The 144,179-nt window shown below is 42.0% G+C and overlaps 1 protein-coding gene across 1 annotated transcript; it reads left to right on the top strand.

The window, feature by feature from the left end:
- Positions 1-85,409: 85,409 nt before the first annotated feature.
- Positions 85,410-87,400, top strand: LOC147452803 (uncharacterized). Its single transcript, XM_086518375.1, has 2 exons — positions 85,410-85,827; positions 86,514-87,400. Exons 1-2 carry the CDS (start codon positions 85,410-85,412, stop codon positions 87,185-87,187), a joined length of 1,092 nt encoding a protein of 363 aa, XP_086374501.1. The 3' UTR covers positions 87,188-87,400.
- The last annotated feature ends 56,779 nt before the right edge of the window (positions 87,401-144,179 follow it).

The following is a 144,179-nucleotide window of genomic DNA, read 5'->3' as shown; positions in this document are numbered from 1 at the left end:
TGTCTGAGCTCTCACGGCTGTGCCTTGCCAACGAGCTTTCAAATGACTCTTCATCAAATCTGTAGTCTTTCTTTGCTGATCTTGTAGCTCTATGAGATGGCTGTGCTGCCAATATCCATTTGTTTTGGTCAGGGGCAGGTGGTAGGTCGTGGAAACATCATATACTTCCTTCATTTCCACGACTAGGGTGCTTCTTTGGTATCAGGCTTCGTGGCAACATCATATACTTCCTTCGGTAGGAGTTGAAACTCCACCTGATGTCCCTCTTCACTCTTGAATCTACCGGTGAAGACTATGGTATGATGCTCCTCTAACTGTTCTTTGGAGAGATAAGATGTCTTGGCGGCTTTGACTGAATCTGGATCCAATTGATATGCGGGCAGTTGCTGCAACTTTTCCTTTTGGTTGAGATTTTTCTTGGCCCTCTCTGCTGCTTGCATGGCTCCTATTAAGTGAATACAGTGTAAAGTTAGCAAATTTATCAACATTTTCTCCGAAATGTCCTTCACGTTGAAATGCTGACAATTTTGGTCCAATTTTCTTCAAATCAATTTTTGAACAAGCATAGATGCATAAAAACATTCAAGGAACAAAATTGTAAAGTCAAAACAAATTTTTGCAACCAAAGTAAATAATCGCGATTATTTACAGCTGAGTATTTTTTCACCTTTTTGCAAACTTGGCTACATAGGTTTGAAGTATATACCAAATACATATTCTGAGTGAAATATGGGCTTATTTGGATGCATAGGGTAAAAATGGGAGCAGATTTTGGCTTTAGGTCTCTGAAACAGTAGATATAAAGGAAATTTGAGATTTTGAGCTCCAAATTGGTTCAAATTTGGCTAGTGGGCTTAACATATCATGTACTTTGGATGTATGATGGCAAACTATCAAAACTCCCCCAATTTGGCTAGAAAGTAAATAATCGCGATTATTAACTTTTCTACCAAAATCAACATTTTTTGGTACAATTTGGTTCTAAGCATTGTATAGACCTTGTGTATGAGATATAAGGTGATTCGGATCAAGAAATGTTGTCCATAACCCAAAAATTAGCTTGCAAAGACTTCTTTTTGTTTTCTGGCAATTTTCCAAGTTATAGGTGCTCAATTTGGCTCATACTTGATTTTTGGCATGTAATAGGTATGTACACATGATAGGTGAGGTGATGTGACAATTTCCAAGCAAAAATAGTGCAAAAGTAAATAATCGTGATTATTTACAACACTAATAATTTTTTTGCAAAGCTTACAAATTTTGGTCTAAACACATTCTATACACCTAAAACAAGTCTCAAATTGAATTTGGTCAAGTTTGGTCATGCCGGCATCACGTTGTGCTTTGTCGACTCTAAAATCACCGGTTTCTGTGAGTACACTACCTGTTGGGTTGGTCAGTCAACTTTGAGGCTGTGGACTTGTTCGCAACATAGTTGTGAAGCAGCTCATCCAATTCTAGCTCATTTGGAGCTAGTTTGACCCCGTATGTCAAATTTGACACTTTGTAGCATTCGAGCTGTTTTCTACTTTTCAAGGGTTTTGCTTGATTGATTTCACTAAACCAATCATATACATTTTATATGAACCTCGTAGGCAAGCTATCTATGGAGTCAGATCGGAATTTTGGCATTCGCCAAAAACCTAGCTTTTCTACTGGGGACCCCCTTGACCCCTGCCGAATGGTCAACTGATGGTATAGACATGTTCTATTATGTTAGGGCATGCTGCAATTCAAATCCCATCTGATTTGGTCGAGCTGACAGGCCGCTAGGGTTTGTTTTTGGTCGTAGATCTTCGTGCACTACTCGGTTTCTAGGGTCTTTTCTAGGGGTTTAATCTAGCTACTTACCCCTCATGTCTTGTGTGAGACGACGTTGAAAACGGGCAACTGAGGACTCTAAAAAAGACGCGCGAAAGAGGTAGAAAGCTCTCTCTACAAATGATGCAAGTGGAAATGCAATGGTTTTAGCCTACATTGGATATCTATACCCGGACTTCCCGAACCAATTTTCCCCAGATTCCCTCGTTAGTCCTACTAGGCCGTGAAATCTATGTTAGACTCAAAAATTTCCTTGATCGGATTCTTGTAGCTCATTCTGCAAGAATTTTGCAGAAGTAGGCCTGGTCGCCTAATTTAGGCTTCCCGCTTCCATCTTCTGATTTCACTCAAAAAAAATTTTGCCTGTCCACCTTGTCTTTTTTATCACCATTGTGTATTTCGTTTTTCCATCTGAGCTTCCTTGCTATTTATTATTAATTTTTGACCTGTTTATGTAAAAACTCAAAGAAAATAGCAAAATGCTCTAAAAAATTAAAGTAAAAATCCAATAATTAATAAAATCCATTGAAAAACACAGCTTTATTGTTTTTTGCTGGATTTTCCTATTTTTAAGTCTCATTATCAATAAAAATGATAAAAAATACCCAAAAAGAACTATTTTTTAATGATTTTCTAATATTATATACACTATTTACATTCATTGAAAAGATATTATCAGTGAATTTTCCCTTGATGATGAATTATAAGGGCATTACTAGGTAATTTTTCAAAAAAACACACATTAATGTTGAACTTTTTTCCTCCCTCTTCAAACATTGCCCTTATAATTACTTAGTAGTTAGTGCCCTTCCACCCCTCCTAGATGGCGTACTACGGGACGACTATGTGCATGGGTTGAACAATCGTGTCTATGCATAGCCATGGTTGGCTCTACCATGATTTGAAGATCAATGCAATTCAAACCACTCTGATGTGCAAGATCTGGGTCTTGAGTAATTAACTCAAGGGTTTCTGATGTCGAGGTTTGCAGTTGATTTCTTCCAAAGAGAAAATCTTGTAGCTTGTGTGCTCTCTATTTGATTGTACCATCAGGATGCTTCAACACACTGATTGCTTGAGCTGTTGGTAGCACTTTTGTTTGTTGTCGAGATTTTTCTCACCATTGGTAGCTTGGTCTGCTTGGTGCTGTATGGTGTGGTGAAGTTTTTTGAGACTTAACTTTCTATTGCTTGATTGGTTTTACGGTTTGTGGACAAGATAAGTTCTCCTTTTTCTTCCAAACCAATTTTGTGTTGGGTTCCTTGCTCGGAAGTGCTCATCTCTATGTTTTCACCCTTGGAACCTTCTTTTGTTTTGCCAGTGAAGTTTTAGGCACCTAGATTTTAATCAGCTTATCCCTAAGCTGTGCTTTTGGTACCCAAATTATTTGCCTAACTCCTTGTATGCTAGTTGTAGCATTTGCTTGTCAAGGGGATGGAGAATATTGACTACTTTGTGGTTTGGTCTGCTGATTGCTTCTTTTCCATTCCTCCTTGATTGGTGCAATTGGAACAATGAGTTGCCCATCTTTAGGTGATAGCTTTAGCTGATTTGTATCCCAATCTAGTACTGCTTTGTATGATTGCATCCATGGAATTCCAAGAATCGTTGTCTCATTCATGTGTTCATCTGGTAAGCATACAAACTGATGAGGACATAAAAATCCATGTACTATCACGTTCAAGTTGACTACTCCCAATGTTGGGGTTGGGGTCTTGTTGAATCCTTTGATTGTTGCTATTCCTTCCTGTCAATGCTTGACTCGTTGCCTTCTTGTATGTGGAATAACTGACTGCATTTACTCTAGCTCTTGTGTCGACCAAAGCATTGGTGCTATGATTGTTGAGTTGTACTTTGATGCGTAGGTCCATTCCGTCTAACCAGTCATCATCTATTGAAACATCTTTAGGTAATTTCCATTGTCAGTCATCTATTTTCGGAGTGTTGATGGGAATCGATATCTGTTGATTCTTGAGAGCAGCTTTCCTTTTGAGTACCCAAAGCCCGAGCTTCCTCTTGGGCTTCATCAATAACCTGCTATCGTTTAATCTTCCTCTGCTTGGCTGCATGCATTCTTTCTAACAATCCATTGGTTAGCGGAAAATTGTATTTCTTTAAACGACATCCATTAATCCAATTAGCCATTGGTTCACCATCTAGGGTGGATAATTTTACTGCTCCACTTGGAGATACAGCTTCAATGATAAACGGTCCCTTTCCATTTTTCTTAAACCTGGGAATGTGTTGCTTAAGGGAATAGCCTAAAAGTAAATCCCCTTTCTTGAAGAATTTCGTGATTAAGTGGGAATCAAAAGACTATTTTTGTTTCCGCTTTTGTGCATAGATATGAGCTACAGCAGTTAGCCTTTGCTCATCTAGCTTTCCCAAATCTTCAAGTCTTTTCGACAATTCATATCCAGTCCACTCAAAATTTTTTACCCTTAACGTCGTCAATAGAAATTCTATTGGCAGTATGGCATCAAGACCATAAACAAGGTTAAAGGGTGTAGCATTTAAAGTTGTTTTGAATGAAACTCGGTAAGCCCATAGAGCAGCATGGACATTCATTTCCCAGTTTGTCCTAATTTGTATGCTCAGCTTGTCCGTTTGCTTGTGGGTGATAGGGAGCTGATTTGTTATGGATGACCTTAAACTCATTAAGCAGTCCATATCTCATAAATACATAGCTGATTTGTTCCCCGATCACACTGAAAATTTCTATTGGCAGTCCATATCTCATGAATACATGCTCATATAAGTATGCAGCAGTGGTTCTGGCATCATGTTTTTGAGTTGCTTTATCCTCGGGCTACTTGGTCAAATAGTCCATAGCTACAATAATATATTGAGCTTGGGTTCTATAAGCAGGTGGTTGTATTGGTCCAACAAAATCTATACCCCATTTTGCGAAAGCTCTAGCCCCCATCATTGTTCTTAAGGGCATGCTATCTACACGTGTTGTCATTTTTGCTCGTTGACAAGCTTCACACCTTCGAACATATTCTTTGGCATCTGCAAAAATTGTTGGCCACCATATGCGTATCGTCAAGATGGCTCTGGCGGTGGTCTCACTAGAAAAGTGACCTCTAGCTAATCCAGCATGTGCTTGTTCTATAATCGGAATACACTCATTTTCACTTGCACAAAGATGCAAATGTTGATCTTTACCTCTCTAATACAATTGGTTCCCAATAAGAGCATAGTCTCTTGCTTCAGTTTGAATTGCTCTTTGACGACATTACTCATATCCTCAGGAAATGTTTGGCTTGATAAGTAAGTAACTAGATAGTTACTCCACTTAGGAACAGGTGACATTTGAAACAATGTTACATGAGGTATGGGTGTTTTTTTTTGACATTGAGGGCAATCCTTTACAAAAGATCGAACATCGCTCCTCATAATCAGCCAAAATACTCCAAGTCTCAAGATTTGTTTCATAGTTTGGTCTGCCGCAAAGTGAATTCCTACTATGGTAACATGTGCTTGACTTAGGTGATGTTCTTTTTCTTCAGGATTAATGCATAAGAGCAATATCCTATTTTGATTTCTTTTGTATAGCCTACCAGCTAGTAATTGATACATAGCCAATTGCTTGATTAATCTAATCATGATAGGAAGTGGTATTTGTGAATTCACTTGAGCTATTGTCATCAATGAAACAATGTTTTTTGACTATCGAGGTATCATTTCCACAGAGAACAAATAGGCATCTGGTAGATCATCGTCTACCCCTTTAGGTGATTCTCCTGAAACAAATTCTAGAAGAATGATGTCAAGACTAGCTAGTGCAATGAAGATGGAAACTTCATGCACTAAGCAAAACACTTAACAAACACAACTTGAACTATCCCCGTTCTCAGACCCAAGACCTCACACACCTTTGAAGATGGTGAGAGCTAGCAGGGTATGAGAGTAGATTGAGAGGAAGAAGGAGTATCTTACGAGATAGATGTACATCTCCTCACATAATCACTCATATGTAGCATAGCTTAGCTTATTAATTATCTTGGTAGAGGAGATGAGCATGCATTGAAGCTTGGCTCTTGGTTGGATTTGCATCCACATGCCAAGAGAGTGTTGATGTAGGCTTCTATCTCACAAGCTTGGAGTAGGTGATGAGTTCTCCATTAAAGCTTGGGAATAGATAGTCTTCTCTTTCTTCACACATGAGCTTGTGTGAGTGTGTGTGTGAGATAATGCCTTGCAAAAATCAGACCCCTCTCTCTCTTGGGCGAGCCCTCTTGCTAATTGCTCTTGCTGAAGCCTCATTGGCCCTCCCCAAGTCAAGCCAATTACAATTAAGCAGCATAAGTGATAGCCTTCTGACATGTGTCCCCTTTCCCCTTTTTTGAGAGCTTTAGGTAATTAAATAATTAAACTAAACTGTCATTGGACCCCTTTGCCTCCTGACCAATAGGAATCAGGCAAGCCATGGGGCTCCTGAATGCTCATTGGACCCCTTGGGAGACTGCCCAATAGTCTTCTAGGAGACTTAATTATCATTGGTTTCTTTTATTAAATGTTTTTAAATTAATTAAACTAGATTTACTCTAGCTTAATTCTCATTGGTCCACTTCAAGGGTCATCCAATAGAAATTGGGCACACCTTGTGGGCATCTGGCCTAGGGAGCTGACATGTGTCCCTCATTCCCTTTGTGTAAGGGAGCCCGTGTGTGTGTGTGTGTGTGTGGCTTTCTCTGTCATCCCCTACCTTTAGGGCTCGCCCCCTCCCATGTAGGGATGTGCAAAGACTTTTAGGGCACACACAAAGCATCCAATTTTCCCTAGGGTTGACCTTTGGACACAACCTTTGAATTTTGGAACCTTAGCATTTTGGAAGTCTTAATGGGCTGAACCTTAGTGTCGTTTTAGCCCATTGTTGCACATGGATCTTTTGCAGATGGCCCCCCCTTTGGATCCCTATTTTCTCTCCTTTGGATCCCTACTGTGGCCGGTCTGCTAGCTTAACCAATATTCTAGCTTTTTCTCCCCTAGCCTTCCCCACATTAAATGATCAGTTTAATATGAGAAAATCATTTAGGAGAATTAGATATTGATTATTATGACATCGAGTATGCCCTGATTTCCTAGTACACAACCAAATCTAAGGTTCATATAGACTTATGACGCCCTGAATAGAGTACTCACCTTTGGATTGACTTGTCATCAATTTCCACTTGATTCGATTGCAACTTTCTGTTAAGCCATTGATTCCTCCTCTGCAACCTGATTCCTGTACAAATTTGATCAAGGTAGATATTCTTCTATAAAGATATTAGAGTTTTTGCTAACTCTTATGATTGGTCTCTGTGTATCACTTCAAATCGAGCTATGGGAGTCAAAATTTGACTTTCAGATTCGCCTTTAGCAAGAAATCAAAGTTTTAATTTGCAACCTAGAAACTGAGTGAACATGTACCAGTTTTGATCTGATTGATCCCAAAATTTCCCGTGGCTTTATATTATGTTGGTCTAACACTGTATAATTTCAAAAGCCAAAATTGATGGCTCTAGACAACAATAGTTAATAATCACGATCTTTTTGGATTGGTTTGGCAAGTATACAACTAAGTCCCTGGACAAGTTTCAACGAGTTTGGACAAAATTTGATCAAGTTTATCAACTGTTTTGTTTTCGCAGACTCTGATTTTGAGAATCTGACTTAGGTCTCACTTTTGTGATCCAAATTTCACCAAGACTGATTTGTGGGGTCTACTTGATATGATTAATCTTGTGGTATTCTCAATTGTGCAAATTTCTCAAGTTTTGAAGCAGATGTAAATAATCACGATTATTTACTCTAGCTATATTTTTGCAACTTTTTGCCCAAATTTGACACAGATCTGTTAAGCACCTCAAGTTAAGGTCACTAGCCAAGTTTCATCAATTTTGGACAATTTTTGGTCAAATGGTCATCAAATTTCTGTCCGCAGACTAACTTTGCAAATTTGGTCACAATTTTCAATCTAGTGATCCAAATCTTACCAAATTGGGTTTTTGGGATTATTACAACATGGTTAAACTAGTGGTATGCTGACTCGACCCAGAATGCATCTAAATGCTTAGAAATGATTCCCCAATACCCCACCTATGCTTAGTTTTTTATTTGAAAGTGTAAATTCCTAGCTGTGATGAAATTAGGCCACGGGTCGGTGAAGCCAAAAGCTACGAATTAATGTGCTTATGTCAATGCATAAAGCTCTTACCTGCGATTGCAATCGAGAAAACGTGACTGCAATGTGACAACCGGGGAGGGAGTAGGAAGCACGAGAAAGAGAGGAGTGAGCACTGTTCGCTCACACTATGTATTTCATTATCCAAACTTATAAAAAACTTACAAAAATTGGATTTTATACCTTAGCCAAGGTTTTTGGGTGGTCAAGAGTAATAATCTAGAGTTCTACCAAAGATGGGTAATGACAGGTTGATACAATCTGGAAGCTTGTAGCCCGGCTCACTAATTACAGAGTTTATCAGAGAAAAAAGGAGTTACAATATTCTCGATTTATCAAAATAATAAGTGTTTTACAAAGAGAACTCCAAAAAATGGTATTCGTGTTAGCTTGCTGCTAACACATTAGTTTGTTAGAAGGATTGTTTCAATGTTTTGGTGAGTTGTTTCTTTTTGGAGCATATCTAGTTACATCATGTGTTTAAAATATTTCTCACCACATCTATTTTTCTAGTTTCAACTTTTGTGATGGTTGAAAACTAGATTTTTGGAGGTGCACCTGAGCTCAAGATAGTCATGTTGAATCTCACAAGTACATAGTTTCGGTTATTGCTTACACTACCAGTTGCAGTAGCTTAGACTATAGTGGATTATTTGAGATTTCCTATTGCTCTATCATGTCCAGCCAGAAACGCATGCTTGAAGCAAGTAGTCTTGCTCTTGATTGAGCACATGCACATGTTTTGTAACACGTGTCTTAACGTAGTTCGAGGTAGTCATGGAGGAGTTGCTACCAATGATCAAGTGAGTTTTCTACAAAGTTATCATTTACTTTCTTTTGCAAAGGTCATGCTTTCAATTGATGAGAAGTTCATGCGTTCATTTGGCCCCCAAAGGGTCATTTCACCTTTTGGGGGCCATTGAGATAGAAGAGTGTTGTGGACATTAAGACCACATAAAACCAAAGTGGGACCTGGCTATGGATTGTAGTGCAGGCCTGTAATAAACCAAAGAAAGATATCAATAGAAAGCAGTGTGTTGGAATTCTTGGCCTCATAGCTCCCATGCTTGTGGTGAGAATTGCAAATTATGATACGTACAATGGAATCATAGCTGCATTAAAAATTTCAATGTCCATGAAATTCTTTAGTTGTTGATACAACATGCATTGACTAGTTGTAGCAAAGTTGATTTCTCTTGGATCAACAACACATTCTTACTTTGTATATTTATTGAAGATGCAAAATGAGATAATTTTACCTATCTAATAGTTGAGCATGTACATAACCTTGTTTCTTTGGTTTTATCTTTTGCAAGAGTTCGGTGATACTCGCACATAAGCCACTCCTTGAAAAATTTTCACATATGTAAAATATTCTATGGGAAAAATTAGCTACTTATCAGTAAGAAAGGTTTTAGCTACCTCATAATGGTCTACCAAAAGGCAAGAAATACATGATCATGTAGATTGTTAGTGTATTACATTGTCCACAAAGGACTCATATATGTGTAAACTCTACATTCAAATTATTTGTCTAAACAACCATCTACAAGGTACTATAAGCATTTCAGTACACAACCAAAGGTCTATTTTGAAGTCAGGGATTTCATTAACGTGATCATATACACGTGAATACGTTAATAACATTGAGTGATCACACTTGAAATAAATGTGATTATGTTAAATATTAACAAAACCCTCTTGGTAACCTATAGATACCAATCGAGTCGGTAAGCCTACCGGGTTTTTTTATTCTCCTAACGGGCCCATCAGGGAAATAAAAAAGCCCAACGGGTAGTAAAAACCGACCATCTTTGGCATTTTGACTAGGATATCCCTGGGGAGTGTATCCTAGCACCCAATATAGTTAATTCTCCTTGTGAGTTGACCTAAGATTACAAAGTCACAGGTTCTATTTCTGGGTTGAACGTGATTCTTATACGGTAACCACTTCTTAAAAACTTAACATCCTTGACGAAAGGAAAAGATATGATGCCGAAAAAATTGAATCTCTTAAGAGTTATGCTCATTGCAACAAATCCACTGGTCCATAAAGGGGTTGAAGTTGGTTTTAGAAGACGAGCATATTTAGAAAATGAGTCGTTAGTCAAGGGTTGGATGCCTTGTACTAGTGTACTAGGTACATAAAGATCCTTAAAGTCCTGTATTTCACACCATTATAGGTTTTAATTGATGTATATTGTCTGCCATTGCACAATATGAGAGGTGCAATTCTTAATTGGGCAAAAAAATCTTTTATATATTCAATCAAATGTATAAGGGGGCTACAAAAGTAGTCCTCAAGTGTGTAATTCTATTAAAGATTTCATAGAGAGTGCATTGTGTATTCAATCAAGTGTAAAAGGGGGCTACAAAAGCAGTCCTCAAGTGTGTAATTCAATTGAAGATTTCATAGTTTTGTTTTAAGCATAATGCTAGATAGAGAGTGCATTGTGTATTCTGAAAGATTGTAGGTGCATGGGATTGAAATCATACATATTGTTACTTTTGTTTGTGTTTTGCAAATGATTATCATCGTTCCAATTTCTAAGTTGATTATTCTATGTTGCTTGTGAGAATAAGTGATAAAATAAAAAACCCTAAACCACTACATATATATGATGTGATTTTTTTAAATGTGTCTTATTGTCTACAAATCACAGAGTGCGTAAAAGTAATGCTCAAGTGTGTGATTGGATTGAAAATTTTGTACTCTTATTTTATACATAATGTCAAATAGAGAGTGCATTGCAAATCACACAATGTGTAAATTTGAATGCTTTCTTAATGAAGTTTTTAGTTTCAATATATATTAAAAAGTAGAGAATTGCTTTTAAAACTGAATATGTAGTTATTGCAAGCAATGGACCGAAATGTTGGCACAAGTGTTATGCAGCTAGGAAAGAAAACAAAAGTGCCTAGTAAAGAGTGATAGTTTTCTCACAACATATGTGGTTGATAGATGGAGTGGCAATGCAAAATATGCTTCAAAAAAAAATCAGGCACGGCTCTACGTGTTAGGAACCTTTTTTCGGTATCTTTAAAAAGAGTTGCTGCAAATGCAATCTTTCATCAAAAGTAATCACCTACACTTGCATCTTAATGGCTTGTGACAAGGTCCCCACACTAAAATGGGCAACAAAACTATCGATGATAATGTTAGTTAAGGGCGGCTGAAGAAAGATGTTGTGCTTGGCAATGCTTTGGTCGATATGTATGCTAAATGTGGTGGCCAAAAAGTCTCATGAGCAATCACCATTGCTTGCACCTTGAAGTGATTGCCCAAAATCCATTAAAAGGCCACCCAATGAATGCCACCCGTAAGGGCTTAGCTTTAATAAGTGTGAAGGGAAAATAATGCGAGGGCAATGGCGTGAGCAGGAGGAGGACAGCAGCATGGACAGAGAGAGATAGGCTCGCGCAGGCAAGCGTGGCACTCAAATGGAGGTGGTGAAGAAACGATAACTCCTCATCTGGCTATGGTGAAGCTATTCGGCACTGGTCCCGACTTAGTTGGTGAATCTCAAACGAGGCCTTGCCATGTCATCAAAGACATTCACGGGCCACATCAATCACGGCGCCGTGACTGATGAGCAAGACAAAAATAGAGTAAAATTTTGGAGGAAGGGACAAAAGGAAGTTGAAGGAAGTTACGAAGCAAGGGCTTCTCCCCCCCCCCCCCCTCTCTCTCTCTCTCTCTCTCTCTCTCTCTCTCTCTCTCTCTCTCTCTCTCTCTCTCTCTCTCTCTCTCTCTCGGGCTTGAAAATCGAAGAAAATTGCTCTCTCTCAATCACGGGCTTGAGAACCGAAACAAATCACTCTTTCCCTCACTCTTGAGAAGCGAAGCAAAGGAGGCACTCTCTCTTTCTCTCGTGCATAAGATAGAGAAGAGGAGAGCAAGGAGTCACCAAGAAAGGGGCAGTCTCTCTTGCTCTCGGACATAAGCAAGAAAGATAAATGTGAGTCTCTCTCTCTCTCTCTCTCTCTCTCTCTGTGTGTGTGTGTGTGTGTGTGTGTGTGTGTGTGTGTGTGTGTGTGTGTGTGTGTGTGTGTGTGTGTGTGTGTGTGTGTGTGTGTGGTAAGAAAAGCTAAGGAGAAGCAAAGCGAGGGCTGTCTCCCACTCTCTCTTGCTTTCATGTTGAAGCAAGGAAGATCTTCACAAACGGTAAAGAAGTCATTTTCTCTCTCTCGTGCTTGAGAAGGAGAGGATCTCGGATCTTCGCTCGGCAAAGGCAAAAAGGGAGTTGGATCTAGACAAAGTAACGAGTCGGAGCTTGACAGGGAAAGAAGGTGGCATGAGCTCGAAAGAGGAAAGCACAAGTGTAGCAGCCAAGCAAGGGTTAAAGCTTTCAATAGCAATGGAAGAGCAGGGAGAACTTGAGAACAAAAATTAAGCCAGTGCAAAGCAAATAGAGCAGGAGTTGAGGTAGATAAGCAACAAGAGGGAATTTCCCATCACTGTCATCAGCTAAAGATTTATTAAATAGCCTATTAAGCCCCGATGTCGTTAACAACCCGGTTTATCATGTAAAATGGGAGCTTTAAACTCCTAGCTAGCAAATAATCCAAGAAACGATGCTGCTAACAACCCGCCTTGGCTAAGGATTAAGCTGTACTCAAAGGGTTGAATCGATCAATTGATGATTGTGGTGATTTCTATAGCCTTTTGCATCTGTGCTCCTTATTCTCTCTCACACCTCTCATAGCCAGAGGCGCGGTGCCTGTCCGGCTCATATTTGTGGGATGCATGTCTAACCTCACCATCCTATCTTATTGCAGTATTAGCGAGAACCACGATTAAATTGTCAAACCATGGAATGAATCTGACTCGACTAGTGCATAGAGGATACAAGAGGTTGTCAATCTCTCGAAAAACAACTAATAACTCGCATCTTACTCAAGCTACACTCATGTGACTAAAATCACCAAAAGCCAATCGATCATCGGCATGAAAATCACATTCGTTACAGCATCAAATAACATCTAAACGTAACAAAACTTCTAGGAAAAGTTTATAAGACCTAAGCACACATACTTATGGTCTCAAATCCCACTTAAAGTCAAGTTCTAAAATCACGATTATTAACAGTAGTGGAATTTTGACCTAGTCATTTTTGACCCAGAATGCATCTAAATGCTTAGCAATGATGACCCAATAGCCCGCATATGCTTAGTTTTTTATTTAAAAGTGTAAATTCCTAGTTATAATGAAATTAGGCCGCAGGTCGACGACACCAAAAGCTATAAAATACTGTGAATGGCTTACGCCAATGTGTAGAGCTCTTACATGCGATTGTAATGCAACAAACGCAATCGCAATGTGACAACCAAAGAGGGAGTAGGAAGCGTGAGAAGGAGAGAAGTGAGTGCTGGTTAGCTCACGGTGTGTATTTCTTATCCAAAAACTTATAAGAAACTTACAAAAATTGGCTTTTATACCTTAGCCAAGGTTTTTGGGTGGTCAAAGCTAATAATCTGGAGTTCTACCAAAGCTGGGTAATGACTGGTTGATACAATATGGAAGCTTGTAGCCCCGACTCATTAATTATAGAGTTTATCCGAGAAAATAGGAGTTACAATATTCCCGATTTATCAAAATAATAAATGTTTACAAAGAGAACTCCGAAAAATGATGTTCATGTTAGCGTCCTGCTAACATTCCCCCCTCCTTGCCCGTGTCATCCCTTGACACAGCTTTAGGGGCTAAAATAGTCTTTTGGTTGATGGCTGGTGAGGCGGTCTTTTTAGCGCGTCCAATGCCTTCTGGTATTTGATTCTTCTTTCTTTGTAGGGCACTTGCAGAAATTGCATTGTCAATTTATTCTTCAGCTCCACCGTTGAGTAGCCTACAAACCTGGATGTTAGGTTGTTGATCACCGGTGCAAATATCTTTGTTCGCCAGGTGAAGAATCCAGTGTAGAAAGCTTCTTCAAAGGCCAGGTGTAGGTTGCTGATCACCGGCACAAATATCTTTGTTCGCCACGTAAAGAATCCAGTGTAGAAAGATTCTTCAAAGTCCATCATATTATTCGATGGCAAGAACATAGATCTGGCATAGAATCCATAAAGGACTTCTTTTGAAGGTTGCCCACTCAAATCGTAGCATAAGCCTTTGTTTCCTTCCGAAAATGATATCCATGGGGATCCTCTTTGCTCAAGCTCATTGAAAACTTGTATACATGTGAGAAACATTCTGCAGATTTTATATAACATGGCACATTAGAGATCTGGTAGACTCCTGAAGAAAGACATGGAGCCCGTTAGGGTTTTCACCATGTATTCCTATGTTGCCTATCCTCTCTCTGAAGCTGGCACTCTGGGGAAGTTAAGCCAAGTTAGCCGCTTCTTTGTCAATTCTTCATGCTCTCGCCATGTCCTTACTCTGGGTACTGGACAAAAGGTTGGATCTCTTTGAAGGTCTGCAGGTGCTCTTGTGAACAGAATCAAGTATCTCAGATTCTTGTTCACCCAGCTTAACCTCCACTTTGGGTGGTCTTTATCTACTCCATCTTCTTGCATATCTTTGTACAGTCTCTGTTTCACCTGTAATAATTCCACTTTGATGAGAGGGTATGGTGGGGATTGTTGATGCCATTGAGCATTGATTTGATTGGGAGTGAGTTGAGTGACGTTGACAGAGTGTAAAACTCTCAACTCCCAATCTATTGTGGCTTTCCCTTGCTCATCCACCTCTAGGGTGATCTTCTCCTTCAGTGCGTCTTCTTCAGCTTTTGACAGCTGGGCCATTGGCACTGTGTCTTCATCCGTCATGTTAATATGAAAATCCTCATCACCACTCGGCTCTGCTATGGGCTGTGTCTCAAACTCAACAAAAGAGACCGAGGGTATTTCTATCTATGACGGCTCTTATGTGCCTACCTCTTCCTACGTATCTGGTTTTCCATCTCTGAGGAGTTGATCAATTTGCTTGAGTTCTGCTATCTCCTTTAGGAGCTCCTCCTCTCTCTGAACCCGCATCAATGCCAGGTCCGTGCGTTGTGATTGTTCTAGCTTTAATTCCAATTCAAGGTCTTTGTTTTTCTTCTCGACTGCCTTGTACACTTTGTCAGTTCCTTTGATCGAGGCCACGGCTATATTTTCTTTGATTTGCCGTAAGAAGATTGCCTGGTCATTGATCCGTTGTTCAGAGTACTGCAGAGAAGCATTGGCAACATCTAATTGTACATGAAGTTTTTGAGCGAACAGAGGATGTCGCAAGAAGTACATTCACAACTTCTGTCAGCTACTCGTCTTTTTCTTTGCAGGCATCAGATAATTCGATAAGTAACTCATCTAATTCCTCCATTTCCTTTCGGTCCCTATCTCTGACTAACTGATGTTGTTCAGCTTCTGCCTTCATCTCTTGCACCACACATGAGGCTGTAGGCACATCTGTTTGGCTATCGGGGTGGTAAGCTTCTTGTGCAAATTCTATTTGTTTGGTGGACTGAGAATCTTTCTCTTTCTCATACTCCACTTCTTTATTGGTGTCTTTGCTTGCAGGTGATGGTGGTGGGCTAGGCATGGGATGGTCCTATTATTCTGTAGGCGGTGAGGTGGGTCACGGAGATCTATAACTTTTTTCTTGGGCTTCTGCTCTAGCCGTCTCCTTGGCTTGCCTTTGGTCTTCCGCCTCCTTGGCTTTCTTAGCAGCTTCTTTTGCCTCCTTCAGCTTTAGATCTTTAGCCTCTTGGTACATTCTTTCTAAACTTGTTGGATCTTCAATTTCTTTTCTTGTATGATGCATTGTTCTAGGGCCTTTAAGTCCAACAGTTGCCCATTTTTTGGGGTCCTTCCCTTGTGCTTGTCTACTGCTGTTTTTGAGATAGCTCTTCTTGGTGTGCGGTCATAGCTTTTCTTTTCATCTCTTCTCTTCGAGATCTCTTTTCTTCGTTGTCAGAGCTCTCACTGTTGTGCCTTTCCGGTAGGCGCTTCATCAGATTTATATGATCTTTTTCCTGACCTTGTAGCTCTTGGAGAGGGTTGTGCTGCCAATATACATGTGTTCTGATCAAGAGAATGCGATAGGTTGTCGGCCATGCCAATGTCATGGTATGCTATTCTAGTCAAGACCTTCGGTGCACCCAAGTAAGTCATTTTGCCTTCCTTCTTGGTGCCCTTCAAATTTGTCAAGACATACTGCGCGTGGTCCACTGATTGTCTTGTTGTCGACTTGAGAACTTGGGTGAATGTGGTGGCCACGGCGTGATTTGGTGTGGTGTACCTTGGTGGCCTTTTTGCCAGAAAATGAAAGTGCCGGTGGTACAAACGAGCTGGCTCTTCCACTTGTTTGTGAATAAGGTTGGCGAATGTAGCCACGAATCTCTCTTTGGTAAATGTTTCTGCGATTTTCCTGTCCCTTGCTCGCATGGTCATTCCTTATGTGGGCAGTGTGAGTGCCTCTTCCACTATCTCTTTAGTGATCACTACTTTGACCTTGTTCCCTTGGGTGTTGAATATCTGTGCAGTTCCATCTTCTTTGATTGTGGATAGAAGCTCGTAAGCTTTCTGAAAATCCACTTCACAAGGCTCTTGTTTGTAGAAATCTCTGAGCCCCAGCCTGCGGTTAGCTTCTTTGGTTTCTGGCTTGGCAGCTACATCATAGACTTCTTTGGGCAAGAGTTGCAACTCCACCTGATTCCCCTCTTCACTTTTGAACCTGCCAGTGAAGACCGTAGTTTGGTTCTCTTCTAATTGTTCTCTGGAGAGGTAGGATGCCTTTGCTGCTTTGACTGACTCGGGGTCTAGTTGATAAGCGGGCAGTTCTTGTAGTTTCTCCTTTTGGTTGGGCCTCTTTTTAGCCCTCTCCGCTGCTTCCATGGCTCATGTTCAGTGAATAGAGTGCAAAGCTAGCAGATTTGTCGAAATTTTCTCTGAAATGTCCTTTAGGCTAAAATGCTGACAATTTTGGTCCAATTTGCTTCAAATCAATTTTTGAGCAAGCAAAGGTGCATAAAAACATGCAAGGAACAAAGTGGAGTTGGGTCGGAATTCTGGCATTTGCCAAAAACCTAACTTTTCTACTGGGGACCCCCTCGACCCCTGTCGAATGGTCATATGATGGTATAGGAAGGTTCTATTATGTTAGGAAATGCTATGGTTCAAATCCAATCTGATTTGGTCAAGCTGGCAAGCCGCTATGATCAGTTTTAGGTCGTAGGCCTTCGTGCATTGCTCGGTTTCTAGGGGTTTTTCTAGGGCTTTAAACTAGCTACCGGCCGTACAAAATGGATCATTGACAAGTAAAGAACTTACCCCTCATGTCTCGTGTGAGACGGCGCTGAAAATGGTCAACTGTGGGATCCGAAAAAGTCGCGCGAAAGAGGACAAAATCTCTCTCTGCAAAGGCTGCAAGTGGAAATGACGTGGTATACCCGGACTTCCTGAACCAAATTTCCTCAGATTCTCCCGTTAGAACTACTAGGCCGTGAAATCTATGGTAGACTCAAAAATTTCCCTGATCGGATTCCTGTAGCTCATTCTGCAAGAATTTTGCAAAAGTAGGCTTGGTCGCCTAATTTAGGCTTCCCGTTTCCATCTTCTAATTTTATTCAAAAATTTTGTGCTTGTCCACCTTGTCTTTTTTATCACCATCGTGTCTTTCATTTTTCCATCTGAGCTTCCCTTCTATTTATTATTAATTTTTGACCAGTTTATTTGAAAAAAAACAAAGAAAATAGAAAAATGCTCTAAAAAAGTAAAGAAAAAATCCAATAATTAAGAAAGTCCCTTGAAAAAGATATATTTATTGTTTTTTGTTGGATGTTTCTATTTTTAAGCCTCATTATCAATAAAAATGATGAAAAATACCCAAAAAGGACTATTTTTAATGATTTTCTGATAGTATATACACTATTTACACTCATCGGGAAGATATTATCAATGAATTTTTCCTTGATGATGAATTATAAGGGCATTATTAGATAATTTTGAAATCACACGTTAACATCGAACTTTTTCCTCCCTCTTCAAACATTGCCCTTAGTTACTTAGTACTTAGTACTTACTACCCTTCCACCCTTCCTAGATGGCGTACTCCGGGACGACTCTGTGCATGGGTTGAACAACTGTGTCTATGCATAGCCATGGTTGGCTCTACCATGCTATGAAGGTCAATGCAATTCAAACCAATAGCTGTGCAAGAGCTCGGTCTTGAGTAATTAACTCAAGGGTTTTCGATGTCGAGGTTTGCTGTTGATGTCTTCCAAAGAGAAAATCTTGTAGCTTGTGTGCTCTTTGTTTGATTGTACCATCCGGATGCTTTAGCACACTGATTGCTTGATCTGTTGGTAGCACTTTTGACTGGTGTCGAGCTATTTCTCGCCATTGGTAGCTTGGTCGGCTTGGTGTTGCATGGTGTGGTGGAGTCTTTTGAGACTTAACCCACCATTGCTTGATTGGTTTTACGGTTTGTGGACAAGATAAATGCTCCTTTTTCTTCTAAACAATTTCCATGTTAGGTTCCTTGCTCGGAGATGCTCGTCTCTTTGTTCTGACCCCAGGAACCTTCTTTTGTTTTTTTGGTGAAGTTTTAGGCACCCAGATCTGAATCGGTTTATCCTTAAGTTGTGCTTTTGGTACCCAAATTTGCCTGACTCCTTGCATTCTACTTGTAGCATTTGATTGTCAAGGGGATGGAGAAGATTGACTCCTTCGTGGTTTGGTCTACTGATTTCTTCTTTTCCATTCTTCCTTGCTTGGTGCAATTGGAACAATGAGTTGTCCTGTCAAGGCTAGGGACTTGCTACGCGCCGTGTGCGAGCCACAAAGGCTCCTAGCACATAGTCATACAACAGACAAGCTCACAAGGAAGAATGGTGTGTCACTCACCTTCCTACGTAGTTGCGAATGAAGGATTCCCGCGCCGCGAAGAAGAGGGAGACGCCGCTACGCCGCGCTCAACCGCCTCGCCGCCGTTGTGCCGCCGCAACGCTCGATCGCACACACACTCTCACTCTCTCTCTCTCTCTCTCTCTCTCTCTCTCTCTCTCTCACACACACACACACACACACACACACACACACACACACACACACACAAGGAGATGGTGGAGATGGAGCAAGAGCAGCTTCTACTGCACAATGAGAGAATGAGTAAAAATTAGGTTTAGTGGCTTTTATATGAGCTCACCCCATTCACACTTGGGCGCCCATACTTAGCCAACTAACTCCTTGAATATTCGAGTTAGAGTGCGCCTGTCATCGGCGATCACCCTTACCCTGTTCCTATTGGTCCGACAAGCCCGGTACCTGACTCTAAATAATACAACGTTTATAGATCATAGGGTGTCCGTGTGCCGTGAGGGTTAACATGCCCCCCTTCTTGATGTAGATTCTGTCCTCGGAAGCTATCCAGTTGAAGCTCGTTCGCCGAGATGGGAGAGCAGTCGACATGGATGTGCGTAGTCTTCTTCAATCACTGCAAAATTAAACAACATTGCCACAGTAATTGCATTCTCATATACAATTAAAAATCATATGCAATAGACAGACAAATTGATTGGTAACAAAATTTTAGACAATTTGTCAGCAATAAACATTAAATTGCAATATAATCAAATGCATAAACAGATGTAAAGGTAAAAAATTAACCAAGTCTGGGGTCGCTAATTTAACGGTCAAAAGGCACTAGAGCTCGACTATTAATACCATGGGTAACTTCTCAATTTTTTCTCGTCAATTAAGTTGTTTAATCGCGAGAGCCAAGTATTTGATGTTCGAGGGCTGACTAGAGGCTATACCTAGAAGACCTTGTAGTTAAGCTACGATAAAAGGAATTTCTCATGAAATCATCGCCCGACTGATTACCTTTTCTTTGACCCCCCAAAGTCTTTTCACATTGATTCAATTTTGATGTGTGTGCTTATTTTGTATGCCTTGGGTTTTTTGCTTTTTAAGGAAAAGCGCCCACACTGGGAACCTCTAGGGCCCACACTGGGAACCTCTAGGGCTCTAGTACCATAGGCGATACATGTGAGTGAAGTACCAATTTAAGCAGGGATTTCTCTTCCAGCTTAAAATTTTACATTGTGGCACTTTGATTTTTTGTTTGTTCATTTTCAGCATTTTAATTTTGTAACTTTGGGGGGTCATATAACACTATTACCCTCCCCATGCTCATCACATTTAATTCCCTTTATAATACTTAAGCTAAAGGTCAATAGGGTTAAGCCCACTAGAAAGCCTTAGTACATTTCACACAATGCTGCCTAAATCGAATTAAGAACCTAAGTAACCATTGCGTATTAGGAAGGCATTCCCCATGGTATAAGAGAAGATTTCTAATACCTAGTTTGGTCAAACTAGCTTAGTCGGACTGCTTGATTTTTAAACCTAGACAAGTGATTATGACAAAACATTACGTTGAATTAAATGTTTGATACTAAGCAAATGCGCTGAATATTATGCTACCAATCACAATCAAAGCAGACAAACATGGATGCAAAAAGATAAGGGCAATGCTAATGGACATAAAACACCTGTTTGTGTTGATGGTCGCGCTTGATTTGAAGTGTGAACGAGAGAAAGGTTCCATCAAGGTCCAAATACTATCAATAGCAACACGCTCCTGTACACACTAGGAAACAAAAGGAATACCTCCAGGAGGCACATTAGTGGAAAAAGGTACCAACACTTATTGAACACAACAAAAAACATAAGAAACCCTAACCTAATTATTTGCACTCCCCCTAGAGAGTCAAGGGAATAGGATATTGTAGAGGTTGGGGGGAAACCCTAAGGCTAAACCCCTATCCTCGTCGTCGAGATAAACAAATTCATCATCCATGAGACCATATGTGCCATCCGTGTAGTCCTGTAAATTTTCTTCTTCATCATAGGTGCCCATGTTTACTAAGAAGGTCACTAGACGCCTATAGTCATCTTGGTCAAAAGGGTAGGCTTGTGCAATGGGAGAAACGCTCTCTACTAAGTATGGATCAGACGTGGTCAAGAGAGGTATCAGCCATTCTAACTCCTCAATATTCCTCTCACATGCTAGCGTACCTATCAAATCCCATTCACATGCAAGCACTGGAAAGACCATGTGAAATATTTGTGAAAAGTAACGAGGGTACCTCTCACCCAAGGCAGGAGTTGATGACTCTAGCGTACTAGCCATATCTGTACACGCAAATAGATGATGGTTAGAGTGCAAATATTACAAGGGTCGTGTTCTTGTGCATAATTTGTTTTTATGATTTGTGTTATGGCTCTTGCTCTTTTACTTTGTTATCTTGTTTTTGTGAGTATAAGGCTTTATATATACATTCCCTAAGATCGGAGATTAAGAGGTCAGGGAGAAAGGTTGAGAGGGAAGCAAGTGAATGATGGATGTCCACAAACACTCCCCCCTTCCTTGGGTAGATCATACCGTTTGAAATGAGCTTGTCACCCTTTGAAACCAATTGTTCCAGTTGGTAATAGGTGAGGATTTTTGCCAGTAGTTTTCTATTACCCTAGGTGCCTCGTCAAGTTGCAAGGGTGGTAAGGTACTCTCCCAAGATCGAACTTGAAGTGGTTCATCAGGTGATTCTTGAACACTGGGAGGTGTGGATTCTTTTGTAGCTTCATTGAGGTCCATTACTATAGATGGAGGCTGTGTAGAAGCTTTTACCTCTATGGATGTATTACATGAGGAGCTAGAAGCTTCATGGAACTCCCCCCTTCCTGAGCTAGGTGGAATAAATTGGGTTTGCCTTGGAGCCCAAACTAGCTCTGGACTAGGTGTGTAGCATTCTGTGATCTTTCCCTTCCCACGGTCTGCCATTGGCTTTAGCGTTACACTGTTTGACTCATATGGGTTTGTTGTCGATAGGGAAGGACACATTTTACGTTTAGGTACCCAAATTTTCTCATTTCCATCATAGTATCCTTGGAATTTTAATAGTCATTTAGGAATCCAGCGCCACGTTCTCTTACATTTCTTGGAGCGAGTGGGATGTTTCTTACGAGGCTTCCGTTTTTTAGCATCAGCCATGGTTACTAAAGAAGCTTTAGGGACCCACTTGTATGCTTTCTTTGTTATATTAGGATGGTTCTTGTGTGTCTCAAGCTTTCTTTCAACTACATCAATTGAAGATCTAGAGAGGTGGGCTATGGGGACGTATGGTTCAACCTCCTGGACATGCGATGTCTTGGGTTTTATTTCCTTAGGCAATATCTCAGGGACTATGGCTTGAGTGGTAGGGATAAGAGTTGGTTTTTGCGTTGTGACACCCCCAGTCCCCCAATCAATAGTGCATTTGGTGGCTATCATCCACGTGCGTCCTAGGTTTATATTACCCTCCATAGTTCCAGTAGGCATGACCAAAAAGTCTTAAGCTACAATTCCATTGTCATAACTGACAGAAGTGTGCCAGATTCCAAAAACCGTAGTTTTTTTCTTGTTGACACCCTTGACTTGGATAATACTCTCAGATAGAGGTGGTTTCCCTAACTGACACCACACCCCATAGGATAGCAGATTATATTTAGCACGCGTGTCCAATAAGGCGTTATATAGCACTTTTCCATAGGCACTATTTAGCTCAATAGGGTATCGTAGAGGTGTGTCAAAGTCCAACCAATCCTCTTCGATTTCCACGTGGAATGCATTTGTGACTCCCAGGTTAGCCTCTCGTTTTTGTCTTATACGTTGTTGTCACTCCTTAGCCTCAGCTTGAGCTTGTATCTTCTTTAACTCGATTTGTGCTTTGGCGGCCTTCTTTTGATGAATGGCCCGTAGTCTACTTGGCTTAAGTATCATAATATCTTTTGTATTTATTCCCAGTGAGGAATCCAATGGTTTCAACTCCATCAAGAGTTTCCACACAAAGGGTACCTTGTGGGGTAATTTCACATACTCTATATGGTCCTTTACTAGCATATTTCAACTTTTTCTTCTCTTTACGTACTCCATACATAAGGACTTTATCACCAACTTTGATGTCCTTGTCCTTCACATGGCGATCAAACCACTTCTTTCTCCTATCCTTTTCCACAAGAGCATTTTGCACAGCCAACTGTCTCTCTTCATCTAGTTTTTCTAAGATATACAAACGCTTGGTTAAGGAGTTACCATTCCATCCTTCTTGCGAAGCTACCCTAAGACTAGGAATGACAAACTCCCAAGGCATAACCGCTTCTTGGCCGTATACCATTTTGAATGGCGTACAATTAATAGCCACTTTGTAAGGAGTACGATAAGCCCATAGAGCAGATGTCAACTTCAAATCCCAATCAGTGCGATGAGCTTCTACCGTCTTGGTTAAAATAGAGATTAGAGTCTTGTTGGTGCTCTCGGCTTGTCCATTAGCTTGCGGGTAATAAGGTGTAGACTTATGGTGGGATATCATAAAGGTCGTGGTAAGCTCTCTTATTACCTCATTTATAAAATGGGTACCATTATCACTAACAATTTCAAAAGGGCAACCAAATCTTGTGATAATGTTCTCAAAAAGAAACTTAGCTGTTGTCCTCGCGTCAGCTTTTTGTGAAGCCTTAGCTTCAGCCCACTTTGTTACATATTCCGTAGCAACTAGAATATATCGAGATTGAGTGTTGCGAGCTGCGGGACTAATTGGACCTACAAAGTCTAAGCCCCATTTTTCAAATGGTTGGGTTACTTTAATAGGATGTAAGGGCATTCTGTCTTTGCGCTGTGTGGTCTTGTAACGTTGGCACTCATCACACCCTTTTGTAAAAAGTGATGCATCCTTAAATAAAGTTGGCCACCAATAGCCTGATTGCAGCACCTTTCTAGCAGTCAGGTCTCCTGAAAAATTTCCTCCTGCTATGCCCATATGTGCTTCTTGCAAGATATACAAATATTCATCCTCGCGGGCACAACGCCTAAGAATATCGTCCTTGCCTAGTCTATACAGAGTTCCGGCAATCAAACAATAGGGTTCACATTCTTTTACTAGCCTTCGAGCGATATCCTTACGAAGTTCCCTGGGTGGAAAACCATTAACTAAAAAGTTAACAATGTTCTCACTCCATTCAGGCATAGTCTCAACTATGAATAGGGCAGTATCGGGTAATTCATCATCAACTCCTGTAGGGGCTTTACCATTGGGTATGCGAGACAAATGATCAGCCATGACGTGCCTTTTACCGGGTCTCACTACAATCGTGAAATCAAACTCCAGAAGAATTAACAACCATCATGTGATTCTTCCTGTGGAGCATGGCTTGTTTACCAGATACAGCAACGCTTGATCATCCACATAAAATACAAACTTGTTTGCCAGAAGGTGGTAGCAAAATTTCTTTACTGCATAAACCATTGCTAAACCTTCTCGCTCTGTAGTGGTGTAGTTCCTTTCAGCATCGTTCAATTGACGGCTTGCAAAGCTAATGGGATAGTCCAATTTATGTTCTCCTGGTTGAGTGAGAACACACCCAACAGCAAAGTTTGATGCATCAATATACACATGGAAAATGACATCCCAGTTAGGTGTCCTTAAAATCGGAGCACTTGCTAGTGTTTTCTTCAATTGTTCATAGGCCTGGTCACACTCTTCAGTCCATTTAAATTCAATAAGAAGCTTGTACAAAGGACGTGCTATCTCAGCGATAATAACCCACGTGTCCCATGAACCTTTGAACTCCCTTGTAATTGGTTGGTGGTGGTAACTCTAGAATCACTTTAATTTTGCTCTCATCGGTTGAGATACCATTCTTAGATACTATATGCCCTAAAATAACTCCATGCTTGACCCAAAATTGGCATTTGAACGGGTTCAATGAGATACGATATAACCTACACTTTTCAAACACCTTCCGCAAACATGATAGATGTTCTTTCCAAGAAGAGTAAACACAAAGGTCGTCTAAGAAAGCTTCACAAAACTCTCTCAAATATTCCTTAAAAGCAGTGTTTATTAATCGTTGGAATGTAGCAAGGGCATTTGTTAAGCCAAAAGCCATCACACGAAATGCAAACACGCCAAATTCTGTGATGAAGGCAGTTTTAGCTTGGTCCTCTAGCGCTATCGTGATTTGGTTGTAGCCTGAGTACCCATCTAGAAAGCTATAAGCTTCCTTGCCTGCAACTCTTTGGAGAACATGTTCGGAATATGGTAGGGGGTAATGGTCTCTTCTGGTAGCTGCATTAACTTTTTTGAGGTCCACGCACACCCTGAGTTTCCCATTCTTTTTTGGCACGATAACTATTGGAGACACCCATTCAGAGTGTTCAATAGAATATATGAACCCACATTTGATAAGCTTTTCTAGTTCTTCTTGAATGATCCTTGCGTACTTAGGATTCATCGGGTAGGGTCTTTGTTGTACGGGCTTCGTAGTGCTAATCATAGGGATTGTATGTTGGACCACAGAAGGTGGAACACCTTTCATATCATGGTATGTCCAAGAGAATATGTCCTTGAATTCCTTGAGAAGCTCTTTGAGGACCACCTCTTCAACTTCTGTGAGGTCTTGGGCAATAAAAACAGGTTTTGATTCTTCACCGGGGTCGGCTAATTCTATTTCTTTAACTATTTCCGGACCATCATAGATTCCATTATTCCCATCGATAGGTATTCTTTGGGCTTTTGTGTACACAACCTTTGCTTCCCATGTGGTGTAAGATTGAAATGTTCTGGTGCAGGATACAAGTCTGTGGATTTTGGTTGTGCTTTGGTCTGTGCTTCCATTTCTGCTTTCTTGTGTTGTCGAGCTAACTCTTGGTTTTGACGCCTCCTTGCAGTGCGGCTCAACTTTGGCTTGTCTATGATCTCTAATTGGGCTATGTCATGGGGTCTCGGTCTACACCACATAACATTTTGGAGATATTCACCCCAATCGTCTACCAATTTTCGATGAGCATCACATGCTCCTATATAACTGAGCCATTCTGCTGAGGATCTCTTCTTTTTTATCCTAGCACGTACATTGGCTCGATATCGACGCCTCATAAAGTTTTTCTTTTTCTTATTTGAGACCTGCTTTTGATTTGCATTTAGATCTGGCTCACTAAAGGAGTCCTCGTTGGTGTCCTCTTCACTCTCGAAGGAGCAATCATCGGTTGATGTGCTCGGTCCTTCCGAATGTTTTGACTCTGAACTTGCTCCACTCTCTAATTCATGAGATTCAGAATCCGTTTCACTCTGGGAGTCCGTGTCTGAGTCGTGTTGGTCAAAGTCTTCTATTGAGCTATCGGTGTCACTGTCAGATTGGTCTACAATTGCCTTTCCCTTAGAAGATGCATGTATGGCACTAATCATGTTCAGAGGTGCAATTTGTGGTACCTCTTCCCCCTCTGGTGTGACCCAAGTGGTTCCTCTATTTCCGCAGGTATCTATGGTTGCAGCTAGGTGTACCCAGTCTACGTTGTCTGATTCCGTCATACCCAGTAACACATCCATGTAAGGAGAATCTTGGCCAATGTCTGTATCCTTCTTACAAGTGTAACAATATTGTAGTGGGGCCGAGTGAACTGTGGTGTCAGAGAGATGATCAATAATGGTTTTAATCCCTAAGGGGTATACCTTACTAGTCACCAAATCCACTCTAAGGACAGAGTCTTGGAATTGAAAATAGACATGATTTTTAGACCAATCATGAACCATTTGTGCTTCCCTCATGAATGGTCGTCCTAAAATCATTTCATATCACATAAGGTGTTTAGAGAAATCCATTACAATGAACGTATGTCATACCTTGTGTCCTAGAACTTTGATCTTAAGATCCTTGAGCATCCCCATAGGTTTGGCTATGGTACCATTTGCATCTTTACCACAATGTTAGTAACATTGAGGCGGGGTTTTCCCATGGATTCCCAACAATCTTTCGTAACGATGCTAACTCCCACACCACCATCAAGAATTCCCTTTATAGTTAATCCCTTGGTAGTGATGGGTAGGGTCGCATTACACTCGTCGCCTTCAAAATACTGCCCTAATTCGTTAATGGGTACCTCGATCACAGACTCGTGTCCATCTAAGTCAAGTGATTGCACATGATTTTCCTCATCAATCATAATCGATTCAGGCCTATTTGGTTGCGCAAACTGTGGTAATCCCGTTTGTAGCTCTCCGTTAAGGAATGCTCGAAGTGCAAGGAATAACTCGGGATCTCCATACAGCTTTGCTATGATCGTGGTTCAGACCTCAGAAGACATGAAGTCCACCAGTTTGGCAACATTCATTGGCATTTTGCAAGGTGTAGGTCCTCGACTAGGAACTAGTGAGGATGGAATCTCACATTCCTCAATGGGATCAGGTATTCCTTCATTAAACATCCTTTCCAACAAGAAAGGTGTATGCTCACTTTCTGATGTCCCGTCCTCACTCCCTTCTTGGATGATACTAGATATGGCTAACGGTCTATGGTTCATGTGGGGTGGATGAACTTGCGTGGGAAACACTGTGTCATGAATTTTGACATGCATGGGTTCTGGTTCTAGTTTCCTTTGAGTCTCCTCCACTAAACCTCTTAGATGTTTCACCTGCTCAATCTTGTCTACCGGGTTTGGGTACGTCCCAATCTTCTTTTTACGATTCTTCCCTTTTTGCCCCTATGGTTTATCTTGGGGGTCTTGGATTGGATTTGGAAACACTTGTGGTGTTTTCAGAGGCTCTTTATGGTTTTCTCTTATTCGGTTTTCATTTGGTTCCATGTTACGGTTTTCTTTGTCTGTCTTTCCCTTTGTGGTATTGGTTCTAGTCTCCATTGTCTCGATTGAATCTGAATCATCGTCGAGGTCATTCATATACACGGGGTCATCTCCTGTTCCTATGTTTGTTTTGGAACTTGGCTTTGAATTTCCCGTATTCAGCGACCTCTTCCTTCGTGTCTTCTTTTTCTTTGCTTGGATAACTGGCGCGGTATCTCTCTCTTTGAGGATATGGCCTGGCCCTTGAAGCATGGACCGTGTAATTCCATAAGCGGGTGCGACGGGTGGTATTGGCGATGTCACACTAGCAATTTTGACCAAATTAAGGGGTGTGATTTTAGGCGCATTTGGGTTATAGGGGCATTGGGCAATCAAGTGATCTATGCCACAACGATTACATGTGAGTATTGGCATTGCAGGCGTGCTCCCTTGATTCATTTGCATCTGTGCAGCATTCTTTTGCAGCCTAATAGGGCACTCCGCTGCCCGATGTGGTCCACCACACTCGTAGCATTGAAGAGGTGGCCTCCTAGCCTGGGTGTTGATATTTTGACCTCTGGATGCGACAGCAGCAACTTGATAAACCGGCTTGACTTGCCCCCAACAATCTTCCATGTAGTATATAGGACACTCTTCCAATGTATCAAGTCCGTAGGCAATACTAGTGTCTATTTCCTCCTCACAGCCATCTGCATAAGCATTAGATGGCTCGCAACCCACTTGGTTCATAGGGGCGACTCTTGGATGCGGGGGCTGCGGTCCTAGCACAGGAGGTGGTAGCGGTGTAGCTTGTACAACATTTTGAGATCTAGGGACCATGTGTTGCGGTAGTTGCTCAACAGGTGGAGCAGGCATCAATACAGGAGCTCGAGTTGCATCCGTCCAGGCTACAGGTGGTCTATTTGCCATCATACGTTTGATCATTAAACAATCCTTAGCTTGGTGACCATACCTACCACATGCGTTGCAAGTTCCATTAAATTTTACTCTAAACGTAGGGCACTCACTAGTGCTATGTGGACCTAAGAAAATGGAACACCATTATTGCTCCCTTCTTGGATACATGTGACTATTTTGAGGGGGTCGATTATCCTTAAGAGACTCTTGGATTGCCTTGGTGAGGTCTGTCAAGAATGTCTCAAATACCTTTGGCTCATTGGCAATGGGCTTTGTAGTCATGGGTTCATACTCAATGGCTTGTGAGCTAGTGGATCTCGTGTCAGTAGACACCCTCATGCCTTCTATCATCAAGTTGTCCTCTAATTGGATTGCATTGGCAGTGACATCTTCCCAGGTTGTGATACCTCTAATCACTAGTCCATTATAGATTCCTTCATTCCTCAACCCTCGAATGAATCGATCAAGCAGTTGGTTATTGTTGAAGCGCTCATTTACAGGGCAGCGAGAGTTTCAGTGCTTTAGAAGACTAATGAAGTCCCTTATTGACTCTCCTTCCTTACGTTCGGCCTTCTGTAGCTGAGATGCTACACCCCAAAGCACACCTTCTCGTATGTACTCCTTTAGAAACAACCTTCGAAGGGTAGGGTAGATTGTTTTCTCGTCCACCATTAGGGTTCTATACCAATCTCCAGCCTTCCCACTTAATGTCAAGCTTAAGGCATTGCACTTATGTAGTTCGTTGCGTTCCCCTAAGGAATCACATAATTGTTCAAACACTTCAATGTGTTTTCTAGCATCTTCATCCCCATTGAATTTTTGCGTGAGTTTGGCAATTTGTACTGCCTTACTTCTAGGCTCTCTATCAGATGCATGACGCATATTTTCCGCGATAGATAGACCTATGGTTTGAGCAAATGCTGCCAAGTCACCTATGTGAGGAGGCAGGGCCGGTGGAGGTACTCTTGGAATCATATGTGGGAGAGGGACAGGTACTGGTCTTGGCATTCACGGGAGCAAAGCGAACCCCGAACCCCGACGGCCTCTAAAACACCGGGGACCGAATGGCGCGCCTCGAGCCTGTCATGGTAAAGCAAACAGGGGGCACCACCTAGCTTCAGCGGCTAGGACGCAAACAACACACCACCATAACAAAGTTTTCATCCAAGAGAGATGGATGCTTGGGAGTAATGATGAGGAGGAAAGGGAATGAGATCAAGTGAGAGAGAGAGAGAGAGAGAGTGAGGGAGGGGGTATAGCAGCTTAGTACTTAGGCACCACAAAAGGATGGCGAATCCGCACACCCTTCACACATACACAAGCTCACTCCAAAACACAAGACTAGGTGGCGATTCCACACACCTCACATGGGCAAAACATTGCAAGAAAACATACTCACAAAACCTCAAGCTTTATTTAGAGAATAAGGCGATGAAATGGGGAGCATAGGGTAGGGGAATGAGAAGGGAGAGAGTGGTAGAGCACATGGCGGATAGGTGGGAGTTGATGGCGAAGACTCGCACGAGGATTATGGCCATCATCCTTCATTTAGTTGCCCTTCATCTTTCATAGCCAAGGGTGTAGAGGTCATGCTCAAGACAAGCATGGTGATTGCGGTGATGGTGATGGTGATGGTGTGTGTGTGTGTGTGTGTGTGTGTGTGCACTAGGCACACACAGTGCATAGTGTGTTCTTTGGTGATGTTGTGTGTGTATTTAGTGTGATGGTGACCCCTCTTTATATAGGGGAGGAGAGCGGAGGAATTCTAGAATTTAGAAATGAAGAAATCATTATCTACATAGGCCATGTGACTGTGGGCCCCACTTGTCTGGCTGTGTGTATATGTGCCAGAACAGCAGTCTCATGAGAGAGAGACTAAGAGAGAGAGAGATGGGTGAATGGAAAATGAGAGGTGACATGGAGAATAAAGTAATTACAAGAGGGGAGAGAGGGGAGTGTGTTCAGAGGTGAATTTGTGTGCAGATGTGTGTGAACACAAGAAAAATCAGGTAAGCACTGGGTGGGGATGGGTCTGTGGGCACCTTTTTCAGTGAAACTGAGTGTGTGTGAGTGTGGGGGAGGCCATCTAGCTACAAGACAAGAGAGATTTTGAATTTTAGAGAAAGAGAGGGGGTATTTGGATCATGGGAGAGTGTAGGAGAGAGAAAAGGGGGGTGGGGTATACTGTTTTGGAAGATAGCATAAGTTGCATGTGAGTTAGGGTGCATTATTGGTGAGTTATAATGCATTATTGGTGAGAGGTGGGGTAGCTTGAGGGGAGAGAGAAAGGAGAAAGGAAAAGGGGAAGAGAGAGGGGGTTGACCTTTTGAGTTGAGGAGAGGAAAAGGGACACCCGGCGGGGCAACAGTGAAGAAAAAGGAGGCAAGGTGGGGATGGGCTGCCCCGCAGGCATGAGGTGGCCTATTTTACCTTTCTCATATATTTACATAATCATGCTTTATTTTTTTTCTTACTTTTTCCAATGTCTTTTATCACTCCCTCCCTAAGAGGGGGTTTTCATGGGGTGGGGCGAGAGAAGAGGGGTATGGGAGCTTGGCTTGTGAAAAGCCCCTATCATTAGCCCTCCCAAGAGTGTACCAAGAATCCACCATATATGGCCGCCTTGTTGGTGTGGTGAGCTCAAGTTATCTTCAGAATCCTGCTTACTGCCATGACTAGAAAAAACTACAAGCATATCATGCTTCTTTTGGGTGTGCTCAAACATGTCAGCTTCCTTTACTGATGCTAATAGCAAGCCACCTACCTTGTGGCTTAAATTCAAGCGTAATCCACTTACCTTTCTCCAAAGAGAGGATGCACTATTTGTAAAAAATTGTACCAAATTGCGAATGAGGTCTTCATTCTTGCATTCTATCAGGATTTTGTCTATCCATGGCTCCTTTGATCTTATCTCCATGCTGATCTTCTCTCTATATGTTATAGCGGCTAGCCATAGCCATAGGTCTGATGCATCCCATGAAAACACAATGCTGTGTTGTGGAGGAGTTTGGAACATCCTTAAAAGGTTGGCAACATATTGATCATCAAACTTACTATGAACATCCTCACATATACTGGAGGCATTACCCATCTCCAAGTTTATAACATCTTTCAGTAGACTAGAGGCATTACCCATCTCCAAGTCTATAACACTACACAATAAAATCTTGCTCGGTTGCCAAGCCTCTGGAGAAATATCCAACTCCAAACCTTCAGTCATACTTACCTCTTCGTTATGGTCCTCAAGTGAAACTTCCTTGATGCAAGATTCCTTTAGCTTGCTACACTGTCCTGGGTCCATGGTGGTGCACAGGCTTCCGTTTTCAAAGCCCTCCCCTTTGCTTGATATGTTGTCCATCTTCTGCAAACCCTTGCTAATAGGCTGGTTTTCCTCTTCTCTTGTATCTTTCATGACTTTTGCATTCCTCTTACTTTGACGAGGCCTAATCAATTTTTACACCTTCTTACCCTTACTGCCCAATGTTGTCGATTGATCGCTTTGGTGCCTATTTCATCCAAGGTTAAAGATGTACTCACATTTGTAACACAATTTTCTTGGCTTACCTCCCCCATCTGGGTAGCATCTTTTGATTCTTTAACCTCTTGTTCCACTGCTTCAGTTCTTTGAATAGTCTTCTTACTCGATCCTTCTTCTGTTACACTCATCTTGACCTCTTCTGCAAGACCAATGATACTTGGTGTGCGGGTACCAATTGGTGGTGGGCGTAGGATGATTGTAAGTGGTGATTGTGGCGGACGTAGAATTTGTGTTGGTGGGGCTGGTGCTCGGGGTGGGGGTGTTCTTTCTCTAGGGGGTGACAATTGGTTCCTCCTACCTCCTCTATTATAGTTTTGTTGTGATTTGGGAGAGTAGTACATACCGTGACCATCTTCTCCGTAGTTGTAGTAGTGATACTCCCTGTTTTGTCGTCGTGCTCTTCCAGGGTCTTGATCTCTTTCTTGAATCCTCCCTTGTTGTATTAAGTGGACGACAAATTCTGCAGTTGGTTAGTAATATGGGCCAACATATCTTGTTGGTCATCTCTTACCCCAAGAGCCGGTGGTGGTGGTATGGTGGTTGTCATAGTTGCTGGTCGACGTGATGTTCCTGCTTCTGTTGACTCGGTTTCTTTGGCTTTCATTCGCAGCTTCTTGTCCTTAAGGCGAGCAATCTCAACGGCTAACTCGTACGTAGCCGGGAATCTACCTTTCACCTTCTCCTTGAGAAGCAGCCATAAGCCATGCGTGAACCGATCTTTTTTTAGGAAATCGGGTGCGGCTTCCCCCCTTGCCAGTGACTCAACCCACCGTTCCCACAAATCCACAAATTTGGACTCATAGGTGGCATATTCTAAAAGACCCTCCTGCTTCAAGTCTCTCAACTTGTCCCACAACTTTTCTGAAGTGGTACCTCCCCCAAAGCGCCTCTTAAAAGCGGTTTTTAAGGGTTCCCAGTCATCCTTGGTTGCTTGTGGAAGTGCATTGTACCATGATCTAGCTTCTAGCTTCATGAGATGCTTAAAGATTCTAACCCGGGATTCATCCGTATCTTTGTTGCTCACTACACATGCTACTTCAAAGTCATCTAGGAAGTCTGTTACCAAATCCTCCCCCTTCTTTCCTTTAAATGTTGGAAATGCTACACTTGCCATGATTACTGAGAGAGAGCTAGAAAGACACACTGCTTAACTTGCAAAAGTTTTTTCTTCTTTACAAGGAGGCGTGTATACCCTCTTATACTAGGACATAGATTAAAACTTCAAACGGTACATTGCCTTGTACCAAAGGTAAGACAAATGGTTGATCTGATGCCAGAACCTCAAAAAATTGCTCCCCACCAAGCGTGGTGTCAATGACGTGCTGGTAGTGAGCCTTCAAATCCAGTATTACCTTGATTGAGCGTACACGTGTTGGTATGTGTGATCTGTCTTGAGGTAGGTTGTACTGATTCATGTGAAGCTTAGAGGTGCTTAGTCACTGTCCAAGCTTGTGGGAGAGGGTGGTGTTCTTTCTTGAAACAAACTCAGTAGATCCCTAGTTTCTCTAGTGAGAGTGTGAGCCAATGATTCCGTTATCTGTGCTGCAGCATCAGGTGCGACTTGAAAACTGACTGTGATAATTACCTCGGTGACTTGAGTTACCCGATTCTCAAAGTAGAATAGTGTTGATTCTCTATTGTGTAGAGCTCCTTCCATTTTGTTGTTGTGGGTTGGTTGTAGGTTGCGGACATGGTTTCGACCTTCTCCTTCTTCTTCTTGGCACTTGGCCTATGTATATCCACTGGGTTTGGCGTGTTGGTTGACTCTCCCACTGCAAATCGATTACCGTTACGCCTGGCACTCGAGCTTCGATGGAGATGCGGAGTTCGTCTAGTTGTGCTTGGAGCTCTTCTTCTTCTGTCGTCCAATTACCAAATCCTGCTAGCCATTCATCCATTCACAATAGTTTAGGAGTTTCAGTCTTGTAAACTGAAAGGTTTCATGAAAAGATCCTCAGTGGGGGCACCAAATGACGGGAGCAAAGCGAACCCCGAACCCCGACGGCCTCTAAAACACCGGGGACCGAATGGCGCGCCTCGAGCCTGCCATGGTAAAGCAAACAGGGTGCACCACCTAGCTTCAACGGCTAGGACGCAAACAACACACCACCATAACAAAGTTTTCATCCAAGAGAGATGGATGCTTGGGAGTAATGATGAGGAGGAAAGGGAATGAGATCAAGTGAAAGAGAGAGAGAGAGAGAGAGAGAGAGAGAGTGAGGGAGGGGGTATAGCGGCTTAGTACTTAGGCACCACAAAAGGATGGTGAATCCGCACACCCTTCACACACACACAAGCTCACTCCAAAACACAAGACTAGGTGGCGATTCCGCACACCTCACATGGGAAAAACATTGCAAGAAAACATACTCACAAAACCTCAAGCTTTATTTAGAGAATAAGGCGATGAAATGGGGAGCATAGGGTAGGGGAATGAGAAGGGAGAGAGTGGTAGAGCACATGGCGGATAGGTGGGAGTTGATGGCGAAGACTCGCACGAGGATTATGGCCATCATCCTTCATTTAGTTGCCCTTCATCTTCCATAGCCAAGGGTGTAGAGGTCATGCTCAAGACAAGCATGGTGATTGCGGTGATGGTGATGGTGATGGTGTGTGTGTGTGTGTGTGTGTGTGTGCACTAGGCACACACAGTGCATAGTGTGTTCTTTGGTGATGTTGTGTGTGTATTTAGTGTGATGGTGACCCCTCTTTATATAGGGGAGGAGAGGGGAGGAATTCTAGAATTTAGAAATGAAGAAATCATTATCTACATAGGCCATGTGACTGTGGGCCCCACTTGTCTGGCTGTGTGTATATGTGCCAGAACAGCAGTCTCATGAGAGAGAGACTAAGAGAGAGAGAGATGGGTGAATGGAAAATGAGAGGTGACATGGAGAATAAAGTAATTACAAGAGGGGAGAGAGGGGAGTGTGTTCAGAGGTGAATTTGTGTGCAGATGTGTGTGAACACAAGAAAAATCAGGTAAGCACTGGGTGGTGATGGGTATGTGGGCACCTTTTTCAGTGAAACTGAGTGTGTGTGAGTGTGGGGGAGGCCATCTAGCTACAAGACAAGAGAGATTTCGAATTTTAGAGAAAGAGGGGGGGTATTTGGATCATGGGAGAGTGTAGGAGAGAGAAAAGGGGGGTGGGGTATACTGTTTTGCAAGATAGCATAAGTTGCATGTGAGTTAGGGTGCATTATTGGTGAGTTATAATGCATTATTGGTGAGAGGTGGGGTAGCTTGAGGGGAGAGAGAAAGGAGAAAGGACAAGGGGAAGAGAGAGGGGGTTGACCTTTTGAGTTGAGGAGAGGAAAAGGGACACCCGGCGGGGCAACAGTGAAGAAAAAGGAGGCAAGGTGGGGATGGGCTGCCCCGCAGACATGAGGTGGCCTATTTTACCTTTCTCATATATTTACATAATCATACTTTATTTTTTTCTTACTTTTTCTAATGTCTTTTATCACTCCCTCCCTAAGAGGGGGTTTTCATTGGGTGGGGACAGGAGAAGAGGGGTATGGGAGCTTGGCTTGTGAAAAGCCCCCATCAACATATGTGTGGATGATGCAGGATATGGAGCATAACTGGGCATAGGTCCACTCGGATAAGGGCTAGGGAGCGGCACTGGAGGAGCATAAGCAAGTGGTACAATTGGAGGTGTGGGGGCCATGTGTGCATAAGGGGCTAGAGGCACATACGGTCGAGGCCCCATATTAGGTACTACGACACTAGGTAGTGGCACTGCGCTAACCGTAGATGTCATCGGTACATTCTCAATCAGGCCTATCCCTGGAGTGAGCACTGTGTTTTCCTTAATAGAGGGTTGAGCCAAGTTAGGGAAGCTAAAGTTGACGCTCGGAGGCTCAGATTGCATAGAGACCCCAAGTGAAATGACGTAACATGGGTCCATGGGACTCATTAGAGGAGTCTGCAATTGTGATAGAGTAGGCTGTTGAGCCTTGCTCGTATCCAGAAATCTCATGGGGCCAGTTGAGAGTATATTTACCCCTCGGTTTTGCCTTTCTGATTGAATAATGCCATGGATAACATTACAGATCATTTTCTGTTGATCTTCGAGGCTCGTGGCACTAGGGGTGGATCGTACAATCTCTATCTATCCTACATGGTAGGCGTGGCTAGAGTGTAGATCCGTCAACACCTCAGTGTGGAGGTTGTATGTCGAATGATCATTAATGAACAATCCTTCTAGAGTCGACGTGTTAACGGTTTCTTCTGAGGTAGAAGCAATGTTGCTCCCCGTGGTTTTACTTGTCACCAACAGTACTCTAGAGGGAACTTCTGAAGGAGGCAGCTCTACAGGGCCTTCTTGGTAAGAAGTTGGCAGGATATCCACATGGACACTCTTTGGGGGTGTGGGGTCCACGTGCGATGTGAAAGGAGAGTCCACTTCCCCACCCCCTTCGTGTGCTTCATTTGCATCAGGTTCCGAGCGATTAGCTCTACCTAATGTTTCCATGAAACGGCTAAACATACTAGTACTAGGCTGTGGAGCTTCGGGAGGTGAATGGCCTTCTCTCTCAGTGTTTTGGGTAGGGTATGCTTCCACGATTTCTGAGTCGGAGAAGGAATCACTAGCGGCTATTTTAGGGTCTTGGGTGGTGCTACCTTGTGTCCCCGCTGAGGGTCTAGAGCCTATCGTGGATGGGTAATGGGTGTCCGTATGAACAGAGGCACCCTCAATATGCTCATGTTCTAGCACCCGCACAGAGCGTAAGTGCATGTGCTTTTGATACCCTAAGGTGTCAAAAAGCTGCTCTAGGAGGCCTTGTGACTAGTTTTTTGCGTGTTTTTTTGCTAGATTTTTTAGAGCGCGTCGTGGAATGGGCCCTGTGATAGCTTGAAACGAGCGTATTGCTAGGAGGGACGCACTGTGCTTTATAGCCCACCGTTTGGTTCTATTTTGCTCTAGAAAAGCCCGAAACAGTCTTTTCCTAGCTAGGGAACTAGGCTCCAAATACCAAGTCCAAGGGTGCAAGTGGGAAGAGAAGGGAGGAGAGTGGAGGACTTGCCCCACATGCTCTCATTCCCTCTTGAGGGGGTAGGGTATATATATAAGAGTGAGTCTAGTATATATCAAAAGACTCAGGACTAAGGCCTAGGCCTGGGCTTGGGCTTGGGCTTGGGTTTGGGGAAATGATCCCGATCCCAATCAAAATTTTAGTGATCCCCCCAGGCTTAAATATTTTTGATTTTTTTATAACCTCCCCCTCACTCGCGTTTTTATTTTTTGATTTTTTTTTTGAAATTTTACTTTTTTTTTTGGTGGATATTATTTGGTTCGTGTTTTGGTGCGCGTTGACCTCACCTAACTATTTACTGTCCCACCTACCTACTGACCTGCTAATCAGTGATTCACCTAATTACTAACCTGCTTAATTAACTAACTGTGCGCCTAACTGTACACAAACCAAAAAACACAGAAAATGCAAAAAATTGAAACTTGACAGAACTGTGCAGTGCAAACCAGAAAATGCAGAAAACGTAGAAACGCAAGAAATGCTAACTGTGTAAGCTGAAATCTGAGCTTAATAGAACTAGCAAAACAGAACTTAACATAACACAGAAAACTTGAATGCAGTCAACAACATTGTGTCTTTCTCTACTGTTTTTGCATAACAACAATAATCAAACTTAAGCCGCACCTTTCCTACATAAAAAATAGCTTCAATACAATTTACAGGTCGCCATTGGAGCTTCACGCGCAGCAGCTCCCCGGCAACGGTGCCAAAAAATGTCAAGGCTAGGGACTTGCTACGCGCCGTGTGCGAGCCACAAAGGCTCCTAGCACACAGTCATACAACAGACAAGCTCACAAGGAAGAATGGTGTGTCACTCACCTTCCTACGTAGTTGCGAATGAAGGATTCCCGCGCCGCGAAGAAGAGGGAGACGCCGCTACGCCGCGCTCAACCGCCTTGCCGCCGTCGTGCCGCCGCAACGCTCGATCGCACACACACTCTCACACTCTCTCTCTCTCTCACACACACGCACACACACACACACAAGGAGATGGTGAAGGAGAAGGTGGAGATGGAGCAAGAGCAGCTTCTATTGCACAATGAGAGAATGAGTAAAAATTAGGTTTAGTGGCTTTTATATGAGCTCACCCCATTCACACTTGGGTGCCCATACTTAGCCAACTAACTCCTTGAATATTCCAGTTAGAGTGCGCCTGTCATCGGCGATCACCCTTACCCTGTTCCTATTGGTCCGACAAGCGCGGTACCTGACTCTAAATAATACAACGTTTATAGATCATAGGCTGTCCATGTGCCGTGAGGGTTAACATGTCCTCTTCTAGGTGATAGCTTTAGTACATTTGTATCCCAATCTGGTACTGCTTTGTATGTTCGCATCCAGGGAATTCCAAGAATCATTGTTTCATTCATGTGTTCATCTGGAAATCATACAAACTGATAAGGACATGAACATCCATGTACTATCACATTCAAGTTGACTACTCCCAAGGTTGGAGTTGGGTTCTTGTTGCATCCTTTGATTGCCGCTATTCTTGCCGTCAATGCTTCACTTGTGGATTTCTTGTACTCTTGCTCCTGTGTCGACCAAAGCATTGGTGCTATGCTTGTTGAGTTGTACTTTGATACACAGGTCCATTCCATCTAACCAGTCATCATCTGTTGAAACTCCTTCTTTAGGTAATTCCCATTGTCGATCATCTATTTCCAAAGTGTTGATGGGAATCAATATCTGTTGATTCTTGAGAGCAGCTTTCCGCTTGAGTACCCGAAGCCTAGCTTCCTCTTGGGCTTCATCAATAAACTGTGGTCGTTTGATCTTTATTTGCTTAGCTGCATGCATTCTTTCTAGCAAACCATTGGTTATTGAAAAATTGTATTTATTTAAATGACATCCACTAATCCAATTAGCCATTGGTTCACCATCTAGGGTGGACAACTTTACTGCTCCACTTGGAGATACATCTTCAATGATAAACGGTCTGTTTTCCTTTTTCTTAAACTTGGGAATGTGTTGCTTAAGGGAATAGACTAAAACTAAGTCGCCTTACTTGAAGATTTTTGTGCTTAAGTGGGAATCAAAAAACTTTTTTTGTTTCCGCTTTTGTGCATAGATATGAGCTACATCATTTAGCCTTTGATCATCTAGCTTTTCCAAATCTTCGAGTCTTTCTCACAATTCATGTCCAGTCCACTCAAGATTATGGGCTACCCTTAATGTCGGTAATAGAAACTCTATTGACAATATGGCATCAAGACCATAAACAAGGTTAAAGGGTGTGGCATTTAAAGCTGTTTTGAATGAAACTTGGTAAGACCCTAGAGCAGCATGGAGATTCATTTCACAATTTGTCCTTCCTAAACTAACCACTTTAGTCAGCACCGAGCTAAGAATTTTATTCATATTCTCAGCTTGTCTATTTGCTTGTGGGTGATAGGGAGCTGATTTGTTATGGATGACCATAAACTCATTAAGAAAATACCCTATTACCTCATTGAGGAAATGAGTTCCCAGATCACTGACAATCTCTATTGGCAGTCCATATCTTGTGAATACATACTCATAGAAGAATGCAGCAGTGGTTCTGGCATCATTCTTTTGAGTTGCTTTAGCCTCGGCCAACTTAGTCAAATAGTCCGTAGCTACAATGATATATTGACCTTTGGTTCTATAAGTAGGTGGCTGTACTGGTCCAACAAAATCTATACCCCATTTTGCAAAATCTCTAGCCCCTATCATTGGTCTTAAGGGCATGATATCTACTCGTGTTGACATTTTTGCTCATTGACAACCATCACATCTTCGAACATATTCTTTGGCATCTACAAAAAGTGTTGGCCACCATATGCCTGCCAACAAGATTGCTATTGTGGTGGTCTCACTAGAAAAGTGACCTCCAGCTAATCCAGCATGTGCTTGTTCTATAATCGGAATATACTCGTTTTCATTTTCATAAAGACGCAAATGTTGATCTTTACCTCTCCGATACAATTGGTTCCCAATAAGAGCATAGTCTTTTGCTTTAGTTTGAATTTCTGTTTGGCGGCGTTTACTCATATCCTCAGGAAATGTTGAGCTCGATAAGTAAGTGACCAGATAATTACTCCACTTAGGAACATGTGACATTTGGAACAATGTTACATGAGTTATGGGTGTTTGTTCTTGACATTGAGGACAATCCTTTATAAAATATCTAACATCTCTCCTCATAGTCGGCCAAAATACTCCAAGTCTTAAGATTTGTTGCATAGTTTGGTCTTCTGTAAAGTGAAGTCCTACTATGGTAACATGTGCTTGACTTAGGTACTGTTCTTTTTCTTCATGATTAATGCATAAAAGAAATATCCCGTCCCGAATTATTTTGTATAGCCTACCAGTTAGTAATTGATACATAGCCAATTGTTCGATTCATCCAATTGTGATAGGAAGTGGAATTTTTGGATTCACTTGATCTATTGTCATTAATGACACAATGTTTTCCGACCATCTAGGTATCATTTCTACGGAAAAAAAAGGCATTTGGTAGATCATCATCTACCCCTTTAGATGATTCTCATGAAACAATCCTTGACAAATGATATGATCGTTAATGTGTAGTGCCTTTTTTTATAACCACAGTGAAATCAAATTCCAGAAGAATGATGAACCATCTCACTATTCTCCCTGGGGTGCACGGCTTGTTGACCAAATACAACAAATCTTGGTGGTCCATAAAGAACACAAACTTGTTGGCTAATAGGTAATGCCTATACTTTTTAACGACATAGATCATTCCTAATCCTTCTCTTTCGATGGTGGTGTAATTCTTTTTTGCCATGTTCAATTGTCGGCTAGCATAAGAAATAGGAGTCAATTTTTCCGTCTCCTAGTTGAGCTAGTATACAACCGATAGTAAAATTAGAAGCATCTACATGTACGTGGAGTACCTTATCCCAATCTGGTGCTTTCAATATTGGAATTGTGGTGAGAGCTTTCTTAAGCTTCATGAAGGATTCTTCACACACATCGGTCTATTCAAAGTGTGTAATCAAGCTATACATGGGTTTTGTAATTATAGCATACATGTAGATGAACCGTCGGTAATATCCACAATGTCCCGTGAAGGCTTGTACCCCCTTTATTGTTGTTGGTCTAGGCAAATCAACAATGACTTGAATCTTCTCAATATCAGTAGCTATGTCATTTTTAGACACTATATGTCCAAGAATTTTTCCTTGTCTACCCATGAATGTGCACTTTTCAGGATTTAAGCAAATCCTATAAAGTCTACATTTTTCGAATACCTTTTTGAGGTGTTGAAAGTGATCAGCCCGGATTGATGTCGGCATAGATCATCCATATATACTTCTAATAATTTCCTAAGATATTCTTTGAAATCATGGCTCATCAACCTTTCAAATGTGGCTGGAGCATTAGTTAACCCAAAGGGCATGGCCCACTAGGCAAATATACCCCATTCTGTTGTAAAAATAGTTTTATGTTGATCTTTCGGGTCAACCAAAAGTTGATTGTATCCCGAAAATCCGTCTCAGAAGCTATAAGCTTCTTTTCTTGCAGCTCGTTCTAAAACATGCTCAGTTCTCTGAAGAGGAAAGTTGTCTCTAATGGTAGCTGCATTCACCTTTTTGAGATTAACACACACTCGCAATTTTCCACTCTTCTTGGGTACTACCACAATTGGAGACACCCAATTTGTGTGTTCAATTTCGTAAATGAATTCGGCTTCCTTTAGTTTTACAATCTCTTCTTTTATCTTCTTGGAAAATGTTTCATTTTACGTTTATGGTCTCTGTCTACTTGGTTTTGCATCATCTCTCATGGGTATGGTATGTTGACAGATTTTTGGATCAACACCCTTGAGATTCTTGTAAGACCAAGCAAAAATATCTCGGTATTCCTTTAACAAGCTCAACAAAAGCTTTTCTTCTTCGTCTATTAGGTCATTCACAGTGTAAGCAGATCTAAGCTCTTCTCCTGGTTCAGCCAGATCTATCCTTTTAGCGTTTCCGGGCCCTTTGTAAGACTCACCCTGTTTCCGTAGTTCCCTAATAGGTTGTTCAACTATGATTTTCTGATCTTGGAGAGTATACTTTGTAATGGGATGGAACATGCATTACATCCTTACCATCCTCTTTCGTGGTTCCCATTTTGGTTGTGTATATCTCCTTTCGAGCTTTTTCAACTCTTGATATTTCTTTTTCCGCTTGACTTTGGTCATGAGTGGTTTCTTATTCTATGATTTTTCTTGAGTACCCTTCCTTGCTTTTCTCGATGTCTGAGACATTTCTGAATTTTTGTTTGAAGGATATGTGACAGTTATTTTGTCCTTGACACAATCAGTTGCATCAGTAATTGTGTTTTACTAGAGACTGATGGCATAGGTCGTGTTTTCACAATTCTGGTGTCTCTTTTTTGTTTGTACTTCTTGATTTCTGGTTTGGAAGGTCAAAAAACTTTTCCTCCCTTCCTTTTAAGAGTAACTTAGCTCTCGTATGCTCTTTTTCCGACCCCAAATCTTTTGAGGTATCTGAGTGGTCATCTAACTCATCAGATGCATCGTAATAGAGGTCTGAAAAGACTTGTTGAGCTTTCATTAAGTTCTTGGGTTCCTCATCTTCGTTTTCAATGTTGAGGATTGAAATCATTTGGATGGGAATGACGTCGTAGCCATCCTCATTGCAAAATTGAGTAGGCATAGACGTATTCACACATACATCCATTGTTTCTAAAATTTGATTCCACTCGAATGGCTCAATATGTGCTCTGGAAAGGGTTCAGGTACGTAGGCTTCGTCTATGTAGTCCCTTTCTAGGATACATTCTTCTCGTCTTAAGATTTCATTTTCTGAAGCTCCACACATCCAAATAGGAGTGTCTTTGTTTAACCAGGATGGGAGTTTAGTTTCAGCCAAAGAGACTGAATCAAACCCTTGTATGGGTGTTTTCAAGACATCTCTATAAGTGTGATCTTTTAGATTTACTCTTGTTATAGATCCCACTTGCTTCAAGTATAGATAATTGTTTCCCCAATCTTGGATAAGCTGTACCTGTCACATGAAAGGTCTTTCCAATATGTTTTCATAGTTGAGTTTTTTCCCAAAGTCTACTATAGAAAAAGTGTTTTGATATTCAATTCCACATGAATTGACTATCAATTTTTTCAAGCAGCCCTAATGGTCTCTGAATGTGTCCGTGAGCCAACTGCAATTTCATTCGAGTTTGTCTAATGGTTGGATGTCCCCAGGATTCCCATACTGCTTTAGTGGCTATGGCTATGCCCGCTCGACTATCCAGTATTGTCATGGTTTCAATGTCATTATATTTCACTGGGAGGGTGGTGTTTCCTTCTTCCCCTTCATCATATTCTCCGACTTTGTTCATGGGAACTGATCGAATCTCTTTGTTTTCCATTTCAATTTTCAATTTTCCCAAATTCTTTGAGATTAACCCCGTTATCCCCACCTTCTCTAGGGTTTTCTGTAAATCATCCCACAAGTATGGTCTGAGTTTTAACAGTTCTTCTAAGGTAAAAGTGCATTGGATGGGTGTATACATGGTTGAATGAAGGTTGTCTACTTCTAGGGTCTATTCAGCTCTTTTTACTTGAGTGGTCCTACATACGATGGATTCATCTTCATTATCTCCCAAGTAAGAAGGTAATGTTTTTAATGTCAATGGTTTTGACATTCCTGAAGCTTCCGATCCGCAATCTCCATACAAGGATTGTAAATCCATGTTCATATAAGAAGTTAGGTTTTCCAACCAGACTTCCTCTATAGGAGCTGACCTCATAGTTAGGCTCCCATCCTTGATCTCTCTTACTTTTCCATAAGTGTCTTGGCCAATCTTCCTCTACGAATGGAATTCCATCTAAGGCATCTTCATTGTTCGGCACTATAAGCTTTGGCTCGTTTGTTTCAAGTGGGGTTCTTCCACCACATTGGATTTTAGTTTGGTTTCTTTTACCACAACCTCTTCAAGTTTTGCAATAATTTCAAGCTTGGGTTTTTGTTTTTCCAGCATTTCTTGCGTGATTCCTACTAAATTTTTATAAGCTTCCAGATTAGCTGCTTCCATGTTTGGAGATGGATAATTTTTTCATTTGTTTTCCATGTTTTGACCTGCTTTAAGTCTTGTTTGGCAGGCTTCCAAGGCGGCATTAATAGGCTCAAAAATTTTATCAACCAGAATGGATCCTCCAGATTTCATGGTTGTTTCCTTGAATTTAGTGCCAGTTTCTTTCAACTTGTCCTGGACTAGCTTCTTTGCTTTCTCCTCGATTTCAACCCATTGTTTTTGTTTTCTCATCTCATATATTTTTCTTCTGCTCCTTTTGATTCTTTGAGAAGAAAATTTTGTATTTTTCGAATCATCAAAGGAGTTGTGTTTCTTTTTCTTTGCATGGGCTCTAGTGATTACCTTGATTGGAACAATCGGTTCACTCTCTGATGGGCTACTAGGTATCACTTGGACTACATTTACTATTGTTCTACCCTTGTTCAAAGGATTTTTAGGACAATCTTCCGAAAAGTGTCCTCCCTTTTTGCAACATTGTATGCAATAGGCTTCAACTGGTTTGAGGTTTTTGTCAGGCTCTGGGCATTCATTTTTCCAATGATCATCAGCACCACAGTTATGACAGTTTTCTATTCTTGGCTTCATCATGGGTCTTACCATGGAAGGTCTGACACCTTGATTAGCTACATAATACATTGGTGCGAGCTTTGGTGGAGCATAAGCCACGATTTCTTCCATTGGTGGTGGATGTGGATTATACTAATTTCCTTCTACCATTACTGTAGATGGACTAGGCTTTGCATAGGGTGTAGCAGGCACTAATGCTTGTTCATCTATGACTCCTTCAGAGTGCGTGTACTTTACAGGCACTACATTATGTCCTGGATACGGAGATTGTTGTTCCAACATAGGTTGAGGTCTTTCCATACCCATTGGTGGTCTTCGAGCTTGGACCATATTAGGCTGATATCTGTACATGGGTTGTCCTTGTGGCCTCATAGGCACATACTAAACATTCCCATCATACTTTGGTCTGAAGTAGCATTCATGGGTCTCATGGTTGGTCCATTTACCCTCGATTGCACACCATTTTTGTGGCCTAACTGGTTGTCTCTGTGGCGGTATCCCTTGTCATGGTCTCCTCATAGGTTCTTTTTGCATGTTGTTCATCATTTCGTTCATCCTTTTTAGAATATCTTCTATGGCTGAGAGTGGTGCAGCATCAGCCGTTCCCACTTGTGCTGGTTTAGTGGATTTTATTTTCTCACTTTGGTTATTCTTAGTGACATCTTCTTCGTTGAAAATCTCGCAATTGTCTCCTAAGTCATAGCATCAGACACACACGCTTCTAGGGTTATATGCTTTTTACTATAGAGTATAGCATGAAGTTCTTTGTTTAGCAATCCCTCCAGAAACAAAGATACCAATCGTTCTTCTACAGGTATCTCCATCTATGGGCATCTGGCAATGTATTGCTTCATTCGAGTTGCACAATCCCTAACAGACTCACCATGTTTTTGTTTAAAGTTGTAGATTTGAGCTACCATATTATGTTTGATCCCCGTTTTGAAACAAGCAGCTACAAATCCTTGAGCTAATGTATTCAAGTCCATGATTGTCCTTGGTGGAATGTTTTTGGAACCATGTCAATGCTTTTCCTTCTAATGTCATTCCAAACCCCTCGAATTGAGTATGGAAATTGAATATACGCTCTACTCTTAGCACTTGCTTAAGCTTGCAAAGTGGTTGTATGGATCCCCTGATCCACTTATTTTCTGACCCATTTCTGAAAATCACATGGTATGACGCATCTGTTTGGTTCAACTCCAGGTCTCCTAGCAGTTGGTCCTGTTAGGAGTCCTTCAAACCAGTCTATTGGAAATAGCGACTCATGTAGCCCTGGACTGGCCTTAGTGTCACCCGGTTTTCTATATGACGAGGTGGTTTCTGGTTTCTTCACATTACTCTCAGATGATCTCTCACGGTGTTCATCTCTTGGAATTTTTTTTTGTCCTTGCCCCAATATCCAATCCCATATAGAATAACCTTGGTATTTGGTTTGTTCTACCTCCTCACAAGTCATCATAACAAAGTTGTTGTTATAATAGTCTCTAAACAGGTAGGTTGGTAGGTCTGCAGATCCCTTATCTTTGATCTTGAAGATATAGATGATCTTCATGGCTGTTAATTGTCTTGGTTTGGCATGAGATGTCCACAAATGATCTTTTATGTTTCTATCTTCCCAACAATAGACTCCGATCCTATGATTATCCGTACTAAGCCGTTTCAAAGGCTTCAAGTCTACTTGATCATATCCCTCAAATTATAAAGTTGGTGGTCCTTCTTTTGTTGACATATCTGGGATTATGGCGTTTACTTCTAACCCCCATTTGTCTATCACGTCATGGTTTTCGACTTGTAAATACTGAGTTCCGTTTCGATCCATGTACATTTTTCCTTGTTTGTTTGCCCTAATCTCTTCTGTGAACTCAAAACCATCACTACAACATAACTCAAAGTTATCGATGCTTTATATATCGACGTACGCCCGTGCCTTTCCACGCTCATATCGACGTACTTATCGTCCGTCGATATACGCGTCGATACCTGCGTTGATATGACTGTGGATATACGCGTCGAAAGGCTAATTTTCCCACGCGTATATCGACACAGGTATCGACGGAAGAAATTTGGGGGAAAAAAATCCGAACCCGCACGAAGGGGCCATTTTTCATCCTCAACGCGCGCGTTCTCAGATCTTGGCCGAAACCTGCTGCAAGGTATTATGGCACTCTTCCCCCCTAACCCCTCTCTCTCTCTCTCTCTCTCTCTCCACATCGCGTGTGTGTGTGTGTGTGTAGGAAAGAGAGAGAGAGAGAGAGAGAGAGAGAGAGAGAGAGAGAGAGAGAGAGAGAGAGAGAGAGAGAGAGAGAGAGAGAGAGAGAGAGAGAGAGAGCGGTGTGTGTGTGTGTGTATGTAGGAAAGAGAGAGAGAGAGTGGTGTGTGTGTGTGTGTGTGTGTGTGTGTGTTTGTGTAGGAAAGAGAGGGAGAGAGAGCGGTGTGTGTGTGTGTAGGAAAGAGAGAGAGAGAGAGAGAGAGAGAGAGAGAGAGAGAGAGCGGTGTGTGTGTGTGTGTAGGAAAGAGAGAGAGAGAGAGAGAGAGAGAGAGAGAGAGAGAGAGAAGTATGTGTGCGTGTAGGAAATTAAAGAGAGAGATAGAGAGCGGTGTGTGTGTGTGTAGGAAAGAGAGAGAGAGAGAGAAGTGTGTGTGTGTGTGTTTGTGTAGAAAAGAGAGAGAAAGAGAGAAGTGTGTGTGCGGGTAGGAAATTAAAGAGAGAGATAGAGAGAAAGAGAGAAGTGTGTGTACGAGTAGGAAATTAAAGAGAGAGATAAGAGAGCGGTGTGTGTGTGTGTAGGAAAGAGAGAGAGAGAGAGAGAGAGAGAGAGAGAGAGAGAGAAGTGTGTGTGTGTGTGTAGAAAAGACAGAGGTGTGTGTGCGTGTAGGAAATTAAAGAGAGAGAAAAATGTGCGTAGGAAATTAAAACTAGAGAGAGAGAGAGAGTTATGGTTTGTGTAAAAAATTAAAATTAAAGAAAGAAATGAACTGAAATGTTATGTTAACTCTTCAAAAGGCCAAAGTGACCTATGAGACCAGAAAGTTACAATGTGGTAGACTGATACTAGGTTAGAATAACAAAATGACAAAATAACATATTATGGAATCCTAAACTGCTGGGTGTGGACTAAGCACCTAAAACAGCTAGCTGAAACCATCCATAGTTCATTAGGTAGTCTTAAAGCAATGTCAATGGCGCGTATGGCAAGCTGTAGGTCAATGGGTTTGAAATAACGTCAAATACACAAGTCGTAGGTCAAATCCGGTTGCGTTTTTCTACGAAAAAACGCAAACGGACTTCGGAAATGGCTTCTATGCCTACTAAAACCATCCGTGGACGATTAGGTAGTCTTTAGGAAATTTCAAGAGCGCGTATGGCAAGCCGTAGGTCAAACGGATAGAAGAAACGCCAAATACACAAGCCGTAGGTCAAATCCGGTTGCGTTTCTCTATGGAAAAATGCAAACGGACTTCGGAAATGGATTCTATACCTTTTGAAACCATCCGTAGATGATTAGGTAGTCTTTAGGCAATGTCAAGAGTGCGTATGGAAAGCCGTAGGTCAAACAGATAGAAGAAACGCCAAATACACAAGACATAGGTCAAATCAGGTTGCGTTTTTCTACGAAAAAATGCAAACGGACTTTGGAAATGGCTTCTATGCCTTCTGAAACCATCCGTAGACAATTAGGTAGTATTTAGGCAATGTCAAGAGTGCGTATGGCAAGCCGTAGGTCAAACAGATAGAAGAAACGCCAAATACACAAGCCGTAGGTCAAATCCGGTTCGCGTAGGATTTGACGTCAACTACACAAGCTGTAGGTAGCCGTAGGATGTTGAAGAAACTATGGAACTAAAATAGGCAAAGGGGTTTTGCCCGCTACATGCATTTCCATGTACACCTGGGAGTGCACGTATGTGTCTACCCATATAGGATTTGACCAATAAAGATGATATTTTGACCCGGTGATCCTGATCTCCGTACACCTCTGGACCGAGGTATACGGAGATTGGGCAAGACTAGAGAATGCGAGGTAGTTTACATTGTGAGGAGTATATATATTAAAAAAACATTCATAATCATTGTAGATGACAACGTCATCAACTAACATGGAGGAAAAGATTGCATGCTTGTGCACGCTCTGCAAGTATCAAATCCTACGCAAGCGTAGGATATGTAATGAGCATGTGCACAAGTATGGAGAGTTTGCTGAAAAAACCGTACAGAATCTACGATACAACTCTTACGGAACGGGTTTTGATTTTTGTGACATAGCACCTACATCTGAGAGAGTGAGAAAAAGGATTATGCGTGAAGGTCCGACCAATATAGAGCCAAGGATGGAAGCAGAAAATGACTTACAGACAGAAGACGATGACATGGAGGAGATGCTTGGATGCCTTCTTCCAGACAAGCGAGGAGAACGCTAATGAAGCAGCACCAGAAACCGTGCGCCTATCTCCTGAAGACATGTTGAGGAAGTTGGCACGTCAACCAATTTATGAAGGCACCAAAATATCGACGCTTTGTACTTGTTTGGCATTTTTTAATCTTCAGTCAGTGTATGGGTGGTCAGATGCAAGCGCCACTTCTTTGTTTAGGTACGTAATTTATAAAAGGCATTTTCCGATTGCAACGGTGACGTGCTTGGAGAGATTTTTAATTTAATGTGGCTTAAACAGGTTCACTACAACAAAAATAGGTGTTATCGACGCATATATCCACGCTGCCCATTGCTATGCGCGTCGCTATACGCGTGGCTGTGAAACCAGTCGCTATTAGTAACCCGGATAGCGACGCTCATAGAGATGGGCATAGTGACGCATATAGCGACGACCATAGTAGAAAAAAAATTTATGGGACAGAGGGCAGGTAGCCTGGCCTGTGCCCAATTAAAAGATGGACACAACCACAGCCAGACTTCCTGCCCTCTGCCCAAGAAAGCAAGCAGCACCAAAATATCAACCATGCTCCCGCGCGCAGAAATTTCGGCAGAGTTCTCTTTGTTTTTACATAAACTTTTCAAAAAAAAACCATATCATGCATGTATACGCCTCCTATATGCTATCCATGTAGGATCTCACATGATATTTAAGGCCAATGAAAGACAACCGTACCAACTGAAAAGCATAGCCATAACTTAAAAGCATAACCATAACTTAAAACCATAACCGACTATAAGCACTTTGATCAAAACCATAATGCAGATAACCATAACCATAAACAAAATTAACAATAACCATAAGCATAACTAGAACGAGAAACAATAATTGTCTATACAATGACAATGACAATAATCATAACCATAAGGGAAACAATAACTGTCTGAACTCTAACTGTTTGTATAAAAAAGAGACACGGAAGCGTGTCTGTGTCTCACAAAGCATATAGATGAAATATGGTCCACTAATGACTGTATGTCGCAACCTGCACATAGGACAACTCACAAAATTAGTATTGATATTACTTCACATATACTAACTTAATTAAATCAACTCACACATATTAATGTCTCACCTCAAGCGATCAGCGAGACTGTAAGGCCTCCCAGTCTACAGGCTCTCCGGAAGCTTCAAGATCATTCAGTACTTCATAGATACCTCTGCGATATCCATCTGACTCCTCGCGTGATGGAGCTTGATGCATCGCAAGATTCTGCGTTTATACAAAAATCAAAGTAATAAGAATACATGATTCATCGCGTTTTAAAAAACGCCATAGTTAAGATTGGATTAGAAACTCACAAACTCATAGGGAAAGGTGTCGAAGCTTCCGCTGCCAAGATGAGATGTCCCCCTAGTCATCTGTCGTACTTGCGCGGCCTCACGCTGCTGTCTGAACCGTGTGGCCGTTGTCCGCTCATCCTCCCTGATCTGTAGCCACGTCTCGTGCGGGATGCCCGAAGGCTTTCGTGAGCCGGTCCTGAAAGCCTTCGGAGCTGCATCTCGTCGATGTTTGATGGTGTCCCGTGCAACACCCTTGATCCACCGCGCCGAAACAACAAAAGAACCCGGAGTAGGCTGGTACTCTCTCAGAATGGTCTCCACTATGTAAGTGACTTTTTCCTTGTCTTGCTGATCCCAAGACGTCAGAATGCTGGTCGAAAACTGCAGCTCCACGAGCTGGCGAATCCGCTGTCGCATCTCAGTCCCGACTCTATCCATGTCAACAGAACCATATCCCTGTAGAGTATAGAGCTTGGAGGCACTAGGATCGTGTGCCCCCCAAGGTGTCCGAGGTGTGCCAAGAGGTGTGTCTAGAGGTGTGCCTGGGTAAGACGGGGTTCGTGAGCGAGGAGCGGTCGAAGCATCTGTGGACCCTCCTCCACAGCAACCACAACCACCTCCACCTGACGATCGCCGAGATCGGCGAGTGCGCCTGTGCTACGGAGATGAGGACGTACCTGCCTCTATCCCACCCCTAGGTGTCAGGCGGCCGTGATGGAAGAAGAAGGCGTTGATGGGGGCTTTTCACAAGCCAAGCTCCCATACCCCTCTTCTCTCGTCCCCACCCCATGAAAACCCCCTCTTAGAGAGGGAGTGATAAAAGGCATTGGAAAAAGTAAGAAAAAAAATAAAGTATGATTATGTAAATATATAAGAAAGGTAAAATAGGCCACCTCATGCCTGCGGAGTAGCCCATCCCCACCTTGCCTCCTTTTTCTTCACTGTTGCCCCGCCGTGTGTCCCTTTTCCTCTCCCCCACTCAAATGGTCAACCCCCTCTCTCCTCCCCTTGTCCTTTCTCCTTTATCTCTCCCCTCAAGCTACCCCACCTCTCACCAATAATGCATTATAACTCACCAATAATGCACCCTAACTCACATGCACCTTACCCTATCTTCCAAAATAGTATACCCCACCCCCCCCTTTCTCTCTCCTATCATATCCCATGACCCAAATACCCCCCTCTCTCTCTAAAGGGCACCATGTCTCTTGTCTTGTAGCTACATAACCTCCCCCACACTCACACACACTCAGTTTCACTGAAAAAGGTGCCCACAGACCCATCCCCACCCTGTGGTTACCTAATTTTTCTTGTGTTCACACACATTTGCACACAGATTCACCTCTGAATACACTCCCCTCTTGTAATTACTTTATTCTCCATGTCACCTCTCACTTTTTTTCATCAACCCATCTCTCTCTCTTAGTCTCTCTCTCATGAGACTGCTGTTTTTGCACATATACACACAGTAAGACAAGTGGGGCCCACAATCACACGGCCTATGTAGATGATGATTTCTTCATTTCTAAATTCTATAATTTCTCCCCCCTCCTCCCCTATATAAAGAGGGGTCACCATCACACTAAAGACACACACAACATCACCAAAGAACACACTATGTACTGTGTGTGCCTAGTGCACACACACACACACACCATCACCATTACCGCAATCACCATGCTCGTCTTGAGCATGACCTCTACACCCTTGGGCTATGGAAGATGAAGGGCAACTAAATGAAGGATGATGGCCATAACCCTCGTGCGAGTCTTCGCCATCAACTCCCACCTATCCGCCATGTGCTTTACCACTCTCTCCCTTCTCATTCCCCTACCCAATGTTCCCCATTTCATCGCCTTATTCTCTAAATAAAGCTTGAGGTTTTGTGAGTATGTTTTCTTGCAATTTTTTGCCCATGTGAGGTGTGCGGAATCGCCACCTAGTCTTGTGTTTGGAGTGAGTTTGTGTATGTGTGAAGGGTGTGCGGATTCGCCATCCTTTTGTGGTGCCTAAGTACTAAGCCGCAATGCCCCCTCGCTCTCTCTCTCTCTCTCTCTCTCTCTCTCTCTCTCACTCACTCACTTGATCTCATTTCCCTTCCATTTCATCATTACTCCCAAGTATCCATCTCTCTTGGATGAAAACTTTGTCATGGTGGTGTGTTGTTTGCGTCCTAGCCGCTGAAGCTAGATGGTGCCCCCTGTTTGCTTTACCATGACAGGCTCGAGGCGCGCCATTCGGTCCCCGGTGTTTTAGAGGCCGTCGGGGGTTCGGGGTTCGCTTTGCTCCCATCAGTTGGTGCCCCCACTGAGGAGGGCTTTCTAAGACCCTTTAGTTTACAATGCTGAAAGTGACGCCCACTATCAATCATGGACGAATGGCTGAAGGAATTTTTTAACTGGAGGATGGAAGAAGAGGAGTTGAAGGAGGCACTAGCCGTCTTCATTGAGGTGGTACTGCTAGGCTGCAGTGTCGTCAGCATTCAAGAGGTAAATTCTCCATCTCGTGTCGCTCGTTCTAACTATAAATTGAGAGCATCAGGTGGGAGGTTGGTGAAGTGCCATCACTGTTGTCAACCAAGGCACACTGTCAATGAGTGCCAGCAACGAAGGCAGCGAAAGGGCTGAAGTCATCTACATCAACATTCATCGCAAATAAGTCATTCACATCAAGGAAGGGAAGCAAACGGTGAGACCTCGTTTCCCTAAAGAAACTACAGTCAAAGTTATAACTCCAAAGTGGCCTAAAGGGGCTGCTCGAGCCAAAGGCAAGGAGAAGATAAGCCAGTCTAGAAACACATGACCCCGAAGGGAGAAGCATCTGGCCAAGCAAGTGCTTCAAGCATAAAAAGCCGGGTTGTACCCAGTTTTCCAAAGAGGAAGTCATCCTAAGCTAAGCGGAAAAAGGTCGCTTACGGATTTGCACGACGCATGCGAGTGCTACCAATCCAGTTCGACAATCCGGAAGAAGAAGTGGTAAGAAGATTCCCACGTCCTAGAGAAGAGTGGTTCGGCTACTGCTCTCGCTGTTTTGGAAAGAGAGTGGAAGATCTTCCTCCTCTCCCTGTACAACTTATCCTGAAGAAGCTCTCTACCACGGGAGAAACCCAGTGGGCTGGGGATGAGTTGCAACTGAATTGAGTAGAATTCATGCAACACGCCGACTACGAAAATTACTTGCAATTGTTGTTAGCCAAGAGGCTGGGAGTGGTCAGACGCGTCGCCATCACCCCGTACGTACTGAGCAACGAAGGAAAGGTAGAGCCCATGAAAGCCGACGACCTCTTGTGGATGTGCCGACTCATCAACACTGGCACGATAAGATTATAAGTAAGTATTTCATCCTCTGTGCATGATGGAAAACGGGCCGACGGCATTCCCGTTCAGATTCTTGCAGCATATGCATGTGAATATCTATGTAGATAGGAAAGTCTTCTACCAACAGAAGATCGTACACCTATTCGGTGCGACGGTACTAGGAGAAATCCTCAATTCCCCGAACCCTTTCATTCTCCCCATATTAGATTACCATCATTCCTTTAACACTAGGTTGGTAACCTAACAGGACATAAAAGTGTCCTTTCAGGGTTTTGAAAAAAACCTCCAAAACCATAGTAGATCAACTCATTTTGTAAAATCCTTTCATTAGGTTATAGTTCAAGGCCTACTACACATGGAAAAAATAAGAAACTTGTAAAATTTCTCATCTTTTGGTCACACCAAGCCTCCAAAGTTGATGAACCAGTACACTTTCATCAAAACAGTCATTTCTTACGTTTTGTTGCATAGAAATAAGATTAGGGATTTTTGTAGGACTTAATATAAATTCCCTAGTTAACTTCAATGGGTTTTTTATCAGAACATATGATTGATTCTCACTCACTATTTTTTGTTTTGCCAAAAGAAATAGGTACAAAAAAGTTGAATTTTTACCATTCTGCAAACCTATCATCAAAGTTTTTATAGCCACGCTTAATACAAAAAATATATACATGTTGTCTTAGTTTCCTATTGTCCTTTAGGTTCATAAGGAGCCATGGAGCATGTCAAAATAATAATACATCTCTTACCAAGGGGAATCTTGGGGACAAAGATGAAGTGCTAAATACAACAAACATGAAAAAGCTGGGTTCAACATTATGAGTTGTAGAATCCCATAGAATCTATTCAATATCTAGCCAAATTTGATCATTATGACAAGATATGGTTACTACCTACAAAATGCATGTAGTTGTCACAAGAAACTAACAATCTTGAAAAAGCTACACTTGATATACTAGAATGTTTCGTTTTCTTCTATAATTGAAAAAATCAACCATCGTTGTCTACTATGAAAAATAGGGTATTAGGTTCCCCAAAACTCAAGGAATATTAGCTTTATGTTACAATATGCGACATAGAAAATCAAAACTGCATTTGGATATCATGAAAGCCACCAAAAAAAATCATAGAAGAGCTAAAATTGGCTAAAAAACAGGATTTGACAATTTTTGTAATTTGGTCATAACTTACAACTTTAACATTTATTTCTCCCTAGAAGCATCAAGACATGTTGAGGACCACTAAAGATAGTTCTCTAGCATTATAGATCTCACAAACATGAATTCTAGAGTGGTATAGTTGCAAAAAGTTAAAAAAAGCCAAAAGCAGGACCCATTTTTTCAGACAGTTTAGGTTGTGAAATGTTGTGCAAGGACAAGGTTAAAGATAGAATTGATATTCCAAAAAAATGTCAAGTTTTTTTCAGCTCATGAGACAACTTTCTAGACAGATAGCACCTCAAAATCCATTTTGAAACTCTTGAAATAATTCAAGGAAAATGGTCACTTAACAGGACATAAAAGTGTCCCAGGACATAAAAGTGTCCCATTACCAACCTAGTGTTAATGTTTCTATCTTTATCTTGTTTTAACCTATCCACCCAGAATGCATGGGTTGTGTTAATGGCTGGTTTTGTAAAGAGGTTTGGTGGAGGCACAACCTCGGAGAGGCTATGGCAGTTACTGACAGAATTAAAGCAGGGAGGCCTGCTGGAGTATGCCACCTACGAGTCTAAATTTGTGGACTTATGGGAGAGATGGGTTGCCTCACTGGAGGAAGGTGAAGGAGCGCCTAATTTCCTAAAGAAGGACCGTTTCATTGCTGGTCTATGGTCGTCGCTTAGAGAGAAGGTGAAGGGAAGGTTTCCTGCAACATATGGGTTGGCAGTCGAAGTAGCCCGCCTTAAAGACAAGAAGCTACGCATGCAAGCAAGAGTAAACGAGTCAGAGGAAACAAGCTCAGCCCAACCAACCCTAGTGACTACAACAACCAATCATAGAGTCCAACCAGAGGAGGCATCAAAAGAGCAAGACCTGCTGAGTCGCATCACCACCCAACTAGAGATTTTATCTGTGCATCTGGCCAGTGCAGCAAGGGCATACACCTGGCAGGAACCCAGAACAAGGAAGAGGACAACGAAGACAGAACCCAGAGTACCACTGTTACAACTACGGGGAAGATGGCCATGAAATGTACTACTGCCCACACCCGAGGAGGCAGAATTTCAATAGAGGGGGGAGACAGAATCAGATCTCTCCACCAAGAGCAAGACCTCCGCCACTCAAGAAACCAATCCCACCTGTTCAAATCACACCACCAGCGGTGCAACCACAGCTGGCCTCACCAATTCGACACCTGTCACCAATGCAACCACCACCACAATCACCACTTACAATCATCCTACTCCCACCATCAATTGGTACCTGCACACCAAGTATCATTAGTCTTGCAGAAGAGGTCAAAATGAGTGTAACAGAAGAAGGATCAAGTAAGAAGACTATTCAAAGAACTCAAGCAATAGAACAAGAGGTTAAAGAATCAAAAGATGCTACCCAGGTGGGGGAGGTAAGTCAAGAAAATTGTGTTACAAATGTGAGTACATCTTTAACCTTTAATGAAATAGGAACCAAAGCGATCAATCGACAGCATTGGGCAGTAAGGATAAGAAGGTGTAAAGTGTTTATTAGGCCTCGTCAGAGTAAGAGGAATGCAAAGGTCATGAAAGATACAAGAGAAGAGGAAAACCAGCCTGCTAGCAAGGCTTTGCAGAAGATGAACAACATATCAAGCAAAGGGGAGGGCTTTGAAAACGGAAGCCTGTGCACCAGCATGGACCCAGAACAGTGTAGCAAGCTAAAGGAATCTTGCATCAAGGCAGTTTCACTTGAGGACCATAACGAAGAGGTAAGTATGATTGAAGGTTTGGAGTTGGCTATTGCTCCAGAGGCTTGGCAGCCGAGCAAGACTTTATTGTGTAGTGTTATAGACTTGGAGATGGGTAATGCCTCTAGTCTACTGAAGGGTGTTATAAACTTGGATATGGGTAATGCCTCCAGTTTATGTGAGGGTGTTCAGAGTAAGTTTGATGATCAATATGTTGCCAACCTTTTAAGGATGTTTCAAACTCCTCCACAACACAGCATTGTGTTTGCATGGGATGTATCATACCTATGGCTATGGCTAGCCGCTCTAACATATAGAGAGAAGATCAGCATGGAGATAAGAGCAAAGGAGCCATGGATAGACATTTAAAGCCTAATAGAATGCAAGAATGAAGACCTCCTTCGCAATTTGGTACAATTTTTTACAAATAGTGCATCCTCTCTTTGGAGAAAGGCAAGTGGATTACGCTTGTATTTAAGCCGCAAGGTAGGTGGCTTGCTATTAGCATCAGTAAAGGAAGCTGACATGTTTCAGCACACCCAAAAGAAGCATGATATGCTTGCAGTTTTTTCTAGTCATGGCAGTAAGCAGGATTCTGAAGAAAACTTGAGCTCACCACACCAACAAGGCGGCCATATATGGTGGATTCTTGGTACACTCTTGGGAATCATAATTTTCAGTTCTGTCTTTGCAGGAGCCAAGATGCTCATTTCCCCTCTCGCTACTGGTGGTTACAAATTTGGTCCAACTTGGCATGCAAATTTAATTGTTCGGACACTACAGACAATGATCCTATTTTTCACTTGGGATCGAGGAGGACATTGGCACAAAGTTCTGGAAGCCATGGGCTTCCCCTTTAATCAACCGACATTATTCCAAGGAACAAGCTATCACCCGGACCTGTTACAGATTCATGAATATCCCAGAAATCTCACCAATGGCCAAATGCAATGGCTAGTTCAAAAGGCAACTCGATATCGGATCCTACAGCTAAGTGGAAGAAGAAACAGATGAGCTAGAGGCATGAATGCCTCTAGCCAAAAGGGGAGGGCTAATGATGGGGGCTTTTCACAAGCCAAGCTCCCATACCCCTCTTCTCTCGTCCCCACCCCATGAAAACCCCCTCTTAGGGAGGGAGTGATAAAAGGCATTGGAAAAAGTAAGAAAAAAAAAGTATGATTATGTAAATATATAAGAAAGATAAAATAAGCCACCTCATGCCTGCGGGGTAGCCCATCCCCACCTTGCCTCCTTTTTCTTCACTGTTGCCCCGCCGTGTGTCCCTTTTCCTCTCCCCCACTCAAAAGGTCAACCCCCTCTCTCTTCCCCTTGTCCTTTCTCCTTTCTCTCTCCCCTCAAGCTATCCCACCTCTCACCAATAATGCATTATAACTCACCAATAATGCACCCTAACTCACATGCACCTTACCCTATCTTACAAAATTGTATACCCCACCCCCCCTTCTCTCTCCTATCATATCCCATGACACAAATACCCCCCTCTCTCTCTAAAGGGCACCATGTCTCTTGTCTTCTAGCTAAATAACCTCCCCCACACTCACACACACTCAGTTTCACTGAAAAAGGTGCCCACAAACCCATCCCCACCCTGTGGTTACCTGATTTTTCTTGTGTTCACACACATTTGCACACAAATTCACCTCTGAACACAGTCCCCTCTTGTAATTACTTTATTCTCCATGTCACCTCTCACTTTTTTTCATCAACCCATCTCTCTCTCTTAGTCTCTCTCTCATGAGACTGCTGTTTTTGCACATATACACACAGTAAGACAAGTGGGGCCCACAATCACACGGCCTATGTAGATGATGATTTCTTCATTTCTAAATTCTATAATTTCTCCCCCCTCCTCCCCTATATAAAGAGGGGTCACCATCACACTAAAGACACACACAACATCACCAAAGAACACACTATGTACTGTGTGTGCCTAGTGCACACACACACACACACCATCACCATTACCCCAATCACCATGCTCGTCTTGAGCATGACCTCTACACCCTTGGGCTATGGAAGATGAAGGGCAACTAAATGAAGGATGATGGCCATAACCCTCGTGCGAGTCTTCGCCATCAACTCCCACCTATCCGCCATGTGCTTTACCACTCTCTCCCTTCTCATTCCCCTACCCAATGTTCCCCATTTCATCGCCTTATTCTCTAAATAAAGCTTGAGGTTTTGTGAGTATGTTTTCTTGCAATTTTTTGCCCATGTGAGGTGTGCGGAATCGCCACCTAGTCTTGTAGTTGGAGTGAGTTTGTGTATGTGTGAAGGGTGTGCGGATTCGCCATCCTTTTGCGGTGCCTAAGTACTAAGCCGCAATACCCCCTTCCTCTCTCTCTCTCTCTCTCTCTCTCTCTCTCTCTCTCTCTCTCTCTCTCTCTCACTTGATCTCATTTCCCTTCCTCTTCATCATTACTCCCAAGTATCCATCTCTCTTGGATGAAAACTTTGTTATGGTGGTGTGTTGTTTGCGTCCTAGCCGTTGAAGCTAGGTGGTGCCCCCTGTTTGCTTTACCATGACAGGCTCGAGGCGCGCCATTCGGTCCCCGGTGTTTTAGAGGCCGTCGGGGGTTCGGGGTTCGCTTTGCTCCCGTCAGCGTCGTACCCATAGGCATCCTGAACCCCGTAGGCGTCCCCCCCCCTGGCGTCGGTCCCTCGGGGTGTGAAGCCCGCAGGCGTAGTACCCGTGCCTCTTGCTACCCAGTACTGAGAAGCCTCTTCCATCTGAGAAGGTGTCATCCATGTAACTAACGAAGCCCATGAATGGGTCTGCACTCATGGAAGCGGGATCTGGAATCTCGTCTGCCATACTAAAGTCCTGCACAATTAAAGTAAAATAAAGCGTTAGAACACAGTTGTTTAAATTAACTTTAAGCTTAATTTTAAATCAAAGTCTTCACACAAATACTTACAGGCCTAGGCCTTGACGAGTGAGGCATCATCGATAAGATCTTGCACCATATCATCGTCTATCTCTAATTGCAAACATAACTCTGCCCCAACTCGTTCTGGCAGATTGTATTCATCCATTGCATCTTCATCTAGAAGTGTCAATTCTGGCTCGTCTACGTCATCCCTTGTATATCTGTCAGCTTCCTCTGCCATACCTTCGTCCATCTCATCTAATGTCACAGTAGTATAGACGTCGTCTGACTGACTTTCCTCCAGGAGATCTTGCCCTTCAAATACTTATTTATTTCTTGAAGCAACCTGAACCACAAACCACCATTGTCGCTCTCGAGGGTCTGGTACAAAGACCACTTGCTCGCAATGTTCGGGGAGAGCAAATGTGTCGCTCGCATCTGTCCACGTCTTTGTAGAATCTATTTGCACAATCTTGTTTCCATCTCTGCGTACCATTGCATTGCGACCAGAAGTAATCACCTTGAACCACTTCACATCCAACAAAAACATCTCAAACCGCCTGAAGCTTACTTTCAGGATATCTGACACCAGACCACAGTAATCCAGATTGCTAGTGCTCTCATTCGTGTCTCTAGCACTAGCCCTGCTCTTTTGCATGAAACTAACCATTACCCCACTATCAAACGTATTTCTTCTGTTGTCAATTTGTTGTGTTCTGAAATGCTTTCCATTCGACCACAGTGCCATGTATGTATGATCCAATAGCCAACTCTTCCTCTTCTAGAGATATGGGTTCTCCGATTTGTCGAGCTGCTCTCACTGTCTTGTCCAACCATGCCATTGTAGGGAATTCAGGTAGAGGAGCCAGATAGTCTGGCAAGGTTAAGCCTCTAGTCGTTCGACTTCGCGTGAAATCCTGTCACTCTAGATTGCGTCTCTCTTTCTCTTCTTCGTACCTTTCAAGCCATTTTTGCATCGGCGCTGAATTTAGTATACAGAACTTCATGATCTTTTTTCTCATGGCCAGGTTCATTTTCTTCGGCACCCCTTGCCCTTGTGGCTCCTCTCCCACCAGTCTTGCATCCTCCTCATCGTTCCACAGTCGAGGCATTTCTGGGTCAGAAACGGATAGAAATTCGGTCATTAACACAAGAGACTCTTGCACCAGCCATCCTTCTGCCATGCTCCCCTCTGGACGCGCTTTTTGGAAGAAGGCATCCAACATCTCCTCCATGCCGTCGTCTTCTGTCTGTAAGCCCTTTTCTACTTCCATCCGTGGCTCTATATTGGTCAGACCTTCACGCGTAATCTTTTTTCTCTCTCTCTCAGATGTAGGTGCTATGTCACGGAAATCAATGCTCGTTCCGTAGGAGTCGTATCGCCGATTCTGTACGGTTTCTCTAGCAAACTCTCCGTACTTGTGCACATGCTCATTACATATCCTACGCTTGCGCAGGATTTGATACTTGCAGAGCTTGCAGGAGCATGCAATATTTTCCTCCATGTTAGTTGATGACGTTGCCATCTACAATGATTATGAATGTTGTTTTAATATATATATATATATATACTCCTCACAATGTAAACTACCTTGCATTCTCTAGTCTTGCCCAATCTCCGTACACCTCGGTCCGGAGGTGTACGGAGATCAGAACCACCGGGTCAAAATCTCGTCTTTATTGGTCAAATCCTATATGGGTAGACACATACGTGCACTCCCAGGTGTACATGGCAATGCATGTAGTAGACAAAACCCCTTTGCCTCTTTTAGTTCCATAGTTTCTTCTCTGTCTACGAACCCACCTGCCTCCATTTCGAGGTAGCCTGTCAGAGAAAGGTTTCCAATGCCGCACTTGATGAAAGCACAAGCCATGGAAGTTCTCAGCCCAATGAAAGTTTTCTACCTGATTGTAAACCAGACGGGGCCTCCATGTCCAAGCCAGAAGATAATGTGGAGATGGATGAGCAACTTGAGAAAGATTCAGAAGCCTTGCATGGTTCCTGCTCAAAAAAGTGATCTTGATCTCTCTTTTTCTCTCGATCTCACTCTCGCTATCTCTCTTTATCTCTCTCTCGATCTCGCTCTCGCTATCTCTCTCTATTTCCTTATTTTCCTATCTCTCTCTCTGTCTCACTCTTCACTTCCCTACCTCTCTCTCTCCCTCTCTGTCTCTCTCTCTCTCTTTATATATATATATATATATATATATATATATATATATATATATATATATATATATATATATATATATATATATATATATATATATATATATATATATATATATATATAACTCTCTCTCTCTCTCTCTATATATATATATATAACTCTCTTTCTCTATCTCCTTATTTCCTATCTCTCTCTCTCTCTACTTACCTCTCTCTCTCTCTCTCTCTCTCTCTCTCTCTCTCTCTACTTCCCTATCTCTCTACTGATCGAACGAGCGACTGAGCTAGGGATATCTAGATGTCCACGACTGCGGAGGACTACACAACATCGACAGAGGCTGTATCAGAGGATCTACCTAGGTCACTTTGCCTCGACATGCATAACGCCCGGTCAAACTACTGACCATGGAGGAGATTGATGAGATCCGCCAGTGACAGTTGCTGGATCTCCTAAGATCTACCTATCCCAACTAGCTGGTTTAACCGTTTAGTCCATACCCAGCAGTTTAGGATTCCATAATATTTTTTTTGTCATCTTCTTACTCTGACTTTGTATCATATCCATCACATTGTAACTTTCTTGTCTCATGTCTCATAGGTCACTTTGCCCTTTCGAAGACGTTAATATAACATTTTATTTCATTTCTCTCTTTAATTTTAATTTCCTAAGCATACATTAATTCTCTCTCTCTCTCTCTCTCTCTCTCTCTCTCTCTCTCTCTCTCTCTCTCTCTCTCTCTCTCTCTCTTTGATTACCTACACACACACATTTCTCTCTCTCTCTCTCTCTCTCTCTCTCTCTCTCACTCTCTCTCTCTCTCTCTCTTTGATTACCTACACACACATTTCTCTCTCTCTCTCTCTCTCTCTCTCTCTCTCTCTCTCTCTCTCTCTCTCTCTCTATTTCCTACACACACACGCACACACCCACCTCTCTCTCTCTTTCCTACACACACACACACACACACACCGCTCTCTCTCTCTCTCTCTCTCTCTCTCTCTCTCTCTCTCTCTCTCTCTCTCTCTCTCTCTCTCTTTCCTACACACACACACGATGTAGAGAGAGAGAGAGAGGGGTTGGGGGGGGGGGGGGGGGGGGGCATAATACCTGCGCAGAAGGTGGAGACCAAGATTTGAGCAGAGCGCAGGCAAAAATGGCCCCTGCTGCTCGCGGGTTTCTCTTTTTTCCCCCAATTTTTTTTGCGTCGCTATAGGCGTCGATATATGCGTGGGAAGTAAATCCTTTCCACGCGTATATCAACGTACATTGAGACGCGTATATCGACGCCCGCTAATTTCGTCAATATACGCGCGTCGATATCTCCATGTTGTGTTGTAGTGGTTGTTGCGGGAGCAACTTCTCCCAACGGCTGGCAATGAAATGCCCCCCTTCAGACCAGACACAAAGCAACCATTGACCTCAGTTGGCTTGGACTACAACAAGATTCATGCATGTCCAAATGATTGCATTCTTTTTCACAATGAATTCGTAGATTGTCTGTCGTGTCCTAGGTGCAGAGCAATGCGCTAGTTGGCGAGACAGTGCCAGCTAAAGTGTTGCAGAATTTCCCTATTATTCCTAGGATAAAAAGCATGTTTCGTTGTGGTTCCATTGCAAAGTTGATGCGGTGGCATTCTACTAATAGATCCACTTATGCAACATTTAGGGTGCCTACTGATTCAAAGGCCTGGAGACACATTGAAGATACCTGGCCACATTTTAAGAGTGAACCACGCAATTTTCATTTGGGCATGGCAATGGATGGAGTCAATCCATTTGGCTTGAGAAGCTCGTCATGGAGCACTTGGCCTGTGTGCCTTATCAATTACAACCTCCCACCGTGGCTTGCCATCAAGAAGGGTCATTTGATATTAAGCTTGATTGTACCTGGTAAGTTCAAGGCAAAAAACATGGATGTTTATCTAGCTCCACTAGCTGACGAGCTCCAGGAGTTATGGCATGGGATCAACATAGCAGATGCGGTTGAACCACTAGGACAACAGCATGCAAGGATCCATGGACTTCTTATGTGGACTATGCATGATTGGCCAGGATACGAAGAAGCTTTTGGTAATGGTTCTTGATTTACAAAATTCTCGCTATTCGCAAGCACTTTGCCTTGGCTTGAAAGGTACGAAGAAGAGAAAGAGAGACGCAATAGGGAGAGACAGGATTCAGGCGAAGCCGAACGACTAGAGGTTTACCCTTGCCAGACTATCTCGTTCCTCTACCTGAATTCCCTACAATGGCATGGTTGGAAAAGACAATGAGAGCAGCTCGACAGATCGCAGAACCCATATCTCTAGAAGAGGAAGAGCTGGCTATTGGATGTGACTAGAAGTATCATACATACATCGCACTGTGGTCGCATGGAAAGCATTTCAGAACACAACAAATTGATAGCAGAAGAAACACGTTTGACAGTGGGGTAATTGTTAGTTTCATGCAAAAGAGCAGGGCTAGTGCCAGAGACACGAATGAGAGCACTAGCAACCTAGATTATTGTGGTCTGGTGTCAGATATCCTGAAAGTAAGCTTCAGGCGGTTTGAGATGTTTTTGTTGGATGTGAAGTGGTTCAAGGTGATTAATTTTGGTCGCAATGCAATGGTACGCAGAGATGGAAACAAACTTGTGCAAATAGATTCTACAAAGGTTTGGACAGATGCGAGCGACACATTTGCTCTCCCCGAACATTGCGAGCAAGTGGTCTTTGTTCCAGACCCTCGAGAGCGACAATGGTGGTTTGTGGTTCAGGTTGCTCCAAAAAATAAACAAGTATTTGAAGGGCAAGATCTCCTGGAGGAAAGTCAGTCAGACGCCGTCCATACTACTGTGACATTAGATGAGATGGATGAAGGTATGGCAGAGGAAGCTGACAGATATACGAGGGATCATGCAGACGAGCCAGAATTGACACTTGTAGATGAAGATGTAATGGATGAAGACAATCTGCCAGAACGAGTTGGGGCAGAGTTATGTTTGCAATTAGAGATAGACGATGAAACGGTGCAAGATCTTATTGATGATGCCTCACTCGTCGAGGCCTAGGCCTGTAAGTGTTTGTGTGAAGACTTTGATTTAAAATTAAGCTTAAAGTTAATTTAAACAATTGTGTTCTGACGCTTTATTTTACTTTAATTCTGCAGGACTTTAGTATGGCAGACGAGATTCCAGATCCCGCTTCCATGAGTGCAGATCCATTCATGGGCTTCGTTACACGGATGACACCTTCTCAGATGGCAAAGGCTTCTCAGTACTAGGTAGCCAGAGGCACGGGTACTACGCCTCCGGGCTTCACACTCGAGGGTCCGACGCCTAGGGGGGGACACCTAAGGGGGGGGGGGGGGGGGGGGGGAAGCCTATGTGGGGGGGACGCCTATGGTACGATGACTGCTTCTCCCATCACGGCCGCTACGACACCTAAGGGTGGGGCAGAGGCGGGTACGTCCTCATCTCCGTAGCAAAGGCGCACACGCCGATCTTGGTGATCGTCAGGTGGAGGTGGTGGTTGCTGTGGAGGAGGGTCCACAGATGTTTCGACCCCTCCTCACTCACCACCCCCGTCCTACCCAGGCACACCTCTCGACACACCTCTTGGCACACCTCGGACACCTTGGGGGGCACACGATCCTAGTGACTCCAAGATCTATATTGTACGGCCAAATGGTTCTGTTGACATGGATAGAGTCGTGACTGAGATGATACAGCGGATTCACCAGCTTGCGAAGCTACAGTTTTCGACCAGCATTCTGACATCTTGGGATCGGCAGGAAAAGGACAAAGTCACTTACATAGTGGAGACCATTCTGAGAGAGTACCAACGTGCTCCGGGTTTTGACGTTGTTCCGAGGAGCTGGATCAAGGTTGTTGCACGGGACACCGTGAAACATCAACGAGATGCGGCTCGGAAGGCTTTCAGGACCGGCTTGCCGAAGCCTTCGGGCATCTCACACGAGATGTGGCTTCAGATCAGGGAGAATGAACGGACAGCGGCCACGCGGTTCAGACAGCAGGGTGAGGCTACGCAGAAACGACAGATGACCAGGGGGACATCTCATCTTGGAAGTGGAGGCTTCGACACCTTTCGCTATGAGTTTGTGAGTTTCTAATCCAATCTTAACTATGACATTTTTTAAAACGCGATGAATCATGTATTCTTATTACTCTGATTTTTGGATAAACGCAGAATCTTGCGATGCATCGAGCCCCAACACGTCAGGAGGAGTCAGATGGATATCGCACAGTTATCTATGAAGTATTGAATGATCTTGATGCTTCAGAGAGCCTGTAGACTGGGCGGCCTTACAGTTTCGCTGATCGCTTGAGGTGAGACGTTAATATGTGTGAGTTGATTTAATTAAGTAAGTATATGTGAATACTAATTTTGTGAGTTGTCCTATGTGCAGGTTGTGACGCCTAGTCATCAATGGCCCGGATTTCATATATGTGCTTTGTGAGACACAGACACACTTCTGTGTCTCCTTTTGTATAGACATATATATATGGTTATGATTATTGTTATTGTATAGACATGGTTATTTCTCCTATTCTTGTATAGACATAGTTATGGTTCAGGTTTTGTTTCTGGTTATGTTTAACTTTCTGGTTATGCTTATGGTTATTGTTAATTTTGTTTCTGGTTATGATCAAAGTGGTTATATTGGTCGGTTATGGTTTTAAGTTATGGTTATGGTTCGTTATGGTCATTTGGACTTAAATCTCATGTGAGATCCTACATGGATAGCATGTAGGAGGCGTATACATGATTTTTTTTTTTGAAAAGTTTATGTAAAAACGAAGGGAACTCTGCCGAAATTTTTGTGGGAGCACGGTTGATTTTGGTGGCGCTCGCTTTCTTGGGCAGAGGGCAGGAAGTCTGGCTGTGGTGCATGTGTCTATATTTTCATTGGGCACAGGCTAGGCTACCTGCCCTCTGCCCAAGAAAAATTTTTACTGTTATGGTCGTCGATATACGCGTCGCTATACCCGTCTATACCAGTGTCAATATACGCATCGCTATCCACATCGCTAATAAAGCCTTTCCACGCGTATATCGACGCTCTTTGTGACTGTTTCACAGGGACGCATATATCGACGCGTATAGCGACGTTTAGCGTCCCTATATACGTCGATAACCCCCTTTTTTGTTGCAATGCATGGTCATCAATGCGAGTAGCATACTGCTTGTTAGGGTTCAAGTAAACCTGGGCTCCATGACAGTTAGTCTTGTAAAAAGATAGTATATGCTTATAGCACACTATCATTCCGGTTTTCGAGTGAGTCGAGTAAGAAGAAATTTCGGATGTTGAATCTGAAAAAGTGTCTCAAACTTCTTCAAGAATTGTGTGCAAGGAATTGCCTTGATTCACGCTTTCTTCGGTGGATACTCTAATGGAGGTTTCTCCGAGTATGCCCTGATTTCCTAGTACACCGACCAAATCTAAGGTTTATATAGACTTATAAGGCCCTCAATAGAGTACTCACCTTGGTTTGACTTGTCATCAATTTCCACTTGATTCAATTGCAACTCTCTAAAGATTCCTCGTCTGCCACCTGATTCCTGTACAAATTTGATCAAGTTAGCTATTCTTCTATAAAGAAAGTAGAGGTTTTGCTACTCTCATGATTGGTCTTTGTGTATCACTTCAAATCGAGCTATGAGAGTCAAGATTTGACTTTCAAATTCGACTTTAGCAAAATTTCAAAGGTTTGATATGCAACCTATAAACTAAGTGTACATGTATCAATTTTGATCCAATTGAACCCAAAATTTTCCTGTGGCTTTATATTGTGTTGGTCTATCATTGTATAAGTTCAAAAGTCAAAATTGATGTCTCTAGATAGAAAAAGTAAATAACTTTTATCATTTTTTTGAACTTTTTTGATTGGTTTGGCAAGTATACAACTTGTTAAAGTCTTTGGACAAGTTTCAACAAGTTTGGACCAAATCTGATCAAGTTTATCAACTGTTTGGTGTCCGCAGACTCTGACTTTGAGAATCTGGCTTAAGTCTCACTTTTGGGATCCAAATTTCACCAAAATTGATTTGTGAGGTCTAATTGATGTGCTTGACCTTGTAGTATACTCAACTTTGCAAAATCATCAAGTTTTGAAGCAGATGTAAATAATCACGATTATTTACTTCAGCTAGATTTTTGCAAGTTTTTGTCCCAACTTTGACACAGATCTCTTAAGCACATTTAGTTAAGGTCACTAGCCAAGTTTCATCAAGTTTGGATAATTTTTTGGTCAAATGGTCATCAATCATCTGTCTGCAGACTAACTTTGCAATTTTAGTCACAATTTTCAATCCAGTAGCTATGCGGTTTCTAAAAGAAAGTTTTGAACTCTAGGCGAACCTAGAGGAAGTTAAAGGACAACTACACAAGACGCTTGTGTTTCTCCCTAGTTTAGGTCTCTTCGATCCCCGACAACGGCGCCAAATGTGGGACGCATGTCTATCCTCACCATCATATCTTATTGCAGTATTAGTGAGAACCACGATTAAATTGTCAAACCATGGAATGAAGCTGGCTTGACTAGTGCATAGAGGCTACAAGAGGTTGTCAATCTCTCGGAAAACAACTAACAATTAGCATCTAACTCAAGCTACACTCAAGTGACTGAAATCACCAAAAGCCAATCCGTCATCGGGTGGCGAGCAAATCACATTCGTTACAGCATCAAATGACATCCAAACATAACGAAACTTCTAGGACAAGTTTATAAGACTTAAGCACACATACTTATGGTCTCAAATCCCACTTTAGGTCAATTTTCAAAATTGCGATTATTAATAGTAGTGGTATTTTGACCTAGTCGTTTTTGACCCAGAATGCATCTAAATGCTTAGCAATGATGCCCCAATACCCCGCCTATGCTTAGTTTTTTATTTAAAACTATAAATTCCTAGTTATGATAAAATTAGGTCGACGACGCCAAAAGCTACGAAATACTGTGAATGGCTTACATCAATGCGTAGAGCTCTTACCTGCGGTTGTAATGCAACAAACACAATCACAATGTGACAACCGGAGAGGAAGTAGGAAGCGCGAGAAGGAGAGAAGTGAGCGCCTTTAGCTCACGTTGTGTGTTTCTTACCCAAAAACTTATAAAAATTGGCTTTTATACCTTAGCCAAGGTTTTTGGGTGGTCAAAACTAATAATCTAGAGTTCTACCAAAGCTGGGTAATGACTGGCTGATACAATCCAGAAACTTGTAGCCCTGGCTCATTAATTACAGAGTCTATCCGAGAAAATATGAGTTACAATATTCCCAATTTATCAAAATAAATAAATATTTTACAAAGAGAACTCCAAAAAATGGTCCGTGTTAGCTTGCTACTAACAATGTTTCAAACACATATCCCTCGACACCGAGGTGATGCCCCCGTGGAAAGCATTGTTCTATAGAACAACTAATTCACACACCCACATTGTGTGATAACATACCTTGTTATTATTGTACAATACAACACAAGGCATGCTACCACACAACACAAATACACAAGTAGTGTGATTAGGTACTCTACTATTGCCACACATTGAGACTTAGAACAAGCTCCTACACGACCGCCTCACTCCCTCTCTCGTCTTGACATACCTACAGAGGTTGTGGTCAATCTCTCTCTCTCTCTCTCTCTCTCTCTCTCTCTCTCTCTCTCTCTCTCTCTCTCTCTCTCTCTCTCTCTCTCTCTCTCTCTCTCTCTCTCTCGAGATTTGTCTCTCTTGAAGGCTCAAAAAATGCTACCTCGTGGACCCTGGTAAGCCCACCTATTTACCAAGTTGCTGGCCCACTGAGCTTTTGGTTATTCTTGGCGAGCCTGTTGATATTTCATATTTTTTGACTGGCTCGCTGGGAAAAACTGAAATCCTAATGGCTTTTTGTGGGTTATCATATCACCCTTAACGAGATTCATTGTGATCATGTTAACTGTCATTATGTTAATATGATAATAGCACTTAGTAATCACAAGAAATTTTACTTGATTACGTAAATATCAAATCCCACGAAGGTGGCAGTCAAGAAAGACATGCAAGACTTAAGCTTATCTCAAAATATGACCCGTCAATTCTACATGTACAAGATCTCTACTGTATGTTGATCTAAAGTTTGACTTGGATGCATAGCTAGTTTTGGAAGGATTTTTTGCAGCTATATCGCTTGTGGGAGTTGCTTTAAGTACCGCGTATATTTTAAGGATTATTATAAGGTTAGCTCTCTCAAGTTGATTGAGTTGTCAATTTGTATTTGCAGCAAGTCATATGGGGATTGTGATGTTGTTGTACTAGTTCATATGGTTCTTGTTTGGTAAGCTTTGAGATTCAGTAGCTACCTTCTTACTCACATAATTGAATACATGGTTGCCCAAAGTGAAGATTCACCATTTCTACACATGCAAGTGCTCTGTTGTATATGGAGCCAGTGTTCGACTTGGATAGACTGCTAGTGTTGGAAAGCTTTGTTTCAACTGCATTGCTTGTGGGAGATCCTTTAAGTATCACCTTTGCAAGGTCGAGAGAAAATTGGCTTGTACATTGCAAAATGATATGAATTTTTTCCTAAATGTACTAGTTGGGTGCTTGCTTTGCATGCATGTGTCAAGTAATCGTTTCATCATAGCCACATGTTCTCCTTTTGAAATTACACTTGGTGAGGATATGATAAGGTAGCTCATTCATTATTGATTATAAGTAGCACAATTTATTACTTTTGAAGATTGTGAGTATGGTCCTGTGTACAATTCTAGGTTTCAAACACTAATGAGCTTAGAAAATGTTTGATTATGCAAAACATCAAGGTGTGCATCTCCTTTTTGTCTTGTGCATGTAGCTTCTCTCAAGTGGACATTTTTCCTTGCGCATTTCCCATGCATTTTTTCAGGATGGAACTTGGAAATGCCTATCTAATAGCTTAGCTGAGCATTTTCTACGCTATTCAAGATGGGATCGACGAAAGGCATAAAAAGAGTAAATGAGGGCATTGCCTTTGTAGTTTTCAGGGTGTGCTATGTTTGTATTTATACAGCATGTAGGATAAACAAATCCTTGCTTGTTGAAAATGAAGGAGTACGAGCGGAAGTGTGACGCGAGAGAGAGTGGGAGAAGAAAAGCACGACGATATGGTGAACTCGCTCTACTGTAATGTGTATAGTATAGTGAGTTCTTATTAGGTTTTTACAAAAGAATATGTGTACATACCTGGCGGCCCGCCCACTTACCTAGACGACCACATTGGGCTTTATACCCCAACAACCTCCCACTTAAAGTCCAATGTGGTACTTTAAGTGTGAGAGAAGCTACTATACAAGCTAATATACAAGAGATGTAGAGAAGTGATGTACTACCCTACACCTAACTGCTTGTGAAAGTGCGCAAAGCTCTCTGAGGGAAGTCCTTTTGTAAGTAGATCAGTAGGATTTTCTGTGGTGTGAACTTTGACAAGCTAAATTTGCTTATCCTCGAGCATTTCCCTGATGAAATGATACTTCACATCCACATGCTTTGTCTTTGAGTGATTAACTGGATTGCGAGCCAGTTTTATAGCACTCTGACTATCACAATATAACACAGGCATCTCTTCTTTGATTCCCAAATCTGTTACTAGTCGATTAAGCCAAATTGATTCTTTGCATGCCTCTGATGCTGCAACATATCCAGCCTCTGTTGTAGACTGAGTAACACAATCTTGTAATCTAAAACGCCATGATACTGCTCCACCAGCCAATGTAAAGACATACCTTGACGTAGACCTTCGGTTGTCTAAGTCACCTGCATAATCTGAGTCTGTAAAACCCTTTACACTTAGCTCCTGAACCCCATAGCATATACTCATACTCTTTGTAGCTTTCAGGTATCTCAATATTCCTTTCACTTCCTCCCAATGTTTCTTGCCTGGGTTTGACATGTATCGACTTACTACTCCCACTGCAAATGCAATGTCTGGGCGAGTAGCAATCATTGCATACATCAAACTACCCACTACAGAAGCATATGGAATCTTATCCATTTCATCATGTTCTTCCTCAGACACAGGACAATCTTGTTTGCTAAGTTTCACATATGGTGGCAATGGAACACTCAATGCCTTTCCCTTCTCCATATTGAAACATTGCAAAACCTTGTCAATATACTCTGTTTGAGATAACCAAATCAACTTCTTTGATCTGTCTCTCTCAATGCGCATACCAAGTATATGACTTGCCTCACCCATGTCTTTCATGTCAAACGATTTTGCCATCTTTGACTTCAAAGCTGAAATTTCTTCCAAGTGCTTGCCAGCAATCAACATGTCATCCACATACAAAATAAGGATCAGCCGACTACCATCCTTAGCCTTCTTTGTATATAGACAGTGATCGAACTCACTACGTTTGTAGCCTTCAGAAAGCATAAACTTGTGGAATTTATGGTACCATGCCCTCGCTAATTGTTTTAAGCCATAAAGACTCTTTAACAACTGGCATACCAAATCTTCCTTGCCTTTCTCAACAAACCCTTCTGGCTACTGCATGTAAATTTCCACATCTAAATCACCATGCAAGAACGTTGTCTTGACATCCATTTGGTGCAACACCAAATCTAATATGGCAACCAATGCAAGAAAGCATCTCAATGTAGTCATCTTGACCACCGGAGAGAAGACTTCATCAAAGTCAATGCCTTGTTCTTGCTTAAAGCCCTTGGCAACAAGCCTTGCTTTGTACTTTGGTTGACTATCATGAGCGGTGATCTTATACCTGTAAACCCATTTACAAGGTAGAGCCTTTTTGCCCTGTGGTAATTTAACTAGCTTCCATGTCTGGTTTTTATGCAGAGCTGTCATCTTTGACTGCATGGCCAATTGCCAATTCCCGGAGTCCTTCATTTGCACTGCTTCCTTGTAACATGAAGGCTCATTTCAATCAGTCAACATGACATAGTTCATAGATGGAACAAACCGATCAGGAGGTCACGTGATACGTCCAGATCTACGCACAATAGGTGGCTCAGGCTCAGCCACAACCTGTGGTTCCAATCTATCCTCTCCTTGCTCCTCTTGAGCCCTAACATTTTGTCTTGCACGTGCAGGTCCATCTTCTTGGAAGACAACTCTTCTAATCTCCTCAACCCTCTCTGGCTTAGAATGATATTTGGATTCATTAAAGTGAACATCATTGCTACGGATAACCTTTCTGGATTCGGGATCCCACAGTCTGTACCCCATCTCACCAGAATTACCATAGCCTAGAAAGATGCACTTTCTACTCTTTGGCTCAAGTTTGTTCCTAAATTCCTTTGGAACGTGAGTATATGCCTCACAGCCAAAGACTCTGAGATGCTTGTATGAGGGAATTTTGCCTGACCATACCATCTCTGGCACTGAATCCTTCTGCAAAACCTTGCTAGGAGATCTATTTATAAGATGAACAGCTGTTGATACAGCTTCAGCCCAAAACCCATTTGGCAGCTGTGCATTGGACAACATACTTCTGACCTTCTCTTGTATGGTCCTATTCATCCTCTCAGCAACACCATTTTGAGGAGGATTGTTCACATTTTATACCTTTTGACTCACAAAAGTCTTGAAAGGCCTTTGAAACATACTCTCCACCATTGTCAGTGCGTAAGCATTTAAGCTTCTTGCCACTCTGATTCTCCACAAGTGTCACAAACATTTTGAAAACACTAAACGCTTCATCCTTGTGCTTGAAAAAGTAAACCCATACTTTCCTCGAGTAATCATCTATAAATGTCATAAAGTAAGACGCTCCCCCTAGAGATAGGTTAGGCATAGGTCCACACAAATCACTATGAACAAGTGCCAACTGTGTATCTCTTCTATTGCTTCTATGCTTATGTGGCTGCTGTGTTTTCTTACCATAAAGAAAATGTTCACAGAATTCAAAATCATTAAATGAAAAGCCAGGCAAATAACCAGAACGAGACAAGATTTCCATTCCCTTCTTGGACATATGTCCTAACCGGCTATGCCACAAAGAAACGTTTGGCTGCTCGGTTACATTGATTACATTTTTAGAGACATTTGATACATAAATCATGTAAAGTCCTCCAGACTTTACTCCATGTGCTACTGTCATCAAACCCTTGGATATCTTCCACATGTTTTGTCCAAAAGTGGTGACGTAGCCAGCATCATCAAGTAAACCTGTGTTGATCAAGCTCTTTGTAATTGCGGGAACATGTCTCACATTCTTCAGCGTGAAAGAAGACCCATTCTGAAACTTCAATTGAACATCTCCAACACCTAAGATCTCACATGTCTGCCCATTGCCTAGCCGAACATGATCTTTAGTGGTCACATAAGAGGTAAACCACTCCTTGTTTGGAGACACATGAAGTGATACACCTGAGTCTATAATCCAGTCACTCAGTGCATTTCCATCAGATGCTGTAAGAAGAGCTGAGTTCATTGTATTCTTCAAGAAGTAGATGTATCCTAACACTAGACTGTCATCCTTTGCAACAGTGTTTGTCACATTTATTTCTTGAATCTTCAATGAGGACTTGTTCTTCCCACCATGGTCTTCAACTTTCTCTTTGCCTTTTTCTGCTTTCCATTATCTGCAGTCTCTTTTCATTTGACCCTTCTTACCACAATGGTAGCATTCTATGTCACTCTTGCCTTTAGCACTGCGGGACTTGCTACGAGACTGATTCCTCTTTCCACCTTTGTACTTTTCTTTGGTCCTTCCCCTGACAACTAAGGCTGTTCCTTTGCCTTTGTCCATTGTCTTTCTATTGGTTTCTTTAGTAAGCAGACTTCCTTCTACACCTACTATGTTCAAACCATCTGGAGGTGCAGAATTACTCAAAGCTGTGCGAAAAGTGTCCCAACTTTCCGGCAATGTGATCAACAGGAACATAGGTCTAGCAGGTTCATCAAACTTGACACCTTGAGCTGACAACTGACTGTAGATGGTGTTGAATTCATTCAGATGATTGGACATAGGTGTCCCTTCTTTCATCTTCAAGTCAACAAGCTTCTTAAGACAGTATACCTATGAAGCTGCACTCTGCTTCTCATAAAGATCACTCAGCTTTGTCCATGCTTCATAAGCCGACATCTCGTCTGCTACATTGAAGTAAACGCTTTCTTCCAAAGTCAGCATAATGGTAGAAAGTGCCAATTCATCCATTTCGCTCCATTCATCTTCGTCCATTTCTTGTGGTTTTATCCCCTTGAGCTTTATAGGTTTTATCTGCTTCTTTTGTACCAACACGTGCCAAATATGCTTCTTCCACAATGGGAAATTGGTTCCATCCAGCTTCTTGATATTGTAAAGAGCAATGTCCTATGATCCAGCCATAGCTACGCTTCACAGTAGTTTACTTTCCTGGGAAAAATTCGGCAGAGTTTCCCCTGTAAACTGACCTCTGAACGAATATCAACCTGTCAAATGAACCAAGAAAGCTTCAGATTCTGCAGAAATTTTGGCAGAGTCTCCTTTGTAAATGTCTCTGGTGTCCTCAAAAACAGACCAAAAAACAGCTCAAAAAACACTGTCTCTCTGACACTGTAAGCTGCGTGTAAACCTGTCCTGCACCTGTACTGTCTCTCACTGTCTTGTCACTGTCCTGTAAGCATAGACTGCGACAAGGCCTCAACGGCAGTAAAGCATAGATGCAATCCCAACTGTCTAACTCACAGTCAATACATCCTAGCTGCCTATCTAAGGGTGCTCGAGGGATCGCTCCAAGACCTGTATCACCGAAAGGATCTCAACATTCGAGAATCCCCCAGCTCAATAAAACCTCACTCAACCCTCAACAAAGGCTGTAGTAAATCTGACAATACATAGACTTCCCACAAAATCATACATCCACAAATTTCCCACTATATGCTGTAACCGCTGCGGCGGTTGTTTGCTGCGTGACTCACAGCCAGCAAACCCTCAACAGACATACATCATCTCTGACAATACATCCCATGTGGAAGTACCTACAATGTTAGGATGAAATCTGGAATATCAAGCAGCAAACACAAGCTACCTGATGAACTAGTGGATGTAGGCTACAATCTGTGTGTAGATGCGCCCGTGTCGTATGTGACACGCCTTCAAGAACTGTGAGCCGTCCTTCGATGTGTAGACAGCCACAAATCAACACTCTGGGAGTGCCGATATCCTCAGCACCTGCAGTCGTAGGCCGAAACCCCCAATTTGCAGAGTCGGATCTGCACCCGCTGAGACCACGTAGTCGAAAATGGCCTGCGCAGAACTTTGTCGAAGCCAAACGGTGGCCGAGATGACCTCAGAATGAAATTTTGAGAACACCAAGCCCTTCGACCTCTCCCACAAGATTTGGGGCCGTGTCTTCGCCTGTCGAATCTCACTCCAGTCTGAGCAAGTGACTCTGGCTACCTGCAAATGCTGCCCCGAGCCTCGATCTGAGCTTTGATAACAGTTGAAGGAGTACGAGCGGAAGTGTGACGCGAGAGAGAGTGCGAGAAGAAGAGCACGACGATATGGTGAACTCGCTCTACTGTAATGTGTTGAGTATAGTGAGTTCTTATTAGGTTTTTACAAAAGAATATGTGTACATACCTGGCGGCCTGCCCACTTACCTGGGCGACCACATTGGGCTTTATACCCCAACAGAAAATGTTTCTCACTAAGTTTCTCTTCATTACTCTTGGAACCATCCATCAAGATTTGCATCCATGTCATCAATATGATGTGCATCATTGTTTGTGGGAGATCATGGATCTCAAAGCCTTGGTAGACCCATTGCAACCAACCTTGGGTTATGATTTTAACCTAATTGCTTTGCATGCCAATGGGTCATGAGAGAAATTTTTTCGTAGACATTGAGAGAACTTTACATTTAGTTAGTGTTTACATTATAACAAAGAGGAATTATATATAAATGTAATTAAGGTATGTATTTGTAACCATGTAGTATGCTTAGATGTTGAAAAATATATGAAATTCATTAAATGATCATAAATTAAGATACTTTTCTTTAGGTAATCTATATTAAAATAACATAATAATAAATTTAGACATAATATCTACTTATGGTTGCAATATATACTATTTATACTAGGATCTCTTTCAAAGAGATGATCAGTTATATTTATTTATACAAAGGTCTTTCTTAATTAGACTTAAAATTTACAGAAGTGAGAACTTAACACACTCAAAAAAACTTAGTACATATGGTTTTTTAAATGACATCCCATTCACACTTAATATATACCTTCTCTGCTCGCTCCTTTCTTTGCTTAACCTCCTTTCTCCATTTCCTTGCCTTTTCAATCACGAGTTGCTTGCCTTGTGCTCGATGAGGGAGGGACTTCATGCTTGCTCGATTCAAGCATTAATTTCTTATAGTGCTCCATACTCCGATTGGTGATCTGTAAGTTCTTTAGCCTACACTCATCACATAGTCTCCATACAAACCCTTGCTAGGCTGTAAAATTCCCACATGGCACAGCGACCGAGGCGACCCACCTAGCACGAAATTGCCCCTAGGGAAACTTAAACTAGTAATAACTTGGGGACGAGATCTCCAATTGTGCTAATCTATAAAGACCAACGCGCTCCACAAAATGAGCACTTCAGGCCCATGCATTTCACTTCATTTTTGTTCCCTCAATTGTTGCAGTTTCCTAATCCAATACGGATCTGCAATTGACTCAAACTTCAAACTGCCATAACTTTTTCATAGTAGCTCGAATCAAGAGTCGTAAATACAGGCTGGTAGAGCACTTCAAGCTTTGCAGTTCTAGATCATTAGCTCCCATATGTGCGCACTTTAAGCATACTCTTTCTTAGCATCATTAAGGAATCTATTGGCCCTTTTAAGCCGCATCTGGTATACATTACTCATAAAACTAGCTTGTTAGCAAGCCCTGACTAGTAATCATTCATCAAGTAAGATTCAACTAAGCTCGATGTGTATCTTCCTGGTATCTTTATTAGCATGGGAGTGGAGCTCCACTACATGAGACTCAAGTGCTCCAGTTAATGATGCACACGGCTTGATCATCAAGCTCGCTTTAGCAAACCCTATCAAGCTCAAGTATGCCTTACTCTATCTAGACACGGAATGGCCGTCAAGTCCTGTACTTCAAGTTCTAGTAGCAGAACCAACTTAAAAGATACAAAGATACTTTATCAATTGTCCAACGATTTTAATTGGAAGCTAGCCATGTAAGCTCATTGATCGCATAACCAAAAACTCTTTTGACTTAGCATAATCTAGAAAACAAAACCTTGTACCATGCAACCTGCTACGACACATCTGGTATCCTTTGAATCTACAACTTGCACTTTAGTAGCCCCTAGGATCAAATGGAATAATAAGGAATTTCCCACACAGTGGAGCATCATAATATCCATATGATCATACATTTCCTGTATCAATCAACATCAAGCATTTCTGGTGCAAATATGCTACCCTTGGTTCAAATAGCACGCAATTACTATGCATACTTAACAATATCCATCCATATTGAATTTGCTTATGAATATCCTTAAAATCTTCTAGATCAAACACCATTGAGATCACATAGCATTGATGGATGCCACAATATACTAGAGCTTCTCTTGAAGCATAATGTAGCACCCACACCCCATAAGCTTTTGGCAACTTAAGCTCATTACTAGCAAGTATTAAAGAATTCTGACTCCCTCTTTCTGGCAGCCAGGACATCACTGACATAAGCATCAATAGGAATAACATCCAAATCCAGCCACATTTGGCACATTTTCCAAGGAAATGAAAAACCCTGTGCACTTTTTGCAATATCAATGATGGTAGCATCATCACCCCCTCTAGCTTCATAGCCATCACCAAAAACCTTGGGAGTCTCTGGAACTCTATCATTAGAGGACTTTTTACTTGATCAAATTTCAACTTGATCATGAAAAACATCTTTAGCCTGTAAATCTTCACCCATAGAATCCTCATAAAAATCACTCTTTAAAATATCAGCATTCATCAACTTCTGTAGGAGTTATCTCCTCATGCAGCCAATGTACACGCATATATGTAGAATCCCTATCAATAATTTGTTCACAATCAACATGATCTAGGCAATATTCACACTCATCCATGTCATCCTCTGCTTCCTCATCTGCATCCATGTTACTTAGTAATCCATCATAGCACTGTAAAGGTTCATCTGGCAATCCCCTCTGAACGAGTACATGCATTAGAAAGCTCTTCTATGCTGTTATAATCATCTCCTTCAGGTCTAGTCAAGAGATCATCGATTATGGAATCTTGTTCAATGATAATAGCATCTTCAAATATATCGCTAGTAGCAATCATAAGTTCATTGGCATTCTTAGGCTCATCCTGTGCTGGGTCCACAATCTTGGTCTCTTCATCAGCTACTGTTTATATAATAGTTTTATTCATGCAATCATCTATAGCAAACATGTTGGCCTGCTTGGCTATAGTGCTGATAGTTTTATTAGTACCCTATAGGCTCATCCGCTTGATGAACTCCTTCAGAATAACCCATGTCAAGGTCAACAGCTTGTGAACCACTTGATGTATAGTTTATGTCTTCACTGGAACCATTATTGGAGGTATCATCCATGTGAGAAATCTTTGAAAAAAAATCATATAATTCTCTTTCATCATTAAATTCGTCGTTTACCTTTTCTATGTTTCTCAAAATATGCTCCTTTGAAATTGAATCTGCTACTTCCAATTCCGCATTTTCTTTGGCTTTGCTTCTTGCAGAAATATGTTCCCAAAATTCATCATAGGTGAGGAACTGCATCTAATCCCCTTCACCTTTACTAAAGACAACCTGGATTCATTCAATAATCTCTTTTATTTCCAAATCTAGAATCCTTGAGCTGTTGCAAATAAATTCCTCTGCAAAATAATCCCACCGTGTGGGATATGATTCTGTTAGTTCTTGAACTTGCTTTTTAAAATTTGAGTTTACAACCTCTTCAAAAGATGCAATCATCCAATTTTTTGGAACATTTTGGCTCTTCATCTCGACTTCATAACATGCAATAAAACCTTTTGGATCATATCCCTAAAAATTATGATACTGCTCCCATACAACATCAAGTGCCATCTCTACAACATCATCAATCTGCTTTTTTATCTACATGGCTTTCGCTTCCTACAGATATCCTTGAACTAATTCCAACATTTTTGACAAATTTGCAATTTCTAGATTTTATTAAATCCATTGAAATTGAAATCGTCAATAAACTGCTTCAATTTTTCTAGCATCTCCATCTTTACCTCCCACCCCAGCTCGTTTCGCATCGGGTTCACCAAAGATGTCGGGGGATATGTATTCGAAACGTGATCCGAGAAGGCGTCGGGCCTCTGGTTGTGAGAGACAGTAAGAACAACATGTGCAAATGGCTATGGCAATCATCGTAAACTTCAACTAATCGAGTCAAGCTTTGAGTACAACTTAATCCTTAGCCAAGGTGGTTTGTTAACAGCATCGTCACTTGGATCATTTGATAACCAAGAGTTTAAGCTCCCTCTTTACAGGATTAACCAGGCCGTTAATGACACCAGTGCTTAGCATGATGATTAATCAATCTCTAGCTGATGGCGGTGATGAAAATTCTCTTTTGTCGTTTAATCTGCTTCAACTGCTGTCAACAACTCTCAAAAGATTTACAAAATTTCTTCTTTTGGTTGCCTTCAATTGCCATCCAAAAATTTGTAAAACTTGCTTTCAGATTGTCTTCAATTTTCCTTAAAAGGTTATGCCAAGCTCGCCAATAGCTTAAGCTTCCATAACTCTTGTTATCCTTCTCTACTCGCTCCTTTCTTTGCTTAACCTTGTTTCTCCATTTCCTTGCCTTTTCAATCACGCGCCACTCGCCTTATGCTCGACAAGGGAGAGACTTCATGCTCGCTCATCCATGAGAGACACCTAGCTTGCTCATGCATGCCTTTTGTTGTGCCTTCTCCCCTTTTATCAAGTCGAAAAATCCTTGGTTTCCTTTTCTCGAGTACCCTTCTCTCATGCAACACGACCTCTTCAATCGAGGCTCAACCTTGCTTCTCTCCTATGCCGACAAAGAGAGAAAACTCTGGAGCTTCTTCTTCTCTCCCTTGCTGGCTTCACCAAGGTCAAGAGCCAGAGAGAGAGAGAGAGAGAGAGAGAGAGAGATAGAGAGAGAGAGGAGCTCCTTCTTCTTCCCGGCTACTTCTCCTTGGAGGGCTCCCTTCACCCTTCCTATATATCGTTGCAAATCCCCTTATTACTTCTCTTTTCCTTGCACACCTTTCCTCCCCTCGTTACCCCTCTTAAAATAGCATCTTTTCTTCCTAAGTAGTGGCGTTGTCCGCTGTCGTTGATGTGGTGCGGGAACAAGACTGATGATGCCTTAGACTAGTGCGAAAGTTAATGCCGATGGTGCCAAACAGAATCGCCCTTGCCTGCTAGTCATCGCTCGCTTCTGCGCCGCCCTCATCTGATGCTCATGTTGAGTGGTGCGAGCCTCACTTCCCCTCATTGCGCCTCTGCTCGTCTGTCCGCCATGCCCCCCTTATTTTTTTCCTCTTTTCTCACTATAATCCCCTTTCCCTTATTGCCCGCGGGCGGCCACCCTTTTGCTTTGGGTTGGGTAGCCATTGAATATGGCCCTTGGGCGGGCGTTTGGACCTTCAAATCATAAGGGCACCACATTTGGCATAGACTTTCACCCGAGCATTTTCTAGCACAACATCTTTCTCTAGTAGCCCCTGTCGAACAATCTCATCAAGAATTCTTTCACCCACAACGCGTTGGGTAAATCCCGCAATCAACATGCTCTAGGAGACGACATTTCAAACAAAGATCTCATCAAGACCTTTTTGTTCTTTCATAAATAACCACCTAATTTGACATGCATATCTGGCAAAGCAATGCCTAGCACAAAATTTAGTATTTAATGACAATATCATCGTGAATTTTACAGCCCATATTAGCATCTCGTATAATGCCACATGCTTTTAAGATGCATGTATAGGTGATTGCATTTCTCGGAAGACATTCCCCTTGCATTTGGTTAATTTCCCTAGAGCTTCCTTGCCGCAACCAAGCTGGTATATCTTGCAATCATTGTTCTGCATAAGATGACATTCTGAACAAACCTCACCGTCGTTAGTCATTGTCGCAGAATTCAAGCATTAATTTCTTAGAGCTCCGTACTCCGATTGGAAATCTGTAAGTTTCTTTAGCCTGCACTCATCACATCGTCTCCATACAAACCCTTGCTAGGCTGTAAAATTCTCGGATGGCACACGGATCGAGGTGACCGACCTGGCACAGAACTGGCCCACGGGGAAACTTAAATTGGTAATAACTTGGCGACCAGATCTTTGATTGCTGATCTGAAAAGACCGACGCACATTACAAAGTGAGCACTTCATGCCCACGCATTCACTTCATTTCTGTTCCCTCAGTTGTGCAGTTGCCCAATCTAGTACGGATCTGCAATTAACTTAAACTTCAAACTGCTATAACTTTTTCACCGTAGCTCCAACCGATGAGCCGTAAAGACAAGCCGGTAGAGCACTTCAAGAACTGCAATTCTAAATCATAAACATTCATATGTGCTCACTTTAAGCATTCTCTTTTCTAGCATCATTAAGGCTTCTATTGACCCTTTTAAGCTACCTCTGGCATACATTACTCATAAAACTAGCTTGTTAGCAAGACCGGCAAGTAAGATTCAATTAAGCTTAATGTGCATCTTCCTAGTATCTTTCTTAGCATGGGAACAGAGCTGCACGACATCGGGCTAAGCATGGAGGATTCTTCATGCAGGTTCTTCGCAAAGCAGAGATTTAGTGGTAGAAATGTTTTACAATGAAAAGAGAAAATTGAAGTTGTTCCTTTCAGGCCAAAAGAAGCTAAACCCATAATGTGGTTTAAAGGAAAATGTGCTATGATGTCTCATGACCAGGAATGGATCGAGTTATATCCATTTGTTGTTAGCTTGCGCCTGGTAGAATTGGTTTACTTTTCATCAATGAGAAGAACACGAAAGAACTTTATAAAAATATATGCAAAACTTCCAAGAAACATATTACTTCAAAAAACATTTCGCCTCGTGAAGGAGATATTTGACTCAAGCAAGCATAGAAGAAACCTAAGACCATCATCTATAGCCATCCTAATTCAAAGGAGAGGGGGAGATCATCCAAAATCTAGGCACCTACTTGAGACCATAGAGAGACACCCCCCCCCCCCCCCAAAAAAAAAAAAGAAAAAGGAACACAAACTCAAAACTTAAAAGAAGAAAAAAAATAAAAGGATAACCTTCTGTGCCATATAATGATGCCATATAATGATGTCAGATTGTATTGGTTCTTCATTTGGCGAGCAACAAATTGGTTGGATAGGTTGCTTGATGTAGTTTCATTTGATTGTGAATAGCACAATATGTGGTATCCATAGAGGGTCACATGTTGCCTTCTTTTTAATGTCACTAAAAGCTCCCTCTCTCAAGCTTCTTCTTTTTTGTTTGTGTGTGTGTGTGTTGGGGGGGGGGGGGGGGCTTTGTAGGTATGTAGGTGTATGAGGTGCTCCCAATACGAGAGTATGTTATAGTTCACATGAGTTATAGATTTACAGTTAATTGAGAGACATTTTAATTTAATCTTTAAAAAGGTTACAAGTTTGTTCTCTCCTCTCAATAAGATGTGGCATAATCAATGGCCAAAATCGAGGTCGAGAACGATACTCAATAACATTTGGGACCACTATGGCCTCCAAGAGATAAAGATGTTTCTAATATGGAAGGTTTTGTGGGTAGCTAAAAGCCGTAAGTGAAAATCTCCCACATCTAGTCAAAGAATGCTCGACTATAAGTGGACTGGCAGGCAAGGTCTACAAATTCACACAAAAGACATGGAGGATTATTTTCTGCAAGAATGAATTAATCATGGGAGTGCGGTATATAAGAATCAAGCTATTTTTACTTGCACACAAGTCGTCTGCTTTTGCTACTTTAAACAAGTTTGGAGATAAAAGAAATAGATACATCTTTGAAAATGACCTCTCAACTGCATACTTCAACGGGATTATCCAAACAAGCAGGAAAGATATTGTTTCTTTTGAAAAAAGGAGGATCTCTAGTGAGTGGGTCCAAGCATTACAAGCTATCACACTCCATTCTACACCATGAAAAATGAAAGTGAAACAAGTTAGCACAAGGGTGCTACCCTACATTGTATCTCTCTCAAGTGACTCTCTTATGTCTGTAACCAAAAAGGCCTTTTGTAGTATTGTTGATCCCTTAAGGCACGAGCTATGCGTGAAGTCTTTTGTAAATGCTTCTACTGAGTAGTATAACATCTCCACTCAATATTATGAGTATACTCACTATGGTGAGTATGTCCAAAAAAAAAAGAGTTAAAAGTTCATGAAAGAAGAGGGATAGGTTTATTCCAATTCAAAAGCAAAGAGTGATAGTGGTGGTTAGACTTAGGGAGTAAAGTATACTACAAGAGAACCCCATATATCCTCTACAAGAGCATGGTTACACTACTCCATGTCTATAGGACATTGATGCTTCACTATGGTTGTATTATTGAGGTATACCCAATATTAACCTAGAAACAATTTAATAAACACATTCCCTTTCGTACCAAGTCGAAAAAGGCTGAACGACCTTTTTTTTTTTGAAGAAGTGGAAATTTGATTAAACAAGAAGGGAAAAAGATACATAGAACCCACAAGTAGGGGGTGGGTTAGCCCCAATACAATAGGCAAAGAGTGAGGGCCTCTTTCATTCTAAATCTGATAGAAACATGGTACAATTTTAAGCCATTGTTGCCACTTACATTTTCTTTGGATAGAAGAGACAGATTCATTCACCATAAAGACGTATACAACTCTATTACGCAGTTGGTTCATTGCATGAAACAGATCCCTACTGAAAAGACATAAGGGAGAAGAAAGAGGTTGTTGGAAGACTGAGGCATTTCTCTGGATCCATATATGCCACAGTATATACCCTCTCCAAATGTTCCATAATGGTATGTCCAATTCTTTACAATTGCCCAATAGCAGGTCCCTATAATCAATGGTTTTGAGGGTAGAATGGAGGAGAGCCTTTTGAAGGAGAAGGATGACTCCCTTATCTGCCTGACAGTTAAACCATAAGTGAGGGCAATCTTCCAAGTGAAGATGACATCTACTACACTTGACATCTACTACACTTGCCATTATGCATCGATCAAGAAGTTTGAATTGCCAAAAAAACACTCAAAGCTGGTATTGTAAACGACCATTTTGTTGGCCTACATTAGGCCTTAGTAAGCCATTGAACTACTCTTGGGAGCAATTGGACACCGTTAAATTAAACCTTGTCAGTTAGTGGCACATGGCAAGTGAATGATGACAAACTTCTTTTCTTCCTGTTTGAAATATAATAGGCATTGACTAAGCGTTGTCTTTTATATGTCACGTGACAAATATTTGACATTTGTTTTCCAATCTTTACAAACAAGGATATATTGAGCAGTGGAACACACACACTCTTCCTCGACCTCTTAGGATGAGGTCACACACATTAGCAATATGTTACAGATGCAACTATGCCAAAATCGGTATACTTGCAAAAAGATTTGCATAGTTGGATACAAGACAAAGACAAAGTAACTGATTCATATAATGTGACCCACTCACCATCAATTAGGCACAATTATTTCGAAAAATAAATGATAACTATGCATCAAGTGACCACTGGCTTATGTAGGGCATTGTGACTTTTCATCTTTGTTTTTGTTTTCACGAGGTTGCTCACCATAGAGAATGGAGAGCCATGTATGCAAGCATGCTCAAGCCACAAGACCTGGCCGACAAGCTTAGAGCTCAAGCCTCACATATTGGTGCCACACGTCCGCCTCTTCTTTCAATGCACGTATCCAAGAGTTCACGAGAGTCCCTGACCAGCAGGCTTTTGAAGCCGTGCAGTCAGCAGCCTCTCTCGCTCATCACCCTATATTATGCTGCCGCTGCAGGAGTCGAAACCCCGCAGCAGACCCTGCAAATGGCTTCTTCCCAGCGTCCTCCGCTTCCTCTGCTATATCTCCCTACTCTTCTTCTTCTTGTGCTGCTCGTCATCACCCTCCACTTTCCTTGCAGGGTGCAGGCCCGCAGCAGCATCAAAGTGCGAGGCACTGCCTTGTGCGATTCCTGCCAACAAAACCGCCCCTCCTTCTATTCCCTGCCCATCTACGGTGAGTCTCTCTCTCTCTCTCTCTCTCTCTCTCTCACGCACACACACACACACACAGACAAGAGAAGATTTAGAAATTTTCTCATGTAGGAAAATAGTGTCTTTTCCATTGTTTTTCATACAATGAATAACATTATAAGCTTCTGCTCGAGAGGCACCGCATACCTAGCTAGGTAAGATTGGGAGCAGGGGACCCCCGGCCCTGCGTGGGGGGCGTTCCGCTGCCCCCAATCGTACCTAGCTAGGTATGCGGTACCTCCCTCACAGAAGCTCATGATGTTGAGGTAAGTCACAATGTGCAATATTATTGTGAGAATTTGTCCAAAACTTCTTGTGACACAAAATGGCGACCAAACATAACTGGAAGTAAACACACGATCTCTACTCATTAACACGCGTGCGCACACACACACACACACACACACACACACACACACACATATATATATATATATAAATATATATATATATATATATATATAGAGAGAGAGAGAGAGAGAGAGAGAGAGAGAGAGAGAGATTTCATTATCGTCTTCAGAGGTCAAATATGACCTATGGGATCAAGAAAACATACATGCCCGGACCTCTTACGAGAGAGACAGAGAAAGAGCAAGCTTTTGCTCAAAAAATTTATTTTACAAAGACAACGTGTGCGAAGCTAATAGTTTTGCTCAATTTTCTTGGTAGGTGCATCCATCACATTGACATGCAAGCGACCAAAGAAGCACACCAAGAGCCCAAACAACCACACCAAGAGCACCCTCTTTGTTACAAAGACAACTACTGACCAACATGGAGCCTTTGCCTTTGACCTCCCCTTTTCCAAGCCCCAGAATTTGAGAGGGTGCAAGGTGGAGCTTAAAAGTAGCCCATTCAAAGGATGTAGCCAACAAACACTCTACTCGTCAAGAGTATTGTCGCCGATTCTAACAATCTATCCGAAAGAAAAGAATCCATCGACTTACTCCTCCGGTTGGCTAAGCTTGCAACCCAATTTTCTTCCAAGCTTTTGCAATACAAGCACAAGCTTTCCATCAAAGAAGATCCATTCCAAGGATGATTCTTTTGTCCAAGAGCTTACTCCATTTCAAAGTTTCTCCTTCCCATTTCCATCTTCTAACACTCCTCTTGCAAGTGAATCTTCAAGCTTTCCCAATGGTTTGGACCTTCCTTCACTCCCACCCATCCCATTAACTCCAAAAACACCGGAAAATCCTCTAACTCCTTCTGCACCCCTTACCGACCTACCTCCACTGGTTCCTGAACTTCCCCTTCCACCAATTCCATTGACTCCCACAACTCCCAACAACAATCTTCCAACAGTTCCATTGCCCCCATTAGCTCCAATTCTAACCCCTTGATCCTCCTAACCTTAAGACTCCCCTAATTGTTCCTCCACTAATATTGCCCCCTTGCCTTAGAAATCAGCCTTTTTGTACTTCCACATTCTCTTGGAAATCCCTCTTGCTGTTCCTCACATTATGCACAAGAAAATAAGTTCCATTTAATTCTTTGTAAGAACCCCTACTATTCAAGCGAGAGTCAATACTCATAACAAAAAAATATTATTATTCTATGGTTGTCTTTAATACGCAAAACATGTTTATTAATATGCACAAGAAGATTTAGAAATTTTCTCATGTAGGAAAACGGAGTCTTTCTCAGTGTTTTTCATACGATGCATAACATCATGAGCTTCTGCTCGAGAGGCACCGCATACCTAGCTAGGTACGACTGGGGGCACGGGACCACCGGCCTCCCCACCGGGCCGGCAGTCCCCTGCCCCCAATCGTACCTAGCTAGGTATGCACCACCTCTCGAACAGAAGCTCATGACGTTGAGGTAAGTCACATTGTGGGAAATATTGTCAGAATTTGTCCAAAACTTCTTGTGGTAATGTTTGCCTGCTGCAAAGCAAAGCTTTGCCTGTCTACATGGCTTCTAGCACCCTGAAGAGCCTCCAACTCCTTGAGCCTTGAAGCAATATCCACACATGCCCAATTGATTGTTGCATCATAATTACACGCGGCCTCCAATTGATCGTGGCACTGCATGGTCAAATGCCATTCTTCGACCAAGCTCCAATATCGAATCGTCTCTCTGATATGCTGATCTGTTTTGCACGCAGAAAAAGAAAGGGGGTTAATTTTCAACACCCTGCGTGGGGGGAAGTCCCTGCCCGTGAGCGCGCCCAGAGGGGACAGGGCAGTACCAACTGGACTCCGACTCCTCGAGCATGGCCTAGAGGATCGGACCAGGGAGGGTGGCTAGCACGGGACACAGGGATTCAACCCGCGCGCCCTCCATTCGAGCCGAGCGTTTTACCGTTCTTATACCGCCGACCAATGGTGTCAGAGGCCCGCTTTTTGCGCCCCTCATCGTCACCTTTGTAAGGCCAGGTGGCGACGTAGGTTTAAGTCGCAGGCACTTCGCCACCTGTCTTAATGCCACTTCTTTCCTTCATTCTTCATTGCATATAAGTGGAGCTACTTGGGTTGAGTTCACACCAACAAACACTCGAGAGTGCCACGCCATGCGCCACCACATTGTGATCCCTCCCATCTATTTCCCACGCACACTTGCATCAGTTGTATCGTCACCATTCCTCCTCTAGCCTGCACACCCACACTTCATCATGTGAACCACCTCGAATGCTTTAGGGCTTGTCAGATATTGAAGGATTGATCGACACTAGAGAGTGGAGAAGTATTTAGGAGCTCGATCTCTCCTAGTAATGTGTGGATGTGATCCCCTTTGTCCGTGATAGTCTCAACATACATTTAAGTAAGGGAAAAATATATTGCAACATATTGACACTCTATTCGGTTTTAGAAATCAAACCCCAAGTGTCACCAATAGAACCTGGGCCAAGAGATTGCTTGCCACTTAGTTTTAGACTAGTAACATGTCCCAGCTGTGTTTGACCACCTACTACGAAGCATAATAGACAATTAGTGCCTACAATAAACGCCATATCCATACCACTCAGGCAAATTCGAAAAATGGTGATAGGAAGAAAGGGCCTTCCTTTCATTAGGACCACTCTAGAACATGCAAATTTGTTTCCCGCGAAGGAATTTTATGCAACTAGTCACCCTCATTTGAGAACCCACTTTCTCTATCATACCATAATTAAGTCCTCGTCGTTAACCGCATCAATTGAGAAGCATAATTTTGACATATGTTTTTTTCACTTTCACCCATGATCAATTGGCATTGGTAGCTCCCTTATTTCAAGGATATTCCTACTACATGGGAAATGCGTTCAAAGTTTTTCAGTTCCTCTTGTATCTAGGCTTTCTGAAGAATTGCTTTTTGCAGTCACTCATATAAAAGAGTTTCCTCATACACCCTTGGCCAAAGAGACTTGTTTGGCATCATCTCGAGTGAGATTTTGGAGTTTGCTTTGTGTATATAAAAGACCTAGCCAAGTGAAAGAACATCTTTCAAAGGCTTGACAAATGGCTAGCTAATAATGAACAGTGTTGTAAAAAATGCTTCACCAAAAAAAAAAACAGAAATTATCTATATCACAAAATATTTACTGAAAAAATCTCCTCTTTCAAGCAGATCCTAGGCCCACATCCAGAAGCTTACCAACACCATCACATACTTGAAAGAAACACCCCTTGGTGCAAGGGAACGCAAATGCACGTATTTATCCATTGAAACTCTTGCACATTCGGGAGGAGCACGCAAACGACGAGTTACAGCCACAAGGTGATTTGGTCTTTACTTGCATGATGTATTCTTACTTCACACTATTTTCTAACATTTATGTTTATTTGTTGCTAGAAACTTCATCTAGGAGGCATGCGGTGGAACAAGCCAAGATGATCGAGTGAACCTTCTCACTAGTTGTCTCAATACCCAGGATGTGATTTCTATCTTACAATCACCTGGAGGTAAGCACATTAAGGATGCAGTCACCAAGGACCTTATGCGTAAATTAAGAAATGTGGTTAGTGATGATGACATTCAACAAGCTTGTGATGAGGCTTGAATCAGCACCAAAGCCTATCAGGCTATTTTCCAACTCCTAAAGGATGCCCTCAAAGAACATGGCATTGTGGGAAACCTATTTCTCGTTCCTCACAAGGTCAAGCTCTCAAAGAAGGCCACAAACGAAGATGTGTTCTCCCGCATTGGGACATACCTACACATTAAGGACACAATGCCAACTTCCCTTTATGCTTCGTGCGCAACAAAGACAAGGAGAGAAGGTAAGAAACAATCCATAAGACCTTCGGAGAAGGGCTTTCCTTACACAATGTGGAACAATATTTTCGTGGATCTTAGAAGGCTTCAAGAAGCCATGCTCAGATTTTACGAGTTACCTGAAGAAGGTGACACACTTTACTTTTTTCTTTGGTATTATTCTTATCATAGACTCTGAAGTTTAAGGTCTTAGCACTATTTATTTTGTAGTGCTTGGCACAAAAGTCGCTTTTGTGCTGAAACTCCATGAGTGTCAAATAGTGAAAGGCCGAAGGTTAGAGAGGCTAAGTGTCACTCTAATGAACGAGGCCCTTCTGAAAACCAAGCGAAGGGATTCAGTCGAACCATCTCCCACCCCATCTTTTAGCGTGCAATCAGAGAAAGACATTTGGTGGTTGGGTGCTATTGAGGTGCCCAAAGAGACCAATGGAGTACTTTCATGGATTTTTGAGAGAACTCCATGGATCACAGAAGTAATACACTTCCAAATTGCAGGTCAGAAGTTGGAGATTGAGGGTTTTGGTAGTTATGATGTGGAGTGGCACTTAGGTGGGGATTTGAAGACCATAAAGTGTTTGCTTGGCTGCAAATAAGGGGCTTGTTCTCTCATGCCTTGTCCATTTTGCACTCGAGGGTACAAACCTAATGGACAAAAATCACATAAGAGCACTTCAAAGGCCTGTTCCATGCTTCCATGGCAAGGGCATGGAGAACAAGGGTTAGATTTTCGTGATGCCAGAGATGAAGGTAGAGAATGGGAAGCGTCTATTCTGAGATGTCCCATGCTCAATGCCTCAGACCATGATCAAAAGGACCATGCTTGGAATCCAATCTTTTGATTTCCTCTATCGAATGTACATTTTTGTACATTACACGCATTCATGCGTATTTTTTATAGGCTATTGAAGCTCCACATTGACTATGCTTTCACAATGAAACCGTTGGAAAAGTCCCAGGAAGCGATTGAAAGAGTGGAGGTACTCTTGAATTCCATTGGCTGTCACGGTGGAAATGTGTCTATCGTTGCTGCAAAGAACATAGGGGAGGCCCATGAAATTGCTCAACAAGTGTCAATGAGTGGACAAAAAGCTAGACACTTTTTGAATAAAGTTTCCCACGGAAAGCCAAGTCAATATGATGCTCAAAACAGCTCCAACCAGCAGGCAGGTAACCTTTGGGAGCTTTGGAAGGAGTTATGCAAAGCTACTACCGACAATGATTCAAATGGCGAGCTTGCAAACAAGCGCAAGCAAGTTTGGGCACATTTTGATAAAATGGTCAAGCTTATGGGCCTTAACAGCACAACAGAAGAACAACGCCAATCATTTCAAGAAGCCTTGGCGGATTTTACCAAGGTCTTCACCCTTTCTTGAGGTGAAAATAACATAACACATTACATGGTAAGTCATTTTACATGGTGTATTCATTACAAGGATTGTTTTTATTTAATAATGTGGATCGCTTACTCATGTGAACAACATATCTTGTTTGCGCATGGTGCATTTTTTATGCACAAGTATGGATCGCTTGAAATTTTTAGCACTCAAGGCATGGAGGAGTCCCATTATCGAGCAAGGGGAGTGTACTTCAAAAATACTCGACATGGTGGTGGAATGGTGCAATCCAATTATTTGGAGGAGATGTTCAATTGGTTTTTTCGCACAACATTTGCTCGTAAGCTCACAATGGAGCGTGCACGACAATCCAAGATTGCTATTGAAGTGCGGAAATGGAGTCGTCAAGAGCATAGCAACAAGTGGCAAATGTCGCAAGGTCCCACCAAGCATGCTGCATGGCGGCGATGCAGAGTGCGACAAGGATCAAAGTGGATACTGCGCAAGTCACTAAACGTGAACGCAGGGTCCAACTCTTAGCGACATGTTTATTTAAAAAATAATACTTTTTATTTTAATAAATTTTTACTATGAACAGGGCCCTTATAAATATTGCATGCTCCCATAAACCACTCATTTCTTAAGAACAGGTGAGCTCCTACCAACAAAATGGGGCGCACCAAACAAACCATGAAAGAGCATCCGCCTGCCAACAAAAACACCCTCCAACGATGTGAGAAGCCGTCATGGCTTAAAGGCACAAGAAAACGTCCACAAACGCCTGGCCGTTCTAAGAACTCATCTGGTAGTGGGCATGGTGGTAGGGCACGAGAGTCATCGAGGACTGTTGAATCTCCACCTCCTCAAGATATAACACCTAGAAGGAGAATGAAGCAACATGCCCAGCGCTGGAGAGAAGAAGAGAGCCAGCAAACAACAGAGTCTGATAGGGAGCAACCCTCGCTCCACTAATCACAAGCAGGACCATCCAGGACTCGGGTGGTCCATACAGACACTGAATCAGAGAGTGAGCTACCATGGCTGCGAGATAAAATACCGCACACACACCGGGTGGCCATTGGGGGGAATACATTGACTCAAGGCCAGGGAGCTCTCCCCACACCACAAGATCGGCAGCCAAGGGAAGAGGAAGAATCAGAAGAGGCTGTAGAACCAGCCCCTAAGCATGTAAACAGGCGCAAGTCTAAGTTTTTCAAGAAGCCTAAACGCCGCCCGCCAGCAAATGTGCAAGTGCCCCCAAGACAACCGCAACGGCGCTGAAAAATAGCAAGGGCATTTGTAGAAATCCGCCACTACCAGAAGACGATGGAGCTTTTGATTCAACGCACCCCCTTTGGTCGCACTGTGAAGGAGGTGCTTCAAAGCTATGGAAATCAGTATAGAATGCAAGCAATAGCCCTAGAGGCTATTCAAGAAGTTGCAGAGGCCCACATCATTTCGGTGTTGGAAGATACCAACCTATGCGCCATACATGCAAAGCGAGTGACAATACAGCCCAAAAGATATGCAGCTTGCACGTCGATTGCGACCAGACTTTGAGCATTAGCCGAAGTTACCCTTCTTTTTGTATTGCACACCCTTATCTTTGTAATGATTTGACTTTCCAATGACAATATGATCAACAGTTGTGTCTACTGTGTCTATTATCTTTGTAATGTATGTAATTTCAATCAATTTCAGTAAATTTGTGCTTTTTAAGTACCCTTGGGGGTAGATAAGCCTATAAGGGGCAAAAAAAATCCTGGCCACAAGGGCACGCAAATGGCCCATCCATCAGTTTTGGATGGGCCATTTGCGTGCCCTTGTGGCCAGGCTTTTTTTTGCCCCTTATAGGCTTATCTACCCCCAAGGGTACTTAAAAAGCACAAATTTACTAAAACCTATTGGTTTTGCAACATTATTTTACATGGATCCTTGTGGACACCCTTTTTTGGCCATTTCAAGCTTTGAATTCCCTATAGGATATAAAAAAAAAAACATATTGTGAAACCAATTTTCTATGCAACATTAATTTGGATTTTTCAAATGTCCAATGTAATCGGACTTTTTGGTGCAGGGGTGTACTAGGTAGAGCTAAAGCAGGTGATAGTGTGCTGGAAACTTCATTTCATAATTGATTTCACCTTTTCTAGTGTCCTTGAGTGTGAACATATGCTGGAATTGCCGTAAAAGGGTGCATCTTAATTAATGATGCAAAACCAATTCATTTCAATAAATTTGTGCTTTGTAAGTATCCTAGGGGGTAGATAAGCCTACCAGGGGAAAAGTAAATCTTGGCCACAAGGGCGCGCAAATGGCCCATCCAAAACTGATGGATGGGCCATTTGCGCACCCTTGTGGCCAGGCTTTTTTTGGCCCTTGGTAGGCTTATCTACCCCCTAGGGAACATAAAATACCTTAATTTACTGAAATTGACTGAAATTACATACAGAACTTGAAATTACAAATTCACCAATCAAAACAATTTTCATATCACCAATTGAAACAATTTTCAAGATTCACAAATCACATTCAAAAGAATTTGCAAGATAGAGAGACAATTTCAAATATTTTTTATTACTTCCAAAACAGTGATTTTACATCATGTATCTGAGGAGTTCATAATTTTTTTGACCATTTCTTGGCGCCTATTTTGCGTGTAAGGCAACTCCCCAGTCAAGAGGGACTACGCTATGGCCTTTGGGTCAGTTGAGCCAATGGAAGCATGTATCCCTATCTAGGCAAGCACTTTACCACGAAAGCCAGTGCCAAACGCTGTGCATACAAGGGATCTACGCACTAGGAACACTTGATGCGTAGTTTGAGCAATGGTGCTCAAACACAAAAACTTACTCAAAGCTTTTAACGACCACGTCATAAAATCGTCTTGGGGAGTAAATTCATTATGGATAATGGCCACATCGCCAGGGGGGAGTTGTCCTAGGTAATGCGCAAGGGAAGCTTGAGGTCCAAAGCCCGTCCGCTTGCCACCCGTCCTTGCAGCAAAATCATCAACCTCCACGACATCCTTTCATAAACCGATGAAGGTTGAGAAAAAACACAATGAAGGATAAAATAGTAACATGAAAATTAGGATACAGTTTACCTCCTGCTCCTTGTCGTCCTCCTCCCTGTTTCCCTTTGCATCCAAGTCAATGCGGGCCTATGCACCACAGATATGAGCTTTGGATCACCAAATGGGAGGTTGCATAATGGCATAGACATCCTAGCAGCCTCAACCTTGGCTTGCGTGGCTTGGAATTCTTCATCATCCACGTGAAACTGCTCTGCTCCCAGGACCTCCGCACATACAACTGCAATAGTGTCAGCAACAGAGTCCCCTTCTGGCAAGAGCTTTCTTTTTAGGGCATCTGGCATATTGTCTAAGGGACATTTGGTGCTGTTTCATAGCACGCTCAAGCATTCATCCATGCACAGGCCAAATGCTTTCTCCAAATCATGCAGGAACACATACTCCTCCCCATCCACTAACACTGAGGAGAAGCGGTTGATTTCTACCTCTGAGATAGCCACATCTGTCAGTGGTAGTGGCATTGGAGTGTCACTAGGGCCAGCCGCAACTATGGATTTCTCAGACACTTCCTCAAGACCCCTAGGGTACTCGAGCCGGTGTGCCTTTCCTTCCGCTGCAGGGTTCATTGGGATAACCTGTTGCTCCTTGGTGTCCTTGATAAAGGACCCAACCTGAAGGTGTGGTAAGCGGAGCTCCTCCAAATCAGGCTCCTCGCTCACCAAGAAGATAAATTTTGCGAGCCAAGAAAGTTACTCCACCCCCAACTTGCGCTTCTTGAGTGCTGACACCCCTGGGCGATCACCTTTGTGTATATAGCGCAAAAGATCGCAAGGCACCCAGATCCCTACATGTGGGGGGATAGATACAGAATATTTTATGATGTGCTCCTCTATGAACGCAAAAATCTCGGCAAATGCATCCATGTGAAGGGCAATTGTGGCATCAAGGTCAGGAGAGGAGTAAAAAAGGTGTGGAGGTCCAACTTCCCTTTGTATTTGGTGTCCTCGAGGAAGAGGATGAAGCGTGACAAAGAGGTGGATGTGGCTGCAGATGCAGAGGCTGTGGAAGCATCCATCTCTAGCCTGGGGTGTAGATAGAGAGTGGAGGAGCTCAAGAGTTGCAAAAGTGAAAATAGTGAATGAGTTAGGTGGCCCCCCTTTTATAATGGACCCTTCTTTTAAGACATTAAAAAAAAGGCACTTTCACCAAAAAATGATTTCTCATTCCAATGCAAAAAATTATATTCAAAGGCATGATTTGTTTGTTGATTATAGCGGGGATCAGTTTGAAAATTGCAAGAGTTACAAAGTTATAAGATTGATAGCATAGTTCCATCCATCCCCCAGTCCTCCTCGACCTTCAATTTGTCTTCCATTCTCTTCCCAATCTGCGGACATTCATTACAATAAGCATCCAATGATCGACAAACCATGATGTATTGAAAATGTGGTGGAAGGATTCTCACCTTGTGAACTTGTAAACGAAATTGTGCTTGTTGAAGGGCCTCAAAACCCATAATAACCAAATGTTCTCGAACATTACTGAGAGTCCAATGCTTGTTCACTTGGACTGCCTCCAAAGCATCGTTGGGCATCTTCACTGCAATGTCAAAGCTTGCAATAGCACCGTCTACACTCTGTAAGGGAGTCCACACTCCAAGCTTGCATATCCAACGATGATAGTGAAATCGTATGTACAAGGAGGTACGGGATTTCAAATAGCGCATTCCAATACTTGAAGCTCCAACCTTACAACGGTACCGGTCCCCGTTGTGCATGCCCTCCACAAAACCCAAATCCTCTTCTAAAAGCCTTCCTAATTCCTCGTAATGCGCATCTTTACATTCAAGCATTGTGGTAGTCTCCACAAATCCAAACTCTGTAAAAATGTGCACAAAACAATGAATAGGAAAACACCAACTCAAGCCCACAGAACTAGAAGCTTTAGAGTATTTCAAAGAGTTTTGTGCTACCAACCACAAATCTGGCACCGGCCACTCCATACTTAATAAGGAAGTTACTTTGATGGGTTCAAGCGTTCCAAACGCTTGTGTAGAAGTAGGGACAATATAGGAGTGAGAATAGAAGAAAATCCTTCTTTGAACCAGTTTGGTTGGGCAAAGATGTGGGAACATTATTACTCCAATATCCGCATGTATAGCATTGAATGTGCCGGAGAGACTATGTAGTGGATGCTCCTCCACCAACGTGGATAGAAATATGACTATAAATGCATGACAAATCTTAAGTATGAATCCATAATAACATTACACTGTGATTTCACACCTAGCTTTGTATTCTCAAAACATGTACTTACAATGTGTTGGAAATCGATGGGTGGTTGTTGCAAATGCATGGTTGACATTGAGAAAACATATTGCACAATGGCCCTACGGTCCCCTTGTCTTTGCGGTTCTTGAAGCCAAGGAGCTTTCCTTTCCAATGAAGATCCAACTTTGCACCATTCCGCACACGATGAGGTCCAATAGCAGATGGTTGCATGTATACCCAAGCACCTTTGGTGAACTCTTGTGGCACCCACTCATCATCTACACCTCTAGTGTTCTAGCATGCAAGTTCTGGCATGCAACCATGCAAGTAGAGTTGGACATGGTTGAGCAAAGAAAACTAGGAGGAGGAGAAGGACCTTGCTTGTTGCTACAATGTAGGTGGGATAAAGTGATATGAGAAGGTGGTTAACCCTTGTGGCAATGGGAGGAGAAGGTGGATAACCCTTGCTTGGTGTGGCAATGGGAGGAGAAGGTGGATAACCTTTGCTTGGTGTGGCAATGGAAGGTGGTAGGGGAGGAGAGAGGAGCTTCCTTACTGCAGCAATGGAGATGCTGTAGAGAGAGAGAGTGTTGGAGTAGAGGATGAGTGTGATGGTTGCAACCAAGGAGGGGTTGGAAAAGGGGTTCTAGAGAGAGAAAATCACTTTTTGCCTAAGAACTACTTTTGGGGGAGCTCTGGATAGCAAAAAAAGTTTTTTCAAAAGTTTTTAAAAAAATTTGAATTTTAGGGTTTTTGGGTGCACGTTTTGACTTTTTGAGGTCAAAAAATGCTTTTTTGACCATAAAATAGTTTTAGAGGGGTTTTAAGAAGATGAAATTTGAGTTTTGAAAATTTTGACAATTTTCAACTTTTTGGGATTTTTTCAAAACCAGATCAAAAGGGAGGGAAGTTGGACGTTCCATATGGCCCACACCCCCCCGACCCCACCTTCTCACTAGGTAAGAGCCCATTTAAGAAGTGTAAGACTACTTTGTCCCTCTACATTTTTGAGGGCATAGAGTGTGTCCACCACCCTCTTCTCATTGGCTGGGCCTCTAATTAACCTTAATCCCAAAGGGCCCCTAGAGGGTTCATATTTTTCCTAATTAGGAGTTTCACACGTTCGAAAAGATGAGGTAAGAACGATGGGACTTAGCTAGACCACCATAAAAGAACCCTCGGTGTACGATTGATTTAGTACACTAAAAGTGCGGATTTTTATTCATATAAGCTCACCCCTAGCTTCGCCAACAATGGCACCGTCATTGATGTGGAAATTTGAGTCATTGTTTACCCAGTTTTGACCATTTGTTTAGCCAAACAATTATCATTTTTGACACAAAGATACTCGTTATTAACCTTAAAAGTGCCCAATAAGTGGGCAAAATACCTAAATTAGTGAACTTTTGTTTCCAAATCCCCTTTTTCATTTTAAACTTCATTTTGTTTCTTTTTAAGACGCCTGGATATGTTTTCCACAATCACATGTTCTACCTGCTATTTTTGGATATTGTTTCGCGCGAATCAACCTTTTTAGATGAGACAAGCGATTGACCTCGTTGCATTAGGTCCATCAACATTTCCAAAGCATAATACAAATCATTTACATTAGAAACCACTTATGGCACTACATTCAAGGCCAACCCTCCCCGTTAACACTAGGTTGGTAACCTAATAGGACATAAAAGTGTCCTTTCAGGGTTTTGAAAAAAACCTCCAAAACCATAGTAGATCCACTCATTTTGTAAAATCCTTTCATGAGGTTATAGTTCAAGGCCTACTAAACATGGAAAAAATAAGAAACTTGTAAAATTTCTCATCTTTTGGTCACACCAAGCCTCCAAAGTTGATGGACCAGTGAATTTTCATCAAAACAGTCATTTCTTACGTTTTGTTGCATAAAAATAAGATTAGGGATTTTTGTAGGACTTGAGATAAATTCCCTAGTTAACTTCAATGGGTTGGTGATGAGAACATATAATTGCTTCTCACTCACTATTTTTTGTTTTGCCAAAAGAAATAGGTACAAAAAAGTTGAATTTTTACCATTCTGCAAACCTATCATCAAAGTTTCTATAGCCACGTTCAATACAAATAATATATGCATGTTTTCTTAGTTCCCTATTGTCCTTTATGTTCATAAGGAGCCATGGAGCATGTCAAAAGAATAATACATCTCTTACCAAGGGGAATCTTGGGGACAAAGATGAAGTGTTAAATATAGCAAACATGAGCAAACATGAAAAAACTGGGTTGAACATTATGAGTTGTAGAATCCCATAGAAACTATTCAATATCTAGCCAAATTTGATCCTTATGACTAGATATGGTTACTACCTACAAAATGCATGTAGTTGTCAGAAGAAACTAACAATATTGAAAAAGCTCTACTTGATATACTAGAATGTTTCGTTTTCTTCCATAATTGAAAAAATCAACCATCGTTGTGTACTATGCAAAATAGGGTATTAGGTGCCCCAAAACTCAAGTAATGTTAGCTGTATGTTACAATATGCGACATAGAAAATCAAAAATGAATTTGGATATCATGAAATCCACCAAAAAAATCATAGAAGAGCTAAAATTGGCTAAAAAACAAGATTTGATAATTTTTGTAGTTTGGTCATAACTTACAACTTTAATAGTTATATCTCCCTAGAAGCAGCAGGACATGTTAAGGACTACTGAAGATAGTTCTCTAGCAGTATAGACCTCACAAACATGAATTCTAGAGTGGTATAGTTGCAAAAAGTTGAAAAAAGCCAAAAACAGGACCCGTTTTTTCACACAGTTTAGGTTGTGAAATGTTGTGCAAGGACAATGTTAAAGATGGAATTGATATTCCAAAAAAATGTCGAGTTTTTTTCAGCTCATGAGACAACTTTCTAGATAGATAGCACCTCAAAATCCATTTTGAAACTCTTGACATAATTCAAGGAAAATGGTCACTTCACAGGACATAAAAGTGTCCCATTACCAACCTAGTGTTAAGGTATGTACGAAACAACAATCATTCTCACACATGACATACTATGTACAAGATGGCAATTGCTCCCATCGATCCCAAAGGTATAGAAAGTTTTTTTTTTTTGAAAAATTACATTATATACGTTCAAAAATATGTGAAGAAGTTTGCAAGACAAGTGGGAATGTCCCTTACCTCTTGTCGTGAGAGATAGCAGCTTGGCAAATGAGAAACACACCTATTTAAAAAAAAAAACAAAGAAAAATAATTAAACTTGATTCATGGAAGCTATAATCTTAAATGAACACAAGATCGAAACAAAACTCAATTTTCTTTCAACCAGCTAGGTAGCCTTCTACCCAATAACATAAGTACCCAATAACATAGCCTTGTACCCAATAACATAAGTACACTACCAATTTGCCAATCAAAAAACAAGAGAGTATTCTTTTAATTCACCATCAACGCAAAACCATGGAAGCTTAAGAACTTCCACACACATTTTTTTCTTACCTTTTGTGGATATTAAATCCTAATTAGGATCCTCACATGCTCAAAAATAGGAGACAAGCAGGATGGGACTGCACTAGACCACCATAGAAGAACCCTCTGTTTATGATTGATTAGTGCACTAAAAGTGCAAGTTTGTGCTCATATAAGCTCACACCCCCAACTTGAGCAAGGATGGAACCATCATTGATGTGGCATTTTTAGCCATTTTGACCCATTTTTTGCACTTTTTTCGCCAAATGTTGGTCATTATATCCCTAAAGTCCTCATTTTTAACCTGAAAAATATCAAATGAGTTGGGAATAATCTCTAAATCTATGGAAAAATTCCCCACATTCGAATTTTCATACGACTTGCTATGTTTGGATACTTTACTTGTATCAAACTTTCTAATTGAGATGAGTGTCTGACCACATTGCATTAGGTCCATCAACATTCCCAAATCATATTAGGGATTGTTTACACTAGGAAAGCACTTAATGGTGTTACATCTAGGGCACTAAACACTTGTTAAGATATGTACACAGCAACAACCATTCCCACGCATGGCACACTATGTACATAATCAAAATTGTTCCCATTGATCCAAAAGGAATATAAAGTGAGTTTTTAAGACATTTTCCAATTATATGCATGCCACGCCATGACATCCATCCCCACTAAACTTACACATCCGTTGGCATATGCCACTGTAACAATATTCCAATATCAATTTTCATGTTCAGAGATTGCATCTTCATTTTTTTCCTCAGTTTCCAAAATATGAGTAACTTCCTCTTGTTCATTATCTTGTGCATCAAAGGCATTAGTTTATCCTCTTCTCTTGAACAACTTAATCCTTTTTCCCACAATTGGATTCAAAGCAAGAAGGTTTCACCTAATCATTCCATCTTCCCAATGTAGTTCAGTACATGTTGGAATCACATCCTCAATTGGCATTACAGGCTTTTGACCATACATAATTTTAGCAGGAATGTAATTACTCACTAAGCTATGTGTAGTATGGTCAGTATGTAAGGTAGCACGCTTTTGACCATACATCATTCTAGTAGGCATGTAATCACTCACTAAGCTATGTGTAATATGGTCAGTCCATAAGGCATAAGGGTCTTGGACATTCACAAACCTTTCCCTTGCATGTCTTAGTCAAATCTTTAATGATAGGAGGATGTCCTCTTTCAACTTAGCTACTATCTTCAGGATTATAAGCACTGATAAGAGCAAGCTAGATACCCATCCATTAAAATAACTCTCTCACTTCATCAGCATCCAATTATTCCCTATTAACAACTATTTTTCCAACACATCCATAACAACAAATAATGTCTTCCAAGAGAAACTTGCATAACCCTTCAATGCTCTTTAATATTCTCAAAGCACAAACATCTACTTGGTTGGACAAGTCCTCTCTTGCAAGCATAATGTAACACATTTTCCACATACTAGAAGGCATAGTAAGAGGAGCTACCACCCGTTTGTCATGTATAGCCAATGTCTAGGTAGGGTAATAGGAAGAAAGGGCCTTCCATTAATTAGGACCACTCTAGAACATGCAAACTTGTTTCTCGAGAAGGAGTTTTATCCAACTAGTCACCTTCATTTGAGACCCCACTTTCTCTATCATACCATACATTAAGTCCTCATTAACCACATCAATTGAGAGGCTATGACAAACTCTAACAGCAATTCTCAAATTCAATACAAACTCTCAAATTGACAGGCTATGACAAACTCTCTAACAGCAATTCTCAAATTCTCAATTCTCAATTCTCAAACTCTAACAGATCAACACAAACTCAATTCTCTTTCATCAAACTAAGTACAAGTACAATGCCAATTTTCCAAGCAAAAAACCATAGAGTATTTCTTCGATTCACCATAAACGCACATCCATGGAAGCTTAAGGACTTTCACACATACTTTAATTCATCTTCTTTATGATATTAAACCCCTAATTAGGAGCCTCACATGCTCAAAAATATGAACGATGGGACTTTACTAGACCACCATAAAAGGACCCTCAGTGTACGATCGATTTAATACAGTTAAAGTGGAGGTTTTTGTTCATATAAGCTCACCCTTAGCTTGGCCAACAATGGCATCATCATTGATGTGGCATTTTGGGTTATTTTCTACCCATTTTTTTTCATTTTTTTAGCAAAAAAGTTGTAATTTTTGACCCAAGAATACCCGTTTTTAACATTAAAAATGCCATATGAGTTGGGAAAATACCTAGATTAGTGATTTTTTTCCCAAATCCCCTTTTTCATTTAAAACTTCATTTTGTTTCTTTTTATGGAATCTGGATATGTTTTCCACAGTCACATGTCTACATGCTATTTTTGGATATTTTTTTTGCTCGAATCGACCTTTTTAGACGAGACAAGTGATTGACCACGTTGCAGTAGGTCGATCAACATTTCCAAATCATAATACGGATCATTTACATTAGAAACCACTTATGGCACTACATTCAGGGCCACAACTCCCGGTCAAGGTATGTACACAACAACAATCATTCCCACACATTAGAGACCACTTATGGCACTACATTCAGGGCCAAAACTCCCCGTTAAGGTATGTACACAACAACAATTATTCCCACACATGACATACTATGTACAATATGGCAACTGCTCCCATTGATCCGAAAGGTATAGAAAGTTATTTTTAAAAATATTTTCACATTATATATGTCTAGAAATATGTTAAGAAGTTTGCAAGACAAGTGGGAATGTCCTTGACCTCTTGTTGTGAGAGTTTGTAGCTTGGCAGATGAGAAACACACCTAATTTAAGAAGAAAAACAAAGAAAAATAATTAAACTTCATTCATGGAAGCTCTAATTTTAAATGAACACAAGATCAACACAAAACTCAATTTTCTTTCAACCAGCTAGATAGCCTTGTGCCCAATAACATAAATACACTACTAATTTTCCAATCAAAAACCAAGAGAGTACTCCTTCAGTTCACCATCAACGGACAACCATGGAAGCTTAAGAAGTTAAAAACACATTTTTTACTCACCTTTTTGTGGTTATTAAACCCTAATTAGGAGCCTCAAATGCTTGAAAATAGACGAGATGTGGGATGGGACTGCACTAGACCACCATAGAAGAACCCTCTGTTTATAATTGATTAGTGCACTAAAATTGCAAGTTTATGTTCATATAAGACCATCGGCCCTAGTTTGGACAAGGATGGAACCATCATTGATGTGGAAATTTGAGCCATTTTGACCCATTTCTGTGCGTTTTTGATCAATTTTTGGTCATTTTGACCCGAAAGTGTTCATTTTTAATGTAATCTTAAAGAGTCTCCCTGCCCCATTTGAGTCACCTCCCTGAGTATTGACATTATGTTAGTACCAAGAAGCTATGTTGCAGACGTCCGTTGTGGCGACCCGCTAACAAGATATGTACACAACAACAACCATTCCCATGCATCGCACACTATGTACATAATCAAAATTGCTCGCATTGATCCAAAAGGCATAGAAAGTGAGTTTTAAAGAGATTTTCACATTATATGCATGTCATGCCATGACATGCACTTTCACTAAACTTGCACATCCACTAGCATATGCCACTATAACAATATTTGTAACATTTAATGGTCTAGTAACTTGTGTGTAGCGAAAAATAGCATGAACATAGTGAGCATTTCATTAGAATAGCTTCCTAATGAGAATAACAAGAGTGCTTGGGTGGAGAGATCAACAAAAGGCATAACACCTAGTTAGATAGCATGAGCAATACTTCAAAAGAGAGAGAAATTAAGCAATTGACAACAGTTGAGGACCGGATTTGCATGGAGCCGGTCCCCCCTCCAAAAGGCTTTGTATTATGGTTTCTCCCATCAAGAGAGACATTTTACAATACAATTCTTTGTGTTCCTTCAATACTAGCTAGTGAAATAAAGATGGAAACTTCATGCACTAAGCAAAACACTAATCAAATACAACATCAATTCCCTCACGGTCTCAGACCCGAGACCTCACACACCTTCGAAGATGGTGAGAGCTAGCGGGGTATGAGAGTAGATTGAGAGAAAGAAGGAGTATTCTTACGAGAAAGATGTACATCTCCTCACATAATCACTCATTTTAGCATAGCCTAGCTTAGTAATTGGCATTGTAGAGGAGACGAGCATGTAGTGAAGCTTGGCTCTGGTTGGATTTGCATCACAAATCCAAGAGTTGTTGGTGTAGGCATGCCTTCTAACAAGCTTGGAGTAGGTGGTAAGCTTTCCATTAAAGCTTGAGAAGGAGAGAGAGTCTTCTTTGCTTCACCCATGAGATTGTGTGAGTGTGTGTGTGATAATGGCTTGCAAAAATCATCCCCCTCTCTCTCTTGGTCGACCCCCCTTGTTAAATGCTCATGCTACAGCCCTATTGAACCTCCCTAGGCCTAGACAATGGAAATTAAGCAGCATAAGTGATAGCCTTCTGACATGTGTCCTCCTTTTCCCTTTTATGAGAGATTTACGTAATTAATAAATGCAACTAAACTCTCATTGGATCGCTTTGCCTCCTGGCCAATAGGAATCAGGCAAGCCATTGGGCTGTTGAATGCTCATTGGTCCCCTTGGGAGACTATCCAATAGTTTTCTAGAGAGATTAATTCTTATTGGTTCTTTTATTAAGTGTTTTTAAATTAATTAAACTAGATTTACTCTAGCCTAATTCTCGTTGATCCATCTCCATGGCCATCCAATAGGGTTTGAGTACACCTTTCTGGGCATCTGGCCTATAGAGCTGACATGTGTCCCTCTTTCCCCTTGTGTACAAATGAATCTTGTGAGTGTGTGTGCGTATTTCTCTCTCATCCCCTACTTCTTGGGCTCACCCCCTCCTATGTAGGTCTTGACAAAGTCTTTTTGGCACACACTCAAAGCATCCAATTCCCCTAATGTTTGACCTTTGGAAACAACCTTGGAATTTTGGAAGTCTTAATGGGCTGAACCTTAGGGTCTTTTGAGCCCATTGTTGCACATAGCTCTTTTGCAGATGGCCCCCCCTTTGGATCCCTATTTTCTCTCCTTTGGATCCCTACTGTGGCCAGTCTACTAGCTTAACCAATATTTTAGATTTTTCTCCCCTGGCACTTCCCCATATTAAATGATCAATTTAACATGAGAAAATCATTTAGGAGAATTAGATATTGATTATTATGATATTAACTCTTCCTTCAAATTATAGTCGTCCTCAACTATGGGGTAGAGAAGATAAAGGATATTCATTAGTCCCTACGTTACCCTACGAGATAGTTCTAGAATTAGATATTGATTATTATGATATTGACTCTCGCTTCAAATCATAGTCGTCCTCGACTATGGGGTAGAGAAGATAAAGGATATTCATTAGTCCCTACGTTACCCAACGAGATAGTTCCAGAATGGATGACTAGTTCACTTTTCTCTTGAGAGACTAAGCTGCCGCAAGCATGTCTGCACATTAGTCCTATCAGTCTTCCATAGTAGAGTGACAAGATCTACTTGGTGTTCGGGAGACGTCGTCTCCGCAAACTTGATCTAAGCATGCATACTACATTTTTGTGCACAATAAAGAAAAAGAGAGTCTTATAAGACAAAAACTTGTTCATTTTAAACATTTGTACATTTGCTTACTCTAGGGAAGTGTTGTAAGCATTGACAAGGTTTAGGTTATCCTTTAATTGTATGCCCTGCATCCATCTAGCATCTTCAAAAGGATAATTCTTAAACTTAATAAGATATCGTCGGATAGTCTTACCACCTCTTAGTACCTTGTCTTCATGTCGGAGAATGGACTCGGGCTGCACTCGGGCTGCAACACCTCTTCTTGGTCCTCGATCTCCGGTGGGTCTTCAATAGTTGGTTCTTGAGGTGGCTCTCCTTTGTAAGGCTTTAATAGGCTCACATGGAAAGCATTGTGTATGAGCCAATGGCTGGGCAACTTGAGTTGATAGGACATTTCATTGATTGGCCTAAGAATTTGGAAGGGACCATAGTACCTTTTTGCTAACTTAGCATAGTAATTTTGGTGTCCCATAGGATTCTTGCATGTCATGTGCCTTAATCGAGCCTTGGGAAATTTGAGTAAGACCCAATCATTTGCTTTAAAGGCTTGGGCTCTTCTGTGCTTGTCAGTAGTAGCCTTTTGCATTTGCCGTGAGATAGAGATAGCATCCTTAATCTTTTGGAAAGATTCTTGTAGGTCTCGGCTATACTCATCTACAACGAAGATCTTCCCGTGTACCCTAAGTAGCAAGGGACTTTTTGATCTTTCCTCAATTACCTCAAAAAGGTTCTTTTCTCGTGGAAGTATATACAGTGTTATTGTAGGCATAGTCCACTAAGGGTAAGTACTTCTCCCATTGGAATCTTTGATCTACTTCCATTACATAGGCTTTTAGTAGATAGAGAGTTGTTAGGTTAGTTATTTCACTTTGGCCATCAGTTTGCAGGTGATAGGCCGAAGAGAAGTTTAGCTAGTCCACATGGACATTCTAGGAAAAAATTACTAGTCATTCTAGGATCTCTATCCAACACTATGGACATTGGCAAGCCATGGTACTTGAAGATTTGTGAAATGAAGAGGGTTGTCATTTGATGTGATTTGATAGTCTTTTTGACAGGTATAAAATGAGCTTGTTTATTGATACTTGTCTACTATCGTACATATTTCTGTATTCCCATGGATAGACTTAGGCAATCCAATGATATGCTCTCCCATGGTGAATTAGGGATTGGCAAAGGTTGAAGCCATCCAAGTTTCTTCCCTCTATCAAACTTCGTCTTTTGGCACACCACACATTTAGAAACATACTCTTGTATGTTTGTTTTCATGGTAGGCCAATAGAAATATGTTTCAATCCCCTTTAGGCTAGACTAAATCCCTCTATGCCCTCCAAAAGGAGGAGCACGAGACATACATTGATTTCTCACGTAGTGAGCTAGTAGCGGATAGTCTATTGCCGTAGAAAAGATAACCATCTTGTAAAGTAAATTGTTCCTCTTTCTTCCCTAGTGCATGGGCGGAAATCACATCTCTATATCGGGATCAATAGCATACTCATCTATCATAGAAGATAGATCATTGTGAGTTGCTATGAAACCACATTCACTCTCGGCCATCTTGAGAGTGCATCGGCTACTTGATTATGCTTGCCAGCAATGTGAGCAATATGAAAATGAAATTGCAAAAGGAAATTTTCCACCTCATTTGTTTGTCGGAGAGCTTGGTCTGCGTCATGAAGTACTTAAGACTTTGGTGATCCATTCGCAAAATGAAAGGAGTCCCCAATAAATAGTGCTTCCATGAGTCTAAGGCATGAAGAAGTGCAAGGAGTTCCTTTTCATATATGCCTAGAGCTTTCTCAACAGGGTCAAGGCTTCGACTTTCATAGCCTATGGCATGCCCTTCTTGAAGCAAAATAGCCCCAAGGCAATCCCCACAAGCATCAGATTGGACCTCAAATGGCTTTGAGGGACCCGGTAGTGTAGGCACAGGTTGAGAGATAAGCTTTTTTGTAAGCTTTTTGAAAGCATTCTTCTCCTTGGAAGACCATGTGTACCTAAAGTTTTTCTTTGTTAGGTCATGTAATGGTCCTGCTATTAGTGAGAACTTTTCTATGAAGCGCCTATAGTATGCACACATACCTATAAAGCTTTTTAATTCATGAAGATTTCTTGGTTTAGGCCATCCTTTTATTACCTCTAGCTTTGATGGATACATTTGGATTCCATCTTGAGAGATAATGTGACATAAATACTGAATCTCTTGTAAGAAAAAATCACTTTTCTTTCGATTAACATAAATTTTATACTCTCTTAGAACTTGAAATATTACCTGGAGGTGTTTCTTGTGTTTGTCTAATGAATTAGAATAGATGATGATATCATCAAAGAACACTCCAATAAAGGTTTGGTGAAGCCTGAATAGCTTCTCCATCAAGCGGTTGAATGTGGCTGGTGCATTGCTCAAGACAAAAGGCATGACAATGTATTCGTAAAGACCAAACGTAGTGCGAAATGTGGTCTTTAGAATGTCTTCACTACAAGCCATGCTTAACATTAGCGACGCTCATACTGCGATGCTCAAACATGAAAATGCACGGCGTCGCTATATGCGTCGCTATGTTAAAAGTAACATAGCGACGCTCATAGAGACGCATATAGCGACGCCAACATGGCTAAGAAAATAACCGAGAGCGTCCGAAAACTTAGATCTCAGATCTGAGTTTTTGACGCGCGCTCAAAGCAAGCTAGGTAACGCTCTCCCTCTCTCTCTCTCTCTCTTTCTTCTCCACACACACACACAAACGAGGAGAGGAAGGAGAGCTAGGTATGCTTCTTCCCTCTCCTCACTCTCATGTTCCCTTCCCCTCTTTCTCTCTCCTTCTCTCTCTCTCTCTCTCTCTCTCTCTCTCACACACACACACACACACACACACACACACAAGAAGAGGAAGGAGAGCCAGTTATGCTCCTTCCCTCTCCTCACTCTCATGGTCCCTTCCGCTCTTTCTCTCTCCCTCTCTTTCACTCACACACACACACACACACATTGTGTTTTTGAGAGAGAGAGAGAGAGAGAGAGAGAGAGAGAGAGAGAGAGAGCACAAGCATAAACAAAAAATGCACACACACATGCATACACAAAGAAAGCACACACACATTGAGAGAGGAAAAGAGAGAGAGCATGCATAAACCAAAAATGCGCGCACACATGCGGAATCAAAGAAAGCACACACACATTAAGAGAGGAAAAGAGAGAGAGAGCATGCATAAACCAAAAAAGAGCACACACACATGCATAATCAAAGAATGCACACACATTGAGAGAGGAAAATAGAGAAAGAGAGAGATATATATAAAACAAAGAGAGAGAGAGAGAGAGAGAGAGAGAGAGAGAGAGAGAGAGAGAGAGAGAGAGAGAGAAAAGAAGAAGAAGAAGAGAGTTTTCACATCGTAGGAAAGTATCCCAAGAGACCTTTAAGATCTAGTCGATAGGAGTTGAACTCAAGACATGTTATTCATAAGGAAAATGTCATAACCAATCTATCACACTTCGGTGATAGAATAGTTATACCATTTTTCTCCTTATTTTATTGGCGTGCACACACACTCGAGAAGAAGAGAGTTTAATTTAACGTCGTAGGAAACTAATTAAAGAGACCTAAAAATCTAGCCGACGAGGAGTTGAAACCAAGACTTGTTATTCAAGAGGAAAATGGCATAACCAATCTACCACACTTGAGTGATAGAAAGGTTATACCATTTTTCTCTTTTTATTGGCACACACACACACACACCCACACACACACACACACACACACACACACAAGAAGAAGAGAGTTTTAACGCCGTAGGAAACTACCTTAAAAGACGTTAAAGATTAATTAGGGTTTTAGTAGACTTACGTTAAATTAGATTTAGGTTTATTTAAATTAAATTAGATTAGATTTAGGTTCATTTTTAGTTAGATTTACGTTTGATTAGATTTAGGTTTATTTACGTTAGATTTAGATTTACGTTATATTAGATTAGATTTAGGTTTATATATGTTATATTAAATTAGATTTAGGTTGTTTAATTAAGGTTAGAAGAAATGGCGAAGAAATCGTTTAAGATAAGGTTAGAAGAAATGGCGAGAAAATTTCTTGCGCTCACAGCCTCGACAGTCCATGCGGACCAGCAATTCCACCTGCATGTTCGACTGTTGCTACCATACAATAAGCCGTCATGTTTAGCTAATGGAAGAGCAAATTGAGCATACATAGAAATTAGTAATGCAAGATGACGATTCCAAGGGTCACACACACACACACACACACACCACATCCCGTCAAATCTAGAATAAGAATTAAGTGCCTTGAGCAGACATCACCTACATTGCAAGAATGACATACCTGCATGCTACAAGAAAAGATCTACTATGAAAAGATGTTAAGATGATGTGAAATGCTACAGCTAGAGAAATGGCAAAGGGGTTTTGTCCACTACATGCAATATCATGTAGACGTGGGTGTATAGATTTCTTGTACCCACAAATAAAGGCATTAACCAATAAAGACGAGATTATAACCCGGTGGTTCTAATGTCCGTGCACCTCTAGACCGAGGTGTGCGGGGATTGGACATGACTAGAGAATGTGAGGTAGTTTACAGTGTGAACAGAGAGAGAGAGAGAGAGATAAAACACGAAAAATGCCAATAGAAGATTAAATTTGTTGTCGAGGTTATAAGATTTTTGCCCTCATTATGAGTAGTGACGAGGATGTGGGGCCGTCCAGTCGAAACACCTATCTCTCAACGAGGATCTTATGTCCTTGTAACCATTGCAAGCTGTTAAGGCGGTTACGCAGCTAGCGGAAGCTAAATAGCGAGAACTCAACCAACAGCAGAATTTGTCAGACGAGGACGGAGCTTGACCTGCAGGCGCATGGAAACAACTAGGTGGGTGTCAAATCACCTACTCGACCTTCTAATGACGATCACTACTAAGGAAATCAAATCTAAGTTCTAAAATATACGAGTGACTGAAATCCGTACTACGAACGAATGCTATACGAAACAGGATCTAGAATCATTGAATCGATCTCAAACTCAAGGGGAAGTCTATACATTAGGTAAGAACAACACCCTAAAGACTTGAACTGCAAAATCAATCTATAACCACCCCGTGCGGTAAACGCGTATGAAGACAGGCCAAAAAATATAGGTGATCGAAACTTGACCTCGAAGATACTAATGTGTAGCTCTACTCGTTGTGGTTCTATAGATATGCTGCACGCTCTATTCCGACACACGAGTTGGAAGAAAACTCACACCGAAGCTCATAGGAACTTACCACACATAGAAGCCGATAGCGCGCACTCTTGGTATCAGTGCGTAGCTCTCGCCGTTGCTAACATAATCGCGGTGTCGCTTCTCCAATGGCGGCTCCGTAGCTCGCGTAGCAAGTAGATAAGACTCTCTCTCTCTCTCTCAGACACAGTCACGACGCTCAAAAACTCACTTTGATTAATAAACTGAATCCCCCTTTAGGTTACAAAACTTTGGCTTATATACCTCAGCCTTGGAGGTGAGAACATCTCTAACTAATTACATCAGCAAGTGAAATTACTTCGGGATTACAAGCTGGAAACTCAATTGAGTCCCATTACTTAATGAATGGCTCAATTCAAAATCAATGTCGGAAAGACATTTATTACAATCAATGGTTACAAAAATGATGAGTGTGAGCAAAAATGTGGGTGTGATCCTCTGCTGGCTCAACACTCCCCCCCTCCACGTTCATGTCTTCCCTGACATGACTTTTATGCTTGGTCAATAAAGACCTGTCGTCTTGAGCATCTGCAAATGTGATTCGTATCGTAGGTTGCCGATGGTCAAGGTTGGGCCGAATATTTTGCTTTCGTGGGTGAAAAAGCCGGTGTAGAAAGCTTCTTCGAATGTTTGCATGTGGAAGCTAGGAAAAAACATAATCCTCTGGTATATGAGGTGCAACACTTTTGGAGAAGGCTGCAATGAAAGATCATACATCATATCAGTCACTGTGTCGGTCGTCGATAGTAGACTCGAGGTCGTGGCTTTATCTGGCGCGAACACTTCAATGCAAGCTAAGAGAGTCCTGCAAATTTTCTTGAGCATCTGACACGAAAGGTCAGGAGAGCTAGTAAAGAGCTTGATGGTGCCCGTTAGGGTTTTCACCATGTAGGCTTTACCTATTCTCTCTCCTGCCTTTGGTCCTGGCATCCTGGGGTAATTAAGCCAATTTGGCTTCTTTTCTGCAATCCTGCCATGCTCTTTCCAGCTTCTGACTCTTGGCACCGGGCAGAAGGTTGCATCCTCCCAAATCTCCTTTGGTGCCTCTACCAAGTAGATGAGGTAGGCTGGGTATTTGTTCAGCCAACCTTTCCTCCATCTAGGCTGCGAATCTACAATCTTCTTTGATTGTTCCTCTTTTGTGATATCACCTTCGTAAAGAGCGACATACTGCTCCTCCTCTATTCTCTTTTTCGTTTTTATCACTTCAAACTTCATCAAAGGGAAAGGCAGGCTGGGTTGCATCCACTCTTCATGGAGCACTTTTGTGTCTAATCCCTGAAGTCTAATGGAGATTAGGAGTCTCCTCTCCCATTCCATTTCCGCCTTGGTACTCTCCTCTGTTGACTTTGCTATTTGGTCATGGAGCCTTTGTTCTTCTTCTTCAGAGATTCCTGAAGTCGAGGACACCTCGTGAACTGGGGCTGGATCTTCAATTGTGGTTGCCTCTCCAGTTTCTGGTAGCTCTATGGCTGCTCCACCTGATTCTTCTTGTGGTGTCTCTGTCTCTCTTCTTTGTTGCTCTTGTAGATCTTGGAGCTGTTTGCGGAGGGTCTCATTCTCTGTTCTTAGTGTTTGATTTTCTAAAGTGAGCCTCTTCTCTGCTGCCAATGATCCCTCCTCAATGTGCAACCTTTGCACTTGCTCTAATCTTAGCTCTCTTTGTAAGCTTCGGACCTGGTCTTCCAGAGCTGGTACAAGAGCTCCCTCTTGTTCGGTTCCTGCTCTGCTAGCTCTAGGGGTAGTCCTGAGTCTAGTGATTGTTCTTTCTTGGAGGTCGACTCTTTCCCTTAGCTCAATGAGCTCATCTTTAGCCGCCTCCAAGTCGTCTTCCATCCGCTCCCTTGCTTCCTGTGCACTTGTTACTTCTCTTGAAGCCTCGGCTAGCTGGAGTATCAAGCCGTCTCTCTCGTTTTCCACGTCGTAGAGTGATGCTTTATGACTTTCAGATTCAGTCATAGCATCCTCTAATTTCCTCTGCAACTCGGCTTCCCTTTGTTTGGCTGTCTCAATCTCCACTTCCTTTGCCTTGGATCTTTCTTTGATCTTGTTGAACAGTTCATGCACCATGTGCATGTCTTTTTCATCTTCATCTATCAACTCTAAAACGTTTTCTGCCACCACCTCCACTGGCTTCGGCTCTTCTAGTACATTCTGCTCGTCCAGTTTCTTTTCACTCTCTTTTGTACTCTTTATTTTTTCCTCTGTCCCTCTCCGATCATCTTGTTTTTGTAGGTGGATCCCATAGACTGCCTCAAGGGCCTCTTCTTCAGTGTACCCTATCGCTACCAGATCCTCATAATCGTTTTTCTTTTGCTGAATTGGATCTATCTCCTTTTCCTTGGTCCCGGTCTCCGTCTTTTCCATACCAGCTGTGTCCATCTCTATTGTGGTCTCTTCCACAATGATTTTCGTCTTCTTCGGGCTTGGTACATCAGTAAAGGAGGGCTGATTGTCCTCAGTCATCTTGGCTTTCCCTTTGTTTGCTTGCCCGTCTTTCTCTTGAGGTTCAGTAGACGCATCTACTTTCTTCTTTCCCTTGTCATCCTTTTTCAGCTCAGTTTTTAAAAGATGTACTTCCTCTTCAATGTATGGCTCGACAGGTTGCTACTCCAGTATAGCCTCTGACTCCTCATAAGCTCTAATATATTGATCATATTGATCAACATGTGGCCTGGCTGAGCTAGTTCCGACTTTAGTGGGGTCTGGAACCCACTTTTCTTCAAAGTCCCCCTTTAGAGCTCTTTCCGCTCTAAACTGCTCCACCAGTCTTTCCATTCTTGCCGCTTTCTGACTTTTGGTTTGCTTGGGAGCAACCTTCTTCTTTGATTTCTTCATAAGCGGCTCATCCACATCCTCTTCAGGTTCTGAAACTATTTCTAGTTTCCTGCGTGCTCTTGTGGACGCCCTCTTGGATACTTCAGGCTGTTCTTCCTTCTCATCGGCTTCTCTGAGCCACTCATTCTGGGAGGGAACCTTTGGCCATTGATCTCTGGCTCCAATAGCTTCATAAGCTATTCTTGTCAGAACTTCAGCTCCTCCTATATACTTTGGCTTCTTGTTGTGCATGGCAATTACTTGCTCGTGGATGTGCTGAGCGTAATTCACCTGTTTTGGCATATTGCTCTTCAATGCCCATGTGATGGTAGTTGCAATGGCATGGGGTGGTGTCGTATACTTTTGCGGTCTTTTACTGCAAATATGGAGAAACTGGTTGTACAGTCGGCAAAGGGTTGCCGCTCTTTGGTCTGACATATCTCCATAGGTTGCATTCTGTTTCTTGGACCCATAAACCTCTATAGTCTCCCTTCTTTCCCTGACAAAGCTCCCTTTGTTGTGCAGCTTCAATGCATCTGCAATGAGCTGTGGAGTGATCTGTACCTCTACTTTCTCTCCATCTATTGTTGTCAATGTGGCTTTCCCATCCTTCTGAATGGAGGTTGCCAACTCATACACTCTTCTTGTATCTACACCTGATGGTCTCGAGGTGAAGAATCTGTGCAAGTCTGCCCTTTCCAGGTACCTGCTGATGTTCTCTGACCTGCTATAATCCACCAATTCTTGTGGGATCATCGGTATATCCACCGCTTGCCCTTGAGGATCTCTGAAAGTCCCCTGGTAAATCTTTATTCCCTCTTGTTCCAGTACTGCTTCCTCCACCCAAGTTTTGGTTAGCTTGAGGGTTTCTGCTGGAATGTCAAAGGGTTCTGCTTCTGCAAGAGCATCTTTGATTGTCGGTCTTTTTCTCTTTGTTGCTGATGACTTGGCGGAATCCATGGATCCTGTAACTCCAATTTCAGAAGTTAGCGTCTTTTTAGTACTGAAAAATATGCAAATTGGGCTCAAAATCATGCTGGAGACATCATACGCGTATGATGTCTTTTGTGTCAAAATGACTTCATATTGGTTGTGCTTGTAGCTGATAGTGTATACATGAGTATCATATGCTTGGATTTGAGTTTGCATCCCAATTGGTCAAGTTTTGGCAAGTTTAGTCCAGTTCCGGCTCTTGGCAAATTTTTGAAAGGGATTTGGATTTTATGATCCAAATTGGATAAAACTTGGTGGTTCACTTTCAAATGGCATGTAGATCACTTCTGTTTGGTGGTTGAAGCCCTGAGGTGGCAAAATCACATAGTGAGACATCATACGCGTATGATGTCTTTAGTGTATTTTTGGACCAAATTTCTCTATAAGCTTGGATTTGGCTTTAGATAGGCTTATTCAGTGGATTTATGAAGTTTGGATAGATTTTGGGCTAAAAATGGCTCTGGAGACATCATACGCGTATGATGTCTTTTTCATCAATTTTGCATGGGATTGGTTCTGTGGACTCCCCATGTACTAGTGAAGGACTATATCTACTCAAATCTTGGTTTGGACTTGAGTATGTTGGATTTGGGCTAAAATAGGCTTTGGATGAAGGATTTTCCCTCAATTGGACTAATGGGGTGATCCACTTGACCAAATGGTTCCAAACTTCATATGTAGCATGTATTAGATATAAATAATGGATGTATGATGACAAATGAGCAGTTTTGGCTCTGTAAGTGCAAATAGACATCATACGCGTATGATGTCTTTTGTGTCAAAATGGTGCTTTTTGGTTCTAGATAGCTTGTAGATGTGTTAATCAACAATCCTACAAAGTTTCAATGAGTTTGGAGTTATTTTGACAAAATTAGGACCAAAAATCAATTTTATGGCCTACTTTGCGTCTTTTTGGTTTTCCTTGGGTTTTCTAACTCCATTTCTCATGATACTTGGTTCATAGGATGTGATTAACATGTGGAATGAGGCTATGCACTCAAATGTTGAAATGGATGTGAAAATCATGCTGTGAGACATCATACGCGTATGATGTCTTTTCTTGAAATGTTGGTCTTTTTGTGCAAAGAATGCTTTGTGCTAGTGCCCTAAGCCCTGCTAACTAGTTTTCAACTTAAAAAGTCATCAGTTTAGCTAAAAAGCCCCCTTATAGGCATTTCAGTCTCCGAAGTCGTCTTTTTGCCTTGGAGTTGAATTTCTTCAATTTTTCTTCTCGAGAGTTGCATTTCTAGCTCGTTGGATATGTTGTGAAGCCACCTATTTGGTTGAACTTGACTTTGGCTCCCCGTTCTCCATCTTTCTCCATTTGGTTGCCCGAAAGCGTCTTTTTCACCATTGGTAAGTGAATCAGCTTTCTTTTGGGTTTTGCTTGCAAACATAAGTCATCCATGTATATTTGAAGCTGCTTGTGAAGTTTCATTTCATTCGGTCGTCAATTTCAGCCGCTATGCCAAAATGACGCTTTGTGTGTCCGCAGCCGAATCGGTTGTTCCGACCTACTTTTGGTGATCCAAACCCGGAGATACTCCATGGTTGCATTGCCCTCGATGTTGTTAAGCTTCCTGAGAAGTTTTGTGTCGTTTCGACAACTTTTTCCTGTTTGCCTCTTGCAGGCTCTGTTGACCTAGGGTTTTTCAAGTCGTTCTTTCTCGAGCTTTGAGTGTTAGAAACCCATCTTCTATGCTAGGGTAACCCACCTCTAAGTTCTTGCAAGGTTTGGTTAGGCGGTTGTGCCCCTACCTAGCGTTCTTTCCCATTCTCCGTCTGCTCTTGTTTCTTGGTTTTGGTCAGTTTTCGCGACAAAAGTTAACGATAAGCATCAAAAGCTTATGGCAACGAGTCTACCTCTCATGTCTGGTGTCCTCTGAGCTCTCGTAGCAGTCGTAGAAGGCGGTAGAAGGTCGGATGCTCCTGTGTGCTCTTTGCTCTCTCCAAGAAGGTAATAGTGGAAATGAGCTTGAAAGTGAAGTGAAAAATACTTAACTTCGGACTTCCTTGATCACTTGTTACCAAATTTGACATGTGCTCCTATCTCGTCGTGAAATGCACTTTAGGATTTGAAATTTCTCAATTTGGACTCCGTTTGACCTGTTTCTGAGAAATCTGTCCACTTTGCCAAAATTCTGTCATTTCGGGCTTTCCGCAACTTTTTCAGAATTGTACCCAATTTTTACCATGGGTTGCCCTTGTCATTAGGACCATCACCGTCTATTCTTTTCTTTTTTCCGATCTCATTTCGCCTGCTTTTTTATTTTTCTTTTACTTTTATTAAGAAAATCATAAAAAATAAAGGAAAATAGCAAATTGAAGCCAAAAATTTCCAAACATACACGATAAATAGCTGGTAACCCCGTGTATATGAATATACACTTATTTGTGATCTCTAAACTTGGATTACCACTATTTCCACTTTTTAGCTCCAAAAACACTCTTATTTAGTGTGTTAACACTCACGGCTCACGGACACCCCATCACCTACGACGGACGTGTATTATGTATTCGGTAGAGTCAGGTACCGGGCTTGTCGGACCAATAGGAAAAGGGTAAGAGTGATCGCCGATGAGAGGCGCACTCTAACTGGGACATTCAAGGGATTAGTTGGCTAAGCATGGGCGCCCAAGTGTGAATGGGGTGAGCTCCTATAAAAGCCAACTAAACCTAATTTTTACTCATTCTCTCATTTGTGCAATTGAAGAGTGCTCTTGCTCCATCTCCATCTTCTTCTTCTTCACCTCCTTGTGTGTGTGTGTGTGTGAGAGAGAGAGAGAGAGAGAGAGAGAGAGGGAGAGTGTGTGTGCGATCGAGCATTACGAAGGCACGACGGCGGCGAAGCGGTTGAGCGCGGCACGACTGCAGCTTCTTCTTCATCGCGGCGAGGAATCCACCACGAAGGCGAGCGTAGAGCGGTGAGTGACACACCCTTTGTTTTCTTGAGCTTGCTAGTTTAGGCTTGTTGTGTGCTTGGAGCCGTTTGTGGCTCGCATACGGTGTATTGGCAAGTCCCTTGCTTCGACAGTGCAGCAAGGAGCGCACATAGTGATATTTACACGTCTAGAGACCCAAATTCATCATTTGATCTCTTCTTGTTGCAAAACAAGGTATATAAGGGCATAAATATTATCAATATCAGCAATCAAACATAAAAATTGCAAAATCATGTAAGACACTGCCCTTGTAATATAATTTTTGTTTTTCTTTGTTTTTGTCGCTTGTAGCTGCTTTGTAACTCCTGTATACCTGTATACCTCCCCCCCTCCTAGTCTGAGTCCTCCCGGACGACTATGAAGTGTCTGTGGGCGAAGCATTGTAGTTGTTTTGGTCATAAGTTCCCAATGCAATTGTAGAGCGATGATACAACAGTCTTTCCAAATAAACCTGCTCTTTGTTTGATTGAAAGATTGTTGGTCGGGTTTCGGGTTGGTTTTGGCACTTCGGTAGTAGAATCAGTAGATGGATTCTTCTTTACCTTGTTGTTCTTTTTCACAATCCAAATCTGCTTCTGCTTTGCTTGTGCTTGCCACAAACTCTTTGCGACCCAAACCTGCTTTGTTTTTTGTGTTGATTTCCTCGCCTTGAAATACCTAGGAGTTTCCGTTGATTGTACTGAAGGGAGTTCCTGTTTACAAATCTTTGGGATCCAAATTTGCTTGCTATAGCTTTGTGCCGTCATGAACTCCTTTGGAATCCAGATCTGTTTCACTGTCCTTGATTGTCTGGAATCACTCTGTTGTCTGGTATTGAAGACTCTGTTTTCCACCTTTGTGTTCTCTGGCACAACCTTTTTTGGTCTCCATACCAACTTTGACTCCTATTTTTTCCAAGGTTGAGCTATTATATTATTGCTTGTCTTCCTTATCCAATGTTGATATTTCCTCGTCGAAGAGCAATCCAGTTGTGTAGAAACTTTTGGTTGCCCTTGCTTCTTCTTTTTCTCTGGTTGTTGTTTGCCCTTGTTCGTGGATTCTTCCTTTGTAGTTGGCTCTGCTCCTTTGGTGAACTTAACTGATTGACTTTCACCTTCGTATTTGATAAGCACTGATTTAGAACTCTAGTCAATCATTGCATTGTATTGCTTCTTCCATGGTTGTCCTAGCAATAATGGTTGTTGTGTAGCTTGGTCTTCAACCACATAAAACATATGAGGATACACATACTGGTTAATCTGTATATGTAAAACTGTGCATCCGACAGTTTTGATTGAATTCTCAGAGTAACTCTTTAACTCTTCCTTGGCAGTTTGTAGTTTAGTGTCATTTGTCAATTGTCTATACAAACTGAGTGAAAGTAGGTTTGCTTGAGCTCCTGAATCCAATAGTGCTCTGGCTTTGATTTGGTTGGTTCCTACTTTGCATTCAATGATGGGTTCTTCTTTGTCATTATCCATTTCTGTTATACTGACTGCGTTTATTCGTATTGCTCCTTCACTGCGCCGTTTCTGACGTAGTAGTCTTCTTTTCTCCATTCTTTCTTTCGCCTCGGCTTGCGCTTCCTCCAAAATCATTTTCTTTTTCTGGACACGCAGCTTTTCTTGATGTATTTTGAGAAGCATGTCTTGGGTTAGCGGCAAAAGATACTTTTTTACTCTGCATCCACTAATCCAATTGGGCATTTCTTCTCCGTCTAATGTAGCAAGCTTGACGGCTCCACTTGGTGATAGATCTTTAATCACCAGAGGTCCCATCCCTCGCTTTTTAAGCTTCTTAGCATGCTGTTTCAGAGTGTAAACTAGGACATAGTCCCCAACCTTAAACTTTTTAGTCCGCACATGCTTATCAAAAAATTCTTTTTATAGCCTTTTTTGAGCGTAGATAGAAGCTACTGCTTTTAGGCGAAGCTCATCTAGCTTTTCCAGGTCATCTATTCTATCAGAAAGCTCGTGCCCTGTCCACTCTAGATCCTTAGCCACCCTTAAGGTTGAAATCAAGAATTCTATTGGTAAGATAGCATTTAGCCCAAAAACCATGTTATATGGGGTCGTTCCTATTGATGTTTTATATGCTACCCTATATGCCCATAATGTTGAATGCAACTTCTGGTCCCAGTCAGTTCTCGACTCAGATACAATCTTCGTAAGGACCGTGCATATGGTTTTGTTTGTTGCTTCAGCTTGTCCGTTTGCTTGTGGATGATACGGGGCTGATTTCCTATGGATTACCATGAATTCATCTAGAAGGATCTCTATCACTTCATTTATAAAATGTGTGCCTCGATCACTCACAATTTCTATTGGCAATCCATATCGTACAAAGACGTATTCATATAGAAATTGTGCCGTGGTCCTGGCATTTGCTTTTTGAGTTGCCTTTGCTTCGACCCACTTTGTTAGATAGTCTGTAGCCACAACGATGTATTGTGCATGAGTCTTATATGCAGGAGGTGAAATGGGTCCGACATAATCAATCCCCCATTTTGCAAAAGCTCTTGCCCCCATCATTGGTCTAAGCGGCATATCATCTCTTTTAAGTGGTACTTTGATCCGCTGACAGTCATCGCACCGTTTAACGTATTCCTCAGCGTCCATATGTAATGTTGGCCACCATATTCCTGCGGCTAAGACAAGTTTTGCTGTCTTATCACCTGAGAAATGGCCTCCACCTACTCCTCCATGAGCTTGCTCCAAGATTATCACATACTCAGACTCTGATGCGCAAATCCTAAGCTGGTTGTCTTTACCTCTCTTATAGAGTTGATCTCCTAGTAAAGTGTAATCTCTAGCTTCTGTCTCTACAGATTTCTGACGAGCTTTTGACGTTCCTTCTGGGAAAGTTCTATTTGTGAGATATTCAACAATATACTGACTCCATTCCGGAGCGATCATTATCTGATATAATGTTGAATACTCTGCTAGCGGTTTTGAGGAACATACAATACATACAGTGACATATTCATGTACGCTTTCTTTCATTCCTGGCCAATAGACTCCCAATTGTAACAAATTCCTATATGTGTTCCTTCTTGAACAATGAAATGCACATTCCTGAACATGTGCTTCGCGCAGATATATATTATATTCCTCAGGATTGATGCATAGTCGTAAAACATGATCATTTCCCAATTGATACAACCTTCCTGCAACCAATTGAAGATTCTTGGATTGCTGAATAGCAATATGTTTCTGGTTGTATTCTCTTCTATCGAACTCTCCTCCATAGGTTAATAGGTTAACGACATTTTGAGACCACTTCGGTATCATTTCTATGTTGAACAAGTACGCGTCTGGCATGTCGTCATCTACTCCTATAGGGTCTTCTCCATTCGTCAATCGCGAAAGATGATCAGCTCTAAGATGTGTTTTTCCTTTCTTTACTACTACCGTGAAGTCGAATTCCAGTAAGATAATGAACCATCTCACTATTCTCCCGGTATTGCATGGTTTATTCACTAGGTAGAGCAAGGCTTGGTGATCCGTAAAAAACACAAACTTGTTGGCTAGAAGATAATGCCGAAATTTCTTCACAGCATACATCATCCCTAATCCCTCTCGCTCTGTTGTGGTGTAATTCTTCTCTGCATTGTTGAGCTGTCGACTGGCGTAACAGATAGGAAAATCCATGTTTCCTTCTTCTGGCTGATCCAGAATGCATCGTATTGCATATGCCGAAGCATCTATATGCACATGGAATATCTTCTCCCAATCTGGTGATTTGAAGACTGGAGCAGTAACGAGTGCCTCTTTCAATTTCTTGAACGATTCCTCACACTCCTCTGTCCATTCAAAGTTCACTATTAGCCTGTAAAGTGGTTGGCCTATTATAGCGTACATGTAAATGAATCGTCTATAATATCCGCAATGTCCCATAAAGCTCTATACTTGTTTCGCATTGGTTGGTCTAGGCATATCCACTATAACTTTTATCTTCTCTAAATCCGTGGATATTCCGTTTTGTGAGACAATATGTCCCAGAATTATGCCCTGTCGGACCATAAACACACATTTCTCAGGATTCAGACAAATGCGATATGTCCTACATTTCTCAAATACTTTTCTTAGGTGTTCTAGATGCTCATCTCTCAGAAGAGAATGTACACATAAGTCATCCATGTATATTTCTAGAAACAACCTTAAGTATTCTTTGAAAGCATGTGTTATCAGCCTCTGGAAGGTTGCGGGAGCATTGGTTAGACCAAAAGGCATAACCCGATAAGCATAAATTCCCCACTCCGTTTCAAAAGCTGTTTTATGTTGATCTTCCAGTGCTATGGCTAGTTGGTTATATCCTGAAAAACCATCAAGAAAAGAGTATGCTGTTTTCCCTGATACACGCTCTAGAACATGATCAGTTATCGGCAGGGGATAATTGTCCCTGATTGTTGCAGCATTCACTTTCTTTAAGTTGACACACACTCGGAGTTTTCCGTTCTTCTTGGGTACTACCACAATTGGATATACCCAATCGGTGTGTTCAATCTCGTATATGAATTCAGCTTCCATTATCTTATCTATCTCTTCTTTGATTCGCTTAGCAAATGTATCATTATATGTGTATGATCTCTGTCTGCTAGGCTTTGCGTCTTGTTTCAGTGGGATTGTGTGTTGGCATATCGATGGGTCAACTCCCTTTAAGTCCTTATAAGACTATGCAAACACATCCCTATACTCTCTAAGAAGACTCATCCTCGCCTGGAGACAAATCTGTGGCTATGTACACCGGTCTAGGTGTCTCACCTGGAGCTGCTAAATCAACTTTTTTTGCATCCTCCGGTCCGTCATAAGATTCGTTCTCCCTTCTCTCTCGAATAGGTTGGGTTAATACCACCTTCCTATCCTCTATTGTGAATTTCCTATAGTGAGAGGGAACATCCATGTTTTCCTTGATTTTGGCGTTTTCGTCCTCTCCACTCTCAAATTCTGTCGTCCAAACTTCTTTCAGAGTTTTCTTGAGCTCTCTGTACTTGTTTCTACGTTCTAGCTTGGACTCCTTGTGTTCTCTGTTGCGCTTGTTCTTATCTGATTTTTCAGTTTCAGTTTTCAGTGCATTCCTTTGAACTCGATTTCTTGAGCCTCTTTTATTTTTTCGTAAGCTCTTTTGATCATTGCCTCTCATTCTTCCAGAAACCTTGTCCTTAACACAATCTTCCGCCTTTACTAGCATTAGGAATTGATTTTTTCCTCTTATTCTAGGCATCGGATTGGTTCTAACCCCCTTTGTTTTTTTCTTTGCTCTATAGCGTTTCTGGCGTTGTTTAGTTTGGTTCGGAAAATCATAAAATCGGACATCCGTTATAATTTCTTCGTTTCCGCTTGAATTGTCCGTTGACTCGTTGTCTGCTTCATTTCCCCACTCTGGATGATCGGGAATGTCGTGAAACACCTCTTCTTCATCTTCCTTTTCTAGTGTATCGTTCTTTTCAGTTTCTTTTTCGAGTACAGTTCTCAACATGAAGTACGGAACCACGTCGTACCCGTCCTTGTCGCAAAATTTCGTTGTGGGACCATCCGGAATTGCACAAACATCTAGGGTTGCTAGAATGTGTGTCCATTCTAATGGTTCAAGCGTGTCCTCTGGAAAGGGTTCTCCTATATAAGTTTCGTCTTCGATAGCCCTTTCTAAAATACATTCTTCTCGTTTCAGACTTCCACATTTCGAAGCTCCACACATCCATAACTCCTTGGGTTTACCTAACCAAGCTGGAAATTCGGATCCCGCCAAAGTAGCTGAATCAAACTCCTCCACCGGTGTTCGGTTCACATCTTTGTAGCTATGGTCTTTCAGGTTCACACGTGTAGTGGTTTCCATATTTCTCAGGTATATGTGATCGTAGCCCCAATCCTTGACCATTTTCAACTCTCTCATGAATGGTCTTCCCAGTATGATATCATAGTTATTCTCCTTGCCAAAATCGACAATAGCAAAAGTATGTTCGTATTCAATGCCGCAAGAAGTCACTACAACTTTCTCTAATAACCCCATAGGTTTCTCCATGTGTCCATCTGCTAATTGGAGTTTCAACCTAGTCTTCCTTATTGCTGGTTTCCCCTATTTTTTCCTGATTTCTTTTGTAGCAATGGCTACCCCAGCTCCGCTGTCTAGTATTGCCATCGTCTTCACTCCTTGGAATTCAACTGGTAAGGTTGTATTCCCCTCTTCACCTTCGCAATACTCTCCGACCTTGTTTAAGGGTACAGGCTTAGCATTCTTTTGTGGTTTACTCAGCTCTTGTATACCCTCTTGCAGTCTCGATGTTGGGTCTTTTATCCCAAATTTCTCCAAGCATTTTCCTATAGTGGTCCACATATGTGGTCTTAGCCTCAAAAGCTCAGCTGGAGTGATAGTGCATGATACTGGTGTTGACAAGATCTCTATCAATCCTTGCGAGTCCATGACTTTTTCTGATGAGATTCTTCGTGAGGGAAGTGCTCTAATCTCGGATTTTGCTTCATACTCTCCTAAGTATGAAGGTAAGGTATTCAGTGAATGAGGTTTGCTCTCCATTGTTCTAACAGAGCCCCCCTCTCCCCAGTAAGATTGCAGATCCAAGTCCACTTGAGATCCTGCCTCAAATTCCACTATGGGAGGATTCCTGATGTCCTTTTCCCAATTTGTCTGATTAGCTTGGCAACTTAGCTCGTTTGCAAAGTTTGCCTCTCTCACTTGTTTCCAAAATTCATTGTAATCCTCATCTCCTTCGACAGACCTCTGTATGACTGGATGAAAACTCTCTATCTCCTGATCGGTTGTGTTCAATACTATGCGGTTATCCTTGTGTGTATTTTCAGGCTTTTGTGCACTGGGAGTCTTTTCAGCTACCCGTGAAACGATAGTCTCTTGCTGAATTGGGTTTTTCGTTCCACAATTCATTGTTTCTTTTGGTGGTTCTAATAAGGCTTGTGCAGTCTCGATCATTCTCTGGCACATTTCAAGTCTCTGCTTTTCCAATTCCACGTTTGGGTATGTCATCCACCTCTATTCTTGTGTTTGGTTGTTCTTTAACCTAGCTTCGTAAGCTCTCATCAGTGCGTCCAATGGTTCGTGTACTTTGTCAACTAGCACTGATCCCCCTGAGCTTAAGCTCATTGTTTCTGTGATACTCTTTTGTTTCGTTCTTTCAAGGCTCATCTCTCGTTTCCCGTTTTGACTCTCAAGTTTTTCTAATCTATCTTTAGTTCGCTTTAGTTCCTCATCTAGAATAGCGTCTTCACGTTCTTTTCTCAACTTCATGCGTGCTTTTCTAGCTTTCCATGTGTTTTTCTGACTCCGCGGTCTTGGACTAACCATTTCAGTCGCTAACTTTCCATTCTCAGGTTCTCTAGTGGTTTTCTTAGCTTGAGCTCTAGTAACAACTTGCGTTGGTATCAGAGTTTCATTTTCAGACCCACTGCTGGTAGGAATAGTTTCTAGCATATTCAATGTCGTCTTTTGCACTTTGTTTGGATTCTTTGAACAATCCTCAATGAAGTGAGTAACCCCACACTCAGTGCAATAAGCGTTAATTCTAATGATTTCCGTATGTGGACAAACATTCATCAGATGATCACCTCCACACTTGTAACAGGGTCCTAGTGCTGGTCTTGGTCTCATTTGATTCGTCCTTTGTGGATAGGATGGTCTTTGTCCTGTTAACCCTCCATGAGCTATGAACATCAATGTTCTTGCGTCCAAATTGTATCTCTCTTCATCAGAAGCACTTGTAATTGTTGGTGTTCCAACATTCCCAATCATGCCCCATGGTTCTGGTTGTTTGGGTTCTTCTGGTGGGTAATACACAATTGGAGACATGTGTGCACCAGATTCTTCATAATAGGCTTGAACAGGCACTAAGGCTTGTTCTTCCTGATTCTCTAAGGTTGGTGCATATCTAATGCCCACTGGTCTTGCTCCTGGTAAAGGTGGTTGTTGTCCCAATATCGGCTGCGGTCTTTCTATCCCCATAGGTCCTGGTACATTTCCCGTTGGGTATCGAGGTACTGGATGTACCTGAGGTGGTGCTAATTGAGCAGGAGGTGCATACTGACGCTCCCTTACATACCCTTTTTTGTAATAGCACTCCTCTATTGGTTGGTTTGTCCATTTTTGTTCAATAGCACACCATTTCAGTGTTTTAGGCAATGGTTTTTGGTATGGTGCCATCCTTTTTAGAGCATCTTCTATCATTTGCTCTACATTTGGCATGGTTGTTGTTTGAACATTCTTTTTAGTGGTAGTCTCGCTTGCTACGGAGGAGGAGCTACTGGATGCAAAATCTGTATCCGCTGACACCTCTCCATAAACCGTACAGTTATCCACTAAGTACAATGCCTCTCTCGTTACTTGCTCGAAACTTGTACAAGCTTTCAAGTGCAAGTCCTTCTTGAGAGTGTCGTTTCTCAGTCCCTCAATAAAGAGAACAGATAGTCTGTCATCTTGTGGTCGTTCACGTACTGGACATCTCTCAATGTATTGTTTGAAGCGAAGTGAAGCTTCCTTCACTTTTTCGTGTTCTCTCTGTTTAAAAGCATATATTTGTGAGACCGTATTGTGCTTAATCCCTCGTTTTGAGAATTCCTCAGCAAACTCTCTTAGCAAATGGTCAATGTCATGGAATCCCCCTATGTTCAGTGGTTGAAACCATGTCAATGCCGTACCTTCTAGAGTAAGACCAAATCCCTCGTATTGTGTATGGAAATCTGTTATCTGCTCAGCTCTTAAGACTTGCTTAAAGAGTGACACATGTGCATACGGATCTCCTGAACCACCATACTTCTTTGGCATACACTTCGCTACTTGAGATGGTCTCATACGTCTATGGTCTGCTACCAATCTCATTGCTCCTGTGTCCCGGCTAAAGCTTTCTCTAGCCTCATGGACTTCATGGGTTACCCTTATCGGTTCCCTTGCCCTGAATCTAGTACTAGAAGGTAAATGTGATGGTTCCGCTTCGAACCTTGGACCTGGAGTGGTATATGTGGGGATTGGAACTGCACTACCTCGATTCGTATCCATTGACTCTCTGGAATGTAATGATCCCATTGGTCCGGGCTTCGAGTACTGAGGTTGACTGAAAGAGTCAGCAGCCTGAGTTCCTTGTCCTCCTGTCGTCATTGGGTTTTGCACTCCATTTGTTGGTGCTGGTCTTTGTGAGCTAGAAGTAACATAATACTGATGTAATGGTCCCCCAAAGTATGTATATCCTTCTAATTCTTTCCTGCCCATTGTTGAGTATTGCCTCCCATACTTGTCGTAAGCGGCAATTTTCACTTCCGATCCCTCTGTGTAGGTAAAGACATAAAGTCTTTTTTGGTCTATCAACTCTCCGGTGTAGGGTTCTTCACATCTATAATAGAGATCTTTCTCCCCATTATTATATTTGTATAACCCCACATAGATGTTATCAGTGTTGATCCTTGTAGTTTCATTCTCTCTTCTTAACCTCGCATCAGGGAAGTTCATTATTGGTGCTTTCTCCTCGAGTTCTTCATCTACTTTGGCTTTGGTGCGCATCAATCCCCACTTGTCCACAATGTTAGGGTTTAGGACTACCAAGTACATCGTACCCTCGTCATCTAGATATCTATCTCCGCTATAGCTCACAGGCACTAAGTCCTTGAACTCACTAGGTCTATCTTCTATCTTCACACAATAGCGGTCCATTCCATCCTTGTAGATCTTGGCACCTTGCTCATTGTCGTACTGGTATTTTATGAACAATAGCTTCATTGTGGCGGAAGGGTTTGATGATCCTGCTGCCATATTTTCTCTGTTGTTCAGGTTCAGGTGTTCCATGTGTTCGGTGAAAATCTCGTAAGATCTTTCCGAAGAAGTATGAGAGACACTTCCTTCAAAGATCGGCTCTAATGGTTGCACCCAACTTTGGTTTACACTTCCCTCGGTTGATATGACACTTGCTGGTTCCCCTTGTTTTGGTTGGTTATTCTGGAGGTTCCTGCCCTATCTCAAATTCATCAATTCCCCTAAAGGACTTTAACTTTTCCGTCTCGGCAATTTGTTTTCCTCAAGTTTTTTTTTTTTTTTGGTCAGAATTGATCCAAACTGATTGATACTTGACCAATTGTTTAATCTTGTCAGTTGGACAACTTTTGTTTCATCAAGTGAGAATTTTGTTGCAGTTATGCTGAAAAAGACATTATACGCGTATGATGTCTTTTTTCACAGATTTAGACTATTTTGGTTATGCTCACTCTCAGTAGCCCCCTTATGCTCTTTACACTCACAAAATTCAGTTTGAACTCTGTTTGAGCAAGTTATGGCTAATTTAGGCTTTTCTTGGCAATTTTCCGCTTTTGACTTGTTTTGGGTCAATTGTGATCCAAATGGGATGAAACTTGAAATATAACCTCTAGACAGCTATTACAATGGATCTGTGTTGGCAAAGTATCAAAATATGTCCAAAATTAGGTCAAAGACATCATACGTGTATGATGTCTTTTTCATCAATTTGGGTCAAAACTTGATATTTATGCTTCCTACAGTGCTTGTAACAATCTTGTCAGGTCCGATGTCAAAACTAAGCAGTGGATGTGCCAAAAGACATTATACGCGTATGATGTCTTTTGTCCCAGATTTTGACTATTCTTGGTTTTAAGCCTTCTCCAATGTTTATAATTGAGTTTCAAGTGTTTTTGTCAGGTTTGAATGTAAAAACAAGATCTGAATCCAAAATTTCCTGTTCTTTGCGTTTCTTGGACTCCGACTTGTCTTTTCGGGTTTCTTTGAGTGTTAATGCTCTTGTTTTAAGTTGAAATTAGGGTATAACCCCCCTTTTGAACACTCTGGTAAAGTCAATTTTTTTGTTTTGGTCTCTGTTTGGTCATTTAGACATCATACGTGTATGATGTCCAAAGTTGCAGATTTCCAGTTTTTTGGCACAGAATCCTTCCTAAAGCTTCCTCTAGTGCTCAGCAACTCCCAGATACACAGAAAATTTCTCCGACTTTTGTTTATTGCAAGTTTCACTACTAACTCGACGGTTTAGTGATCTAACATGCAATCAACCATATCAAGCAAATACTCCAATGATTACTAGCTCTAGATCAGGATCAAATGAAGTCCTACCTAAGCTATTCCTAATCATAAAATGGGTTTGGTAATTGTGATTTTAAAGAGATCCACTGCCACTCACGGACTAGCAAATTCTTCTTCTATCAACAACTACTCAACACCAACAAAACAACAAACAAATCTAAGCTAAACTAAAAATACTGTCAACACGGAAGACCCATGAATACCCCACTTCCTAGTATCTCTCGAGATCTTCGGAGTCCACCACTCCTAGATCTTTTCTAACTAAAGTATACAAAGTAGTTTATACGACTCACCTCGTAGGATTAGTCTAAGGTCACCTACTTAGGGCTCTCGTCCCCGGCAGCGGCGCCAAATGTTAAGGCGGTTACGCCGCTAGCGGAAGCTAAATAGCGAGAACTCAACCAACAACAGAATTTGTCAGACGAGGACGGAGCTTGACCCGCAGGCGCATGGAAACAACTAGGTGGGTGTCAAATCACCTACTCGACCTTCTAATGACGATCACTACTAAGGAAATCAAATCTAAGTTCTAAAATACGCGAGTGACTGAAATCCGTACTACGAACGAATGCTATACGAAACAGGATCTAGAATCATTGAATCGATCTCAAAATCAAGGGGAAGTCTATACATTAGGTAAGAACAACAACCTAAAGACTTGAACTGCAAAATCAACATATAACCACCCCGTGCGGTAAACGCGTATGAAGACAGGCCGAAAAATACAGGTGATCGAAACTTGACCCCGATGGTACTAATGTGTAGCTCTACTCGTTGTGGTTCTATAGATATGCTGCACACTCTATTCCGACACACGAGTTGGAAGAAAACTCACACCGAAGCTCGTAGGAACTTACCACACATAGAAGCCGATATCGCGCACTCTTGGTATCAGTGCGTAGCTCTCGCCGTTGCTAACACAATGGCGGTGTCGCTTCTCCAATGGCGGCTCCGTAGCTCGCGTAGCAAGTAGATAAGACTCTCTCTCTCTCTCTCAGACACAGTCACGGCGCTCAAAAACTCACTTTGATTAATAAACTGAATCCCCCTTTAGGTTACAAAACTTTGGCTTATATACCTCAGCCTTGGAGGTGAGAACATCTCTAACTAATTACATCAGCAAGTGAAATTACTTCGGGATTACAAGCTGGAAACTCAATTGAGTCCCGTTACTTAATGAATGGCTCAATTCAAAATCAATGTCGGAAAGACATTTATTACAATCAATGGTTACAAAAATGATGAGTGTGAGCAAAAATATGGGTGTGATCCTCTGCTGGCTCAACACAAGCATGCTGTGAGATAGACAAGACGCGTTTCTTTGCAGCACGTTCGTGAATTTTGCGAGTTCAATCCATCTATTATAGATCAAGTTTTGCCAATTATAACTCGTCGGACTGTGACGCTGGCCAAGAGGCAGCAATCTTGCAACCCAATAGACGTGTTCGCAGGCGCTTTGGTCAAGCAGCATATGTGAGGCCACAAGATGTAGCCTCTGACAGCTCGGGGGATGATCATGCAGACCACATTCCCAACGAGGCAATGTTTGAGCCCGAAGTTGATGAAATGATCGAGACGATCATGGATTCAGAAAGGCTTGTCTATGATGATATGAAAAGTGAAGCCGATACGCCATTGTATAATGGAGCACGTGTGTCTAGATTGAAAGCGCTTCTGGTTCTTCTCAACATGCAGACAAAGTTTGGATGGAGTGACACTAGCATCACAACGCTTTTCAGGTGATCTATTACAATTAGTTTACTTTAATAAAACTCTAAATGTATAATGATCTGATAGATTTTTACACAATTCTACCGTATTTTTATGTTGTGTAGGTTGCTCGAAGAGCACATACTACCAGTTGATAATGTGATGCCACATTCTCGAGAGGAAGCAAGAAAGATTTTGCGAAACTTGGGGATGGATTATAATTCGATCCACGCTTGTCCTAATGACTGCATTCTTTTTAGAGGGGAGTACATAGACATGGAGAAGTGTCCAAAATGTGATTTCGAAAGATATCAAGTAGATCTCCACGGAACAGAAATTCCGCAAAAGGTTTTGCGACATTTTCCTCTGCTTCCTCGCATCAAGCATTTCTTCGAATGTAAGTCCATGGACGCCCCAGCATCATGGCATGAGGAGAATAAATCTTCGGATGGTGTGCTACGGATTCCTGCAGATTGTGCAGCCTGGAAACATATAGATGGAACATGGACAGATTTTGCCAGGGAAGCTTGAAATTTGCGCTTAGGCCTGGCTATGGATGGCATAGATCCATTTGGTCAAAGATCAACATCTTACAGTGTATGGCCCGTTGTCATCGTCAACTACAACATTCCCCGTGGTTGACTACGAAGAAGGGGCACCTATGGCTAAGCTTGATTGTGCCGGGGCGATATAAAGTGAAGAATATGGATGTGTATCTTCGTCCACTATTGGAAGAGCTACAACAATTGTGTATTAGAATAGAGGTGGTGGATATGAGCCGACACACAGGTCGACAAAATGCTTTGATCAGAGGCATTCTAATGTGGACCATGCCTTGACTATCCCGGACTAACAGAATGATCAGGTGATCTATTTACACTCCTCACTCAGACACTGTAAATCTTGCTTTTTCTCAAGTTGATCTATTATCATGTGTATATATGCAAGGCTTCAAACAAGCAGATATAGAGCATGTGTCACATGTGGACCTAGACTGAATGCACGTAGGGCACCCTCACTGAAGAAGCAAATCTAAGAAGGTCATCAAGAGTATCTTCCAGAGAATCATGTGTTACGCGATGGATTTTTGGGAAGAGAGACACCGAGGATGTCTGCACAAGCATGGTTAGAGCAGAAGGAGATGTGTGATGACGGATTGCCCCCAGGGATGAAGAGACTATCTCTATGGTACGAGTTACCATACTGGCCCCGACTCATGATCACTCACTTGCTCGATCCAATGCACATATTCAAGAATGTGGGTAGTCTACTATGGAACCATCTGACCGGCAAGAAAGATACTTTGGGAGCCAGAGTTGACCTTCGAAATGTGGATCGTATGGAGCAATATTGGCCACAAACAGCGTCCGATGGATCGATAAAACTCCCTAAAGCACCATGGATTTTCACAGGAGCCCAAGAACGCAAAGTAAAAGAGACCATTTGATCTTTGTGGACCCCCACTGGCGTAATGCACTCGCTCCGAACGTGTTTTACTAAAGAAGGAAAGCTTACCGGTTTGAAGTCACACGGCTGGCATAAAATGTGTCAGGTATGTTCATAGTGGAGTATATCATAGTGAGAATTGTGTAACAAATTTGTGTGTGGGCGTACTTTAATATCATTGCTGCACGTGTTTTGCAGTTTATTTTACCGATTTCCATTGAGGGATGTCTGTCTCTTGGCGCCTGTAACACAATCTACAAACTTGCGAAGTTGGTACAATGGATCTCACAAAAGGAGATCAACGCGGACTCCATACCATTCGCCAAACTAAACGCTGCGGAGGTTGTGTGTATGTTTGAGAAACATTTTCCTACTACCATGGTAACCATTCAGGTGCATCTTCTTGTTCACATAGTTGATGAGGTGGAAATAGCCGGCACAGTACATTCTAGATAGGATGTTCTTTTTAGAACGTTTCATGAAAACGCTCAAGGGATATGTGCGTCAGAAGGCACGTCCGGAGGGTAGCATGGCAGAAGGTTGGCTGATATCAGAGTCCCTAGTGTACATTGGAGAGTGGATAGACGGATTTGATAAAGCCCGGGACACGCTATGGCGAACCATAGATGATGAGTGCATATATGGAATTTTCATGTGCAATCTCGGTGTTGAGAAGAAGATGACGGAAGATCTAGAGGCTAAAATCAACTGATTTTGCATGCTTCACAATCCAGTCATGCAGAAGTGGATCTCACAATATGAGGATGCAAAGCAAGAGCGACAAAGGGCAAGAATCAAGTTGAGATAGGGAAGAAGACCATCGATGCACTATCCGACAGGTCTGGAGAGCCTACCAACATTCATGAGCTTAAGATGGTTGCACAACCAACTAAAGGGCGCACAACAGTGCGGTGAAGAAGTGACTGAGGAAGAGTGGGAGTACTCTAGGGGTTGCATGACCAAGGTAAGTTTGCAATGTACGACTAGTAACTTTCTAGATGTTTGAACGGCCACTCATAATCTTTGTTGGTTGTAGTATAAGTCATACACAGCAGCATGGTGTAAAGGTCGACATTTTAGGGTGGAACGGATTGACAAAAAACGTTTTACTTAAGATTGTGGAATCATGGCAAAATTTGAACAGTCTAGTCGACGATGGTCCTCTGATGCAGATCCTGTGGTGGCGGAACTCACTTACTTCGGCACGCTACAAGAGATTTTGAGGATCGATTATAGAGGATTTTTTGTCGACTTGTTCGACGTGCAATGGTTCAAGATAATCATGGAGGGTCGCAACACTACTGTGCGTAGAGGAGAGTCTGATTTTCTTGAGGTGGATTCAACTAAGAAATGGACTGACCTAAGAGACACTTTCGTACTACCCGAGCATTGTGAACAAGTAAGTATGTAAATAGTTAACGTGTGTTTTATAATTTATGTGCTTGGAAGCTCTCATGTAAGTTATGTGGCTCTCACACGTGATATTTCATCCCACAAAGTCTGCATCAAACTGGTGGTACGTCATATAGGTAGCCCCTCGTAGTGCACGGACGTATGAAGGCTACCATGTGCCAATCACAGTGGCATCAATGGAGGAGATCGAAGAAGATGCCCAATCAGAAGCCGTGGAGGTGGTGCCAGACGAACATCAAGCTGCTACTCTCTATGGGGTGCATGCAGAGGATCTACAAAATGAAACAGAGGACATCTGTTTAAACGGAGAGCTCTATATAGATATAGGAAGTTATGCTGAGCTATGCGAGGATGAGAGAGAGATCTCTTAAAGCCATAAATATTGTATTTGAACAAGTGTGCTCCGTTTTTTAAATTCAGAGTTATGCACTTGCCTCTTTCATCACTCAAGTTGAATAGAAGAAGAACGCTTTCTGTTTGCTGCTAGCCTTTGAACATTCCAAAGCTACAAGCACTGGAGTGTTCTTGTACGATTCTTTGTCTCTTTAAGTATTTGTGTCATTGCGTCATTGTATTTATATGCATCATTGCGTCATTGTATTTAATGTTCTTTGCATCCACTCCAGGTACGTATGCTCTAGGTATGTTCTCATTAGCAGAGACGATAAGCACCTCCTCTCTCTCTCTCTCTCTCTCTCTCTCTCTCTCTCTCTCTCTCTCTCTGTGTATCTACTTGTCCATGTTTTCTACTCCATTCATTCAATATTAAGTTTAAATGTTCGTGTGTTTAATGCAGGTATGGACGATGATGAGTTTCTTTCTTCTTTGTCACCCCAGCAGAGACAGTGGTACGTGGAGCGTCATCGCTCAGGTGCACCATCGCGCGTTCCTACTCCATCTGCATCTCCCTCTGTTTCGGAGTCCTCAGCGCGCTCCGAAGCTTCGGTGTCGACGAGATGATCTTCACACTCATCTAGGCAGCAGCGCTCTAGTGGTGGTGGTGGCGGTGGCGGTTGTTGTGGGGATGGCGCCACCGATGCTTCGACACCGCCTCGTGTTTGACGAGGCTCTTTACCCTCCCCTTCTTTGCCCATCCCGACACCAGCCATGGAATCCCCATCGACACCAGGTTTTGCGTGGCTAAGTGCCGTTCCCCATAGCTACACACCACTAGCTACTCCTCCAGGAGTCACTCCAGTGGACACTCCTCGCTTCGGGGCTCACACTCCAGTGGAGACACCTGGCTTCCGTACCCCCATTGACACGCCGCTAGAGATCCCTCTCGAGACACCCAGGTTCACGAGTGAGAGGCGGCGAGAGGGCTTGCCTTACTCCATCAACTTTAGCGGCGGCATCATCTTGGATGATGATGGCAAGAAGGTGATTTCGCGCATGCGCTGTCTTTGCTCTCAGGTGTTTAGACACTACATACTAAACACCTGGAGTGAAGTACCGAATGAATTAAAAGACAGAGTCATCAGCATGATTCATTGACGAGTTTCCCATTCCAATACGGGATGACCTCTTCAATGAAGATGTGATGAAGGTTCGAATGCGCGAATACTGCAAGCATAAGCGTTCCGAAGTGCAAAAAGCAATCAAGCATGGATGGAACAGACCAGATTGGCTGGCCAAAGAAGATTGGAAGCATACAAAAAAAGAAGCGCGCGAGAATCTCGACAAGTGGAAGCAATAAAAGGAGGCAGCCAGAGCGCGAGTAGAGGCAGGGAGCTCGCACCACTTGGGGAGCGGCTGGTGGGCATCATTTGAGGCCGATTTTGTAAGTGTTTTCGCATCTATGTTCGATAGTTTAGGGTTTATGGGATTTGAAATTCTAACATAACGGATTCTTTGTATGTTTTGACAGTGGTCATTTACAGGACGTGATCCCACTCCGTACGAGCGTGAGTACGCAGGCAGGAAGGGCTTAAACGCCCTTATAGACATCCTGACTTCTCGTGGTGGCATGGTTAGTATTAGGGTTTATTCTTTTCTATTTATTGTATTGTTTTATAAACGTCGCTCGCTATATGTTTATACTTACAAAAAGCTATCTTTTTTTTTTTTTTGCAGAATCCGACAGATACGCCGCTTGGACGTGATGAGACGTCTGATTAGACGACGTCAGTTTAGCCATAGCTAGATAGAATTAGTTTCTTTTTGTCCTAGCTTATGTATCATGAGACCATCTAACTATGTATTTTTGAAAACCATGTGTATTTTTTAAATAATGACAATGGTTTGTAACTATTACATTTGCAATGATTAACAATCAAGTGATTTTGCTGCTGTGTACAATTGTCATTTATTTACTTCCATCAATTCACGCTTGTCATTTTTGTATCTTTATTTTGCAAACAATACGTACTATGGATGATAGAGTTAATGATTATATTGTCATGTGGCTGACTATTTTGGGTCTATATTTACCTTTGTACTTTTTTTAAAGGTAAATAGACCAATGAAACATACAATATGGTTGATGGGTGGTGTGCCCTGCCACCAAAAATTTTAATCTCGGGCGTCGCTAAATTGTGCACTGCAGCATCGCTATATAGCGACGCTGATAGAGACTACGGTAGCGACGTTCTCGTATCGACTCTAATAGAGACGCTTTTAGCGACGTCGGGGGTTTAAAAAACCCAATGTATTTCCGTCGCTATAAGCGTCACAATAGCACACAACCTCTTGTAGTGCTTGATCAACTATCCTTATTTGATGATAGCCACTTTTTAGATCAATCCTACTGAAGTAGGTGGACTTTTGTAGCTTATCAAATACGTCTTCTACCCGTGGAATGGGAAACCTATTGTTGATAGTGATCCTATTTAGTGCTCTACAATCGACACACATACGATATGTGCCGTCTTTATTTTTCACTAGTAGCACAAGAGAACAAAATGGAGATGAGCTAGGCCTAACCATGCCCTTCTCAACTAACTCCTGCACTTGCCGCATAATCTCCTCTTATTGAGCTTGAGAAACTCTATAAGGAGGTTTGTTAGGCGGTGAACGTCCTGGAAGAAGTTCAATTGCATGGTCATCATTACCTTGTTTTGGAGGTAGCTCACAAGGAGTGTCGTCAATAAAGACATCTTGAAACCCCTTGAGAAAGTTGGATAACTCTAATTCCTTTTGATTGTGTATATTTTCTTTTGCTAAAATATTAGGTTCATTTTGAGAATCTTTAACAAAAATCATGTACATGGAAATAGAGCTCTTTATGTGACTAGTTGAAAGCTTGTATATGTACAATGGGTATAGTGTTACACATTTCCTTAGCATCTATATACATATCTTTTTCCCAGAACTTAAAGGAGATTATCCTTTCAGGGAATTTAACATTGGCAGCCATGCGATCAAACCATGGTGCCCCTAGGATTACATCCTAATGCTTGAGAGGAGAGATCAAGAAGTCCTCCTTGTCCACATAGCTTTGGACATGGAGCCTCAATTTCCCGATTAAGGGAGTGACTAAAGCTTCTTGCCCCTTGCCCGGGGAGGTCACCTAATAAAATGTAACCTATCACGTGAGTTCAACAGAAGGGTATTTAAAGTTCTTGAAACTTACATAAGTATATACAAAGAAGGGCATTATTTTTTCAAATTTGAAAAATACTTACAAATTTTAAAAGAAAAGGATACATTATATTCCTAACAAAATTCACATATAAGGGGTTTGAGAAACATGTCTTGAACGCACGTGATATGGTAGTTTTACACATAGTGAACCCCCCGAGGCCCCTTGAAAGCACGGTCTGCGGGTAGGACATCTCCCATCTCTTAGGCTTGTATGCCTAGCTTGGTGCCCAACTCTATAGATATGAAGTTGTGAGTAGAACCAGGGTCAAAGAGAATAAAAGCATCATGTTCTCTTACCTTTCCCCAAGCATGGCATAGAGGAGATCCTTTGTGGTGAATTTCCTCCTCTTGGATTTCAACCAAGGTAGCTCTAGGAGGTTCATGGCGGGTGTTCTTTTGGGGACAAGCGTGGTACGCATGCCCTTGCTTGCCGCACTTGAAGCAACGGTTATCCTTGCGATAACGCTGGAGCTCTTCATGAGAGAGTTTATTTTTGCCTTTATAAACTCCCTTCTCTTTAGCTTTGTTGGGGTTGCCCTTAGGAGACTTTTGGACATTGTCCTTCCCCTTAGGCTCATTGGAACCCTTGTTTTCCGTGGGCTTAAAATTTCTTTTAGCCCATGTTTGGAAATTGATTTGAGAGGCCACCATAGTATGGTGTATAATCGCTGATATGGTGTGTGGCCTTTGGAAGTTGACATACTCCGCCATTTCTTCAGTTAAGCCCGCACAAAATTGTTGAGTTTTCTCTCCAAAATCCAACTTTTTGAAGATAGTGGCTTTGAGTTGTAGGTCCCAAAACTTGTCTACATATTTGTGAATGGATTCGTAAGGAGAGTGCTTTAAGCTTTGCCATTCGGTGAGTACTTTGTCTTTGGCATCGATGGACAAAATCTGCTTCATAATGGAAGCTCTTAAAGCTTTCCATGTTTGTGGAGCTTTACTGTTGGCCCGTAGGCTAGACCACCATTGCCTGGCGAACTTTTGAAAATGCATAGCTACATGGTCTAGGTTAGAGAGCTCCGTGAAGACCTCATCTCCAAACACCACATTGAATGGTTGGATAAAGGTCAATATTTTGTCCATAACACCAAAAGTGCCATCGTAGGTAAGGAAAAAGATGCTCTTCTCTCCCTCTTTGAACTTCTTGAGCTTGGATGACCTCTTCTACGCGGCATAGGATTTCCTATGGCCTCTTCTTTTTGATGGTTCAAAGGCTTCACCATCACTTTGTTACGGCATAAGCCGCATAGTGCGGTCCTGCGGAGGTCTTGGACATTGCGGACTAGGAGTCATGTGGCTTTGGGACAGTTCTTCATAAGATATCATGGGACAAGACGGAGGTTTTGCACCATTCCCGATCTGTTCTAGAGCAGTGGTTGTATATGGGGCGCATACCTATCTTTGGGGATATCTCTAATTCATCAATACATCTTCCTCTCTTGTACTATGTGTTCGGTTGCATATCAATGAAGAAGCCGGGCGTTCTATTTCTGTAACTTGTCTTTTGTTCTGCCTTCCTGTGTTCTGATGTTCATAAAATGTAAGGCAGTTTGAGGATAATCATTCTCGTGATGCTTATTGCTCCTCTCCAGGCAATATCCATTACATTTGGCGACCACTATGCACGATGGGCGACCTGCAGTGAACATGCATGTGCACTAGGTCGCAGGGTCCTCCTGACCCTGTGGTTCCAATTGAGGGACAGGAGAGGCGGTTTGGATGAATTCGTTTTTCCTACACCGTAGGCTCCGGAACATGTATCTCCATCACCAAGTCCGGTGCGTGGTAGGCGTATTCGACGTGCGCGGATTACTCCACGTAGTCAGTCATGTCCTCCTGTAGTGCGTTCACCCTCACCCACCCATGTTGCTCCACCACCATCTCCGATAAGCAGTCCTAGGGTTTCACGACCATTGTCCCCACCTCCTAGTGTTCGTCAGCTTTTTCCGAGAGGGGGTACATTTGGGCAAGGGACGATGGCACAGCCTCAGATAAGTATAGCCATTTTCAAGGTCTTTCAAAGGAAGACCGTGATGTACATTTGCAACAATTTAATAAATTGTATGGATTGAATCATCCAGGGGTGGTGATTCCTCTTCATCAACAATCAGTGTTTGAATCTACACTTTTAGGGAAAGCTGCCAAATGGTTGTCAGAATACCCTGATGATCACTTTTAGACGTATGAAGAAGGGTCCAGAGCGTTCTTGAGACGGTTCAGAATGAAAAAGACGGTCCCTCAACATTTGGAAAAGCTTCGTATGCTGCGTCAAAAGTCATTGTCAATGGAGGATTATGCTAAAAAATTCCGGATGCTTTTGTAGCGGGTACGTCAAGCACAAAGGCCAACAGCCAAGTGTTGAATGATTATTTTCTGCAAGGACTCAATAAGATACTCCACTAGATAATGTAATTGCAAGAGCTGTTGTAGAGCAGGAGAAGCTTTGGAGGATATGGAATCCCCAAAGAAATCAAAGAAAAAAGAGCGGAAGAAATCTCATCGTAAGTTTCATGGAAGTGGCAGTGATAGTTTGGAGTCGGAGCCTGCAAACTCAGATTTGTTAGACTCAGGCAACAACGATTCGGGGAAAGAATCGGAGGAGGCACCTCGGAGAAAATCCCAGCGTCAAGGGAAAGGTGTTCCATCCGGGTCGTCAGAATCTGCTGTGGTGGTTAAAAGTCTGAAGGAACTATGGTGTACTCAGTGCCGAAACTTGGGACATGACTCTCAAGAGTGTGCAATGAATAAAAAATGGTATGTAATCTGCACGGCCAACACTCACAATACAGTGGAATGCTATTTCAATGGTCAGGGTCATAGGAGTCGGGATTCTTTCACATGGCACCCACCACAGTCAAGAAAGGGACAAGAGCCTGCGGTGGCAATGGATCATGCTTATAAATCAAAAATGCCCTTTCAAGGAAAAGCAGGGCGACGAGGTCAAGGAGGGGGTCGCGGTCCCAGAAGAGGTGGCCATGATCTTAATCGACCCAAGACATTCCTTTTCTGTTTGACGGATGGGCATTGGCGGTTTGAGTGTTCAGAGGCTATGGAATATGATCGAAAGAAACAGGAACATGTTGCGGAAAAGAAACCTAGTGTGGCTATGGTTCAGATTGAAGAGTTGCATGAGTCAGATCCGGTGGTTTCCCTAATTAAGCATTCTGGAAAAAATGTGGCTCCAACAGACGATGTTAAGCTTCCGGATTGGGCGACTCATAAAGATGTACGAAAAAAGACTGTGACAAACGAGGGGAAAGACAAAAATAACGTTGATACTAGGGAAGGGGATAATTGGAAAGAGGTCCTCGATTCGCCAATACAATTACCTTTGGGTTCATTACTAAAATTGGTCCGAATTTTCATAATGCCTTGCTAAGTCAGAAGTCCAAGGAAATGATGGAAGTTGACATTGCAATAGCCGAGGGTGAGGGAGATGAGTCAGTCCTGTTGCCGACAAATAGGATCACGGATACCCGCATCTCGGACCTTTAAATCAGATATCATGGTACATACATCGACAAAGTACTGTTAGATGGAGGTGCGGGAGTAAATATTATTACTCAAGCAGCTTGTGAACTTTTCGGACTCAGTGATTGGGAACCTGCACCCTTTGTAGTCTGTATGGCAGATCAAAGACGAGTGTAGCCAATAGGATTACTCCGGGGCATTGTCTTGGATGTAGCTAGCTTATCTTTTGTTGTTTCTTTAGTAGTCTTGAATATTGAGGATCACAGTCAGGATTATCACATTATTTTGGGGAGACCATGGTTACAACAAGCCAGGGTAAATCATAATTGGGAGGCAAATATGCTTACAGTTAAAAAGGGTCACAAAAAGTTCGGGTGATGTTGGGAACACGCAGGAAACCAGTTCAGGCAGCATGGCCTATGATAGCAGAGACAGTAAAAATGGTGGAAGGATTAGAAGAGGATGAAGAGGAGCAATTTTTTAAGGCTAATACGGATTTAGTTTCTTTATATCTTGCTCACATTTCTATGATTTCGGAGGGGAAATCTTTAGGGGCTTCAAGAATTTCACCAAAAACAGGGGTGCAACAAGAAGCTTTGCCTAGTCCCGAATCATTGGAGGACATTATTAAGCAAGAACATGCGTTTGAAGCACAAATGGGAAAAGTTACAAGGGTCAAGGAATATGAATTGGAGAAGGTCTTTCTAGGAGGGCAAGCGGAGTCTCAACCCATTTATATTAATAAGCAGCTTGAGGCAAGTTTCCGAGGAGACTTGATTAATTTATTGACAGAATTTAAGGATGTTTTTGCATGGGAATATGCTGATATGCAAGGATTGGATCCAAAGTTTTATCATCATACCATTAATCTGAAACTAGATGTGGTGCCAGTGAAGCAGCATTCATATAGGATGAATCCAAATGTGGCAAAGCAAGTTAAGGTGGAAATTGATCGTCTGTTGTAGGTGGGTTTTATTACCCCTATTGATAATCCCGAGTGGATCTCTCCCACTGTGGTGGTACCAAAGAAAAACAAGCAAATTCACATTTGTGTGGATTATTGGAAAGTGAATCCAGCTACTGTTCCGGATCCTTTTCCTCTTCCATTTTTGGATTCTATTTTGGATGATGTGGCATGGCACAAGATGTATACTTTTCTGGATGGATTTAGTGGATATAACCAAATTCGAATGGTGTTGTGTGATCAGTCTGAAACAGCTTTTATTAGAGCATGGGGTGTTTTTGCATGCATAGTGATGTGGTTCGTATTAAGGAATGCGCCCTCAACTTTAAAAGGGATATGTTTCAAATTTTTGGTCCCTATTTGACAGATTTTATGAGAGTTTTTCTAGATGATCTCAGTGTTTTTGGAGCGCAACTAGAGCATTTGAAGGTTATGTTTTATGAAATGTCGAAAGGTGAAATTCAATTTAAATCCTCTAAAATGTGCATTTGCAGTTAGAAGTGGAAGGTTATTGGGGCATAATTTATGAGGATGGCATTTCTATGGATTGGGATAAAATAGCCGCAATTATGGAAGCGCCTCCGCTGGTGAATTCGAAATAGTGTCAAGTCTTTCTGGGCCAAGCTCGTTGGCATGGGAGGCATTTGAGGTTTTTCACGCATTTGGCAATCCCAATTAATCAGGTAGCATATGCTAAAGATTTTGAATGAACGCAGGAATGTGATCCGTCTTTTTGGAGATTAAAACTTCAGTTGTCCAAATCTCTGATTATAATCCCTCCGAATTGGGGTCAAGATTTTCATGTATTTGTGGATGCTTCTGACCGGGCAATTGGCAGTGTGTTGATGCAGGAACAAATTGAAGGGTGGTTTCGCCCTGTCTATTATGCCATTATCATCTGCAGAAATGAATTACTCAGTGTGACAGAAAAAGAATGGTTAGGGATGATTTATTCAGTGAAATTTTGATTCCATTATCTGTTGGGCCAGTGGTTCTTTTTTCATGTGGATCATTTGGCTCTTCTATATCTGGTGCACCAGCAGAATTTGACAGGAAGATTAGCGAGATGGGTGCTTTTGCAGGAATTTCATTTTGAGGTCATACATCGTCGAGGAGCCCAGCATGCGGTGGCTGACTACCTATCTAGGCTAGATTTCGGTGAGCCGCCGACGGGGGTGGCTGATGAATTTCCGAATGTGTCTCTCTTTTTAACAGGATCTATTGTGGAGGATCTTATAGCTACGCAACAACTTAGGATCATCCCCAGGATGCCATGGACTTGGTATGAGGAGATGTTTCATTTTCTCGACAATGGGGAAATGCCTTCATTCTTGTCCAGTCACCATCAAAGGAAACGGATGGCTATTAGAAGCAAGAATTTTGAGATTATCATGGGGAAGCTGTATTATCACACGATTGCGAAGGTCTTGCTGAGATGTGTTCTACCACAAGAACAAGAATCGGTTTTGGAGGAAGTCCATTGTAGGGGGCCACTTTGCAGCATTGATCACGGCTAGGAAAGTTTTACAATCACGATTATGGTGGCCTACATTGTTTCAAGATGCGAGAATCTTTGTGCAAAAGTGTGATGTGTGTCAGTGGTTGGGAAAACCTACTAAAATGTCCAGAATGCCTTTTCAGCCGGTATTGCCTTTGGAGCCTTTTCAAAAAATGGGATTGGATTTTATTGGACCTTTTTAACCAGTAGTAGCTCACACTGGTAATAAGTATATTTTGACAGCCACAAATTATGCTACCAAATGGGTGGAGGCATGGCCTTTGAAAGATAATACTGCATTTTCTGTTGCTGGGTGCTTATATAAGGATGTTTTTTCCACGTATGGCTGTCCTATTGAGCTGGTTAGTATCGGGGTAACCATTTTTCGAATAAGGTGATGGAGAGAATGCTACAATTTTACTTTGTATTGCATAGGAAATCTTCTCCATATTACCTACATGCAAATGGGCAGGTGGAATCAACTAATAAGCAATTGGTTTGTATTCTAACAAAGTTAGTGAATATGCATAGAACGGATTGGGATGTGAAACTTCCTTCCGCATTGTGGGCTTATCGGACAACATATAAAGTGGTAACAGGATTGACTCCTTTCAAGTTGGCATTTGTTATGGAGGCCATTACCCTAGTGGAACATGTGGTTCCAAGTTTGCAGATGCTGATTGCAGATAAGCTTCTTTCGAAAGATTCCGTAATTTATCATTTGGATGTTTTGCACGAATTAGATGAAGAGCGGTTGCGCAGTTTTGCGGTGTTGCAAGATCTGTAGTCCAGGCGGAAGAAATGGCTAGATTGCCCTAAACCACGGCAATTTTTATGGGGCCAACTGGTCCTTGTATTTAATTCTCGCCTGGGGAAGATGCCTAGGAAGCTAAAATTATGGTGGTCGGGACCATTCTGGATTTTTAAAGCATGCGGGCCTACTTCTTTTTATTTGGAAAATTTGGGGGGGGAGGTGATTTCTCTGCCGATGAATGGGTTTCGACTACGCCATTATTTCTCACCTACCTCCATTCCGTGCCCCTTTGCTGTGGTACAAGAGCCGAAAGCCACCTTAATCATGATTGGGAATTCTTTTGCATGCAATCTTGGAAAGTGGGAAAAGGGCAATGATGATTGTGAAGCCGTGGCACACCCTTTTTTGAGAAATCTTTATGAGTGGTTTAGTGCATGCAGTCGTTACCTTATACTCTCCTCACGTTTTTTGCATCACGCTCGCATGATTCTCTTGTCTCATTTCTTTGTGCTTTTGTGTCTCTTCGCTACCATGACGGCTTCCCTACTGCAATGCATTCCATTTACTCTAGTGCAGTAGC

The sequence above is a fragment of the Adiantum capillus-veneris genome, chromosome 8 (genome assembly GCF_014529385.1).
Source record: "Adiantum capillus-veneris isolate H3 chromosome 8, ASM1452938v2, whole genome shotgun sequence".
Taxonomy (NCBI): domain Eukaryota; kingdom Viridiplantae; phylum Streptophyta; class Polypodiopsida; order Polypodiales; family Pteridaceae; genus Adiantum; species Adiantum capillus-veneris.
The sequence above is the reverse complement of the archived record's forward strand: the minus strand, read 5'-3'. Positions and strand labels throughout refer to the sequence as shown.

Excerpts from the sequence above, each read along its gene's own strand:
- LOC147452803 (XM_086518375.1), top strand. The coding sequence starts at position 85,410 with ATGTATGCAAGCATGCTCAAGCCACAAGACCTGGCCGACAAGCTTAGA. Across the intron at positions 85,828-86,513 it reads CTATTCCCTGCCCATCTACG|GTGCATCCATCACATTGACA; the intron begins GTGAGTCTCTCT and ends TTTTCTTGGTAG.